Source organism: Magallana gigas, chromosome 9, assembly GCF_963853765.1.
Source record: "Magallana gigas chromosome 9, xbMagGiga1.1, whole genome shotgun sequence".
NCBI classification, from domain to species: domain Eukaryota; kingdom Metazoa; phylum Mollusca; class Bivalvia; order Ostreida; family Ostreidae; genus Magallana; species Magallana gigas.
Genome location: NC_088861.1, coordinates 5355206 through 5488744, shown reverse-complemented (window position 1 = coordinate 5488744; position 133539 = coordinate 5355206). Strand labels below are relative to the sequence as shown.

Genomic DNA, 133539 nt, shown 5'->3' with positions numbered 1-133539 from the left:
ATTTAATGCAGGCACCGTACACGCCAAGGTTTTCCAATTAATCCATGCAATTATTGGTACGCATGCGCTAGGCCATCGCGCTTACTATGAATGTTTTTAAATATTTTAATGTGTACATGTGACATGTAAAATTAAGTAATTTCAAAGTCTTATCTTGGATACGGGGTAATTAATTTCTATTCATATTTACGGGGGGGGGGGGGGGGGGGGGGTCATTTTTCTTCATGTTTACCATGAAGAAAAATAACCCCTGGGTCTTTTTTCTTCAGAAAAATCCAATTATTCTTCAGCTAGGGGGATCATTATTCTATATCGAAAAAAGACCCCCGGTCATTATTTTACGGGGGTCATTATTCTTCAATACACCGGTTCAGTCGTTGGTTCGACTGTCATATTCTTAGCAAACTAGCGGTGTATAAACTTTGGCCTTAATTGCTGCATGACTTTGAAATAATTAAAGGAGGCATTGGGACACCTTTATTTTGTGATATCCTCACTTCAAAATAAATGTCAATTCAATTAGATTACCTATATAACTTTTTACAGTTGTTGACTTGGGTCGAGTAGTTTGCAAGCCGGTCCGACTGATCAACTGTTTCCCGAGACACAGTCAGCAACCGTTTTGTTTATACCCCTTCTAATCAGTGACACGTTTTCGCGGAAAGTGACGTCAACGGTCGACAGTCTTTTTTAACAGTTGATTTAAACAGTTCCAATCTAACAGTTCCAGTCCAACAGTCAAAATGCTGGACTTTTTCATATTGAGTTATATAGGAACTGTTTTACCAGGGTATAACAAATAAAATTATTATTTCATCCACAATATCCTTTTTTTATTTTTCATCACCAAATGTTTTCATTAGGTTTAAAATTCGAAAACATTTGATACAAAAGTCAAGATGGTTATAGTTGCAACAGGATGTACCAACAACTATATTGAATCTCAATTTGCTCCCATGCGAAAAGTATCAATTATTGAGGTGTGGATATCGTAAAATAGATAAACAGTATTTGGTTTTAGTAAATCAATAGCACCAGCAATGAACTTTTAAAATAGTTAATTTCAAAATCACAATTCAAACATGCCAAAATCAATTAACCCACACATCATTCATTGACCAAACCAGTCCCTGGCATTCTTCCATTAGCTGCTGTAACCGAGATATCAGGATGATATTGGGTGTGAAAGACATTTACCATTAACTGACCCCCACCAGTTTAAACATACCAGTTATAGAGATTATAAATTGTGCAACAGAATCATTAGGGAAAAGGAAGAAACCTCAATATGTGAAAAGACATCGATTTGTATCAGTATGTACCGTTCATTACATATGGCATTTCTAGTCATATCTAGCTCTTTGAGGGTTTCCATAGCATGTTCTTTATATTAAGATGTATTTTGACTATATCTTCGGATGATATCCCCGAAAGGTTACATCAATAGCGAACAATAGGCAATAGCTACGAAACACAGCCATGTAAAAGATTTGAGGCACATAAGAATGGATTAGGATAGTTTTACAAATCTAGAACAACCTTTCCCAATAAATATATATTTCAAATTTTACTTAGATATGTTATTTGGTATATTTTCAGTATGCTATATTTCATACATTTTTGTATTTTTTACTGCCTAGTTATGGTTGGCACAACGAACAAAACATTCTCGGGGTTTAAATAACTTCTAAGTTCTATTAAAACTTGTTTGTGGAGCTGTATCATAGATAACAAATACAACAATTATGTGCTTTTAAATACTGGTAAACCCTACATCACTTTTACTGTTGAATATAACCTGAAGCAGATTTGCAGCTCTGTTCTGCTGCTACCTTGATAAAGAAAAACTATGGCTTGTGTAAGAGCATTTATTAAAAATGTCAGATGAAGTTATACTGAATATAAACATGAAAATGTGAGACTGCATACATTTAGTAAATTATCAACAATGCAGCAGAAGGTGGGGCCCAAAAAATAATCCACACCTTTTACAAAAGGAAGTTATTCATTCCACTGAAACAAAAAAACATAATTTTTAGTAAGGAGGATAGAAGGGGTGGAGGTGGGCAAAACTTCCGATGCACACCGATTTGGAGCCAATATATTTAGGATCCGGCTAATAGCCTGAAAATGCTCTTAGCGGTATGAGTATTAAACAAGAGGCCCATGGGCCACATCGCTCACCTGAGGAACAATAGGTATGATAAAGTCAGCTTAATGGGGTCATAATACAAACAATCTGGACAATGTACAATAATACATGTAGATCCTGTATAAATAAAATCCATTTTCCCCCCTTGGAACTCGGATAGCCCTGATTGCTGCCAATATTTACAAGAGCAGACTTTAATCACCGCTCCTGCACATATATAGGGACTCAACGTTACGCAGGCAGGGATGACCGCACACCTACGCAACTCAACAGGTACCAACGTTTACGCAGGCAGGGATGACCGCACACTTGCGCTAACAGCTCAACCTAACGCAAGCAGGGAGTGCCGCACACTTGCGCTAGAAAGGCCTGAACACCAGCAGGGATGACCATACATTAGTGCTCCACCGCAACTACCACCAATACAAGCAGATATGACTGCACACTTGTATTAATGCGATACAGGGCAGGAATGACTGCACACTTTGTATCGACGATTAGAAAATACGTAGATTAGATAGAGCAAGGATGTTCACACACTCTATCTATCCATTCCTGTACAAGTTTAACCCCAAACAGTCGCTCATCGAAATGCAATAGACACTGTCCCTATATATGTGCCAACCTAAAATAATTCACAGTATCTAAAAATTGGAAATCAAAAATAAACAAACTAATCCGGCCTTACCCAAAACTTCTTATGCAGAACAACTTATATACATTGAATATTTATTATTGTATAAAAATAATCATCACAATAATTGGTTAACAGTGGATGCATTAATTAAAATAATCAAGAATCAATAAATCAAGGGCAATAACTCAATACAGTAATACAAAAAGATTCTAATGTGAAAATAGCTGCCTGCTTCAATTTTATAGTCATATCACATGTTGAGTATTGCAGTTCTCAAAAAGATCCTTTACAATTGTTTATATATGGGATATTTAGCTACATCAAACTCTGAACCTTCTTGTGAGGCCGAAGAATTGTCCTGGAGCCAAAGTTTTAACAATTATAAAGAATCATCTTGCTGATTAGTTTCTGAGAAGAAGATTTTTAAAGATTTACTTTATATATTCCTATGTAAAACTTTAACACCCCCCCCCCCCCCATGTGGCCTCACCCTACCCCCAGGGATCATGATTTTCACAACTTTGAATCTACACTACCTGAGGATACTTCCACACAAGTTTCAGCTTTCCTGGCTGATTAGTTTCTGAGAAGAAGATTTTTAAAGATTTACTCTATATATTCCAATGTAAAACTTCGACCCCCCCCCCCCATTGTGCCCCACCCTACCCCCAGGGATCATGATTTTCACAACTTTGAATCTACACTACCTGAGGATGCTTCCACAACAGTTTCACCTTTCCTGGCTGATTAGTTTCTGAGAAGAAGATTTTCAAAGATTTACTCTATATATTTCTATGTAAAATTTTTAAACCCTCCCCCCCAATGTGGCCTCACCCTACCTCCAGGGGTCATGATTTTCACAACTTTGAATCTACACTACCTGAGGATGCTTCCACACAAGTTTCAGCTTTCCTGGCTGTTTAGTTTCTGAGCAGATGATTTTTAAAGATTTACTCTATATATTCCTATGTAAAACTTCGACCCCCCATTGTGGCCCCACCTTACCCCCGGGGGTCATGAATTTCACAACTTTGAATAAACACTACCTGAGGATGCTCCCACACAAGTTTCAGCTTTGCTGGCTGTTTAGTTTCTGAGTAGAAGATTTTTAAAGATTTACTCTATATATTCCTATGTAAAACTTCGACCCCCCATTGTGGCCCCACCCTACCCCCGGGGGTCATGAATTTCACAACTTTGAATCTACACTACCTGAGGATGCTTCCACACAAGTTTCAGCTTTCCTGGCTTTCTGGTTCTTGAGAAGAAGATTTTTGAAAATTTCACGAAATTTTTCATTAATTTCTAATTATCTCCCCTTGAAAACGGGTGTGGCCCTTAATTTTCACAACTTTGAATCCCCTTTGCCTAAGGATGATTTGTGCCAAGTTTGGTTGAAATTGGCCAAGTAGTTCTTGAGAAGATGTTGAAAATGTGAAAAGTTTACGGACGGACAGACGGACAGACAGACGACAGACAAAATGTGATCAGAATAGCTCACTTGAGCTTTCAGCTCAGGTGAGCTAAAAACCCCAAAAGATCCTTTAAATCCTCATACTATAAAAATATGAATAATTAATTGTAACATAGTTAAAAATATTATACATAAAATTATAAGTATTTGGATCACATAAATTCCTTTATATACATGTACATAAATACACTTAATAACAAAAAATTAATTTGTTTTTTAATTTTTAATTGTTGTATTCGTTATTCCTCACCCTTTTTACGGTATGCATATACTGGTTTTGTTCCCCAATTTATTGCATTTATTCAATAGAAATATGTTTATTATAAATTATCTAATCACAACATTACCGAATAATATCCTCAAAATGCCACTCCTATATATCAATTCAGTGATATCAACGAGTTAAATTCTATATAAATATGAATTTCAAATCATCATTTGAAGATAAAGGTAACAGATTTAAATTGCATTCCTGTGATTGTGGGATATTGTGTATCGACGTCACTCAATCGTGAGAAATAAAAGTCCACGTCGATTAATGATGACACATATTGATTCGACCCACAGGAAAGTGGGTCAATAACTGAGGACAAACTATTAGCTAATTATTATTTTCATAAAGTATAAGCATTTGTCATCCGCAGTCGTGTAGTAAATGGAAAGATAAAAGCGAAAATGTCTCTGGGGGTGGTCCGCAACACCTTTAATTTGAATTAAAATGTACATTCTCTCCCTAAATTGCGTCATTGGAGCTTTTACTATGGTGCACAAAGTAAACAATTTCGGTCTCTTGTGATTTCTCCAGGTGTCTTCTATTATGAACTGTTGTTTGTCGGTCAAGTAGAATTAATTATATTGTTTACAGACTGTTCTGTGCATATTTGTCCTCAGTTTTGCTGAAAAGATTTTTCAGGCTTTTGGGAAATATTAGCAAGACGGCTTGACGTCAAGTCGGTCGATTCGTGATTCGGAATTTCCATGTGATTTAACGTGTTCAAATATCTAAAGGCAACTGCAAATAGGATGAGTCAGAAACTAGGTGCATTTGTATGCTCAAATTATCAAACGTGTACACTTCCTAGTGTAATTTTTTATCGGGTACAGTAAGTATTTATTTCCTTCTTTAATTTGATCCAAGTTGTACTGATATTTGTTTTAAAAAAAAACGCTATTATATTTCTCTTGTAGTATGTTTCAATTATCATGTAAATTTTTCATTTATGAATGACTTGTATTAGAAAAGCTCTACCATACATAAAGAGATTTAACAACTTTTCGTAGTACTCATGAAATACGAAGTATTTACTGCGGGTCTAGTCATTGATAATAATATCTGTAGCTTTTAATGATAGACGCAATCCATGTTTTCTTTAAGCTTGTCCATGAAAATCAATGTTTTAAAGCTAAGCCTTGATCATTTTCCATTTTATCATGATCAAAATTGTTCCTATGCACATTTTTATTCAATCGTTGAAAAGCTAGTATCCTGATATAATCTGATGTAACAACATGTGATGTGACTTGATGTGACGACACGTGATGTGATTAACTGGAAATACAAAGAAAAAATACATAAGTTTTGATGCTCTGAATAAACAAACAAATCACACTCAGTATATGACAAATTTGACTCTAGTAAATATATGCTAGTATTCTTGTAAACACTATTTTCACTTATGCTCTAGTAAATTAGTAAATATAACAAAACGTACTACTATACTCTGTCCCAAGATATTTTTGATTCACATTTGGCTTAATTGCTTGATATTTATAAATACCTCAGGATTCAAACGATGTTCATTCAAAAGTATGAAAAATTTCCAAGATTTCTCAGTCAAAACGCCCCTGTTAGCTTATCAGGTTTCAATACAATGCTAAAAATGTGATGTCTGCGGAGATTTTGTATTGCAGTAAGCCCGGATGATAACGTTGAAATATTGCGCGATGTATTCCGAGTGTATTCCGAATGGAGAAAAGATGTAAACATTCCCCATTATAAATCTCCGTAAGGAATCTGTTTTCGTTCCTGTGAATTTTTCCAAGTGAAAGATGATAATGTGTCAATGAAATACTCTTGTAAAATATCCCTTTCAACTATTTCAATTGCACTTCTTTCACAGGTAAGTGTATTTTTATTAAAATCGTCCAAATGTGCTGCATAAATATCTTGGGACAGACTATAGCAAATTACACAATTCAAGATGAATGGCCATCTATGTATGCCTATGGTTAACTGCACAAAATATCTCATGCAAAAAATGAAACCTTAAATCCCGATATTATCATACAATAAAAACATGCTACGATGATACTTGTATCTTTAAATCTATATACACATTCTAGATATATCGTTGGTGCCAACATTCTAACATGTTACTAAAAATACTACTTAACAGTTGAATACTTTTGTTTACCTATCTTTTATACATAACCCTCTGCACAAAACAATACACAAGCAGATTTTATGTTAAACTTACCAACTTAAAAGTTTTCTCTCGTAGAAACAACATAGTAAACATGGTAAATCTAAATGGTATTCAGCACAGGGACTAGGGAAAATCTAAACTCCTCGTGCCCCGCAAAAAATCCTAATAACAAAACCGAATCCGGAAATCCGGAATATTCTAAAATTCAAGAATTCAAACTCAATCAGGAAAAATATTGCACCCCTGCGAATGTTATTGTCATTTAAATTTTAGACCACGTGGTTTTATTTGACCCTTTTAGTTTCGCAGTAAAAATCGTGCCTCGTGTTCATAGTCTATTTTAGAGAATCTAGTCAAATATAAATTCTAGAGGTTTATTGATCTTAAACTTTATCTTTATTAATTGGTGGATAAAATGTGTTCTAGAAATGGATGTGGCAATACAAAAAATAGTTTTTTCTGCTGTTGCGACAATTAACATGCGTAGTAGAGATCCCACCCTAAGAATTAATTTTCGATCCGCGCCTGACCTAGTAATAACATCAATAGTGAAACAGACTGTACTATTTTATGCAGAATGTTCCTTGAAAATGGCTCGATACACTAAGTTTTTATGCAAAATATTCACCCATTATTTAAAAAAAAAACGGTATTGCACACCACAAGCATCAAACATGGCTATGATCTTATTAAGCAACCCAATCTTTATATTATCAACCTCTCTACACGTGGTTGAACACGACCGATAACTCTGTTCTGAATATCATCGTTTAATTTAAGAAACCACTAGATGGTGAAATAAGACATACAATTACATCTTAAAAGGTGTTGATGTCTTAACATAAATCAAAGTAGAATATGATATGAAAATCGACCAGCACTTACGTATTTTGAGAATATTTTCCGAACACTTATACTTCCGCTCGAAATTTCACAGGAACTGAACAAATCTCGGTGAAGTCCCGTGAACTTTCATTCGAGCACCTCTGGATTTATTACATACTTAGCAACGATAAAGAAAACATTCCGAACACATTTGCAGGGGTGTATTGTATAATGTTAAATTGGCTATAACACAAACATTTGATTAATCATCATATAGTTGTCAAAATTCGCAAAATTTTAAATATAGCATGTAAGACACTATGAACATGTTTCCTTTCAAAAGATATCTAGTATGTTATCAAAGACACTCTTTATCTTTTTAATTAACAATAATAATTTTCTCGGTTCGCTTTTGCGTTTTAGTGATTCAATTTTTTTCTTCTTTGTTTTGTAACTTTGCACATTTAATGTCAAGTGAACTGGTTCTGTGAATTCCTTAAGAGAAGGTTTGCCTAGTAGGTTAAATATTTAGTTGTACTTTTAGAAACAAGTGTTAAAACATAACAAGCAAATGTGCAAAAGTAATGAACAATCATTGTCACAGGCAAAAACAGGCTGCAAAATGACCGAATTTCAAATCCTTAATTTGTAAAACGTACGTACGTACGTACGTACATGTAGAGGTTATTAGTGCAAGTTTAAGAGCTAAAGTTTACAGCAGAGCGCGAAAACGTATGAGAAAGGGAGCGGAATTTGTATGAAAAACGTAAATAAATCTTGTTATGTATTGGAAATATAGGTCCCTGATAATGAGACATCACCATGACCCATTTGTCACTTTTCATGAATGGTGTGCATACTTGACATAATGCTTATTGTGATGTGTGAAAACAATATTGATTAAAAAGAGATGAAAGTTTGGCAGATAGGAAAAAGCGAAACAAAAGACGCTGTAAGCAACAAGAACGTTTTAACGCATTTTCTAAAAGTCAACCTCAAATCAATCCAACATCTAACATTCAAACGACCTTTCGTTTATTCATTCATATACATGTATATGACATCAGAAAAATAATTTTATTTACAATAAATGATATTGAAAAAACCATGTAAGAAACAGGGGCGAACATTTGTACGCAAAACGTAAAAAGAACTGTGGTTAAAGACGCACTCTTCACGATTTCCTTTAGGTTCTCCTTCCTTTTATCTTCTGCAGAAAGTTATTTCAAAATAAAAAGTCTAGAGCAATTTATACTTTCAAGTGGAAATTGAAATCTGCATGCGTTTATGTAAATTATGAATAAACATTTTTCAAGGTTTAATTTTTTTTGTTATAAATCTGATTTTTATATGAACCTAGCTTGGTTTGTTTTGGTCGTTCGTTGAATTATCTGCCATGAACAATTACCTTCATTTTAAAGACAATGTTAAAAAGTCAAGCATTCAATGGTTCAGTTAGTTTTGTACAGTAAAAATAACTTAGTAAGATAGTTTTAAATGCAAAAGAACGACCAAAAAAAAAAAAGTAAAACCCAGTCCAAGGTAATAATCAAAGGCCTGAAGGGCCACAATGGCGTCGAGTTAAAGTTAATTTGAAGAGTAAAAACCTAAATAATTTTTTAAACAAGTGAAAAGCTGTCAATGAGACAGCTAACTGGGTTTTCTTTTTATATGTGAACTGTATCCATAATCCATGTCAACCCATATCCAGTGAAATAAAGTACCTCATATGCAATATTTTGCTAAAAAAAGACTAAGTTCAAAAGCTGGTATTTTTTTCATAAATAATCAGAAATAAAAATCCTAAAAATATTCACACCTCTGATACATGTACAATTAATCTGCAAAAGAACAACTTTTTATCTATAAAACTGTAGGAATAGTTATCCGTACAATGAGGTAACCCTATATGCAATATTTTGCTAAAAATTGACTAACTTCAAAAGCTGGTATTTTTTTCACAAATTATCAGTAATCAAAATCCTAGCAATATGCACACCTCTGATATATGTATAATTGATCTGCAAAAGAACAACTTCTTATCTTGAAAACTGTAAGAGGAGTTATCCGTACAATGAGGGTACGCTATATCACATGCAATATTTTGCCAAAAAATGACTTAATTTTTTTTTCATAAATTATCAGTAACCAAAATACAAGCAATTTTTTTTCATAAATTATCAGTAACCAAACTCCTAGCAATAAGCACACCTCTGATATATGTATAACTGATCTACAAAAGAAAAATTTCCTATCTTGAGAACTGTAGGAGGAGTTATCCGTACAATGAGGGTACCCTATATGCAATATTTTGCCAAAAATGACTAAGTTCAAAAGCTGGTATTTTTTTCATAAATTATCGAAAATCAAAATCCTAACAATATGCATACCTCTGATATATGTGTAATTGATCTGCAAAAGAACAACTTCCTGTTTTGAAAACTGTAGGAGGACTTATCCGTACAATGAGGGTACCCTATATGCAATATTTTGCCAAAAAATGACAAAGTTCAAAAGCTGGTATTTTTTTCATAAATTATCGAAAATCAGAATCTTAGCAATATGCATACCTCTGATATATGTATAACTGATCTGCAAAAGAACAACTTCCTATTTTGAAAACTGTAGGAGGACTTATCCGTACAATGAGGGTACCCTATATGCAATATTTTGCCAAAAAATGACAAAGTTCAAAAGCTGGTATTTTTTTCATAAATTATCGAAAATCAAAATCCTAGCAATATGCATACCTCTGATATATGTTTAATTGATCTGCAAAAGAACAACTTCCTATTTTGAAAACTGTAGGAGGACTTATCCATACAATGAGGGTACCCTATATGCAATATTTTGCCAAAAAATGTTCAAAAGCTGGTATTTTGTTTTCCATAAATTATCAAAAACAAATTTTTTCAAAAAAAATAGAAAATGTTATTTATCACATAACTAATAAAATTACAATTCATTACAAATTTGCTCACCTAATTCTTAAAAAGTTTTGAATTTCAATTGAAAATTTAAGTTTATAGTAATATCTTAGGAGTTAAAAATTTTTTAGATTTTTTTTCTCTATTTATATGGAAATAAATATTTAAATTATTATTGTGTTTAATTCTATATATTGTATACTGCTGATAACCACTCTGTCTCTTATTATCAATTTCATCTAAAATTCACAAGGATCCAAATGACACGGGCCGAAAAAATCGGGGGTAGATAAAAGAAAGCACCCATTCACGTTGTTTACAAAGTGAAAGTAGTTCACTAGTTGGTATATGTAGATGTACTTATCGCTCGATTAGGAAGTTTTGTTTCTACAAGATCAAACATTTGTGCATTGTCAATTTTCGATATGGATACAAAATCATCTATTTTGCAGGCTAGTACATTTCATAACCAAATTAAGTATGTAAGCCCAGCTATCGCATGTGTCTCGGTGCTAGTGTATTCATCCGCTGAAACCGAGACATATTGTTTTCAATAAAATGTGAACATTTTTAAAGACGGCAACCATTTCGAATCTGCAAACTTGTTTTGTTGACGTACAGTTCTGCTCGAAATTGAAGTATGTCATCTATTTTTCTTGAAACACATACGAAAACTTTGCACTCATTTGAGTTGTTTGGCTCCTAAAAATGTAACTTCCGGACGTACGATCCCTAGATGGCTTTCGAGCTTCGCTCGACGCCATAAAAATATAGTATTATTCATTTTACAATGTACAGTATACGTAATTATATTATATATTTTATTCATTGGTGGTTAATTTTTTTTTCTATATTATTGTAAATTAAACCATTTAAAACCTAGAAATAAAAATACATTAATTTCCATTAAAATGAAGTAACTAAGGGAAGGTGAAATTTTAGAGAAATTCTACGTTTTGAGACGTCCTTTTTAAAGGAAAAATAATGTTGATGATTGTGTTGTCTGATACAGGACATCTGTTTTTAAAGGTGAGCTAGCTATTGAAACCGATTTGTGTTTTATAAATTTTAACTCTAAAAGAGTAAACCAATGGATTTCATAACGAAATTTTGATATTAATATTTTGAAAAAAAAAAAATATGATTTATATAACATGATTCTTAATAGAAATAAATGCCCTCCTGTATATTTCAAAGAGTCCGGTTCAGTCTTCATTAATCATGGATACATATGTTTTTGTTACCTTGTTAATCAAGACCTTTACGCCAAGTAACTTGATAACATTATCAAAGAGGTCACGTACGGGAACACGATACCCAAGATATCTCGTACTTATAAAAATGTATGAAATATATCAATATGAAATATACATTGCAATGGCATTGATAATAACATGGATCTTATTAATATAAAGTTGTGTTTTAAAAAACATCCTCATCCCTACTCGTTTAATTCTCGTCAATGATATTAAATGAAAAGAAGAACTATGTATACGAACAGCCTATACAAGAATTACAGTGACATCGTTGTTCTTTCTCTGTTAAAGGAGCTGTTTTACCTCGCATTTGCTTGAATCTTCTGTAAAACTCTCTTCTTTGCACTTTGTACCTTTTTAAGCTTGCTTTTGGTTAGCAATACCTTGGCATTGATAATTGCATTAACATGACCATGCTTTTATCCGGGATAAAGGCTACTTGTAACAAATTATTTCTACCATCATTAGAGCTTTGCAGGGCTTTGATTTTTTCCAGGTAAAAAGAAATTTTGGTTTAAAGATATTTAGTCAAACAACTACATGTAACTCTAAAACTAGAAAAAGGACCAGGATTTGCATATAGATCAAACTGTGCTTTCGGCTAGGAGTCTAAATATCTCCCTTTTATTCTGAATGTCATGAATTTCGAAATAGATTTCAAACAATGGATTATACATTCATCAATAATGAACAATTCTCTATTAGGTCAAGTACTAGTATTAGCGTTTTTGCCGTATTGTGCATGTATAGCAATTTTTTACGGATATTTTTGTTTATAAAAAACATTTATAGTTACATCTCAAATCAATTTTTCTAATTTATAAAATATATTCATTTTGTCCAGCCTGTGTTCGAATTTTTCTAGTGAACCATGCAGCCTTCAACATTGACAAAGTCTGAAAACCAAAGATGAAAGGAATAGCTCCTTCTACTTTGATTAATTTAATCCAAAGGTGATTTTCTTCTACAAATTACAAGAAACATGATTTATAATTTGGAAAATCCTAGGAACAGACCTTATTTTCGCAACTCCAATTATTGCTACTTGAACGTAAAATTGTTTATCATAATGTTATTTAAATGTTTACGTTATATGCAACAAATACGGTTCCGCTACACTATAAATAAACAGCACAGATACCATAATATGATGTTGTAAAGACCCCGTAAATAGCTGGACCTCAATAACACAGCTCCCGTGACCACAACAATAGCCAGTAATCATCATTTGTCAAAACATATTTTTATCTATATATTGTTTACGTAATATGCAACAAATAAGCCTCCTATACACAGCATCTAACATGATTATTGATTAGAACAGTCTCTTAAATAAGCCATATCATCACAAGTCGAAACACTACAATAGCTGGTAATGATTATAATCAAGCATGCTTTTTGTTGATTTGTTTACGAACAAAGCAGTAAATACGCCAACATACATTGTAACATCAATTTTGCACGATGTTTAGCGATAAGTTCGAAAAATATGATAGCCTAACCTTATTTTTTGCCCAAAAAAACCCCCAGTCATTCAATATTATCATAATAAGAAGGCAATCATGTAAACATGTATAAGGCCTTAAATTACTCTGTGTCTTGGGTTTAAACGTTTACTTTGCACAATACAACCCAGGCACGTAGCATCAGGGGGGGAGGGGGGGGGGCAACTTTTTCTTGCATCAACCAATTTTTTAAAATTAACATATAAAATATTGAATTATCATGGAGTTGCCCCCCCCCCCCACACACACACACACTTTTTTGGGAGTATGTAAAAAATTGATATGAAAATAAGGAAATTAGGAGTGAAATTGAAGTTATATACCACGCCAGTGGAATTTTTTCGTTCTGAGTAAACGCCATCCTTAAAGAAGAAAAGTTTTTCCTCACCTCTCTAAAGTATTACCCGTAGGAAGAAAGGAATTTGAAATCATGTCTAACCAGAAACACTGTGAACAAAAGTAAGCAAACATTTATATAAACATTATTTTATTATATATTGTATTCATACAGCTTTGCCAAAGAGGGTTACAAAGACATCATTTCAATTGTAGTCTACATACTGTTAATTCCTTATTAAACGCAAAGAATTAATTTCCGCGTAAAATCGCGAGAAGCAGTCCTCACTGATTTGAAAATTTGAACTATATGAAATTATAACAAAAAAGTGGTGCTCGTGATATTGTATTCTTGCGATTTTACGCGGATTTAAAGACCCGCGTAAAAAATTAATTAACAGCAATTTTGGTGAGAAGCTACATGTATTTGTACAGAATAATCAACTTAATTAAAAAGAGCATAAATACAAGAATGTATCTTAAAGAACTATATAATAATGTACTATATCGTATTGAACCATAAAGACATTAAAATAAGCATTTAAAGGAGTTTGATGCATATTATATAAAAGATAAAAATAAAAATTATGATAAAACTTCCATGTGGTACATTGGTAAGGTAAAAATAGGATCCACTTTCTTTTCATGACCGGTTTGAAAAATAAAAAACCACGCATATTTAATTCTGCTCGTCCTTTAATCATCTTTTTCTGTTGTTGCAAGGTTACAGAATTTGAGAATGAAGAATGAATTTTATTTATCTAGATGTAAAGGTTATTTTTATAATGGAAAGGAATAAGGAAGTTTATTAACGTTCGTCTTTGATCTTCTCATTATTATTCGTCCTGAGAGTTTTGTAAATCCATTAAGATCACTAAAATAAGCGGCCTCGGGAAATTGTTTGCGTCTTTTGGGAATAAACATTACTATCGCTCTCCTTAGAGCACATATGTATCTTTATCTTAGTATTTTTTTTAAACCATAGAACGGCAAATGACCGGCAATATCTACTTCGTGTTCTCCGGTCTTTTTAGTTAAAACTGCAAATAATTGTTGATGAGTTTAGTCCACAATGAAAGGGTCATCTTCAGTACACTAATTGTAACGACAACGGGTAAAACATGGCTGATGATTTGAGAGGCCTATATGCTAAAATAGATAACTTCTTTATAAAGGCAGGATTGTCAAGACTAACCATAAGATTTCCCATATAGTTTCAGAGATGTAATAAATATTTGTTTAGTTAGTGAAATTCCATTTTGTTCTAATTTTAGAAATTTACTTTCTACTTTATTTTAATACAAAGCTCTTCTTCTCAAATAACGACATGTAATATAGTATTCAAAACGACAAGACCAAGCAGCTGTCTTTATAGTCGGACATGATATCACCTATAAAAAGTTTTGTTTTTCCTCTTATGTCTCAGTGCCTGGAGTTTATTAAGGAGGTTGGCACCTGAGATACTAGTAATGCCAATCATCCAAAAACATCTTGAATATAAAGACAAAAGACCCATGATGTTCATTTTTAGCCGGGCTCTGCTGAAAGCAGAGTCCTGGCTATAGGCAGGCCAATCGCCAATGTTACTATAAATAGCACAAATAAACAACAAGAGGCCCATGGGCCACATCGCTCACCTGAGGAACAAGCGGTATAATAAAATCAGCTCAATGGAGTCATAATACAAACTATCTGGACAATGTACAATAATTCATGTAAATACTGTATAAATAAAATCCATTTTCCCCTGGATATTCTTATGTTTATAATCATTAGTCCCTTTTCTAAGAGGATGATTTTATAGTCATATCATATGTTGAGTATTACAGATCTAAAAAAGATCCCTAACAATAGTTTATATATGGGATATAAACGTACATCAAACTCTGAACCTTCTCGTGAGGCCAAAGAATTGTCCTGGGGCCAAAGTCTTAACAATTATAAAGAATCATCTGGCTGATTAGTTTCTGAGAAGATTTTTAAAGATTTACCCTATATATTCCTTTGTTAAACTTTGACCCCCCCATTGTGGCCCCACCCTACCCCTTGGGATCATTATTTTCACAACTTTGAATCTACACTACCTGAGAATGCTTTCACACAAGTTTCAGCTTTCCTGGCTGATTAGTTTCTGAGAAGAAGATTTTTAAAGAATAACTCTGTTTATTCCTATGTAAAACATCGACCTCCCATTGTGGCCCAAACCTACCCCCAGGGGTCATGATTTTCACAAATTTGAATCTACACTACCTGAGTATGCTTCCACACAAGTTTTAGCTTTCCTGGCTAATTAGTTTCTGAGAAGAAGATTTTTAAAGATTTACTGTATATAATCATATGTTAAACTTCGATCCCCCATTGTGGCCCCAACCTACCCCCAGGGGTCATGATTTTCACAACTTTGAATCTACACTACCTGAGGATGCTTCCACACAAGTTCCAGCTTTGCCGGCGAATTAGTTTCTGAGAAGAAGATTTTTAAAGATTTACTGTATATATTCCTATGTTAAACTTCGATCCCCCATTGTGGCCCCACCCTACCCCCGGGGGTCATGATTTTCACAACTTTAAAATTTACACTACCTGAGGATGCATCCACACAAGTGTCAGCTTTCCTGTCTGATTAGTTTCTGAGAAGAAGATTTTTAAAGATTTACAGTAACTGTATATATTCCTATGTAAAACGTCCATCCCCTATTGTGGCCCCACCCTACCCTCGGGGGTCATGATTTTCACAAATTTGAATCTTCACTACCTAAGGATGCATCCACACAAGTGTCAGCTATCCTGGCCGATTAGTTTCTGAGAAGAAGATTTTTAAAGAATTACTTTTTATATTCATATGTTAAACTTCGACCCTCCATTGTGGCCCCACCCTACCCCCAGGGGTCATGATTTTCACATCTTTGAATCTACACTACCTGAGGATGCATCCACACAAGTTTCAGCTTTCCTGGCCGATTAGTTTCTGAGAAGAAGATTTCTAAAGAGTTACTCTATATATTCATGTTAAACTTCGACCCCCCATTGTGGCCCCATCCTCAGGTGAGCTAAAAAGGTTAAGTTTACACTTCAATAAGTGGGTTTCTGAAAGAACAGATTTTGAAAATTTTCGTAATAAATATTGACAATTTTTTATACTTTTTTAATCTTTAGCTTTTAAGATCTGTGTACAAACATAGAATTGTGAGCAAATCTCTGTATCTTGCTAATAATTCGAAGCTTAACACTCAAATATAGTTAGTAAATCGAAATTGTAAACAACATGCACTACATGTATAACAAATAAAGAACACAATTTATTTTTTCGAAATGAATTATATATATATATATATATATATATATAGATAGATAAAAATTAAATAAGAAAACACGAAAAACGTTCAATATAGCTTAAGCGCTTTCATTTTAAAATCTTCAGAAGCTATATAATGGTAACATAGTAACGTTACTATGTTACCATTATATAGCTTCTGAAGATTTTAAAATGAAAGCGCTTAAGCTATATTGAACGTTTTTCGTGTTTTCTTATTTAATTTTTATCTATAACTCGCCGACCACTGTGGATTTTATTGTGTTTCAATATATATATATATATATATATATATATATATATATATATATATATATATATATATATATATATATATATATATATATATATATATATACCTACATATTTCCGTAAGCGATATCAAACTCTATTTAAACTGAGTAAACTAGAGAAAATGCCGAGCATCTCAACAAAACCTATTGCATTAATCTACCATTACGCAAAAGATAATGCCGAATTACCGATAGAATGAATTGTATTTTAGTACCCCTACATCAGATTTTGCTTAATTTGCGCAGGTAAACAGTTAACGTAACTGTTTGATTTACCGAAGTCTCTGATTGATTTGATACGTAAAAATCACGAAATACAGACGATAGTTTCCAGGTTACAAAGCATAAATAATGAAAACGAAACGAAAATCAGAACAAGCTAACACCAACGTCATGTGTGAAAACTGTCAACGCATTGAAATATTTAGCCTCAATTTACTTCACAAAATCGGCACCAATATATTTTTCATGTTTCAAAACTTCCCTTCATACGCGAACTGTTGCACAACAAGCAAATTCATCATAGTCAGATCGACCCTTTTTCGTTTAATGTCATGGCTGCTTTAAACAAAGAACCTCGTTTTAGAAGTATGGAATACGAGTCTTGGTAAAAAAGTATGCAAACCCGGGCCGTGGCAAAATAAATGCCGGGGCAGATCGGCAATCGTCAATTCCAAATACGCATTATTTTGCAGCAATATCTACAGCGAATACAAATATACTAGTCCATCAAATATCCTGAAATTTTAATGAGATTGGCAGATTAATAACTGCCAATCTTTTGTTTTGCCCAGGCCAAGTCTTGCCTACCCATTTTACCAGATGCCGAGCCCGATTGAAACACGCCTTTCCTTTATTATTATTTTCGTAATAACTTCGATTTGAAACAAAATTACCCCTTAATTTTTGCAATTTATATTTTCCTTCCCATAAGGATAATTTATGCTAAACTACGTTGAATTTGCCTCGGTAGTTCTTGAGAAGAAGATTTTTAAAAATGCACCCCCCTTTTTCTACAGTTTCAAGGTTTTCTCCACTTTGAATACAGATCGGACTTCAATTTTTGCAATTTATATTTGCCCTCCCATAAGGATGCTTTGTGCCAAATTTCGTTGAAATTGGATAAGCAGTTTTAGAGAAGAAGTTCAAAATGTAAAAAGTTTACAGACGGACAGACGGACGGACGGACAGACGGACGACGGACAAAATGTGATCAGAATAGCTCACTTGAGCTTTCAGCTCAGGTGAGCTAAAAAACCAAACAGCATCAAGTTAAAGCTTCCGCTATACCAAATAGTTACACAAAGAGCCACGTTTTGTCAAAAGTGTTGGCATTTTGTTTCTTTTTTTAAATTTCGAATGAATCGTCTATCTTTTTTAGTTTTCTTATTAATAACGTGTTTTTAAAACATTACTATGCATTTTGGACACATACAATGTGCATGAATTTCCATGAACTACTTTGCTGCACGATGAAGAAACGGGGATTGAATATATAATGCTTGTTGTAAAATTCAAGGCAGCAACTGTTAAACTTTTTAACTTCTACTAGACAGACTTATTTTTTGTTTATAGCCGCTTACAAAATTTGGTCGCTCTCTGATGATTTGCCGACATTAAAAGCATGAGAGAGAGAGAGAGAGAGAGAGAGAGAGAGAGAGAGAGAGAGAGAGAGAGAGAGAGAGAGAGAGAGATTTTAAGTCTTTACTACACAATATGCATAAAGACACACCAAAAGAGCCCGGCTTTCAGTACTTCAGTACTTTGATTTGTATTTGTGACCTTATGTCACATGCCATTTTTTGAAATTATGGGGACCCAAATAGAAATGATAATTTTCCTGAAATTATTGCTTAAATTTGGCATGGAAATTGATTATTTGATCAATACAGTATGAAGTTAAACACATGTAGTGACTATAAAAGTAATATCCAAGTCAAATTTTAAAAAACCTTGCTTTACTGATGGCTTCAAATACCTGTTCATAATGAATACAACAGCAAAAAAATAATGGTAATACAAACTTTAAAAACAAAATGCATATAAATATAAATGCAAAATATATTGATAGAAATATCAACAATTTTTTCAAAAATGTTTTTCAGAACAACATGAATATATCGTTATACACAAACTATCTGGAAGTCTAATTTGCGCTGAAAATCAGGAGGCTAAAGTAACATGTATGAAAGTATGAAGAATGAAAAGTGTTCATTTTCTTTATGAAAACCTTCCGCCACAAAATATAGTCCCTTACTAAACTCTATGAATATATAGTTTTGTTTTAACAATTTTATTCAGTATTGTTTATTGGGCACTGTAAATATAAATATACAAATAGAATCAATGTATGATACAAATTGTTAGATAATAGGCGACATAAAATAGTTACCCAAAAAGAGAGGAGCGAATCTCTTCAAGAAAGGATTTTTTTTTTTTTTTGGTTTTCGACTTGCCAGAAGTAAATTTGATCAAATGTACATTAAATCAAGATAAAATGAATTAAAATATCATATATTTTTCTTTTTTTACTATCATACAACTTAGCATAGAAAATGTAATCAAGGTTAAGAATCTATCAAGGATTATATTTTTAGCGGAATGTTGGCGTAGGAAAATATCACGTTTTTGCAATTAAGAATTGCTTTAGATTCATTAGTCTATTTAGCATTATTGAAACAATAACATTAATATTGGATTTTTTCAACTAATGTGAACAGTTCAACTAATTACAATATACTTGTGTTTCAGAATATGTTTTTAAAATATGATTTGCCTATCAAATTTACATTTTTTATATTTTTAAACGCTCATTTTATAAAAAGATTTATGTGAAAAAATCACTTAAATAGGATTTTCTCTCTTATTAAATGGTCAATTTATACGCTTTTTCGTCAATTATATATTTATATAAAGTCTTTATGATATGTAAAATTAGAAATATTTTAATATTGGAAGCATAAAAAATAATATATTCATAATTTGAAAAACTTAGAGGAAATGCGGGCTATTTAACATGAATTTCAGCTTATATATTTATTCCAATTAAGTAGTTTAAGCTGATAGACATTCTAATACCATATTATTCTATTGAAGAATAGAAACTTCATATCTTAAACAGGTGTCTTCATAACTGCAGATAACTACATTTATTTTTTATCATCCTTATAGTTGAGGGAAATGGTAGTGACCTTGACCTCATTTTAATGCAAAATAAGAAGGACAAATTTAATTTAACTGATAGAATCATTAGGTAATATGATCTGTAAGACTGTGTCAAAATTTCATGAATTTCTTAAGATAAGAAGTATGTCTAATAACGAGAAGACTCCTATCTTAAGTTTAAAGATTCAAGTAGATTAATTTGGCACATTTTCCTCTAATTCACTTGAAATTTGAATCAAAATACAAACATACATTCAAAAATTTTAAAAGATATAGACGTATTGTTTCGATGGCAAATAAAGATATCTTAAATTGTATATTATGTGTATATATTAACTCAGATGGACAAGTGATGGAAAATTAACAACCTCCACAGTATGAGCAATCCTGCAGTATATCACGTATATTATAAACAAGAAAAAAATCACGTTAACGCACCTTCTTCATCATCAAAATATTGTTTCATTAATAAACATACTATCGTAGAATTAATGACCTTGGCATGTCATTACTACAATTACACTAATAATAGTACTGGTCTGGTCTTTGCTAATTGTATTGCACTGCGGACATTCTTCAGAGTTGGTAATTACAGTATATAAGTGAGTGAATGTATATAGGGAAGTAGGTAACTAATTGGCTGATCTATGTATGCTGAGGATGACAAGAGTACATTGCTTCATCATTATGTGAACCACTGACCTATTATTGTTCGATTCTCTATAGTACGACAATTACTAAAATGTTTCTTGTAAACAATAATAGATTATCTCCCCACCCTTCTGTTTAATTAAAAAAAAAAGGTTACGACTACTTACAATATTTCAAATCAATAATAATAGAAAAAACTCTTTTAACAATGTAGTTGCTTTAACTACTACTAGTTTTGGTTTTATAACTAGAATCATTTGTTTAACGAGCAAAAACGAAATTATTATGAAATGATTAATAAGTAACTGATATTATTACACTGTAATGTATTCATTTCGTCAAAATCCCCGACAAAAAAGACAATTGTAGATGCTATGCTAAAAGACCCTAATGTTTAAAGCTGTTAACTATTTTTTCAATCCAAAAGTGGATGCCTTATTGGAGATTTTTTTAATTTTTATTTTTTTACCAAAAATCTTTTGATTCTGATAGGATATATGTATCAATATAACAAAGAAATACACGTTATTGTTATAGTTTACCGAAATTGATAATATAACTATTTTAACAAGACCTTGGACTTTCAGTAGGACGTAGCTATCTAATACTTGCGTCAGAATAAGTTAAAAATGACGCGGTTTCAAGCGATACATACATCGATTGCGTAGTCTTAGCTCGAAAGCCAGACAAATCTTGTTGATTTCAGAGAGCCTTGGCCGAGTGGCCGACACTGAAATATACAGACATAATTCACATTGCTGTTTGACACAACTACCCAAAGTCCAAGCACTTGTTAAAATGGTTCTAAAATGTGTTCTGATTTTAAAGTCAATATTAATTGAATGTTATAATTTTTTTAATTACGATGATAGATACACGAATGATGAGATATTTTGTCCATTTCTGTTTCTGTTTGAAGCCATGTTTTGTTGACCACGCGTTCATTATTTATTAACGTTACCTTAAACAAAAAGTACAAGTATTCGCCGATGCACTCTAAGACTCATTATGGTCTAAATGGAGGATACTCAAGTTCGTATTTGATCCTAGATGATGTTTAATCTATTGACTTAGTTATCATTAAAACACACCAGAAATATATCTTGATATGAGTTTTACTCAAGTCATTGACCATCAAATGACGCTCACGCTGAAAAACAATGTCTGCTTCCATCCGTTCATTTTCCCATTATATTAAGATGATGGTCTAACAAATATTATATATTACATTTAAAGGGGCATGGTCACGATTTTGGTCAAAAATTATTTTTTCGATTTTAATGTTTACAATGCTTAAGTAAGGCATTAATAATAGGCAACCAAACTGTGGGTGTCATTTGTTGAGTTATAAGCGAGTTATAGAGTTTACAATTCTTCGCGATGTAAACAAAGCTTTTGTTTACATTTTAAATGTTGAAGTGAAAATTCCAGTTTAAGACCTCAAATGAATGTGTTAATCGTTAGGAACTGTTTATATATGCTTAAAATGAACTAGATAGACAAATAAGTTTTAAAAACAATTTTTACTGGTATATTGAACCAACAGGGCACGAGCCTTGTTTACAATACGAAGAATTGTGCGCACTGTATCTTGCTTAAAACTAATAGACTGACACCCAAATTTCATTTGATCATTAGAAATGCATTCCTAAAGCATTGTAAATAATCAAAACAGAAAAATAAAGTTGTACCAAAATCGTGACCATGCCCCTTTAAATAAATGTTTTCCTTGAATTTTGGGCTGTGTCAGGCGCAATTTTAATTGGATCATCGGTCATTTAGCTATAAAAACACAACAGGTTTAAAGTATTTCGTTTGAACCGCGCTGCCTGTAAGTTCGCAATACCCTTTTTGTTAAATAAAAATTACTATCAAAAGATGCAATGTAGTAAGTGTCCTTTTCTTTTTTTTATCAAAATTAAGTCTTTTCACATAATCATCATCATATTACATATATACAATAAAGAGATTTTTTTTACATTTTGAATCAAATCTTTACTTATCACATACATTGGTGATACATCTTACTTCCACTTGCTCACATGAATATTATTTTTTTTAAATACCAACAATGTAACTTTTTGTAGTTGAGCTCTGATGTTCTTTTCTTATACATATTTTTTATTCAAGACAAACATGCATATACATTTTTCTGAATATTAAGCGTTAATAATGTGAAACATCTTTATTTTATATCAACTAGACTTTGACCCATGTGTGCACGGCTTGACATTGCATATGATATCGGACATTTACGAAATAGATACATCAACACACCGTATTGTTGACATTTACATATTAACCAAGCTTTAAGCCTACAATAATGCTATTAATTTCACTACAGTCTGCTTAGTTAGAATAATCTAACTGTGTCTCGGGACAGGCCATCGCCAAAGTTAAAATGCTTCCCATTGACCCAGAATCGCTCCCGATGCTGTCGGAAACGACAATGGAGGAACATTTATGAAGCTGCATTGAAAATAACTGTTAAATTATTCATAACAAATTTTGAGGCTGTAAATATCTTTCATCTTAAAATTAATTTAATTCATATTAATGAAGAATTTAACACTTTTTTACTAACGTTTTTTATTTGCTTCGAATTTACACACCATGTTGACATTCGAAACTCTCGGGAATTTTCATATTAAATACACCGAGTTAGAGTTATCTCCCGTATTTCCTTTGATGAACAGAATATAAAACAAATCAATAAAAATTAACATGTATTTATAATATCGTTTCTGAGTTAATCCATGCAAATGTGATATTGTAGCCTCCCGTGATTTAGCTTGAATGTAAGGCGCATGCGCAAGATTGTAAAATTTAAAAAAATCCAGATGATTTCCGGATTTTTTAAAGGAATTTTCGTTGATTATTAATTAGCGAAGCATGATTGAGAAAAAATAATAACAAATCGGTAACCTTCAAGTATCAATGATGTTTAAAATGTATAAAACAAAAGACAGTACTCTTCCGATTTCTCGGTATTAAAGCCAAAAAATTTGAGTCTATCATTTTAATATAGTAGTATAGATATCGATCTAGGGATCTAGAGTAATAAAAAAGTGGGGTTTTTACATTTCTTATTGGTTCTTCAACATTGCTATCAACTAAAAAGTACACTTATTAAGTTACTTTGTATTGATGTTGTAAATGACATGTGGTGATAACAAACAGTGTAGAAAATCAAAAGTCAAAAGAAAAAAGACAAAACAGAAGAAGAGCAAACACCGACCTCTAAAACAATTAAGAGGTAGGATGAAAATTATATTCATAAATTATCTCACTAGGTATTCCTCTCTATATAGTTCTATATCCTTGTGAAAATATCTAATTAATTAATTTTTTTTAAATCGTACAAAAAAATCAATGACAAATCCGTTAAACATAAATTTCACTAAGTCTCCTGTAAAGAAGAGATAGTCCATTTTGAATGAAATGATGAAGGGCGAAAATAACTCTGGGCGAAAATGACCCTGTATATATATAAACCAAAATAATACACCAAATCAATATTCAAATTTTAAAAATAATTAGCTGGTAATTTGTCATTCATTGATATTCATTCCTTCTTTTGTGAGTTTCAACGTACTAACTTACGACTACCATCTGGTTAATCCGTGCTTTAATCCTGAAATCGTTTTTCATTCTTCTTTTTACATAATTAATGAAGTTTCTTAACTTCCATAATTTTTTTTATCAGTCAATACAAACAATACAAACATCACCGTTCAATCTGATTACTTACAGCATTGTTTACAAGAGAGACGTAAAGCAAAAATGACACAGAAAACGCTATGTAAAAATTGAACCAATATTGTAAAATCCTGATTGTGACGTAGTGCAGTATACTTGGACAACCTTAAAATACAACGGCTATAATTTCTCTATCTTATCAACATCTTCAGGCTTTAGGTATTTTTGTAGACAATCTAGAGAGTATTTCCAAAGTGCTTCTTGCTTCTCTTGATTCCTAAGAAACAAATCTTGTGCTTATTCGTCGGGGGAAAATATGAATTACATTATACATTATACAAAAAAACGAAACATTGTTAGATGGCTAGTAGGTATAACAACAAAAGGACTAGATGTTAAAGAGTAATTTATATATACGGAATATCCACGTCATGTTTGTGCTTCATTCCTTCTTAGAACGGGTACAGTTACATTTATAATTTAATTTTTATGTGGAGGCCCTCATATAGAAACTTTATATTGCACACTTTAGTGTTTAATATTTGCGAAGACCACATAACAAACCTTGCTAGACTGTTAGCCTGCTGGATTCTCATGTCAATATAGTAAGCATCTCTAGTATCTTTATAGTATGGATTTAAAGCTATATTGATCAAAGGTTTAGCACCTTCAAACGGAGTTTTCGTCATTCCTTTAAAGAGAAAAAAATGCATGGAAATTGCAACCTAAATACTGTACGAATTCTTTTGTAAGGATCAGTCTTTGTAATTAAACAACATAAAAACTAAATAAGAGCAACTTCTATTTATAATTTCAGGGACGTTCACGCTCAAATCAACATATATTCACCTTTTGTTGATTTATTCGTGAATACCATTGTTTAGTTGACCTAGAGGAAATTAAGAAAAATCTATTTTTATTGGTAACAAGAGTCAATGGAGGGGAGGGGTGAATAAAGGCGAAATTTTACACTTCATAAATTGCTTGGTAAACTATAAACTTGGTAAGGTTGCTATACTAAACAATTAAATGTGTGATTTTATGACTGAACTTTTAAAAGCAACGCTCTTGCGCGCATTGCGTGTGTGTTTGTGCGTTTGTGGGTCCTGTAAATCTCAATAATTAAAAGGTGCTTAAAACCTTGACATCATGACTGAATTTGACGCGTTTCATAAAATATATCCAAACATTTACCTATGATTTTCGATATCTGGAAAAACATTTTCCACATTCCGAGGTCACTGAAGCTTCTGGTGATTTCAGTATCAACAATGCCCGGATGTATACTGTTGACGGTTACATTTGTCTTTTGGAGACGCCTGTTCAAGCAATACATCTGCATTATCTGAAAAAGATTGAGAAAAAAAACTATCACATCCGCAAACAGCAAGATTACCCGTTATACATTGCATGATCGAAGGAATGTTTTGTTTTAAATGTTTATATATGTCAAAGAAAGAGACATTTCATAAACGCAACATATAAGATTGATATGAATAAAAATATTTGTGGAACGGTTTCAAGAAATACCACCATCCTACCTGATATAATTTTGAATTCCCATAGTACTGAAGTCTATGAAAGGTTTCCTTTGTGTGTTGTTTTCCCTGGGCTTTCTCTAAATCGAAACTAGAGGTTAGATACGCCTCACTGGAAACCAAGACTATTCTACAGTCTTTGCCTGAATCCAGCATAATTGGTAACAACTTGGTTACCAAGAGAAAGTGTCCGAGATAATTCACCTTAAAAAAGGAAATTTATCCATTGATTTTTATTAAGATGGTATTATACAATGCAAATGAAAATGTTATACAATATGAATGAAAATCATAACATAGAAATTAAAGAATTATAACGTAAGAATTTAAAAATAACTCAATACAGATAGAAGTTACATGTACACAAATTAACATTATGGAATGAAAATGAATAACTTTAAAATGCATATGAAAAACAATTAACTAGAAATTGAAAATTAACCAATACAAATAGAAAACAATGCAATGCTGTAACAAATAACAATTTATACATGTACAATAGAAATGGATATAGTACTCGTAACATCAAATTTTGCTTCCTTGGACCTGCCATACACAACTTACCTGAAACATAATTTCAAAACCATCTTCTGTATATTCTGGAATTAAAACAAAATGAACATAACATTTTCAATGTGTCTAGGATACGAAAACTGTGTTTTTTGATATTTTAAACTTAAGTTTGTATGTCACAACAACATGCAAATATGTTCAAAATCGACATACCTAGTGGATGCATTGCAATTCCGGCATTACAAAGTAACAAATGGAGTTTAGTTTCTTTAGACTTGAATGTTTCTATGAAGTTTTCAACTGAGTTAAGGGATGCAAGGTCTAGAGCCATGAATTCCACGTCGAGTCTCTCTTTCGAACAAATTCCTGCTGTGCCTTTTGCTTTTTCCTCCTCAAATTCCTTCTGCATTTTTTCTATTGCCTTTGGATTGGGGTAAAACATTCATGTACTAAATAAAATCACTAATCGTCTATTTACTTTTTCAATTGTTCTTCTGGATTTTGAAATAAACACACTGAATTCGCATTTAGTGTAAGAATATGCCAGCATTCGGCGCACATCGAGCGTACGTCTTTATTTAACTATACATGTACATACGTTAGGTCCATGTCCACTGAAAATCGTTGTTTTATGCTTTCGCATTTTCAATTGGAGAAACTGCGTTCACAGAGTAATGAATTGCAATTACTTAACTAACATCTTAAATTATTGATCGAGGTTGCAGTTGATATGCAAACTTTGTAAGTTCTTTATTGTTAAATGACAGTGCTAAAAAGTTACAAATAGTTATAAATATACCTTTATTTATGGATATATTTCACGGGGACCTTTCTCAGTACTCACATTTTTAGCTCGCTCCTCAGATCTGCATGCGATTATTACTCTAGCCCCCATCATGGCTATCCATTTCGACGTTTCATATCCAATACCTACGAAAGTTTAGAAATGTTTTACACTGGACTTTTTTAAAAGGAGCTAGCCTCTTATTAAAGAAAGAAAGATGAATGTTTCCCTCCAATTAATGGATGTAAGCTAGTAAGGACACATTATCAATCATTATTAGTCATCCCTCCCAGCAGTTAATGGCTGTGTATTGTTTGGATCTATTTGAAAAAAGTACCTATAGATTTAATAACACAAGTACCTATAAATTACACACAACTGACAATCAATTATCATAATATATAAAAATCAATCCGTCGGTATGGATTAAAACTTTCTTGTCCATGTTTTAAAATGAATGATAATAATGTTTGAACAAAGGTAGTGATATTTCAATTGAATATACAAATCCCAGAGAGAGAGAAGAGAGAGAGAGAGAAGAGAGAGAGAGAGAAGAGAGAGAGAGAGAGAGAGAGAGAGAGAGAGAGAGAGAGAGAGAGAGGGGGGGGGGGTGTTGGCCCGTACAGTCCTTACTCGGTTCTTAACATTTAAGAATGATCTGTTAGCATGACTCATACATGTACCCTTGTTTATCCAGTATTTTTGACCCTCCAAAATCTTAACTTGGGGTAAATCTATTTTAAAATCGGTTTGTTTACTAAACATCACATGTACGATCATTATAATTAACGCAAAAAAAAAACGGTACGATAGACATGCACGCTTCTAAATACAAAACTGTACATGAACATCAATGCTTGTTCTGAAAAAGTACCGCAGGCAAAGTCATGCACATAGATGTAATCTTGGAAGTCAATGGTTTGCTTAGAACTGGGACTGCCACTTATACGAGATTAAATGCCGAAACCCAGATGTTAAGTTTATCTCAAGTTTGTAAGGTTTAGGCCGTAGTGATATTCCATACTTTAGGGTCGGGATTTCTTCTTCCGTTTATAAAGGAACTCAACCTGAGAGTCAATATTTATGACAAGCTTCAATCGAGTGGTGATTTTAAATAAAAAAGTGTCAAAAAAAAATAAAACAGGGTATTTTTTCTTGTGATTAGATAACGAATGGGTATATAGCAATGCCATAGTATCACGCAGCATCAATCACTTATACAGGCAAGAAGCATCGGGGGGGGGGGGGGGCCAGGGGGGGGGGGGGGCTGACTTACCCGTATTTCCCCCGGTAACAAGAACGACTCGGTCAGTAGTCAGGGGTACTGTGAAGAGTGATGGCGTCCCTCCCATGGTTGTGTTAGGACTGACTAAATGTCTCAGTCACTCGTGACAGTGACAGACATGTTGTTGGTAAATATTGACTCTTTGCTACGGTAGTCCGTTCTCGTCTAAAATCAATATTATTAAAATGTGTTTCCTTTTCACAAGTGCGGATGCTTAATTACGGGGGTTAATATATAAATAGTGCCTGTTTAGGAGGGTAAGAGTTGAAATTGACACCCCGAGAAAACTATTGTCAACCGACGCGAAGCGGAGGTTGACAATGGTTTTCGAGGGGTGTCAATTTCAACTCTTACCCTCCTAAACAGGCACTATTTATTTTATTATACTGAATGTCTTAATTTTACAGAAAACTTTTGTAATTTTATATACAAAGTGCGTTGCTAACGCTGAGGGTAATAGAAAATATTATTAACTGCGTCTTAACCAATCAGATTTCAGTATCTAACATGAAAGTATAACAATAAAAAATGTATATATAATTCCACATACATCAAATCATAAATATTTTGTTATATAATAAGTGTATTTTTTTTTAAAAATGCATTAAAGCTTTATAACATTGTTATTTGCACCGATGAATTATGAGCGAATGTGTGTACATAATTTTTTTACCAGCCATACGCACGTATGTATAACTGTAGAGATTGAAAGATCAAGTTTTACAAATGATATGGATGTAATAATAGATAATTATAAGAAGAAGTTTAAAAAATTATTTTGGTGCTTATTTTAAAAAATTTAAAAGGAGTTATGCGATATAGAAGCGATCAGTCGGTCGGTACACACTAAGCGAAGCCGGGGCAGGATATAGTGACAATATATTGTTTACATTTAATGTACAGTCCAATTATGCATTTTAGGTCAGCACACATTCAAAATTTACACATTTTTCTGCATATATATTACACAGGTAATAGTTTACAAATTATTTTTTTTATATTTTTGAGTGAATACATGATTGTTACTTCTCAACCGCTCCTCCATATTCTTCGCTGTTTACAAAAAGCTTAGCAACATAGTGAACATAACACTAAAACCATGGTCGGACAGCTTTATCAGAGACGGTTTGAAATAAATAGAGTTACGTATACACGTGTGGAAAAGATGTGAATAATTATAAAATTCATGGTTATCAAGAATAATCACTTTCGGAAAAAATAATAATCAATCAAAAATGTAGTAAGTTAAAGAGTGGATTTAAAAAAAGTGTTTACAATTTTTATTTAGCAATTCGGAATTACAATAATAATCTTGTGCGCAAAGCAAACAATTTGTTATAAAGTTTAATTACAATGTGTGAAATAATAAGTTGATCAATTCATATATAATTTATAGGATACAGTACAGTGGCGTCGGAAGGGGGGCAAATATACCTATCCCATCTTTTCAAGGTAATCTTCGGAACAATTATCATTGCTGTGAGAAAAAGTGTGTGTGGGGGGGGGGGGGGGGGGGGGGCTGAAGCCTCTATAATGCTATGTGCCTAATGGTTAGGTCTAACTTTGCAAAAAAAGTGGGTAGGGGGGGGGGGGCTAAGCCCCCCTTTTAACCCCCCCCCCCCCCCCCCCCCGGTTCCGACGCCTATGCAGTAATACAAAAAAACAACCAATTTTAGAGATAAATCTGATAAAGTTCGTTGCATTTTTTTTTCAGAAATTAGACGATCTATTTCACGCACATTTGGGATTAGAATTAGCATCTGATTCACATCATGGAGAAGTAGCAGATTATGTAACAAGTGACTAGGACTGGAGGATACAGAAATTGAATACAATAGATCAGGCAGAATACGTGGTTTTTTAATTTCCGAAACAGAAAATAATTTGTCCGAAACTGAACGAGAAATTCTAAATGAAAATGACACTTCTTCAGAATTGGGTGACATTAAACAAAACTGTAAATGTGGACAGCGGTGTTTTTCAAAGTTTGAGGATTCAGTAATTCTTGATAATATATACAATGTAAGAGAATTTAAAAAAGATGTGAAAGATGCGTATATCATGGGTTCTATTAATACTGCCTCGTCCGCTTTCACCCGAAAAGGTTCAAGATCTCGAAATTGAATCAGACGTACCACTATAGTTTTAAACATGTAGATCAGCTTTCCAAAGTTTGTTTGAATGATGTTGGGAAGAAGTCTCTTTCCAATATTTTGAAACATTATTCTGAAAAGGGTGCAGTTCCTAGACACATGGAAATCTAGAAGGTCCAACCCAAACACGCGGTCAATTTTGATGATGTACAGCGAGTTGTAAATTTTATCATTGGCTACGCCAAGGAACATGGTCTCCCCCAGCCTGCGGCCCTCAGAGGTAGGGATGACGAGCCTCCAATTGTTCTCCCTTGTGACTCCTCAAAGAAAGGAATTCACAGTTTATACAAGTCAGCATGCGAAACAGATGATGTTAGGAAAGTGGAGTACCTCACATTCACTAACATTTGGACCTCCTGCTGTTCCCACATTAAGATATGTGGTCAACGCTTTGACGTTTGTCACAGGTGTGAACTGCTGAGGAAGCAGGTGCTTGACGCATGCATGGAAGAAGACAAATTGGCGGCTCTAAATAAATTTTAAACTCATATTGATGTAGCGCATAAGGAAAGAGATATCTACAAGAAAATTGTACCAGACTCGCTAAAAGAATTACAAAATGCAGATAGACAGGGGCACCACATACCGCCCTTATTCTCTGATTTTACCAAAGTTCACTACACATTTGATTTCAGCCAAAATGTTGCTTTACCTCATCATGTTTGGCAAATGGGACCGCCTTATCTTCTCAGTTTAAAGAAAGTACATATATTCGGTTTTCGTGTTGACGATATACCTACACAATAAAATTACTTGATAGGGGAAAATGAGACGCTTGGATTAGATGGTACGGGATCTCATGGGACAAACACATCTCCTTGGTGCATCATGGCCTTAACACATATGGCTATGGAGAAAAAGAGTGCTTGCTTCATGCTGATAATTGTGCAGGTATTTTCTATCATTCTCTCTCTCTCTCTCTCTCTCTCTCTCTCTCTCTCTCTCTCTCTCTCTCTCTCTCTTCATTTGAAATTTTAAAGAGATTTTATCTTTTCTCGCCTTTTGTCTGATGTTAAATAACGATGTAACAATTTCTTTTCAGGTCAAAACAAGAACAAATTTGTAATCGCTTATTTGGCATGGCGAGTGATCACTGGATTGCACCATCAAATTACGTATTTGATGCAGGTAGTTGGCCAAACACGGTGTTTGATTGATACAGGTTTTGCACGTGCAAAAAAAGCTGTTCCGTCGATCGGATTGTGACAGTATGAGAGAACTTCAGCAAGTCTTTGAGCGTTCGTCTTCAAAAAATAAAGGAATACTATACGAAATTGGAGGAGACACTTCTAACTGGAAAGAGTTTTTGGAACAATTTTTCACCTCTTTGCCTGGTATATTTAAATACCATTCGTTTCGATTTTGTGCTGACCACGCAGGATTTGTTTTCGTTAAGGAAATTAGTGATGCAATGGAAAAAATAATTAAGATAATTAAACCTTATGTACTTCAGCAGATTCCTGGAAAATTTCCCACAGAGCTAACACCTCCTGGATTGTCCAGGGAAAGAACTCAGTATCTTTTCAAAAAAGTTAGACCGTTTGTACGACCAAGATGTCAAGATCAATTGTGTCCACCCACCCACACTGAGGAATAAATTGCCCTGTCATCTTTTTTAAACAACTATTAAACTCCATCAATAATCAATTGAATAATTACGTTTTATCTATGTTTGTGTATCTTATCGAATATTTTAAAAGTTTTTATAAGTAATTTATGAATCACTCTAATAATATGTTCATTTGTACGATGTGGTTAGCCAAAGTCAAAGACATTTTTTATTCAGCAATGCCGATTTTCTCAACAATTTTAACAATTTTGACGTCAAAATAACCCGGCAGTACGCAATGTCGACGTCATGATGAAATAAAAAGCCATCATTCAACCTAAAATTGAAGTTTTAATTTTCAAGATAAAAATATGATTTTAACATTTTCTGTTTTCCCATGTTTTGTTACATTATAAGCAATCAAAATATAATTTTGTGATTTTTATGTCATAAGACCCCTTTTCTCATACACTTTGAAATGCATGTAACTCGAACGTGAAGCAGGTGTGACTGTGTAATATTTTATAAAAGAAATACTTGTCTATTCATATTGATTCAGGATACTTACTGATTGTAAAATAAAAGGGAGGCATTGTTTGGTAGATTGTTACGACGGAATACAACCAAAGCGTCCTGTTCTTGTTAAAGGGACTTGGACATGATTTGACATAAAATTTTCAAATTTTATTTTTCCATTTTCAATGTTTATACTGATAGATATAGACGTTTTTAATGCTATGTCAAAATTTGAAAGTCAAATAACAAGTTATAAGCACGATACAGAGTTCACAATTCTTTGTTTTGTAAACAAAGCTCAAATATTGTCATTTTTACATAGATGTTGTATTTGTGTAAGTTTCAATCAAATGTATCTTTCTTTTGTTGACACTAAGTATTTATGAAGATATCAAGTTAGTTTAAATTGTTTTTTACATGTCATTTTGTCTAAGAAATGGTAAATCTCTACATTACATATTTTGTAAACAACTATAAGACTCGAGCTTTGTTTACATAACAACCAATTCTCACCTCTGTATCTCGCTTGTATCTTGACTTTAACATTCAATATTTTGGTCAATCATTTAAAATATGCACTACTAAACCATTTTATACAAAAAATTTAAAATTAGAATTTGGGATCTAAAATCGTGTCCAAGTCCCTTTAACTTGTTGATAGCTAAGGTGATTTGCGGTTTAATCAACTACATGCCTGTGTGTTTCCTTCATTTTTTTTAAATGTGAACCTTCATCAAAATCCCTTTTATATTATTTTTGAAGTGGTTAGCGTATACGCGTAACGCTTCATGTAATGTAACCAAAACTATTACGTAATCCGGATGTTTTGTCAAAGCGCTACTTATATTATGTTAAATCAAAGTATTGAGAGTACTGCAAGTCAACCTTCAGTAAGGATAGAATAACACACCTAGAAAAAGTAATCAAATTATTAGTTAATTATTGAATTATAAACGATATCTTGGTAAATAAACTTACCCATGTCAGTTAAGCGAAAAATTTGCAGTTTTAAGACAAAAAATGAATATCTAAAACAAATTCAGTTCTGTTAGTTATAACAAAAGCCCCTGATGGATTTGAACCCGGGATGTATGAAACACAATCCCGACACTTTATCCACTCGGCTTTGGAGAGAGTTATAAGTTGCCGTCGATAAAATCCTTTTAATAAAACAAAATGTCGTTTCGATCAGAGGTCAGTCATTTTGTGATGATGTGTTATTCCACCTTAATGTAAATGTATAATTTTACTTAGTTTGCACGTCTTTTGCTGAATAACTTTAAGAGACGGATAGCAATCACGTGATCGACAGATTTCGCTATTTAGCACGAGCTATTTTTCCGGATTTCTGAACGCCGTCTTATAATTATCTCCGTTTACACATTATTGTCTATCGAAACAAAGTGGCCGACGGGGCAGACGATTCGGAGTCGAAACAAATACCACGAATAAAAGGCAAATTTGCAAGTCGTATAAAATCATGGCGGTCATCTAGATTAAAGCATATGAACAAGAAAGGGGATGTGGGTGAAATAGAGAACGACTACGACTATAAATATCTCAATAACACGGAACGGATATATTATTACCAAGAATTAACATGTGGTTTGGATTAATTTTTAGTATTTCCTTTTCTCGTTGTATGGCTAATACAAGTATGTGGGCAAAATACTTGAGAAAAATTGTTTGTTTAAGCAATTTTGAGGTAGATGTTATTGAACAATTTAATGTCCATTTTTCAAATAAATTGGATTACATTAAAATTATTTTCATAAAATTTAATCCTCGGAATGAATTTCAAAATTAAATATTAAAAAGATAAGATTCAACAATATCAAAGTATATTTATTGTAAGTACATGACTATGAATAAAATAAATAATGAATAACGAATAAATATGATCAATATAAATTGAACATTAAATAAACTTTATTTCTTATCAATATTAAAAACTTGTCGTAATAACTGGTTATTATTATTTTACCCCTTTTGTATATTTGGTCTGTCGTTCATATGCGGATAAATTGCACTTGATATTTTTCATATACACTGTATAGATCCGATTTTAACATTTTACCCGACATACTACATGTAACTGTTTGATTATTTCCGTAAGAAATAAAGAAGAAAGCATTCATTGGTTGCAAATGTTTTTCTTTTCAGAAGCTGTCTGTGGTGGATGAATCACTAACTGAAAGATGTTTACTTTGAAAATGGGGAAGCTGTTTGACTTTTAGTTGTTTGACGTCACCTGACGTCGTGGGAATATAAAATGGTGCTCCGTAAATCTAATTCATGCAAAGTAAAAATAGCTGTATCTTTTGAAAGAAAAAATTAATTCATGTAATTTTTTGCAAAAAAAAATTTAATTGGTAGTTATTTAATAAAACATACGCAATCCTAAAAGGAAACGGTAATTTTGCTGTAAATCACTTCGTCCTCGACTTTTTCTAACAAGCCTCGTATACAGGAAAAGAGTCCAGGCGTATGAATATACAATATCGTATATCGCACGTGTGTCATTGAGTAGAAATGAGGATGTCGTGAAATGGCTATATGTAAATTGCACGGAATAAACATTCTAAATTAATAGTAAATAATACGAAGAATGCAACATACATTTGATTGAATCTGTGGTCTAAGTGTTATTTGCCTGTGATACTACAGGGGCTGGTAAAATATGTTTATTTTACGTGTTTAAATAGAAGCCTAAAATAATCAGATTGGGTCTCTGAATTTAAACCAATATTTTTATAGAGTTCTTGCTCTTTGATTTCTACATGTGGTTATAGATTGGTAAAATACTTCAGATCATCAGGCTTCAGAAATTCCCTCAGACAGTCTATGGAGTGTTTCCAAAGTGCTTCTCGCTTTTCTTCATTTCTGTAAAATTTAAGATCTTATACACCATAAGATTTAATAAAAAGTTGTACGTGATAATACCAATTAACACATCGATGATTTTTCTTAGTTATAACTATAATGCGTCTTTATCTTTGTTTATTTTTTAATTAATTCATCAGAAATGATATTACCCTTTATTTCAACATCTTCCTTTACAAAAAAGTTGACACTAAGTCATCTTTAAAATGAATCTACAAAATTTACCCTTCAAAATATGGTTTTGGTAATCAAACTAGTCGAATTCATGGACCGTTAAAGTTTCACACATGACTAAACACGCTCGCTTGAAGTGAATCATTTGCCATTAATTTCTTTTGATATCATATTACCTTATCTTGGCCGTTTAAGAAGAATGTCCAGACTAGAAAAACTCCTAAAGTTATAACAAGATGTTATTGGTACAATAAGTGACTAATGCTGCATGACAGTAATTCCCGTGTGTTAGGTAGATTTCAACTTCGCAATTAACAATGCAGGAATTTTTGTACCTTGCTAGACTGTTAGTCTGTTTGATTCTCTTATCAATATAAAACGCATCCCCGGTATCTTTGAAATGTTTCAGCACCTTCAAATGGAGATTTGGTCAAACCTAGTATGCAAAAATCGATTCTTTTCAGCTATTCAACAAATTATAGAAAATATTTACCATCATGATTTTCACAATATTTTGAGCATTAAACTTTTTGTTCAAATTACGGAGGAGTTTGGATTATTGGAATATGATTATCCACGTCTGCTGGTCAGAGTATTTTCTGGTGGTGTACGCTATCCACTGTCACCTCTGTATTTTTCATTCAGTCTTCTGTTTAATTAGTACATCTGCATTATAATATCTCTTACACATGGGGAAAAAAGTTATCATTTTATTTCTCTTTTCTATTCTTCTATAATTTTTTTTGGCCTGTCTAGATTTTTGGGTGAGTCTGCACCCCCCCCCCCCCCTCCCCACTTTCAAAAACGATGCTACGTGCCTGTTGTAATAAAAAACACAGTTATTATAAAAATATGGGCATCATATATTGAAAAAGTCTAATATGTCAATTTTGAAACGCTCTTTCCATACTGTCTAGTCCAATTGCATGGAACGGCTTGAACTCTAAATTCTAAGGGAATTTTGCATCGTGAAATGAATAATAATGGTAATTGAAAAATTGTGAAAGGCTCCAAATGAATGGAAAATATATCATTTCCCGTTTTTCTCTCTGCAGACAGAAATCTGTTTTCATTCCAAGCATCAATTAAGAAATATGGATACTTTTTTTTTTATCCGCTACACTTGTTCTTCACCGAAGTCTTGTGTATACATATATATTTACATTTCACATATATTTTGCATGTAAAGCTACTGCAGATGTAGCACCGTAACACAGACAGGGTACTAAAAGGTTAAATCACGAGTTTTAATTGTGACGTCACAAACGTTGAACGCTGATAAATACAACGTCACAAGCGAAAATCAAATATCACGCTTGTGGCTGTTACTGTGGCTCTTCCATTAATTTGAACTTACCCATAGGATAATACAGTAATTTGAGGTATAATTCGCATTTGCGTCCAAGGCAAGAAGGTAAAAAAATGTAAATATAAGTATTGAATCCTTATTTTTTGAAAGATATAGTCTCATAACTGCAACGGTGTGTGCAAACAAAATTTCATAACGCGCTAACGCGCGTTATTCAATTTGTATGCACACACCGTTGCAGTTATGAGACTATATCTTTCAAAAAATAAGGATTCAATACTTAAATGAACATGATTTATGTGTTATTGTCTAAAATCGACTCGATCTCACATTTTTTTTTTGCTCGCTCCTCTGATCTGCATGCAATAATAATCAATTCAAGAGCCATTCTAGAAATTCCAAATACAGATGTCTGTATGTTTGTGACAGACCACAATTAATATGTGTATATATAGTAAAATATATCAACTTCACATACCTGCATTTCCTCCAGTGATTAAAGCCACACGATTAGGGGTTAATAAAACTTGAGGGAGAGACGGTGCTCCGCCCATTTGTACGCTGAACCGGAATAGAGATGATTTCTACTTCTATCAAAAATATTGTTAAAACTTTTATGAAGTTTAAGTATGTTGCTGCATCTTCATCATTACGCGTATAATCGCACTTTCATATGTGTATCAATATACCTGGTATTTCCTATTTAACATTAATAGGATTCCGTTTGTATCCGTACCAAATTATGCATGTAGATATAGAACCTGAGCAAATACTAATAGTTGTCGATAATTTTCAATGAGTATACATGTACATTATCTCTTTTTTTAAATAAAAATGAATATATATTATTTTCATAAATATTAATAAATCTTACGCACTTCACCAGTATAGATCGAAGAGGGGAGACATGACATTGGTACCCTAATTCAATTGGTATTTAAATTCTATAGGGATTTACATGTATCTAAATTATTAAAATATGAAGTAGTGTTTTAAGATTTAATTTGAATTTTAAGGTAGTTCATGTGCTATTATGTAAAGGGGGTCTATGAGTACCAAAAAAAACCGCAACGATGCAGGCGCCAAATATGCATATGGCTGCAAACGTAATAATAATGTATCAGTGAATACATGAATTGGAATTATATTTTTTTTTTCTTTTATAATATACAGTAACATTTGTTTAACGGGAAAATGAAACTGAAAATGTTTTGTTTTAAATATCAACTAATGTTGATGCATGTGAAGTTATCATTTTTTTTTTAGGGGGGGGGGGGGGAGGGGGTCAAATGTTGGCTTCCTTCTGGGTCGTATTAACCACCAAAGAAAGAATGTCATAGTTTAAATATTGTACAATTTAAAAATTTGTAATTCATGATTACATGTGTATTCTGAATAGACCAATCCACACTTTACAAAAGTTATGTCCCTTGGCCGCCATCTTTGGGGGGAAACTCCTATATTTCTCACAGTAGCCTTTGTAGTTTAGAGGGTTGTAACTTCGTCATTTGACATTAGAAATCCGTTTCCGCTGTGAATTTTGTTGCCCCAAGTTGGGGCAACCCACACATCGAAGGAATGAATTAAATTCCAAGAGATTTCTTCACAGGACGCCCAAATATTTGGTTGCATAAAGAAGGGATGTGTTGTTTTTTTCCCTTTTGACCTTTGGGTTGACCCCGCAAAGGGGAACAACTTTTGCAAAGTGTGGATTGGACTATATTACTTTTATCCCAGTTGGAATCTAAAAGTGTGCAATAACGTCTTTTTAAAACGTTCAGGGCTTTAGTTTTGAATTTATTTAATCTTTGATGCTTCATTTGGGTATGAAGGTAGCTAGCATATTGTTGGGGAAGAAACCATAATTATTTATGGAATAAAGAATCGATCACTCTGAGAGTATTATGAGGTGATCAAATATCAATGGTCGGGAGTGATCACTTCCAACATATTTTAATCACCTCATAATAATCAAAGATTTAAGGATACCTTATAACTTATATCTGCATAATTTTCAGCAATTATTCGAAACGTATAGGATTGTACATTACAAAATCGATTTATAGCTTTATCTCATACAAAAACACGTGAAAATGTAAACATTTGTCTAAAAGATGGCATGTTTCTGTTTAAATTAATGTTATTTTTTTTATTCCTTTTTCTTCAATCCACCCTTATTTTACCTTCTTTTTTTTTAAAGAAAATTAAGAGATCGTTTCAGTATAATTTGTCTTAATACACCTGTACCTACAGAAACGAAATAAACATTCATGGTTTAAAATAGATTGTTTACGTATATATATAAGGGTTGTTATGATATCGTTTGAATGGTTTTAAAAAGATACTGATTCATGAACCAATTAATTAACCCCATGGGATCGTACGGAAACAAATGAGAAACAAAGGCGGTCCGATGAATACAAAGGAAGGCATGGTAGGTAGATAATCTCATCCATTTAAAAGGTAATTTCAAGTCGTTTCGAAATGTTGAGACTTTGATCTTAATCGGAAGCATCACTCTTATCACATGAATTGGTCACGAAACACATTCAAGATTGACCTCGTCACATGCACCCAACACTGGCCTAAAATCCATTAGTTCCACCTTGATGTTGTCTTACAAATAAGCTTTAGATGATGATTATCTCCTTAGTACTCGAGTATTCACGTGTACTTAAAATGTGATTTTAAAAGTTTTATCCGCTTTTTTTTAATTCGTCGATTCGAAGATGCGTTGTAGAAGGGATCCGGAGCGAAGGGGCATGTACTGAAGAACGGAAAAGCGTAACATCGATTAAGCAAGATTGAAACTTAAATTATTTGTCTGCTGTTCACTTTTTCTCATTAGCAAATTTATTTAAAAAATAAAAAAAATATATCAATGATTGTCAAAAATGCAAAGTATCCCTCTTACTTTTTTTCTTATGCAGAATGCCAAATCTTCATCAACATGCACAGTTCACATTCTACGGTACTTTTTATCATGTAATTTATTTTCATTAATGAAATAGATGGAAAAAAAAGAAAACTTACTATTTCTTATTTTTTGTTCACATTTTTTAAATTTTGGACAGCAAAAATATGTTTCTTTATAATAATAATTATCTTTGTATATATAAAATATGTAAATACTGTGGAATCATTTAAATTCAAGGGGGCCAATTTTCGTGGATTGTGGGGTTTTTGCTTATTCGTGGGGACGTAATTTCGTGGACGAGTCGGTTTTCAGTTTCAGTAGGAAAGATAATTCTTTTTAAATTTGTTTTCGTCGAGGATGTAAATTCGTGGGGGGGGGGGGGGGGGGGGCTACCAACAAATACACTCTAAGCATAACGATGTACCGCAATGACACTTTTTTGGCGCACTTTTCGTGATTAACTGTTACGGCTCCGAAAAGTTTCTTTCATTTATCGAAATATGTCAAAGGCATCACAATGAAAGTTAATTAGATAAATATACTTAAATTATGTCATTAAATTCCGAAATATTTTGCTAATATGTATATTTTTCAACTCTGGCAATGTCTAAATCGCACAATTTTTTCGCTAACTTCGTGCGACAAAAGTTTTATTGAACTTTGCTACTTATTGAATAATTATGCAATAATTGTAAACGATGATATTATTCAAGAAAACAGTATGTATCAGAATTTATTTTTCCAATACATAAAGATCAATAAAAGCGAAAAGATTTCTAAAAACTTACAACTGACACAATACACGTATTTAACATTAACAAACCGAGAAAAAAAATCCAAAAAGAACAAAAAAAAAAAAATATTCTTTAGCACCGGCCGTAACTAAAATTTTAAACTCATTTTGGTGTTACAAATATGAATAATATACATTATTAAAAAATGATTGACGTAGAAAATAAGGTCTTTTTGTGCTTTTCCGATTTAGACACATATATATTTAAATATATACATGTATTATGATGATTTATATCTTGGCAATCCGCTTCATTGTGCGGTTCCTATAGCACACACTCGAAAATGAACATTTTAATGATTTTGATGTTTTCAGAAATTGTAATTGAATTCATTGTATTATAAAACGACATAAGCATCATAAACAAAATAATAATATTTTGGAAAATTATTCATCGGGCAAATAAAACAAAGAATTGATGGAAAAAAATCACCGTGTTTATAGAATTACAAAAATACAAATATATATTTAAGTAAATGTATATTTTTAAAAGGCATTTTCCCTATTTTGTTCACATTTTTTTTCGATACAGATTTCTCAACAGAGACATCGAACTATTTAAAGTATCAAAATCGTGAGTTCTTCTTACATTACGCACAAAAATTCGACTTTGCGCTAAATAATACGAACGTTTAATATTTATAAAATGTCCTTCTTAAATAAGCCATATCATCACAAGTCGAAACACTACAATAGCTGATAATGATTATAATATCAAGCATGCTTTTTGTTGATTTGTTTGTATTTGTTTATGTACAAAGCAGTAAATACGCAAACATCCATTGTAACATCAATTTTGCACGATGTTTAGCGATAAGTTCGAAAAATATAATAGCCTAACCTTATTTTTGGCCAAAAAACCCCGGTCATTCAATATTATCATAATAAGAATGCAATCATGTAAACATGTATAATGCCTTAAATTACTCTGTGTCATGGGTTTAAACGTTTACTTTGCATAATACAACCAAAAGAAAAGAAAGTGGGTAAAAATACAAGGTATAAACAACCGTTTATATCTGTTGTTTTTCTCTTACAATTATTAAAAGAGTTTAGAAATCTTGTTGAAAAGGAAGCATTCTTTTAATATTTCTAAATACTATAGGAAAACTACTTAATTTAAGGACGTTGTTTACTCAGGGTTTGAGTTCTCAAATCTGGATTGTTAAAAAGTTAAATGTCATGAGTAAAATTTGTTCTAAACAGGAAAATTATTTATGACATGAATTATTATTGGTGAAAAAATATTCGATATTTTTACTAAGTTATGGAATTAGGCTAAAAAAAAAAGGGGTTGACAATTAGCAAAACAGAGGAAATTTTTTTCAGATTTTGTTCTCCACTATATTGTTTTTGCTTGTACTTTAATATTTAAAGTTAAGATTTAATTTTTTACTCAACATAATTTTGCATATTTTCTGTTGACTTTATCTCACTTCTTCGCTTAGATAGTAGTATGGCTCATACTACAACAAGAGGCCCATGGGCCACATCGCTCACCTGAGGAACAATAGGTATGATAAAGTCAGCTTAATGGAGTCATAATACAAACAATCTGGACAATGTACAATAATACATGTAGATCCTGTATAAATAAAATCCATTTCCCCCCCTGGATATTCTTATGTTTTAACAGGATGATTTTGTAACGTGAAAGGGGGTCACTGCCTGTGATCCACGTGGGCCCGTACCGGAGATAGACTTGGATAGCCCTGATTGCTGCCAATATTTACAAGAGCAGACTTTAATCACCGCTCCTGCACATATATAGGGACTCAACGTTACGCAGGCAGGGATGACCGCACACCTACGTAACTCAACAGGACCAACGTTAACGCAAGCAGGGATTGCCGCACACTGCGCTAGAAAGGCCAGAACACCAGCAGGGATGACCACACACTAGTGCTCCGCCGCAACCACCACCATTACAAGCATGAATGATCGCACTCTTGTATTAATGCGATACAGGGCAGGGATGACCGCATACTCTGTATCGTAGGTTAGAAAATACGATATTAGATAGAGCAGGGATGTTCACACACCCAATCTATCCCAACCTGTTCAAGTTTAACCCCAAACAGTCACTCAATGTAACTCAGTAGACACTGTCCCTATATATGTGCCGGCTTAAAATAATTCATAGTATCTAAAAATTGGAAATCAAAAATAAACAAACTAATCCGTCCTAACCCAAAAATACTTATGCAGAACAACTTATATACATTGAATATTAATTATTGTATAAAAATAATTATCACAATAATTGGATAACAGTGTATGCATTAATTAAAATAATCAAGAATCAATAAATCAAGGGCAATAACTCAATACAGTAATACAAAAAGATTCTAATGAAAAAATAGCTGCCTGCTTCAATTTTATAGTCATATCACATGTTGAGTATTGCAGTTCTCAAAAAGATCCTTTACAATTGTTTATATATGGGATATTTAGCTACATCAAACTCTGAACCTTCTTGTGAGACCAAAGAATTGTCCTGGAGCCAAAGTCTTAACAATTACAAAGAATCATCTTGCTGATTAGTTTTGAGAAGAAGATTCTTAAAGATATACTCTATATATTCATATGTAAAACTTTAACACAACCACCCCCCCCCCCCCCCAATGTGGCCTCACCTTACCCCCTGGGGTCATGATTTTTACAACTTTGAATCTACACTACCTGAGGATACTTCCAAACAAGTTTCAGCTTTCCTGGCTGATTACTTTTTGAGGAGAAGATCTTTAAATATTTACTCTATATATTCCTATGTAAAACTTCGACCCCCCCCCCCCCCATTGTGCCCCACCCTACCCCGTGGATCATGATTTTCACAACTTTGAATCTACACTGCCTGATGATGCTTCCACACAAGTTTCAGCTTTCCTGGCTGATTAGTTTCTGAGAAGAAGATTTTTAAAGATTTACTCTATATATTCCTATGTAAAACTTCGACCCCCATTGGGGCCCCACCCTACCCCCAGGGATCAGGATTTTCACAACTTTGAATCTACACTACCTGAGGATGCTTCCACACAAGTTTCAGCTTTCCTGGCTGATTAGTTTTTGAGAAGAAGATTTTTAAAGATTTACTCTATATATTCCTATGTAAAACTTCGACCCCCCATTGTGGCCCCACCCTACCCCCAGGGATCATGAATTTCACAACTTTGAATCTACACTACCTGATGATGCTTCCACACAAGTTTCAGCTTTCCTGGCTGATTAGTTTCTGAGAAGAAGATTTTTAAAGATTTACTCTATATATTCCTATGTAAAACTTCGACCCCCCATTGTGGCCCCACCCTACCCCCTGGGGTCATGATTTTCACAATTTTGAATCTACACTACCTGAGGATGCTTTCACACAAGTTTCAGCTTTCCTAGCTGATTAGTTTCTGAGAAGAAGATTTTTAAAGATTTACTTTATATATTCCTATGTAAAACTTCGACCCCCCATTGAGGCCCAACCCTACCCCCAGGGATCAGGATTTTCACAACTTTGAATCTACACTACCTGATGATGCTTCCACACAAGTTTCAGCTTTCCTGGCTGATTAGTTTCTGAGAAGAAGATTTTTAAAGATTTACTCTATATATTCCTATGTAAAACTTCGACCCCCCATTGGGGCCCCACCCTACCCCCAGGGATCAGGATTTTCACAACTTTGAATCTACACTACCTGAGGATGCTTCCACACAAGTTTCAGCTTTCCTGGCTGATTAGTTTCTGAGAAGAAGATTTTTAAAGATTTACTCTATATATTCCTATGTAAAACTTCGACCCCCCATTGAGGCCCAACCCTACCCCCAGGGATCATGAATTTCACAACTTTGAATCTACACTACCTGAGGATGCTTCCACACAAGTTTCAGCTTTCCTGGCTGATTAGTTTCTGAGAAGAAGATTTTTAAAGATTTACTCTATATATTCCTATGTAAAACTTCGACCCCCCCATTGAGGCCCCACCCTACCCCCAGGGATCAGGATTTTCACAACTTTGAATCTACACTACCTGATGATGCTTCCACACAAGTTTCAGCTTTCCTGGCTGATTAGTTTCTGAGAAGAAGATTTTTAAAGATTTACTCTATATATTCCTATGTAAAACTTCGACCCCCCATTGTGGCCCCACCCTACCCCCTGGGGTCATGATTTTCACAACTTTGAATCTACACTACCTGAGGATGCTTTCACACAAGTTTCAGCTTTCCTAGCTGATTAGTTTCTGAGAAGAAGATTTTTAAAGATTTACTTTATATATTCCTATGTAAAACTTCGACCCCCCATTGAGGCCCCACCCTACCCCCAGGGATCAGGATTTTCACAACTTTGAATCTACACTACCTGATGATGCTTCCACAAAAGTTTCAGCTTTCCTGGCTGATTAGTTTTTGAGAAGAAGATTTTTAAAGATTTACTCTATATATTCCTATGTAAAACTTCGACCCCCCATTGTGGCTCCACCCTACCCCCTGGGGTCATGATTTTCACAACGTTGAATCTACACTACCTGATAATGCTTCCACACAAGTTTCAGCTTTCCTGACCGACTAGTTTCTGAGAAGAAGATTTTTAAAGATTTACTCTTTATATTCCTTTGTAAAACTTCGACCCCCCATTGTGGCCCCACCCTACCCCCGGGGATCATGATTTTCACAATTTTGAATTTACACTATGATGCTTTCATACAAGTGTCAGCTTTCCTGGCCGATTAGTTTCTGAGAAGAAGATTTTTAAAGATATACTCTATATATTCATATGTTAAAATTCGACCCCCCATTGTGGCGCCACCCTACCCCCGGGGGTCATGATTTTCACAATTTAGTATCTACACTACCTGAAGATGCTTCCACACAAGTTTCAGCTTTCCTGGTCTTATGGTTCATGAGAAGAAGATTTTTGAAAATTTCTCGAAAATTTTCATAAATTGCTAATTATCTCCCTTTGCAAAAGGGTGTGATCCTTAATTTTCACAACTGTGAATCCCCTTAGGCTAAGGATGTTTTGTGCAAAGTTTAGTTGAAATTGGCCCAGTGGTTCTTGAGAAGATGTTGAAAATGTGAAGAGTTTACAGACAGACGGACAGACGGACGGACAGACAGACGGACGACAGACAAAATGTGATCAGAATAGCTCACTTGAGCTTTCAGCTCAGGTGAGCTAAAAATATTATTAATATAAATGATAAAAGACACCATAACTCAACATTTTGATTACTGACCTCATATAAATTTTATGCCAGCAGAGAAAGTTCAATATACTTAGTTTAATACTATAAATGTTTTAGCATTATCATCATTCAGTTTTTTGTAATACCGGATCAAAAATGGGTAAGGATTTGAAAACTGATAGAGGAAATTTGCACTTGAATATCTGTAAAAATTGTGAATGAAAACTTAATAATTTATATCTATTTAATGTCACTACCATTCATAAACTGTATTTCATTTGTTAAAGAGTTAAGCAATTTGTGTTTTTCACAATTAAGAAAATCTCAATCATAGTGTAAAATTTTTAAGGATTTTGCTTAAATTTTTCAAAAATATTCAATTGCCATTAACTCAAAAAGAAGGTCATTGTAAATCATGTCTAACCAGAAACACTGTGAACAAAAGTAGGCAAACATTTATATAAACATTATTCTATTATATATTGTATTCATACAGCTTTACCAAAGAGGGTTACAAAAACATAATTTCAATTCTAGTCTACATACTGTTAATTCCTTATTAAACGCAAAGAATTAATTTCCGCGTAAAATCGCGAGAAGCAGTCCTCGCTGATTTAAAAATTTGAACTATATGAAATTATAACAAAAAAGTGGTGCTCGCGATTTTGTATTCTTGCGATATTACGCGGATTTAAAGACCCGCGTAAAAAATGAATTAACAGCAATTTTGGTGAGAAGCTACATGTATTTGTACAGAATTATCAACTTAAAAAGAGCAAAAATTCAAGAATATATCTTAAAGAGCTATATAATCATGTACTTTATCGTATTGAACCATAAAGACATTAAAATAAGCATTTAAAGGAATTTGATGCATATTATATAAAAGATAAAAATAAAAATTATGATAAAATTTCCATGTGGTACATTGGTAAGGTTAAAAATAGGATCCACTTTCTTTTCATAACCGGTTTGAAAAATAAAAAACCACGCATTTTTAATTCTGCTCGTCCTTTAATCATCTTTTTCTGTGGTTGCAAGGTTACTGAATTTGAGAATGAAGAATGAATTTTATTTATCTAGATGTTTAGGTTTATTTTCTAATGTAAAGGAATAAGGAAGTTTATTATTAACGTTCGTCTTTGATCTTCTCATCATTATTCGTCCTGAGAGTTTGGTAAATCCATTAAGATCACTAAAATAAGCGGCCTCGGGAAATTGTTGGCGTCTTTTGGGAATTTACATTACTATCGCTCTCTTTACAGCAAATATGTATCTTTATCTTAGCATTTTTTTAAACCAAAAAGAGGCAAATGACCGGCAATATCTATTTCGTGTTCTCGGGTCTTTTTAGTTAAAACTGCAAATAATTGTTGATGAGTTTAGTCCACGATATAAGGATCATCTTCAGTACACTAATTGTAACGACAACGGGGAAACATGGCTGATGACTTGAGAAGCATATTTGCTAAAATAGACTTCTTTATAGAGACAGGATTGTCAACATTATTCATCAGATCTCCCATTAAGATTCAAACATGTAATAAACAATTGTTTAGCAAGTGAAATTCCATTATTTTTAGTTTTAGAAATTAATTGTTCACTTTATTTTAATACTAAACTCTTCTTCTAACATTATTGCATGTAATATAGTGCTAAAATGGCCCAGACCATGCAGCTGCCTTAAAACATGAAATCATCAATAAAAAGTTTTGATTTTCCTCTTATGTATCAGTGTTTGAAGTTTATGAAGTTTAAAGGTTCGTGTAGATTCATGTAGCACATTTTTTTTTAAATTAACTTGAAATTTTAATTTAAAAAAAACAAGCAGATTTTTGTTTTAAAATACTAAAGATATAGACGTATTGATTCGATGGTGAATAAAATAATCTTGTTACGTGTATCAACTCAGTTAGACGGGTGATGGAAAATTTAAAACAACCTTCTCAATATGAACAATATCGTGCAGTAAATCACGTATATTATTTACAAGAAATAATTCACGTTAAGGAAGAAGTCTTTTCTGGTTTTCTACTTGTCAAACGTAAATTGGCTTAATTGTCCATTATACCAAGAAGAAAGGAGATTAAAATAGTATATTTTTGGGAGTTGATTCTAATCAACTCTCCAATGCAGTTACTCTGTCAAAATGAAAGTGAAACCGTGTTTGGGCCAAAGCACAAATCATCGCCACTGACAAAAATTAGTTCTTGAGAATAATGTATGCTAAAGCATTGTTTTTCAAGGAAACATGTTTATAAATACCTTGAAAATAGTCAGATTTTAAATGGTACGAACAATTTAGATATTTTTTGTAGTTGTACGTATTCTTACGCCAGAGTTCAATATAGTCTCGTTCAACTCGACGCTCGGCTGTCTCCGTAAATCTCCGACAAGCAGAGATTCTCTCTTACTTGTCGGAGATTAACGGCGATAGCCGAGCGTTTGGTTGAACAAGACGAGAGTTCAATATTGCTTGGATCCATACATTTCCAAGAAATACTTCTATCACTGATACATAGTTTGACTGAATTTATTATATCTTTAAATATTACTTAACATGATTGATATGGGGTTTTATCAACATTCTTGTGTCGAAAAAGTCCGAAAATTCATATTGTAAAATTGTGCGTAATTCAAATACAGATTAGAAACTACCTGTACTTGTCATGCAAAATAACATATCATTCATTTTAAAATAAATAACCATCGATAAAATCAACTCCCGTCAGTTCTTCGGTACTTTGATCTTATTTACTATCATACAACTTGGCATAGAAATAGATATCAATGTTTAGAATCTAACAAGGACTATATTTTTGCGGAATATTGGCGTATGAAAATATAACATGTTTCGCAATTCAGAATTGCTGTAGATTATTGAGTCTGTTTTAGCATTCGTTTTAAAACAGTAACATTAATGTTGGATTTCTTAACTAATGTAAACTAATGATATAATACTTGGGTCTCAGAATTTGTTTTTTAATAAGATTTGCCTTAAAATTTACTTTTTATCAGCAGTTTAAAGTGCACATTCTTAACATTGAGTTGTGTGAAAAAATCACTTCAATCTGTTTTCACCTCTTATTAGATGATCAATATATAAGCTTTTCTGTCAATTTATATCTTTATATAAAGACATTATAGTATGTAAAAATCAGAAATATTTTGGTATCAGAAGCTTAAAAAAATAATTAAAATATCTTCAAAATTTAAGAAAATTAGAAGAAATGCAAGGAAATGCGAGCAAAGCATTAATAAAGTTTAGTTTCAATATTTATTCCAATTTAGTAGTATAGGCTGATATACATTCTGACAATCTTTCATTTTATTGAAGACTAGAATCTTCAAATTTTAAACAGATGTCTACTTAACTGCAAAGAACTACATTTATTTTTTTCATCCTTTAACTGATAACGAAAAGACACCTTAACACACCTTCTTCATCATTTAATATTTGTTTCATTAATAAACATTCTATCGTAGAATTAATTACCTTGGCATGTCATTACTACAATTACACTAATACTGGTCTAGTATCTGTTAATTGTATTGCACTGCAGACATTCTTTAGAGTTCGTATTTATAGTATATATTTAAGGGACATGGTCACGATTTGGTCAAAAATTATTTTCTCGACTTTAATTTTTACAATGCTTCAGTAAGGCATTCTTAATTAGCAACCAAAATCTATGCGTCATTTATTGCGTTATAAGAAAGTAACAGAGCTTGCAACTATTTGCTATGTAAACAAAGCTTTTGTTTACATTTTGAACGTTGAAGTAAATTTTTAGTCTTAGACTAAAAATGAATGTGGTAAACCTTCAGATCTGTTTTTTTTTATGCTTAAAATGAATAAGAAGATGGAAAAATCAGCTTGAAAAAGAACTTTTACCGGTACATTGAACTATTGTAAACAAAAACAGGGCACGAGCCTTGTTTACATGAAAAAGATCTAAAGTTGTGAGCCCTGTTTCTTGTTCTAACTTCAATACTGACTCTCCAATTTCATTTAGTCATTGGAAATGCATTTCTAAAGCATTGTAAATAATTAAAACAGAAAAGTTGAATTTGACCAAAATCGTGACAATGCTCCTTTAAGTAGGTGAATGTATATAGAGAAGTAGGTAACTAATTGGCTGATCTATGTATGTTGAGGGTGAGAAGAGTACATTGCTACAGTGCTATGTCACCTTGTGTACAACTAGCCTTTTATAGTTCGGTTCTTTCTAGTGCGATAATAGCCATTGTTGTAGCTTACTTTTTGTAAACAATAATAGATTATCTCCCAACCTCTCTGTAATTAAAAAAAGGTTGCGACTTCTTACAATATTTTAAATCAATAATAAATAGAAACTCTATTAACAATGTACTTGCTTTAATTTCTTTTTTTTTTACGACCAAAATCATTTGGTTCACGAGTAAAAAAGAAATAATCATAAACTGATTATTGTGAAATTTTATTTAACTGTAATGTATTCATTTCGTCAAAATTCCTGACAAAGAAGAATATTGTAGAAGCTTGGTTTATAGAGCATTGTGTTTGAAGATGTTAACTGTTATTTCCATCCAAAAGTGGATGCCTTTTTGGGAGATTTTTTTTTTTTACCAAAAATCTATTGATTCTGATAGGATATATGCATCGATATATAAAAGAAATACACGTTACTTTTATAGTTTACCCACATTGATAATAAAATGTGTTCTGATTTTAAAATCAATATTAAGTGAATGTTTACTTTTTTAATTACGATGATAGATAAATGAATGATAAGATATTTTGTCCATTTCTGTTTCCTTTTAAAGTCATGTTTTGTTGACCCCGCGTTCAATATTTATTAACGTTATCTTAAACAAAAAGTACAAGTGTTCGCCAATGCACTGTAAGACTCATTATGGTCTAAATGGAGGATACTCAAATTCGTCTTTGATCCTAGATGATGTTTAATCTATTGACTTAGTTATCATTAAAATACACCATAAATATATCTTGATATGAGTTTTTCTCAAGTCATTGCCCATCAAATGACGCTCGAGCTGAAAAACTATGTTTGCTTCCATCTGTTTATGTTTCACATTAAGGTCTACCGAATATAATACTACATTTAAATAACTGTTTTCCTTTAATTTTGAGTTTTGTTAGCCGAAAATTAATTGAATCATCAGTTATTTAACATTAAAAACACAACAGAGTTAAAGCATTTAAACCGCGCTATCTGTAAGATCTTAATACCCTTTTTTTGTTAAAAAAAATTACTATCAAAGCATGCAGTGTAGTAGGTTTCTTTTTCTTTTCTTTTTTTTTTTTTCATAAAAAATCAAGTCCATTCACATCATCATCATCATCATTTTATAGGTATACAATTAAGAAAATTTCTACATTTTGAATCAAATTCAAATGTTTAATTAACACATGCATTAGTGATACATCTCAATTCTACTTGCTCATATGAACATTATTGTTCAATATACCATGTAACGTTTTGTAGTTTAATTTTCTCATACATATTCTTTATTCAAGACACACACACAAAGTCATATATATATATATATATATATATATATATATATATATATATATATATATATATATATATATATATATATATATATAGTTTTAACATCTTATGAAATTTTATATCAATATCGATCTAGAGTAATAAAAATTATGGGATTTCACATTTCTTATGATTCTTCAACATTGCTTTCAACTAAAAAGTACACTTGTATTGATGTTGTAAATGACTTATGATAATAACGAACAGAGTACAAAAGTCCAAAAGAAAAATACAAAACAGGAGCAGAGCAAACACTGACCTCTTAAGAGGTAGAGTGAAATTTATATTTATAAATTATCTCACTAGGTATTCGTCTCTTTGTAGTTTTATATCCTTGTAAAAATATCTATTAGTAATTAAGTTCGTATACGAAATAAATCGAACATAGAAATCAACCAAAAATCCGTTAAGCATGAATTTCCCAGAGATAATATATTAGTACATTTTGAATGAAATGAATAAGGACGAAAAACACCCGGGCGAAAAAATCATGTATACAGTAATTGAAATAATGCATCAAATCAATATTCAAATGTTAGAAAAATTGCTGGTAATTTGTCATTCATTGATACTCATTCCCTGATTCACGAGTTTTAACGTAATAGCTAGCAACTAGCAAATGGTTAATCCGTGCATTTTTATCCTGAAAATGAGGTTTTTCATTCTTCTTTTATATAATGAAGTTTCTTAACTTGTATCATTTTTTTATCATTCAATACAAATATCACCGTGCAAACTGCTTACTTACAGCATTGTTTACAAGAGAGACGTAAAGCAAAATTGATAAAGAAAACGCTATGTAAAAATTGAACAAATATTGTAAAATCCGGATTGTTACGTAGTGCGGTACTTGGACAACCTTAAATTAGAACGGCTATAATTTCTCTATTTTATCAATATCTTCAGGCTTTAGGTATTTTTGTAGACAATCTAGAGAGTATTTCCAAAGTGCTTCTTGCTTCTCTTGATTTCTAAGAAACAAATGTTGTGCTTATTAATCGGCAGAAAAATGTGAATTACATTACACATTATTCAAAAAACGAAACATTGTTAGAGGGCTACTACTTATAACAACAAAAGGACTAGATGTTGAAGAATAACATTATTCATGGCATGTTTGTGCTTCATTTCTACTTAGAATGGGTACAGTTACATTTATAATTTACTTTTTTATGTGGAGGCCCTCATATAGAAACTTTATATTACACATTTTAGTGTCACAGGGTTAATATTTGCGAAGACCACATAACAAACCTTGCTAGACTGTTAGCCTGCTGGATTCTCATATCACTATAGTAAGCATCTCTAGTATCTTTAAAGTCTGGATTTACAGCTGCATTGATCAAAGTTTTAGCACCTTCAAACGGATTTTTCGTCTTTCCTTTAAATAGAAAAATGCATGTGAATTACAATCAAAGTATTGTACGAACATTTTTGTTAGAGTCAATCTTTGTAATTCAACAACATAAAAAATAAATGAAGAGCTTCTATTTATAGTTACAGTGACATTCACGCTCAAATCAACATATATTCACCTTTTGTTGATTTATTCGTGAATACCATTGTTTAGTTGACCTAAAGGAAATTAAGAAAAATCAGTTTTTATTGGTAACAAGAGTCAATGGAGGGGAAGGGTGAATTAAGGCGAAATTTTACACTTCATAAATTGTTTGGAAAACTATAAACTTGGTAAGGTTGCTATACTAAACAATTAAATGTATGATTTTATGACTGAACCTTTAAAAGCAACGCTCTTGCGCGCATTTGTGTGTGTTTGTGCGTTTGTTGGTCCTGTAAATCTCAATAATTAAACAGTGCTTAAAACCTTGACATCATGACTGAATTTGACGCGTTTCATAAAATATATCCAAACATTTACCTATGATTTTCGATATCTGGAAAAACATTTTCCACATTCCGAGGTCACTGAAGCTTCTGTTAATTTCAGTATCAACAATGCCCGGATGTATACTGTTGACGGTTACATTTGTCTTTTGGAGACGCCTGTTCAAGCAATACATCTGCATTATCTGAAAAAGAATGAAAAAAAAAACTATCACATCCGCAAACAGCAAGATTACCCGTTATACATTGCATGATCGAAGAAATGTTTTGTTTTGAATGATTATATATGTCAATTAAAGAGACATTTCATAAACGCAACATATAAGATTAATATGAATGAAAATATGTGTGGAACGGTTTAAAGAAATACCAACATCCTACCTGATATAATTTTGAATTCCCATAATACTGAAGTCTTTTAAAGTTTTCCTTTGTGTGGTGTTTTCCCTGAGCTTTCTCTAAATCGAAACTAGAGGTTAGATGCGCCTCACTGGAAACCAAGACTATTCTACAGTCTTCGCCCGAGTTCAGCATAACTGGTAATAACTTGGTTACTAAGAGAAAGTGTCCGAGATAATTCACCTTAAAAAGGAAATTTATCCATTGATTTTCGTAAGATGGTATTATACAATGCAAATGAAAATGTTATACTATATGAATAAAAATCATAACATAGAAATTAAAGAATTATAACGTAAGAATTTGAAAATAACTCAATACAGGTAGAAGTTACACAAATTAAAATTATGGAATGAAAATGAATAACTTTAAAATGCATATGAAAAAAAATTAACTACAAATTGAAAATTGACCAATACAAATAGAAAACAATGCAATAATGTAACAAATAACAATTTATACATGTACAATACAAATGGATACAGTACTCGATCGTAACATCAAATTTTCCTTCCTTGGACTTGCCATACACAAATTACCTGAAACATAATTTCAAAACCATCTTCTGTATATTCTGGAATTAAAACAAAATGAACATAACATTTTCAATGTGTCTAGGATACGAAAACTAGCTACTCTGTGTTTTTTGATACTTTAATATTCAAGTTTGTATGTCACAACAACATGCAAATATGTACAAAATCGACATACCTAGTGGATGCATTGCAATTCCTGCATTACAAAGTAACAAATGGAGTTTAGTTTCTTTAGACTTGAATGTTTCTATGAAGTTTTCAACTGAGTTAAGGGATGCAAGGTCTAGAGCCATGAATTCCACGTCGAGTCTCTCTTTCGAACATATTCCTGCTGTACCTTTTGCTTTTTCCTCCTCAAATTCCTTCTGCATTTTTTCTATTGCCTTTGGATTGGGGTAAAACATTCATGTACTAAATAAAATCACAAATCGTCTATTTACTTTTTCAATTGTTCTTCTGGATTTTGAAATAAACACACTGAATTCGCATTTAGTGTAAGAATATGCCAGCATGCAGTGCACATCGAGCTTACGTCTTCATTTAACTATACATGTACATACGTTAGGTCCATGTCCACTGAAAATCGTTGTTTTATCTTTCGCATTTTCAACTGGAGAAACTGCGATCACAGAGTAATGAATTGCAATTACTTAACTAACATCTTAAATTATTGAGCGAGGTTGCAGTTAATATGCAAACTTTGTAAGTTCTTTATTGTTAAATGACAGTGCTCAAAAGTAAATAGTTATAAATATACCTTTATTTATGGATATCTTTCATGGACCTTTCTCAGTACTCACATTTTTAGCTCGCTCCTCTGATCTGCATGCGATTATTACTCTAGCCCCCATCATGGCTATCCATTTCGACGTTTCATATCCAATACCTACGAAAGTTTAGAAATGTTTTACACTGGACTTTTTTAAAATGGAGTTAGCCTCTTATTAAAGAAAGGAAGATGAATGTTTCCCTCCAATTAATAGATGTAAGCTAGTAATGACACCTTATCAATCAATATTAGCCATCCCAGCAGTTAATGGCTGTGTATTCTTTGGATCTATTTGAAAAAGTACCTATAGATTAACACAAGTACGTATAGATTGCACACAATTATCATAATATATAAAAATCAATCCGTCGGTATCGATAAAACTTTCTTGTCCATGTTTTTAAAATGAATGATAATAATGTTAATGTTTGAACAAAGGTAGTGATATTTCAATTGAATATACAAATTGTATTGGTTGTACTGGCATACAAAATCCCATAGAGAGCTTAAGAGAGAGAGCTTAAGAGAGAGAGAGAGAGAGAGAGAGAGAGAGGGGGTGTTGGCCAGTACAGTCCTTACTCGGTTCTTAACATTTAATGATCTGTTAGCATGACTCATACATGTACCCTTGTTTATTCAGTGTTTTTGACACTCCAAAGTCTTAACTTGGGGTTAATCTATTTTAAAATCGGTTTGTTTACTAAACATCACATGTACGATCATTATAATTAACGCAAAAAAAAACGGTACGATAGACATGCACGCTGTACTAAATACAAAACTGTACATGAACATCAATGCTTGTTCTGAAAAAGTACCGCAGGCAAAGTCATGCACAAAGATGTAATCTTGGAAGTCAATGGTTTGCTTACAACTGGGACTGCCACTTATACGAGATTAAATGCCGAAACCCTGATGTTAAGTTTAGCTCAGGTTTGTAAGTTTTAGGCCGTAGGGATATTCCATACTTTAGGGTCAGGATTCTTCTTCCGTTTATAAATGAACTCATGATCAACCTGAGTGTCAATATTTATGACAAGCTTCAATCGAGTGGTGATTTTAAATGAAAAAGTGTCAAAGAAAAAAAACCAGGGTATTTTTTCTTGTGATGACGAATGGGTATATATCAGTTCTATAGTATCACGTAGCATCATCACTTATAAACATGAAATACTGAGAAATACATTGACTTACCCGTATTTCCCCCGGTAACAAGAACGACTCGGTCAGTAGTCAGGGGTACTTGGGGGAGTGATGGCGTCCCTCCCATGTCTGTGTTAGGACTGACTAAATGTCTCAGTCACTCGTGACAGTGACAGTCGTGTTGGTAAATACGACTCTTTGCTACGGTAGTCCGTTCTCCTCTAAAATCAATATTATTAAAATGTGTTTCCTTTTCACAAGTGCTGATGTTTAGTTACAGGGTTTAATATATAAATAGTGCCTGTTTAGGAGGGTAAGAGTTGAAATTGACACCCCGAGAAAACTATTGTCAACCGACGCGAAGCGTCGACGCGAAGCGTCTATCGAAACAAATGTGAACCTTCATCAAAATCCCTTTTATATTATTTTTGAAGTGGTTAGCGTATACGCGTAACGCTTCATGTAATGCAACCAAAATTATTACGCAATCCGGATGCTTCGTCAAAGCGCTACTTATGTTAAATCAAAGTATTGAGAGTACTGCAAGTCAACCTTCAGTTAGGACAGAATAACACACCTAGAAAAAGTAATCAAATTATTAGTTAAATATTGGATTATTAAAGATATCTTCATAAATAAACTTACCTATGTTAGATAAGCGGAAAATTTGCAGTTTTAAGACAAAAAATGAATATCTAAAAATATTCAGTTCTGTTAGTTATAACAAAAGCCCCTGATGGATTTGAACCCGGGATGTATGGAACACAATTAATCCCGACACTTTATCCACTCGGCTTTGGAGTAAGTTATAAGTTGCCGTCGATAAAATCCTTTTAATAAAACAAAATGTCGTTTCGATCAGAGGTCAGCCATTTTGTGATGATGTGTTATTCCACCTTAATGTAAATGTATACTTTTACTTAGTTTGCACGTCTTCTGCTGAATAACTTTAAATTAACTTAAGTTAGAGACGGATAGCAATCACGTGATCGACAGATTTCGCTATTTAGCACGAGCTATTTTTCCGGATTTCTGAACGCCGTCAGATAATTATCTCCGTTTACACATTATTGTCTATCGAAACAAAATGGCCGACGGGGCAGACGATTCAGTCGAAACAAATACCACGAATAAAAGGCAAATTTGCAAGTCGTATAAAATCATGGCGATCATCTAGATTAAAGCATATGATCAAGAAAAGGGATGTGGGTGAAATAGAGAACGACTATGACTATGAATATATCAATAACACGGAACGGATATATTATTGCCAAGAATTAACATGTGCTTTGGATTAGTTTTTAGTATTTCCTTTTCTCGTTGTATGGCTAATACTAGCATGTGGGCAAAATACTTAAGAAAAATTGTTTGTTTAAGCAATTTTGAGGTAGATGTTATTGAAAAATTTAATGTCCATTTTCAAATAAATTTGATTACATTCAAATTATTTTTATAAAATTTAATCCTCGGAATGAATTTCAAAATTAAATATTAAAAAGATAAGATTCAACAATATCAAAATATATTTATTGTAAGTACATGAATATGAATAAAATAAATAATTAATAACGAATAAATATGATCAATATACATTGAACATTAAATAAACTTTATTTCTGAACAATATTAAAAACCCGTCGTAATAACTGGTTATTATTATTTTACCCCTTTTGTATATTTGGTCTGTCGTTCATATGCAGATAAATTGCACTTGATATTTTTCATATACACTGTATAGATCCGATTTTAACATTTTACCCGACATACTACATGTAACTGTTTGATTATTTCCGTAAGAAATAAAGAAGAAAGCATTCATTGGTTGCAAATGTTTTTTGCTTTTCAGAAACTGTCTGTGGTGGATGAATCACTAACTGAAAAGATGTTTATTTTGAAAAAGGGCAAGCTGTTTGACTTTTAGTTGTTTGATGTCACCTGACGTCGTGGAAATATAAAATGGTGCTCAGTAAATCTAATTCATGCAAAGTAAAAATCGCTGTATCTTTTGTAAAAAAAAAAATTAATTCATGTGATTTTTTGTAAAAAAAAATTTTTAATTGTTAGTCATTTAATAAAACATACGCCATCCTATAAAGTACACGGTAATTTCGCTGTAAATCACTTCGTCCTCGAATTTTTCTAACAAGCCTCGTATATAGGAAAAGAGTCCGGCCGTATGAATATACAATATCGTATCTCGCTCGCGTGTCATTGAGTAGAAATGAGGATGTCGTGAAATGGCTATATGTAAATTGGTATAAACATTCTAGATAAATTAATAGTAAAAAGAATGCAACATACATTTGATTGAATCTGTGGTCTAAGTGTTATTTGCCTGTGATACCACAGGGGCTGGTAAAATATGTTTATTTTACGTGTTTTAATAGAAGCCTAAACTAATTAGATTGGATCTTTGAGCCAATATTTTAGAGTTCTTGCTCTTTGATTTCTACATGTGGTTATAGATTGGTAAAATACTTCAGATCATCAGGCTTCAGAAATTCCCTCAGACAGTCTATTGAGTATTTCCAAAGTGCTTCTTGCTTTTCTTCATTTCTGTAAAAGATATTATACACCATAAGATTTATTAAAGAGTTGTACTTGATAATACCAATTAACACATCGATGATTTTTCTTTGTCATATTTACTGCGTCTTTATCTTTGTTTATTTTTTATTTATTCATCAGAAATGATATTACACTTCATTTCAACATTTTCATTTACAAAAAAGTTGGCATTAAGTCATCTTTAAAATGAATCTACAAAATTTAACCTTCGAAATATGGTTTTGGTAATCAAACTGGTCTAATTCATGGACCGTTTAAGTTTCACACATGACTAAACACGCTCGCTTGAAGTGAATCATTTGCCATTAGTTTCTTTTGATATCATATTACCTTATCTTGGGCGTTTAAGAAGAATGCCCAGACAAGAAAACTTACAAAGTTATAACAGGATGTTATTGGTACAATGGATGACTAATGCTGCATGACAGTAATTCCCGTGTGTTAGGTAGATTTCAACTTCGCAATTAAAAATGCAGGAGTTTTTGTACCTTGCTAGACTGTTAGCCTGTTTGATTCTCATATGATCAACAAAATACACATCCCTGGTATTGGGCTGGTACCTTTGAATCGGGGTTAACAGTTGCATTGATCAAAGTTTTAGCACCTTCAAATGGAGATTTGGTCAAACCTAGAATGCAAAAATCGACCCTTTTCAGCTATTCAACAAATTATAGAAAATAGTTACCATCATGATTTTCACAATATTTTTGAGCATTAACACTTTATTGTTCAAATTACCGAGGAGTTTGGATAATTGGAATATAGTTATCCACATCTGCTGATCATAGTATTTTCTGGTGATTTCAGTCTCCACAATGCCCGGATGTACGCTATTCACGGTCACCTCTGTATTTTTCAGTCTTCTGTTTAAATAGTACATCTGCATTATCTATTACACATGGGAAAAAAAGATATCTAATATTTCGTTCATATAGCAGAGAGGTGTTATAATTGAGAGGGGGGGGGGGGGGAGAGAAAATATACATCTTAGAAATTTACAAAATATGTGTAATATAAATGTTGAACTTCTACAGAAATTTTGGTTTCTTACCTGATATAACTGATATACCTTAGAATTTCCAAAATGCAATAGTCTTTAAAGGTTTTTTGGACTGTATAGTATTTTCCTTGTGTTTCTCCAGATCAAAGGATGCCTGTACACGTGTGCTGAACTGGAAACCATTATTATCCTACAATCATCGCCAGAGTCTAGCATTATTGGTAATAACTTGGCTACCAAGAGAAAGTGTTCAAGATAATTCACCCTCCAAAAGACAATTAAACAATAGCAATAGTTTTTTTTTCAATATTCAGACATAATGACTGGGGTACATTTTTTTTTCTTTTTTCATGGAGGGTGTTTCATAATTCACCTGAAACATTTGTTCATATCCGTCTTCTGTGTATTCTAAAAAAACATACGTAATATAAAGTAAAATGTATGTATACCTTTCTACTAACCTTTTTCCAGAATATTATTTTAGATTTTAAATACATGTACTTGTATATACGCTATTTGTAAAATTAAAAACTTCATAAACTGTACCTTGATTTTTTCTCGTCGAATTCCTTCGGCATTTTTTCTATCTCCTTTTGAATTAGAAAAATAATGTTTATAAATATTAAAAAAAGATCAGAATCTTCTAATTTTTTTTTCTATTCTTCTCCTATAATTTTTTTTTTTGCCTGTCAAGATTTTCGAATGAGTCTGCCCCCCCCCCCCAACTTTCAAAAACGATGCTACGTGCCTGTTGTAATAAAAACACAATTATTTTGAGAATATAGGCATCATAAATAGAAAAAGTCTAATATTTCTGTTTTGAAACGCTCTTTCCATACTGTCTAGTCCAATTGCATGGAACAGTTTGAGCTCTAGACTCTAAGGGAATTTTGCATCGTGAAATGAATAGTAGTGTTAATTGAAAAACTGTGAAAGGCTCCAAATGAATAAAAAATATATTTCCCATTTTTCTCTCTGCAGACAGAAATCTGTTTTCATTCCAAGCATCAATTAAGAAATATTGAGACTTTTTTATTCGCTACACTTGTTCTTCACCGAAGTCTTGTGTATACATATATGAACATAATTTTTTTTTTAAATCAACAAGTGTTATTGTCTAAAATCGACTCTCACATTTTTTTTGCTCGCTCCTCTGTCTGCATGCAATAATAATCAACTCAAGGGCCATTCTAAAAATTCCAAATACACATGTTTGTATGTTTGTGACAGACCACAATTAATATGTGTATAGTAAAATATATCAACTTTACATACCTGCATTTCCTCCAGTGATTAAAGCCACACGATTAGGGGTTTATAAAACTTGAGGGAGAGACGATGCTCCGCCCATTTGTACGCTAAACCGGAATAGAGATTTCTACATCTATCATATTATTGTTTAAACTTTTAAGAAGTTTAAGTATGTTGCTGCATCGTCATCATTACGCGTATAATCGCACTTTGATATGTGTATCAATATATACCTGGTATTTCGTATTTAACAATAACAGGATTCCGTTTGAATCCGTACCAATATATACGTGTAGATATGTACCTGAGCAAATACTAATAATCGTCGATAATTTTCAAGAAGTATACATCTATAATCTTTAATATATATATATATATATATATATATATATATATATATATATATATATATATATATATATATATATATATATATATAAGAATATGAAGTAGTGTTTTAAGATTTAATTTGAATTTTAAGGTAGTTCATGTGCTGTTATGTAAAGGGGGTCTATGAATACTAAAAAAAAACGCAACGACGCAGGCGCCAAATATGCATATGGTTGCAAACGTAATAATAATGTATCAGTGAATACATTGATTGGAAATTATACTAATTTTTTTTCTTTTATAATATAGAGTAACATCTGGGAAAATGAAACTACTTTTTTAAAGATATGTTTTGTTTAAATATCAACCAATGTTGATGCACGTGAAGTTATTATTATTATTATTATTTTTATTTTTTTTTAAGGGGGGGGGGGGGGTCAAATGTAGGCTTCCTTCTGGGTCGTAGTTAAAACCTAAGAAAGAATTTCATTGTTTAACTATTGTACAATTTAAAAATTTGTAATTCATGATTGCATGACGTGTATTCTGAATATGATTTACTTTTATCCCAGTTGGAATCTTAAATTGTGCAATAACGTCTTTTTAAAACTCTACTTTGAGTGTTCAGGGTTTTAGTTTTGAATTTATTTAATCTTTGATGCTTCATTTGGGTATGAAGGTAGCTAGCATATTGTTGGGGAAGAAACCATAATTATTTATGGATTATATTATGGAATAAAAGAATTGATCACTCTTAGAGTATTATGAGGTGATCAAATATGGTCGGGAGTGATCACTTCCAAGATATTTTAATCATCTCATAATAATAAAAAATTTAATGATACCTTATAACTTATATCTGCATAATTTTCAGCAATTGTTCGAAATGTATAGGATTGTACATTACAAAATCGATTTGTACGAGGGTCAATAAAAAAATACGAAGACAATGTGGCTGTCTATCACATATTTTTCATGAAAGTCATACTTAACTATGGTGGCATATCTCTGCCCCTTGTGTGCAAGTTTTTTTTTCTATCAAATATGTCGACATGCAAGATAGATGTGCACTAACACTTGTGTTTTTGATATGCGAAGTTTAAGTCCATTTGATGAAACGGAGTTTTTGTTACCCTTTTTCAAAAACAACATGTTTTGTCACCACAGCGCACGGTAACGTTCAAAACATGACGTCAAGATTAAACACGCAGAGTTTATAGATATACCCCATCTTTATATCATGATTAGTCTCTTGTGCCTTTCTCCTTACAATTCAAAATGGCAATGAACCACTAACATCTTATTTGCACACATTTGTTCGAGAATCATAAGTTAGATCTTCAAAGTTTTCATTTTCTAACCGTGTATCTCTTAGTTTACAGTAAGGATAACCCTGAACGTCGGTTGACGTTACTTCCTTTTTGACCAAATATTTACAGATATTCTACACTCTTTCGGACTGTTTTATATTCAAAATACAATGACCACCACCCCCACAAAATTTAATACAGTTAAACACAAACTTATTGTCTTATTTTTTGCACCACTGAGCATTTTCACAGCTTGTATTGGATTTTTCCTGAGTTAAATCCATTCTGTTTGTACTTTTTGTTGCGCCGTGACGTCCAGGGACGTCGATATTTTTAGTTACTTCTAAAGAGGACTATCTGTCTTTAGTTACTGATATCTGTTCGACAAAACAATATATCCCGTCATTATTTGGTACATAGAATACCATGACTATACTAAATTTGAACATTCAATACCATTTGATTTGAACATATTTTATTGTGTAAATAACACAAAAGGATTGGAAACAAGTTCTTACAACTTACAAGTTCCTCTCCTAACTTACAAGTTCCTCTCCTAACTTACAAGTTCCTCTCCTAATTATTAAATATTATTTGGGTTTAAGCTCAATTTATAGAGATATTACTTTCAACATTATATGGTTTATTGTTGACATAACACTAATTTTGACCGTGCGCCGTGACCTCATTTTTGCAGGAATAAATTCTAAATAATCCTTAGAAATATAGAAATTTATTAACTTTTTTTCTTGCAAATTGTTTGAAACTATTGCTAAATTATGTCTACCAAATTTAGTAATGATATGACGTTAAGAAACAAAGCTATGACAAAAGTCTTCGTATTTTTTGATTGACCCTGGTAGTTTTATCTCAGACAAAAACACAAGAAAATGTAAACATATTCCTTTTTCTTTTATCCACCCTTATTTTACCGGTTTTTTTTAAATTAAGAGATCGTTTCGGTATAATTTGTCTTAATACACATGTACCTACAGAAAATAAATTTAAATTTATGGTTAAAAATAGATTGTTTACGTATATAAAATATCTTGCAGGATTGTTATGATATTGTTTGAATGGTTTTAAAAAAACTGATTCATGAACTAATTAATTAACCCCATGGGATCGTACGGAGACAAATGATAAAACAAAGGCGGTCCGATGAATACAAAGGAAGGCATGGTATGTAGATAATCTCATCCATTTAAAAGGTAATTTCAAGTCGTTTCGAAATGTTGAGACTTTGATCTTAATCGGAAGCATCACTCTTATCACATGAATTGGTCACGAAACACTATCAAGATTGACCTCGTCACATGCACCCAACACTGGCCTAAAATCCATTAGTTCCACCTTGATGTTGTCTTACAAATAAGCTTTAGATGATTATTATCTCCTTAGTACTAGAGCATTCACGTGTACTTAAAATGTGATTTTAAAAGTTTTATCCGCTTTTTTTTTTATTCGTCGATTCGAAGATGTGTTGTAGAAGGGACCCGGAGCGAAGGGGCGTGTACTGAAGAACGGAAAAGCGTAACATCCATTAAGCAAGATTGAAACTTAAATTATTTGTCTGCTGTACACTTTTTCTCTTTAGCAAATTTATTTAAAAAATAAAATATATATAAAATGATTGTCAAAATTGCAAAGTATCCCTCTTACTTTTTTTATGCAGAATGCCAATTCTTCATCAACATGCACAGTTCACATTCTACGGTACTTTTTATCATGTAATTTATTTTCATTAATGAAATAGATGGAAAAAAAGAAAACTTACTATTTCTTATTTTTTGTTCACATTTTTTAAATTTTGGACAGCAAAAATACGTTTCTTAATAATGATAATTACATTTGTATGTATAAAATATGTAAATATGTTCTCCAACCACTTTCCCCGCAGTCACGCACTCTAAGCATAACGATGTACCGCAATGACACTTTTTGGCGCACTTTTCGTTATTAACTGTTACGGCTCCGAAAAGTTTCTTTCATTTATCGAAATATGTTAAAGGCATCACAATGAAAGATAATTAGATAAATATACTTAAATTATGTCATTAGATTCCAAAATATTTTGCTAATATGTATATTTTTCAACTCTGGCAATGTCTAAATCGCACAATTTGTTCGCTAACTTCGTGCGACAAAAGTTTTATTGAACTTTGCTGCTTATTGAATAATTATGCAATAAATGTAAACGATGATATTATTCAAGAAAACAGTATGTATCAGAATAAATACATAAAGATCAATAAATATAAAAGCGAAAAGAGTTCTAAAAACGTACAATTGACACAGTACACGTATTTAACATTAACAAACCGAGAGAAAAAATAACAAAAACAAAAAAATATTCTATAGCACAGGCCGTAAATAAAATTTTAAATTCTTTTTGGTATAACAAATAGAAATAATATACATCATTTAAAAATATAATTGATGTAGAAGATAAGGTCTTTTGTGCTTTTCCGATTTAGACTCATATACATTCAAACTTCGTTATCTCGAACTAGATGGGGCTGTTAAAAAACTTCGAGATATCCGAATATTCGAGATATCGAGGGTAAAATACTTTAAAAATAGGTGGTTGGGACTTAAAAATTACTTCGACATATCCTTTGTATCCGAGATATCGGTGTTCGAGATATCGAAGATTAACTGTATATCTAAATATATATTATGATAACTTATATCTTGTCAATCCGCTTTATTGTGCGGTTCCTATAGCGCACACTCGAAAATGAACATTTTAATGATTTTGATGTTTTCAGAAATTGAATTTGAATTCATTGTATTATAAAATGACATTAAGCATCATATACAAAATAATAATATTTTTGAAAATTATTAATTGGGGAAATAAAAGAAAGAATTAATGAAAAAAAAATTCACCGTGTTTATAGAACTACAAAAATACAAAATTATATATATTTAAGTACATGTATATTTTCAAAAAGCATTTTTCATATTGTGCACACATTTTTTTCGATAAAGTTTTCTCAACAGAGACATTGAACTACTAAAGCCGTGACTACTATCTAAGTCAGGAGTTTTTCTTATACATTACGCGCAAAAATTCGACTTTGCGTTAATATTATCCGTTTACCACTGGGCCAAAAGAGGAACAAGAAACACAACAGCTATAGCAATACTTCCCCCAAGAATACCCACGAAAGAGAACCCATCCAATGTGCTGGCCACCAGTTTCCAGTCGACCTCGTATTTGTTATCGGGTACATAACTGGTCCAGCTTGTGTTATCCTCGATGGGTGACGGGCGTTTCCTGGCCGACCCTTTCCTCATGGTATCCATTTCTATTCCATCAGAGCCCAGCAATGGCATCTCATCGTCTTCGTCATCATCTTCATCGTCTCGCGTGCAAACCAAGCAGTTAAGGCAGGCGACTAAGAGGGTGACGGGCGTTGGAATGGGGTCGTCTTCATCTTTTAGGTAAACCCGTAAGGTGAAAATGGTAATTATTGTGGCTACGCAGCTCATGACGACCATGGATACTAGGTAGTAACTCATAATGGCCATCGGCTCAGACGTTCGCGGCATCCCGTCGGCAATTAAAGTCAAATACACGGCAAACGTCAGGAATGACGTCACAGAATACCCCACTCTCTCCCCGCTTTCCAAAGGCAAGATAAATACCAGGGCGTTTAGAATACCCATTATAACAATCGGTAGGAAGAAGTTGATCAAATAGTACAAAGGCTTTCTTTCTAAAGAAATCTCGAACTTAACGAACGAGCCGTTGTCCAGCGTTTCTTCAATCAGTCTCGTTTTGGTTACGGTCCATTCGTCCGACGGTGAGAAGTCTTGCAGATCTATGGTATCAGCAGAGGGTTCAAATTTCACCTGGTCCTTTGTGAAACCCCAATTTGTGAAAGTGATATTACAGGACTGTTTATCAAAAGGAAAATAAGCTACATCAACCACACATCCCGTTTTTGTGACCACGCCAGGGGTCCATACCATTCTTGCATACCCGTAGTAAGGGTCAGACTGCTTTGTGGTCCTAAACAGACGAACATAGTTAGCCTTGTCTCCAACTGGCACAATAGCTAATGCTGAATTAAATAAAGAGACTGGAGGTTTCCATACAAACTGATTAGGAATGGTGGTTTCGGTAAAATGTCCGTGCTTGTCCGAGTCATAATCATCGTCTGCTAGTTGATCATACCAGGAAATGGTCAAGATCCCTATGACTTCCAGCGTTCCAGCAAGTTCATCAAAGTCTGTGATGGCTGTCAACTTGAAACCAATGTCTACGAGAATGGTTTCACTGAATATATTTCTCGGAAAAATCAAACTGTTATAAGTGGCCGTCGCGTCAGTAAAAGTGTTTTCCAGAAACGAGATGATTTCGGGGGCCGAGGAGTAAACACGGGTGGGGGCGGAAGTGGTGGTGGCCATTGTTGTTTCTGTTGTGGCCACTGTTGTTTCTGTTGTGGTCATTGTTGTTTCTGTGGTGGTTTCCTCCGAAGTGGTTGCTTCCGGCGAAGCCCCTCCCCCACCGGCCCCAGGAATTGCTGTTGACGATGGAGGGGCTGGTGTTGGACCAGGTGATTGGGTTGTTACAGGGGCTTCCGTTGAATCTCGGCAGTGGGCTGCATTGCTATTTGTACTACAATCAGGAGCCGCAAAAGTTGGCGTAAAGAGAAAACAACACACAATGAAAAGGTCCAATACACGCCGAATCATTTTGGGTTTTTTTTTCTTTCTTCAAACCCTCCAGTCTTGCGGCAAAAGCGTAATGATTCTTGTAGGAATGAAAAATAGCATTTTAAATGCATCCGACTTTAAGTTTTTTAAACTTTTCGGTCCATCGACCAGTACACTTGTTGCGTGCGATGAATATAATTGCGCCTTAATTCAATCTCTTTGTTTTGTTTTATATTACTTTATCTAAGTAATTTTCACGCGATGAATCTAAAGGAAAGATTTGTTTGGCTTTAGAAAATTTAAATAAACACGGGGTGCAGCAGTTAAAGAGTGCAAATACTTCAGTTAAATGTTATACAGCAATTTTAACAAGACCATTAATTAACTTTGAGTAGTTTGCGTCCCACAGCACGATTTTAACAGTCTGTCTATTTTGTTTTCGGTAGTTCTTAAAATTGCAATCAATCGCGGATTATAAATCGTAAACTTCCCCAACCCAGGTTATACTCGTTTAACTTGAGTACTAGACTTTGAGTCTATTTCTTAAATAGCCATTTTTATAAAACGTTTAATCAAATAAATTTGAAATTAACATAATAATCTAAGTATATTCATACTTATTTATAAATCTTATAAAAATCACAAAATACACCGTATTATGTCAATGGTCGTATGCCAAAAATTTGAACCTAAAACCAAATATCATATGTATCCCAAAATTGCCTTTGGTAAATTGTTTCGCTGAACACAAATCGTTTACAAAACACAAATAAGTTTACGACTATTGAAATTGACTAGATGGAATGACGTTGCAAACTTTTACGGAGCAGCGAGAATTGATGACGTGGTGAGGATCGTTAAAACGCCGAAATTTTAAAAGTAATTTGAAAAAATACACGAGGACGCACAAAAAATGTCAAAAAAGTATATCGCACCAAATTTGTGACTTTTTTTTTAGGGGGGCACAGATCTTCTGGGTGGTAAAGACTATATAACATCCGTGAAAAATTACATGTAACATTTGGTCGACCAAATAAATAACGTTATTGGAGTAGTATATATGAAGAATTTGATTTTTTGCGATAAGCGAAATAATTAAGGTGGTATGGGACGCTTCCATGTTGTGACGTATTATTTATCGAAATGGACAATAAAATTATATGTGATTTTATAGTTTCTTTCACAAAATTGTTACAAAACAGCGTGGCGCAGTGGGTGAGAGAAATCACTACTACTCTGTTAGTCATGAGTTCGAATCTTGCTGGAGATTTAAAAAAAAAATCCTAATTTTTTTAAAACTTATTAATTGGTTAATTAAATGTTGTAAAATTAGAAAATTCTAAACTTTGCTAGCCAAGGGGTTCCGACACCCCCCCCCCTCCCCGCGTTTGGCAGGCGAAGATAAAGTAGACGGCAGAAACAAAGTCATTTTAATTACATATAAATAAAACCCCACAAAATGTTGAAAGTTAACAATTATTAAAATAAGAAAAAAACACAAAAAAACCCAAACATTTTTTTCCATAAAACATATATTCATTTTTGTTCATATTGAAATAGAAATATGGAATCAATTAAATGCAGTAAGAAAAACATTTCTTTCTTGCTCTTTTTATTATGAAAACAGTATTGATTTATTTGATTGGACTTTATTTGCTCGTGTCATATTGTTACGGGTTTTTTTTTAAACCAAGATGGATGTGCATGTAGTTCCGTCAGCATACCGGTATGTGTACATATCTTTGATTATGTAAAATCAAAATTTTAAATTTTAAATAAAAAAAATTCAACATTCAGTATAATAAACAAAATCACTTTATATGTTAATCAGGGACATTGTACAATATAAAGGCTTTATTATGTTATCGAAGAACACATCTGGGTCATTATCAAAATATGCAGCCTTTTGCGTCAGTGTCAATTTAAAGGGGGAAAAATAATGTTCTGGGGAATATATACAGTACCATTGGATTTTAGAAACTTTAACCTTTATTGCTGAACAAAAAAATTGACAATTTTACTGCTTAAAGTATAAAAAAAATATTATTTGTTGTGAGATTTCAGTGAATTTATGTTGTCATTAAACTTTTCCAACGTCTTTAACCTACAATATCTTCAATAATATTGATGTTTTATTCCAAAAATCACCATTGATTTTCAAAACAACATTCATATTTTAATTTCTGCTATGCTCCTTAACAAGTTCTCTTTTAAAAACAATGAATTTGATGAGATATATGCTTGTACAAAAATTTTTTGTCATTGGTGTTACAAGGCAAATTATATAAAAATATCTTAAAATACATCAAGTAAATAATATTGTACTACAGTTGGAATCCCCCAGATCATAGTGACATCATTTCCTGCTACTAAAAAGATAAATGTATCAGTGATGACATCATTGTGATAGAAAATACGGCAGAAAATATTAGTATGCTCAGAAAAATACAATGTAAACTGTGTCAGTGGGATAACGTGCTATTTAAGGTTTTCTATTAAGAAAGAACCAAAAAGTTTTTCACATAAATGATGAATGTTTATCACATTATAACATAGGCTATGTAGCTTTGTGTAGTATCTGTTTTCTTGGGTCATACTGCTACATTTACTATGGATACATCAGTGGTATAACGGTCAGTGGTGTAACCAAAAATTGTTGTTACAACACTGACAAAACTGTTACACCACATGACATTATTTATATATTTTACTTTTTCTTCCATTTCATTTGTATTTTGAGCATTTTGAACAATTGTTATTTATCAATTTTACAAGTTAGACACTGTCACAATAAAGAAAGCTTGACTATTTAATTGCAATTGTGTTTTCTTAATCTGGAAAATGAGACTGTTACACCACATTGTATGCTCTAATTATGTTTTACCCATTTAAATACTTGATTAAAAGATAAAAATAAAAACAAATTTATTCTATAAAGAAATGAAATTATCCACATTTTATTTTTATTAAAAAATCAAATTTTTAATGACTTATAGTGTATTATAAGATATGTTATTCCACTGACATTTCACATTCCCTATTATGTTATACTAAAATCTTTCAAATGCTTAAAGGTAACAAATGCTAGCTGAGCTTCAACAAACATATATAGACAAAGAGGAAGTGTGTATGCATTGTATGCATAGATTTGGGAGAAAATTGGAGAAATTTCAATTTTATTGTCCAAAATGTATGATTGATATGAGCTGGTATAGTATTGACGATGTTGTTTGTGAGATTGATGAGCCAAAGAAAGTTCGAACTCGGTACAAGGTGGATAAAAGTGTGTGGATGCCAATAGTAAAAAATATAACATCAAAGAATGAGTGAATTCATGTAAAAAAAAACATCTACATGCCATTTTTCTGTCGGTGGTGTAACACTGATTATAAGTGGTGTAACAGTGTGTCTATCTTCAGATTATGAAATAATGAGGCACGAAAACTTTTATTTAAGATCAAATTTATCATGTTTTAAATGCAACCAAAAATAGAAATTACTTTATTTTACAAAATTTAACACGCTTATCTCTTATTTATTATCGCTAGGTCAGTGGTGTAACTTTTATGTCAGTGGTAAAACATAATAATCAGTGGTGTAACATGTATATTTTTCTCCAAATAAAATTAACTGACAATAATAAATGTATATTTGAAAACACCAGTGTATTTATAGTAATGTCTTTTTTATGCTCCATTAAAAGAAAATATAAACTTTATGTCCATCATTTTAAAGGAATTATTTTATTTTATTTAAGAATTTTTTCCTATACTATATGCCTGTTACACCACTGACAAAATTTTCACGGTTCATTAAATTTCAGTCTAATTATCAACCAAATGGAAGACTCCAATATTTGCAAATTTTTTAGATGTTATACTTCATTGTTTGTTAAATGTGTTTTTTGCAATCAAAGTCATTTTTTCATCAATAATTTTCTCATTTTTCAAAAGTCTGCATATTTTGATCATGACCCATCTAGCATCTAGTGAATTATTTTATATGAGCGCAAGAAGTGGGTCTCATCAATACTTTATCTGCCCATCAGAGGTGTCAAATAAACTGGGGCATTTTAAAGTAGAATATGTTTACGTTGGTCTATATAGTGCGAAGGTACCTGAGGTTTTAAATTCCTCATGGGATCAGGGTCACCACCATTAAGATTGATCTCTACGTTAACATTTTGGGAAGGGAACAAAGTTGTGGTGGCCATTGTTGTTTCCATGGTGGTTGCCTCCTCGGTAGTAGAGGCTACTTCTGGCGGTAACACCACCCCCCCCCCACCCCCATCACCACCGCGGCTTTAAGAGCCTGGTTGTGATGTAATTTGTATTATACAAATACTGACTGGGGTTGCGGGCAACATTGATTATATTAGCTCTCGAGGGACGAAATATTGTCCGACGCGCGAAGCGGAGGGCAATATATTCGTCCCAAGGGGGCTAATATAATCAATGTTGCCCGAAAGCTCAAACAACATTTGCTTTATTTTATGAAGAAACAATGTACGACCGTTTGATGCCGAGGATATTTTGGAAAAAACTTTGCGCAAAATTGAATTTGTGAATTCTACGTTGAGCTGAGAAAATTACGGCGATGTGTTTTCAAATCCTTTCGTATATTTTGGTTTGTTTCTTCATATCACAAAACAGATATTGACTGTGTTTTCGGGCAACATTGATTATATTAGCCCCCTTGGGACGAACTTATATATTTCCGACGCGGGGGCTAATATAATCAATGTTAAGTTGCCCTCAACCCCAGATAATATTTGTATAATACTGTGTTTTACTTATTAAGACATTTCATAATGTTATATCTTTATGTTTTGTTTCTTTATTGCATGGCGTATACTTTGCTTAGATATTAATTACCATATTTATTATCTGTAAGCGCTCATCGCGAGAATTGCGTGTTAAATTGTAGAAGATAATACATGCACTTGTATATAGCAGCATGTTTAGTCCAATTTAAGAAAGAAACAATTGTATATCCTGATTGAGTGAATGAACAAATGAATGAATGAATGAAGGAATGAAAGACTATACCCTTTATGAATGTACAAATATTTTATAAATTGAAGCTATGATATAACCTGTCTCTGGGTATATATAGTAAACTATGCACTTTGTAGTTGAGTGGTTTTTTCACAGCTAACGTATTAAGGCCAAAAAAAATGATTAATATAGTTTTAAAAAATTTAAATGACGTATATAACTTGATTTTTTTTTATCTTTAAATATTTTGTTGACAACGAATACATGAAAAATAAACGTTTAGTAGTTGGTTGGATTTTTTTTTCACCGCTAGCGTATTTAACCAATTTTTTAAATGCATATATACCCAGTAGTCTCAATTAAATTGATGATGTGTTTCACAATTTTTTTGACAGTTTCTTGCGTTGATTTTTTTTTTATTCATAAATGTTCAAAAACATATTTTTTGAATGGACAACAATAAAGAAGCATAGACTTTTAAATATAGCTTTTAAATATTCGGGAGGGGAGGGGGAGAAAATTACATCTGTAAACATATTTTAGTCAAAAATAAAAATTAGAAATATGTTAATAAATAAAATCAGGAAAGAAAATTGTTAAGGTTTATATTTTCCCAGCAAGATAAGTGTTGCTGTTCGATTATAAAAGCAGTATATTAATTGGTCGTTTATCTGTTCGTGCTAGATTGTTCCGGTTTAATTGATGTAGATCCCGAGAGCATAGGTGTACGCAATCATTAACAAACACTTAATATTTCGATCAGATTAAAAAAGCCACAAGAACAATTAAAAAGGCTATCTATGTTATCGAAAAACCCATCTGTCATCAGTGAGGTCTTTTGAATGAGGGCAAGAAGTGGGTCCAATCTTCAATACTGAGGTCACCAAAAAATTGGGCATTCCAATGATACATTTTTACATTGACCTACATGGTGCAAAGGTACTCGACATTAATTTAAATTTTTTACAGTCCAAACAATGGCAATATATTAACACACGCGCGGTCAAGGTTTATTGATAAAAATTATAAGATCAAACGTTTCGAGAAACTGTTAATCAGAACATTCAGGGGGCCCGGTCCCGTTTGTTTAAGGAAATTAGTTGCATTGAGAAATATAAATCTTTGAAGACAAAAAAAAGAACAAAAAGAATTTAGTTAGTTATTTAAAAAACAATACTACAATTAATTTATTTTTTTATTCGGTGAAAACATTAAAGGCTAAATTGAATTTTTTTAAAACTGTTGTTAAATCCATCAAAAGTTTTCTTTAAAGAAAAAATGCTGAAATATATCTTACTGAACTTGCTGGTCTAAAAATTGTTCTCCCCATAGAGTAAAATATTGATGTTCATGTTCAAATTGATTATGAAACGTTCTTGCATTTGTATTGTTCGAGGGGGGGGGGGGGGGGGGCATTTCAGACGAGGATGTTCAACTGCTTAAAAAGGAAATGAATATATACAGTATATAGTATTTAGGATGCTGTATTGATTTGAGCATTCTAAGATTGGTGGTATGAAGAATCTGATTTTTTATTTGCGATAAACGAAATAAAGAATTGTTGATGCGTCACGACACATCCTCGCTAGCCAGAGGGTTTCGATTCGTGTTCCGATATAACTAGCGAAGTCAGGATGGTTTGACAATTAAAAGAAGATAGAAGAATTGTTCCTAAGTAAATAACTGCGTTACATTTGACGCTCGTTGTGAAGATACAATGAAGCGCATTGAAGTGGTAAAAATGTTCGTTTCGAACGTCAATTGTTACACAAGACACACCCATTTCTTTTAAAACGAGGAAATTAGTACATATACTAGTATTCGTCACAATGCTTTCGGAACTGCCCCTCTTCTAAACAACACAAGCAGGAATTTCACACACGCACATTATACACATGTACACAAAAACAAAAACACAAACTTCCTTTCTTTCTTTCTTTTCTTTCTTTCTTTCTTTGCGACAATGTTCAGAAACAGTGATATTGTTCAAAATAAGAATATCTTTAGTAACAAATTTGCGTTTTGAACTTCCTGTTACATGTACTGTATTGCAAATAAAGAAAAGTTTTTTTTGCAACATATATGCACATGTTTCAGATTTTCGTTTTAGACTGGTAAGCTACGTTCTTCGTCTTCTTCGATCTTCTGCATTTGTTGCTGTGTTCGCAGGTTGTTGAGGGGACTGGGATATGCGCGGGGCATGGAAAACATATACGGAGAAAAAATCGGGATTCAGCTTGTGTCCACATTTCGGTACGCAACCCTGCTTGTGTTTAGAAGAGCGGTTCCGAAAACATTGTTATGAATACTGTTTTCCTCGTTATAGAAGAAAAGGGCGTGTCTTATGTAACAATTGACGTTCGATACAAAGTTTAGGACATTCTTTTCAAACGAAAACTGTTACCACTTCAATGCGCTTCATTGTATGATTCGTTATGAAGCTTCCGAAGAGAAAATAATTTGCAAATTATTAGTCAGGCACCTTGCATCGGCCTGTGTGTGTGGGTGGGGGGGGGGGGGGGGGGCAGGCCCTTTTTTTATTAGGGATTAAGTGAGCAAGTAAAAAATTGAAATGAAAATTATAGTTATAGGTATACTAACCCTCCCACGGATTAGGGTTATCATGATCTTGGGAATTTTTTTGTAATTTTTTTTTTGGGGATGAGGCTGCCCCTCTCACTTTGAAAAACGATATTACGTCACACTTTTTAAAACGTTATTAAAAGGTGGCTCGACACATCAATCCATTTTTTATTACATGCTTCGACAACAAATCCATGACATTTCGATTTATTATATACACATGTATGTAAAGTTCAGAAACATGCCTGCTGCAAAAAAAGAAGGGAAGCAGCCCCCCCCCCCTACCCCATATCCCCGATGCTACGTGCCTGTGATGTGTACACACGGTGTGCTCTGGGGTATTTTCTGTGATCCCAATTTGGACTCGGCCACTAATCGGCGCGCAAAAACTATGATCGAATGAGACATTTTGGCGCGAAGTCCTGCTTTACCATTCACGGCTGATATTATTTATTATGGCTGATATCTCGATCCGATGGTCGATAAAGAATCATTTTTTAAAAATTATTATACAAAAACAGGGACTTATATACGTCCCTGACAAAAATGACATTGATATCTGCTTCCAATTATTTTATTTGAATTTTTTTGTATTGAAACCGGAAACATCGTTTTAGCTGCGAACAGGATATTTCACACCGCGGCACACACACACACACCAAACAAGTTCGCACACATCTATAAATTTTGATTTTATTTGCATAAATAAATTCTCCAAAACTGCAGGGCATTTTGTTTTTGTTTTATTTTTTGTTTTATTTTCATTTTATTTGGGGGGGGGGGGTGTTGTTATTGCATGAAGACGGTATCACACCAGTAATCGACCAATCAATCCATATACACTTCAGAATTATTTTTTTCCTTGACTGCATTTTTACATTTCCCTTTATTCATGCAGTACCACTGTCCACTGAGAAAAATATGGACTACCTATCTCTGGGCACATGCAGCAGCTTCCTGGGGAGTGTGCAGTCTGTTTATACATACAAACGGAAAACACGTGGTTTTGAGGGTAGACTTGTTTGGGGCTATATAATTATATATTTTGAGAAAATGCCGTATGCACATTGCTTGTCAATTTTACGGTGTCAGCTGATGAGATAGGTAACAAATAACATTTTTTTTCGAATATTTTGTAATGAGAAAAACTGATTTTTAAGATTTTTCCCTCTATTTTTTTTTTTATAAGATTTTTTTCCTAGCGAAAACAATAACCGGTGTGATACCTCACCTGAACATGCCTGAAGGCCCGGTTGCACCAATATGGAAAACAGGTTGGGATCGGAAAGCGAGATTCAGATTTTACTCGGAATCTTTCGGCATTCATCCGTACAGGTTGTGTGGAGAAAACAAGATTTGGCGGCTGTTCAGTAAATTTTGAAGGTTAAGATTAATTCCTGAGGTTTCAGTTCAAAAGATTTGAAATATGTTTCATATGTATTTTTGAATTTGAAAAAAATATTTCAATCTTTGAATTTATTCATTTTGATTAGTTACAGAAAAAAATAGTTCATTGTTGTGCATTCCTCACCACGTGTTTTTTGTTCCATCCCTTTCAGCTGATTTGTATCCGTTAACAAAGTGTTTAATAATTTTCAACTTTGTAAACATTGTTCGATTTAACTATAAATAGATTCAGTCAGGAATTGACATCCCATCGTTGCGGAGGCGATGAGCCTGCTTATCCGGGGTCAATCATTTTGTTTTCATTAATACATGATACCAAATGGATACAGGCTACAGTATGCACAAAGCTTTATGTGTCAAAGGGAGCTTATTTTTCATTGAAAATTAAAAGTATGTTATGAAAGTCTTATTTAATAAATTCAAATCAATTTGTTACTAGCATCAATTCGTTGACATAAACATGTAATCTTCACTGAGTGAGTGATCAGTTGAAAATTGTTGCACTCTTCTTGGCCTGTTCTAATAATTTATCACTCTCTGAACTGAAATATATTAAGACATTTATGAAAGAATTCTGACACAATGAAACAAGTAGACACATTTAAAAGTTGGTTTAATTGTATTTCCAATACATAAAGAAACGCTTATAATTAATGCCTTAAAGTAAATTACACTCTTCTACATGCTTTGCAGAAAATCTTTGTTGATTTAGAGTCATAATTTGTATTTAATATCCTTTTAGAAGCCTGGCTGAAAATCTTTGTTGATTTAGAGTCATAATTTGTATTTAATATCCTTTTAGAACCCTGGCTGCTCTAGTGAAAGGTGCGACGGCCATGAAGTATGTGTTGGTATCAGGAGGGGTGATCAGTGGGATCGGTAAGGGGGTCATTGCCAGCAGTTTAGGGATGATCCTCAAATCCTGTGGGATCAGGGTCACCTCCATCAAGATCGATCCCTACATTAACATTGATGCGGGCACATTCTCCCCCTATGAGCATGGTTTGTATGATTTTCTTCTTTCTATTTAATTTGTATGAAATATTTTAATTTTGAAGATCCAGAAATATCTTGTCAAAGATTAAAGAAAGTCATAAATAGAGTTGGAATTTAAGAATAAAAGTACATGCCTCTTATACATGTATTTGTAAATACTGCAGGTGAAGTCTTTGTGCTGGACGATGGGGGTGAAGTTGACCTTGACCTTGGTAACTACGAGAGATTCCTCGACATCACCCTCCACCGCGACAACAACATCACGACCGGCAAAATATACCAGCACGTCATCAACAGGGAGAGGAGGGGGGACTACCTCGGCAAAACTGTGCAAGGTAATTCGACAAGAGATAAACTCTTGAAGCAGGTCTTGGTAATAACACACTTGTAACAAGGCTCTCAGTAAGGGGAGGTGGGGGGTTAACTTTTAACACTTCAGAGATCAGAATTAAATTCTTCAAATGTATTTATTTTATAATTAATTTGCAAATAAGTTTTTGAAATGATTCTACAGACTTAATTGTTTTTTTGTTTCAACTGACCCCAAGGCCATTAGGCTGAGACAGTTTAAACTTATGTTTGATATCAGTCTTTACTTTTTCTCTATATAGATTCCTTTTGTTAAAGTGAGACTGAGATTTAAAGGGTTCAACAGTTAAGGTGGTTTGCCAGTCTGTATTTGTAATAAAATATTTGTTCTTCCTCCTCAGTTGTTCCTCACATCACTGATGCTGTACAAGAATGGGTGGAGCGCGTTGCTAAGATACCAGTAGATGGGGACAATAAAATTCCTGAAGTCTGCATTGTAGAGGTAAGTACTGAATGGCCCTTTAGCTGTTCTTGTTTTAGCTTCTTGCAAACTTGTAAATGAAAATTACCTCCTTTTAAAAGAAACTTTTAGCAATTTCTAGTTTTGCTTATAAAATGTGTAATATTCAATAAAAGATTTCAATTGGAGATAGGAGATATAGAACCATTTTAACAAGACCTTGGACTTCCGGTAGGGCGTAGCTATTTATTCCTTGCGTCAAAACACATTAAAACTGATGCGGTTTCAAGCGAAATATGCATGGATTGCGTAGTCTTTGTTCAAAAGCCAGACAAATCTTGTTGATTTCAAAGAGCCATGGCTGAGTGGCTAGCAATGAAATAGACAGGCCTACGTCATATTGCTGTTTGCAACAACTACCCAAAGTCCAAGCTATTGTTAAAATGGTTGTACTTGATTTCTCGTGGTCTGATCAGTAGCTGTGTTTTTTCAGTCTGAGTAAAACCATCCTCCTTCTCCTTATACTCTTCAGTTGACAAGTGTAAGGACAAGAGTGGATGGTTTTAATCAGATCGGTGTGTTATATACTGTGAACTCGCTTTTTTCTTTGGACAGCTTGGAGGTACTATTGGTGACATAGAGGGCATGCCGTTCATTGAAGCGTTCCGTCAGTTCTTCCATTTCCGAGTGAAGCGTGAAGATTACTGCTGCGTACACGTCAGTCTTGTTCCCCAGGTATGTTATTAATGTGATGTATGCTGCTAATCGTCCATGTATGTATTGTAAATATCTGAATGTCTATTGCACTAGTCCTTTGTATTTTCCTTCCTAACACACAGGTTGGGATGATACATTTATTGTAACTCCATAAACTGTCATCAAGGCATTGAGCAGTTGTACAGAATGCCATAAACTTAAGTATTTTGCTTTCTTATTTTAGCCTGGATCCACAGGAGAACAGAAAACAAAACCTACCCAGCAGAGTGTGAGGGAGCTGAGGGGGCTGGGTCTGTCCCCAGATATAGTAAGTGATGGGTCAGTTTAGGGGGTGAGGGAGGGGAGGGGAAAGTGGTCCCAGACATTTGGTGATGTGTCATTTGTAAAATTAACTGCTCTAGACTAATGGAGGTTCTAGGCCACGATTCATTTATAAAAATACAGAACAATAGGATAAGTTATTAGGTTTAGACAGCAGGGTTTTTCTAATATACATATGTAATATGTAAATGAGGAAATTGAAGAACAGAATTGGACTTGTTTGCTGTTTAAGTCGAGTCCAAAGATAAGAAACTAGCTAAAGTAGTGCATCCAGAGTTGATCTTGTTATGACCTTGATGGTATATGTGTATATCCATTCTTTCAGATTGTGTGTCGTTGCCAAACCCCAGTTGCAGAAAGTGTCAAATCCAAAATTTCTCTGTTTTGTCATGTAGAACCCCAGCAGGTATATTATTTTATTAAAACCATCCAGAGGTATGCATATTCTGTAATTCATGCCTAGAAAATTTTGGCTACTTTATTTTCTGATGAAAGATTTTGTTTTACACATTGTGAAATTTAATATTTCATGCTGTACATTTAAATTTTGTCATGTGAACAAAGTTATTAATGATAAATACCAATTCAAATCATATTTCATGTTTTCATTGTGAATTCATGACCTGGCTGTTTTTGAGTGTCAAATTTGTTTTCTCCTTCTGATACAGTGGTATTTTACATTGTAGGTGTTTTCCATTCATGACGTTTCCTCTATATACAGAGTCCCCCTACTGCTGACAGAGCAAGGCGTGTCAGAGTACCTGATGAAGAGGCTCAACCTGAACCACCCCTCCCCCCACAACAACCGGTGGATGCTGCGCTGGAAAGATCTTGCCAGCAGGTAAACCTGAGATTGTAAAACTTCAGAGAATCTAAATGTAATGTAATTTGTGCCCTAAATATCACACATGCTCAAAAGTAATAACCTAGAATATAAGTGAAATTCTGAGAGTGTTTCTGCACAGCATAGAATTAATGGAGGAGAATTTTCATTGCATTGTAGACATGATCAGTTACTGAGAGAGGTGACCATTGCCTTGGTGGGTAAATACACCCAACTGGAGGATGCCTACGCCTCAGTCATCAAGGCCTTACAACACAGCGCCCTGTGTGTCAGCCATAGGCTCAATCTGAGGGTAGGTGAGGGGTTATACATGTAATCCTTGCCCTGTGTATCAGTCATAAACTCAATCTGAGGGTAGGTGTGGGGGTAATAATGTAATCCCTGCCCTGTGTGTCAGTCATAAACTCAATCTGAGGGTAGGTGTGGGGGTTATAATGTAATCCCTGCCCTGTGTGTCAGTCATAAACTCAATCTGAGGGTAGGTGTGGGGGTAATAATGTAATCCCTGCCCTGTGTGTCAGTCATAAACTCAATCTGAGGGTAGGTGTGGGGGTAATAATGTAATCCCTGCCCTGTGTGTCAGTCATAAACTCAATCTGAGGGTAGGTGTGGGGGTAATAATGTAATCCCTGCCCTGTGTGTCAGTCATAAACTCAAACTGAGGGTAGGTGTGGGGGTTATAATGTAATCCCTGCCCTGTGTGTCAGTCATAAACTCAATATGAGGGTAGGTGAGGGGGTTATACATGTAATCCCTGCCCTGTGTGTCAGTCACAGGTTCAGTCTGAGGGTGGAATATGGCAGTTGCAGTGCTATCAAGCTGTTTCTTTAACAAATACAAAAAATAAAACCATTCTTAGGCTACTTAAATATCTAATTACATATATGCTTAATGGTCGTACTTTTGGAGACACAATTGGTAGCTATACCTGTTTTACACCTAATGGATGTAGCACAGTTGACTATGTTCTGATATCAGAAAACATTCTGAATCAAATACTGTATTTTGGGGTGTCTGATTTTTTGCCCACATTGTCTGACTGTCACTGTCTGTTACAATGGTCACTATCAGCTAGGTTCTGTTTTAAACCTGAAAACAAATGTGTTAAGTCATCTCATGTACCCTCTAGATATATATGGTCTGAGGAATCATCTGCTCGTTTCGCAGCTGCCCTCAATTCTGAGGACATTCAGAAAAGATTACAAAATCTTACAAAAGGGGAAAATCTTCATTCTTATGAGTCAATTGATAACGCTTCAGCCGAACTATCAAATATTATTATTCATACAGCTGACAAATCTTTAAAAAAATGCAAAATTACTCGCAAGACAAAGAAAAAAGGTCAAAAATGGTTTGATTCTGATTTGATTTCCATGAGGAGAAATTTACTTAACTATGGAAAGATTTACTCAAAATATCCTAAAGACCCCTCCGTGAAAAATCACTTTTATAAACTATACAGAGAATATACAAAGTCAAGAAAATACAAATGTCGTCAGTACAAGCAATCCATTCTTAAAAAGTTGGAAACCCTACATGAAGAAAATCCTAGATCTTATTGGAAATTAATTGACAAGCTACGAGGTATTGAAAGAGATAATGTCTCAGAAGCAGTTGACCCACCAACTTGGGTCTCCCACTTCCAAAATTTAAACATACCAAAACCCAAGTTCACCCAACGCTTAATACAACTAGAAAATATCCTTACAGAACTGGAAAAAGAAAAATGTTTCACTGAACTTGACAGTCACATATCGATAGCTGAAATATCAAATGCTATTTCAAAACTAAAAAGTGGGAAAGCTCCTGGTTTAGACAATATCTCTAACTACATGATTAAATGTGGTCAAACTGTTTTATTACCATCTCTACACAAGTTATTTAATGGCTGTCTTACTTTCGGATATTATCCCAAACTTTGGTCTTCAGGTTACATTACACCTATCCACAAAAGTAATGATATTTCTGACCCAAATAATTATAGAGGCATTACTGTTACAAATGCAATTGGGAAGCTCTTTAATAAAATATTGGATATTCGGCTAGATAAATTTTTGGAAAAGTATCACATTATTGACGACTGTCAGATTGGATTTACTAGAAAAGCAAGAACGTCAGATCATATGTATATTCTTAAGACTATTATTGATAAGTATTGTAGTACTAAGGATGGTAGAGTGTATGCCTGTTTTGTTGATTTCCAAAAAGCTTTTGACACAGTCATTCATACAGGAATTAAAATTAAACTCCTCAAAATTGGTGTAGGAACAAACTTTTATAACACTATCAAAAGTATGTATTCATCAAGCAAATCTTGTATCAGACTAGAACATAACATCACAGACTTTTTCCCAATAAAAATGGGTGTAAAACAGGGTGACAATCTTAGTCCCAACTTATTTAAAATTTTCATTAATGATCTCCCGAAATACTTGCACTTGTCTGCTGATCCTGTGTTTTTAAACTCAAATCCAATCAATTGCTTGATGTATGCGGACGATATAATTTTATTATCTTCATCAGCAGATGGTTTGCAACAAAAGCTTAATATCTTGCAAAAATACTGCAATGATTGGTGTCTCAATATTAATACATCCAAAACCAAGATAATAGTTTTCAATAAAGCAGGCAGGCTCTCTAAATCCAAATTTAACTTTGCTGATGTTGAACTTGAATGTGTCTCTGAATACAAATACTTAGGTGTGTCATTTTGTTCCTCAGGCTCATTCTCCTTTGCTCAAAAGCAGCTTTATCAAAAAGCCTTAAAATCATTTTTCAAACTCAAAAAGGACTTTATTTCTATGAATCCAGACATCAAAACCACAATTCATATTTTTGATCATACTATTAAACCTATTTTAATGTACGGAGCAGAAATTTGGGGGTATTTTAATCCATTTGCTAAAAAAATTCATTTTGGTTGTACAATGGACAAAATTTATTCCAGCACACTTTGCGACAAATTGCATCTTAAGTTTTGCAAATCGATACTTGGTGTACATAAATCTGCAACAAACTTTGCTGTTCTATCTGAATTGGGAAGATTTCCCTTACATTTTGATATCATAAGATCTATGTTAAGTTATTGGTACAGACTTGAGAATCAAAGTCAATCATTTCCACTTTTGTATAATGCTTATTGTGAATCAAAACAGTTGTTTCAACAAAATACTCCCTCCTGGTATGGCTCAATTCATGTTTTAACAAACAGCATTGATGGCACAAACAATTTACTGTCGGTAGCAAAACAAAAATTCAAAAGAGCACTTAGAGACTATCTATTTAAATATTTTATTAAAGAATGGAATTCTAAATTCACTATACACGCTGACAAAAAACTAAGTTGCTACAGCACTTTTAAGCAAAATTTTGGCCAAGAGAACTACCTAAGCTTACTTAAAAATTTTGAGCAGAGGAGAAGTTTAACTCGTTTTCGCATTTCCGCTCATAGACTTAATATTGAAAGAGGACGATATCAAGACATTCCACGACAAGAAAGATACTGTAATAGATGTAATGTCAAATCAGTGGATGACGAAAAACATTTTTTATTCTCATGTGATCATAATAAGGCATTAAGAGATACTCTGTACAAATTAGCTAATGACTCTTGTAAAAATTTTCAATATATGGACAATAACCAAAAATTTTACTGGCTTATGACAAATGAAGATCTACAAGTACTTGTACAACTCAGTGAAATGATTCTTAAAGGTGGAATATAATGGTTATAATTATATATACAGATTTATTACGCAGTGTATTTACTTTGGTTGGGGGGGGGGGGGGGTTATGTTATGTATAAGCATACTGGCTTGAACACTTTGAGTACAAGTAGACCAGTCTAATCGACTGTGCAGGCACCGTCCCTTGGTACTCTCTGTTTTCAGGCCACTTTGTTTCTGTATAGCTGTTGTATTCACTGATGTGTAAATCCTATACATATATTTCATTGTATTAATGAAACATTTTGCATATTGTTGCCTGGACATTGTGAGCAGTATTTCATTCATTATTTGTTATAATCATGATATTATTATTATTTTTTTTTTTAAGAATGTATATGCCCCCTGAGGGCCCTTGATTGGTGAATAAATAAATAAATATATATATGTTGTTTTTAATAAATATAAATTTACAGGAAATTCTATGGAAGGTTGTACATGTATGCTGATCCCAATTTACATGGACAAGATTTCCTGTTATTGTTTATCAAATTTCATCATCAGAAACCCATAGCTAGTCCAACATGTGCTTACTGGCTGCATGTGGGTCATTTCAATTTCATGAATTTTTATGATTCTCAAGCCAACAATTTGTGTTGAAATTCTTTAGTTTTTTGAGGTTTGAAAACATGTTATTAAAACATTCAGTTGTAAACAGAAGGTATAGAAATCAAACATATATTATTTAATAATCATTATTAAGTACAAAAACCCTATGTACAGATCTTCATTGCAGATAGATTGTCTTTAAAACACTCACTGCCAGTATACCCATTCAAACAATACAAACATATACATTTATTATGGATGCATTTTGAGTAACATTGTTCTATTGTATGTTATCAGTACATAGAGGCGGCTGATCTAGAGCTGGAGAAACTGAAGGAGAATCCGTCCAAATATCACGAAGCCTGGCACCAACTGGTCTCCGCCAAGTAGGTCAATTAAACTATGATTTTTAATTTGCAAAATGTTTAAGCATCACATTTTTCCCTGATCGTTCAATGTTATAGATCCCTCCAAGAAATATTGTATACATGGAAATATTCGCCCCCGTTTTATTTTCACCCCTTTCACCCACGTTGTCTTTTGGCGAATTTAAAACTGGGCGAATTCCTATGCCTTCAATTATTTTTCTTTAAACACAACTGTGTCTGGGCGAATTCAATACGGAGTGAAACTGTTTGCAAGTGTAGAAGGGCGAAAATTACACGGGGCGAAAATAACCCTGTATACAGTATTCATTTTCTAGAATGAAATAATCCCGAGAGTTCTTCTTTTAAATTCCCCCCTTATTGTTGATTTTTATTTGAATTGGCAAACGAATAAAAGATTTCTGATTTATCCATTATGAATAACAGTAAAAAAAAAACTTGATTTAATCTTTGTCAATATCTCGAGATAAAAAGGAAAGATATGTCTATGAAGAAATCGTGGACATTTTTCTTTTATCAGTTTTTAGCTCACCGAGCTGAAAGCTCAAGTGAGCTATTCTGATCACATTTTGTCTGTCGTCCGTCTGTCCGTCCGTCCGTCCGTCCGTCTGTCTGTAAACTTTTCACATTTTCAACATCTTCTCAAGAACCACTGGGCCAATTTCAACCAAACTTGGCACAAAGCATCCTTAGCCTAAGGGGATTTAAATTTGTGAAAATTAAGGATCACGCCCTTTTGCAAAGGGAGATAATTAGGAATTTATGAAAATTTTCGAGAAATTTTCAAAAATCTTCTTCTCATGAACCATAAGACCAGGAAAGCTGAAACTTGTGTGGAAGCATCATCTGGTAGTGTAGATTCTAATTTGTGAAAATCATGACCCCCGGGAGTAGGGTGGGGCCACAAAGGGGGGTCGAAGTTTTACATAGGAATATACAGAGTAAATCTTTGAAAATCTTCTTCTCATGAACCATAAGACCAGGAAAGCTGAAACTTGTGTGGAAGCATCCTCAGGTAGTGTAAATTCTAATTTGTGAAAATCATGACCCCCGAGGGTAGGGTGGGGCCACAATGGGGGTTCAAAGTTTTACATAGGAATATATAGAGTAAATCTTTAAAAATCTTCTTCTCACGAACCATAAGACCAGGAAAGCTGAAACTTGTGTGGAAGCATCCTCAGGTAGTGTAAATTCTAATTTGTGAAAATCATGACCCCCGGGGGTAGGGTGGGGCCACAATTGGGGGTCGAAATTTAACATAGGAATATATAGAGTAAATCTTTAAAAATCTTCTTCTCATGAACCATAAGACCAGGAAAGCTGAAACTTGTGTGGAAGCATCCTCAGGTAGTGTAAATTCACAGTTGTGAAAATCATGACCCCCAGGGGTAGGGTTGGGCCACAATGGGGTGTCGAAGTTTAACATAGGAATATATAAAGTAAATCTTTAAAAATCTTCCTTTCAGAAACTAATCAGCCAGGAAAGCTGAAACTTGTGTGGAAGCATCCTCAGGTAGTGTAAATTCATAGTTGTGAAATTCATGATCCCCAGGGGTAGGGTGGGGCCACAATGAGGTGTCGAAGTTTTATTACATAGGAATATATAGAGTAAATCTTTAAAAATCTTCTTCTCAGAAACTAATCAGCCAGGAAAGCTGACACTTGTGTGGAAGCATCCTCAGGTAGTGTAGATTCAAAGTTGTGAAAATCATGACCCCCGGGGGTAGGGTGGGGCCACAATGGGGGATCGAAGTTTTACATAGGAATATATAGAGTAAATCTTTAAAAATCTTCTTCTCAGAAACTAATCAGCCAGTAAAGCTGACACTTGTGTGGAAGCATCATCAGGTAGTGTAGATTCATAGTTGTGAAAATCATGACCCCCGGGGGTAGGGTGGGGCCACAATGGAAGGTCAAAGTTTTACATAGGAATATATATGGTAAATCTTTAAAAATCTTCTCAGAAACTAATCAGCTAGGAAAGCTTAAACTTGTGTGGAAGCGTCCTCAGGTAGTGTAAATTCAAAGTTGTGAAAATCATGATCCCCAGGGGTAGGGTGGGGCCACAATAGGGGTTCAAAGTTTAACAAAGGAATATATATGGTAAATCTTTAAAAATCTTCTTCTCAGAAACTAATCAGCCAGATGATTCTTTATAATTGTTAAGACTTTGGCCCCAGGACAATTCTTTGGCCTCACAAGAAGGTTCAGAGTTTATGTACGTTTATATCCCATATATAAACAATTGTTAAGGATCTTTTTGAGAACTGCAATACTTAACATATGATATGACTATAAAATCGTCCTGTTAGAAAAGGGACTAATGATTATAAACATAAGAATATCGAGGGGAAAATGGATTTTATTTATACAGGATCAACATGTATTATTGTACATTGTCCAGATAGTTTGTATTATGACTCCATTAAGCTGATTTTATCATACCTATTGTTCCTCAGGTGAGCGATGTGGCCCATGGGCCTCTTGTAATTGTTTTGTATTCAACACATGGGACAGAGTCTAAGTGGTATTTACAAGTAGATGACATTGATAAATTGCATGAAAATGGCTTGTGATCATTTATTTCTTTTCTTCTGTTAATAGTGGAATACTCGTTCCTGGTGGTTTTGGGATTCGAGGAACAGAAGGGAAAATCCTGGCTGCTAATTGGGCTAGAACGAAAAATGTTCCATATTTAGGTAGAGTCAATTCTTTTTAACTTACATATACCGTAATTTGCATATAAAACTAGCTGGTACATAAGTATTGATAAAATTATTTCAGTAATAAATTTAAAGTTTTCAAGATAGCTTATACATATAAGTACCTGTAAACATCTTGGTGGTACATGTATAGATGCATGACGATCCTCCTTCCTCGGTTGTTTAGGCATATTGTTAAAGACAAGGTTAATAGATGATTTTGCAATGTGTTTTCGTAGTGAAAATTCTGATCATGTCTTGAATGTTTCTTGGATCAAAAGATTAAAAGGAAGAGGGTTCGACTAATACTGCTGATTGATAATGTTTGTCAAAGTAGCTTTACTAAATACTGAAAATTTTTCAAGGAAAAACAAACCTACTTGAGTAGGTAGTTTGTCTGTACCAATGAACGTTTTATACCTGTAGCAGTGCAGGTTAGTATCTTTGTGTGATTTCAGGAGTCTGCCTTGGCCTGCAGTGTGCTGTGATAGAATTTGCTAGGAATGCTCTTAGCATGGAAGGTGCCAACTCCACGGAACTCGATTCGGCCACCAAATACCCAGTGGTAACGATACTCTCAATATTAGAATTATTTTGTACTTTTATTTATATCTGAAAATTCTAGCATCTCTCATTTGAGTAAATAATGTATAGTTTCTGCTGACTGAGAGACCATTCATACTAGTCACAATAATTGTATGAATTTCATGCAATTATATCTTACATGTATCTCATTTGGTTTAGACTGTGTTAAGTTTCTGCTGTAAAAAAAAATCATTTGTACTGAGAGAACATCTATAGCCCATCGTGATATCCACTATTTTCATGTGTCTGATGGATATGTTATATACACTGATCTTCAGGTGATTGACATGCCAGAACACAACACAGGACAAATGGGCGGGACCATGAGACTGGGAAAACGCAAGACCGTGTTCAACGCCAAGACCTGTATAACCAGTAAGTCTTCCCAAACATTCACATGCTGTTGGTATTGTCTTAAGCTTTAAGCAAGATAGATTGAATTTAGAAATGATTCATTTGGATATGATACATTTGGATAGCTCTTGTATTTTTGAATTACAGAAAAAATGAAATATTATAATTTTTTTCATTTCAATTTCAGAGAAATTGTATGGAAATAAGGACTATGTTGAAGAGAGACATAGGCATAGATATGAGGTAAATGAATATTTTTCATTTGAAACAGAGGTTCTTTAGTATGTATGCAGTTGACAACATTACAAATAATTTACTTTATCTTTCTATGGGTTATAGTGTAGTACATGTATATCACTTTTCGTACTGTATATTTATCTATGAGTAGTGTATGCATGTATATTGAATTGTAATGGTGTCATTAATAGGTGAATCCTAAGTTTATACAGAAATTTGAGGATGCAGGAATGAAGTTTGTGGGGCGAAGTACTGATGGAGAAAGAATGGAAATCATGGAATTAGAGGGTAAATATAGAGACTTAATTCAAGTCAAGTTTTTTTTTCTGAAAAGATGAAAGACTTGAAGTGCACACACTAAATATGAGGTTTTTCTAGATCTATAATTGATATGATGAATTATTTGAAAATAATATAAAAGGGTCAATGCATTATGCAAGACAATATAGATGTACATACCCTATGTATGGTACTTTTGTGATGATCTAATTTTCGCTTGTTTTGCAAATATGTTTACATCGCAAAATATTAAATAGGAAGAAATAATATCTGGTATCTTTTGCTATAAAAAACTTTTCAGATCGCAAAAAATGACTGATGCAAAAAAAACCAGTTCCCCCATTTTGAAATTCTCAACTTTGTGACATGCAAAAATACCCTGGATACATGGCAATAGACTTGTCATAACATTGTGCATTTATCACAGACTTCATCGTTCCATATCTGTCCTTCAAACCATTTTCTTTATAAAACCAGGTTCCTTTACTTATGTCTTTACAATTTTTGTATCATTAAATTAGTTTCATTGGCAGATTCATCAGAGTGAACTTACTGATACATGTAGGAACTTTGAGTTATTTCAGGGGCTGACAAATACATTTTTTAGGCACTTGCCCTCGGGCAAGTAGCTAGGCAAAATTTACTTGCCCTACCTCAATATCTACTAGCCCTACCAACTTCTTTATTGTGATTAAAAATAAACAATGAACATACTGTATGATGTTTTTGCCCTTTATTTTAAATTTTCCCACTTTTAATACTCTTTATGAAATATATATGGTGTTGATTTAATATCTCTTCCTCTTGGTTTTCTCGAGAATGTGAAAAAATCAACACTTTTCATATTGATAGTTAACTGGATTTGTTCTAAAGGTAAAAACAAACATTTTATTAACAGTTTTGGGTGTTTTGTTATTTTCTTTCACCTTAGGTGAATGTCCAAAATAATTGGTGACAAGTGCACACGCGTTCACAACCGTAGTTTCAATAAGGCCACAGAGGTGTTAAAAATAAAGGTGAAATGAATCTTTAGTGAGTTGTTTAATTTAATCTAATTACTAGTATATCTAATCATTTTAGGCCTGATATTTCAATTTTCAAAAAGATTTCGGCTATGATTACGATTAGCGAGTGATAACAAGCACATATCTATTTTTAGCATCATTTATGGCGGCGTACATGGAGACGGTGAACACACCTCAAAGAAGTTACACATAGAATAAACAGCTCAAATTTACGTTTAAAAATTGCCATTTTATAAGTATTTATCTATCGGCAGATTATAATCAAAACAGTTTTTGCAGTTGAAGGCTCTAACAAAGATTGGATTAGTTTTTAACCATTACGATAAACAAACACAAGAACAATACGTAGTACTAAGGAAACAGTAGTGAGAGTTTTATTGAATGATGATGACCCGTACTGCACTTGAAAAAAAACCCCATGTGAAAATCCTATCGTGGTGTATAATTTAAGCAAAAAAAGTGCGTATCATATTCGGCAAGATACGGTACTTTCATTTTCAGTACATATGCGAAAGTTTAAAAAGTCACTTGCCCACGGGCAAGTCCCTACCAAATTTTTACTCGCCCGATCGGAAAAATCACTTGCCCCGGGCGTCGGGCAATCGGATTTGTCAGCCCCTGGTTATTTGTATTTCTTCTATTTCCAGGTCATCAGTACTTTGTAGGGGTGCAGTACCACCCAGAGTACATATCACGTCCAATGAAGCCCTCTCCCCCGTATCTTGGTCTACTTCTGGCTGCCACAGGGAAAATGCAAGCCTATAGATCCCGGGGATACAGGATGTCTCCCCACTTGTCGTACAGCGAGGGAAACGAGGAAGACGATGAAGAATTGGCTGAAATAGTGCGGAACATCAGCACGGAGGATGTGCAGGAAGCATCATCCAAAGACTCGAGTCCAAATGAAGAGTCGTAATGTTCCCTCCCCTTCTGATTTTTGATGAACATTCCCTTCGATATTCTAGAGATTGTGACCTTGAACCACTTAGATTTTTTTTACCTTGTGTGATATGAGTCAAATATTTTAGGTTTGTTTTTGTTGTTAGCTAAATGTATTTATCATTTTATTAACGAACAATTTCATCCGAGAACGAGTCTTTTGTTTACTTTTGATAATACATGTGAACCTGAAATAGTTGAACAATTCATAAGTTTGAAATTTTAATAGCTCGTTGAAATTGTAATCATTTACACTTTTCATTAGGAAAGGACCAATAATCATTGAAAAAGGAAAAAGAATCGTCCATATCATATTCATTCACTTCATTTAAATAATTAATGTAATAGGGCACAAGTGAGGTAAATTACTTGGATGAGTCACATGTCCATTTTTTTGATGGAGAAGAATATGATGTCCCGGCTATAATAATGTCACAATTCTAAAACTTGTTAATAAACATACAGGGTAATAGCCCTTGGTTTCAATGAACTTCTGTGATTTTTAAAGCTTAATTGAAAATGCATCAATAGTATTCAGTATTTTTGAAAGTGCCATAACCGTGAGTATCTTGTATTGAAACAAAAAATCCTTAACAATAGGTCAATTTTCGAACTACAAATTCATTGATAAATTTTTAAGATTTAAAGATGGTTAAAATACTACTAAAATTGTGAGAATTGAGCTTGCTTTCAGTGATTTCCTTGTGCTTCATGCAGTGTGTAAACTGCATATTACAGGGGAGATTTCATCATACATGTATATTATAGTAACCATATATCAGAACTCAATATGAAGAGTTTTCAAAATTTGTCTCGGCTGAATTTTGAAGGAAACTCTGTAATCTGTACATTGCAAAAGAAATCCTTGAAAAGAAAAGGATTACCTTCAAGGGGATTTACAAGTCACAGCAATCTCAGACTTGTAAATATAATCAAGGGTAATAATCATTTCTGTTTTGTGCAATTTTGTCCATTCATGTCATGTAAATGTAGTTTTGTTCATTATTGATTCATGTCAACAGCATATCAAGTTATAAACTGATCATACTCATTCACAAAACATAACCAACTTTATTTACATCTCTTCATAATGTACCAAATTTAATAAAAACGTTTTTTCCCCCCTCTAAATGCATTATGTACAACACAATGGGCATTTACTGGTGTACTCAAGTCTGTTCAAAATGTACATCTTACAGTATATTACAGTATATTATTAGCTTACTAGGTAGATACAGTATGTCTGGTTTTACATTGTGATCCGTGTTCCAATTCCAAGTTTTTTATATTACCTTATATAATAATTCATTATATTAGTTAGATTTTTTAATGCAAACTGTTTGCATGAAAGTGAAATCACAGCTTCAGATCTATATACAATGTATGTGTATTAGAAGTACTCTGGATTAACCTTCTTTACAGTCAGTGTGATGTGTTTTTTAGAAAAACTATGTTGGTATATTTGTGATGTCAAGTTTGTAATTGTAGATTTATGCTTTAATGGAGGAAAATCTCTTATTATAAGTGCTGTGTTATTACATGTACATGTATGTTAACAAAAGTTGAATTGTTGAAATAAAATTATTAAACAACTGTCCCGAGTAGCTCCTGTGATTATTGTAACTGGCATTTTTATACCATTAAGTAGGTTTAGGACGAGTTTAAATGTTCTTTTATGTACGATCATTAACGATCTGTTGAGGTGCAAGTTAGACTTCATTAAAGTCAATGATATACCCTAAAATATACCACAGAAGCGACCTACAAGGCTGTCTGGCTGAAACTTATTTTAATGGGAAGCGACTCCATGCATTTTGTACAAAATTCTAACATCCGGTATTGTTAATACATACGAGGTGTTTTTCAGAGCTTGGAAAGGCCCGAGAAGTTGCGATTGCTGGTATGAATAAAAACAAAAGATTAGAATTTCTATTCATTACCAACTTTATTCATTCATCATACATTAGAGAACTAGCATTTTGTAATTAAATATGCAACATCCTAATTCAAATGTATTTAGCCTAGCTATTTGGTGAACCTATTGAAAAAATGGATTTTCTGTTTACATTGGTAAAATTATTTTTCAGTGAATACTGCATAAATTCAAAGCATAATGCTGATATTGGCATTCATGAATATACCACTGGCGGTACATATTTCTGAATTACATGTTCCAGTACGTTTTTTTATTCTAATAGAACAGTTAGGACTAGAAATGTAATAACTAACAGTGCAAAAACTTAACAAAAAGCCCCCTGAGGATTTTGAGAAAGTGAACAGATTAACAAAATCACAATAAACAATCAATGGATGAATATAAAGCACTTTCCCAGAAAAATCAAGAGAAGAGTATACATGATTAATATAAAAAAGAATATACTACTGGTATATATATGAGATACATAGAACAATACTGGTATTTCATGATACATATTACATGAATGATGAATTCAGATACTGGTAAATATATATACATGTAGTTCATGTATAGTGTACAAAAACTTTCAGCAACATCTCCGATGACCACAGAAGTTATACAGATATTCTACTCTAATGATTATGCAACACATTACTGAAGTAAATAAAAGCACTTACTCGCATGATCATTCAAAAACATATACCGGTACATGTAACAAATTTACCTTATATAAATTGTTTTCATTTTACTATCATGAGATGTGATATTCATCAGTGCTCATATGTTTTAAAATTATGTTTACCAATAAACAGCATTTCTCAAATAGGATAGAAAAGTTTCATAAACTACATAACTTGCATGTACATGTACCAGTATTTCAAAGCTCACAAAATTCCACTTGACAGCTAGAACACAATGTCTAAAGAGAGAAAAAATACGAGTTAAAAACCTCATATTTCAAAACAGCTTTAACATGTAATTGAAAAGAGATATCACAAATATGATGTTCAAATATTCTGGGATGCTGGTGATAGATTTTTAAACTCTAACAAATACATATTGGCAAAGTCAAACTACATGTATCATAATGATCTGTACTGCTAGCTGCCAGGTGGTACCTAATAAACATCTACATTTTATCTATAATAAGTTTATTGTAAAACTTAAAGCTAAAAACACAAAGATTTGTAGTATAGGGTGATAAATATATACCATTGCATGTAAGTACCTTACAATTTACATGTACAGAGTTCAACAAGTAAAACTGTTAAATACAATGTTAAAGAGTACAAGTTATTGATTCACCAAGCTCCAAGTTAATCAAGTGCTAAGTTGACTTGTTGTATGCTAAACATCCTAAAAGTTTAGGTATTTGGATGTAAAACTGATTGTCCATTGCGGTGCAGTGAACAACAAACATGTGGGAACTCCATAGGATATCAGTCTGGGAATAATTAACGCTACCAATAAGTCAAATAAAAGTTGAAAAAGCTTCTTTTGTGCATGGTTTCATTTCAAAATCCTCCCTTATTCTTAATTATCAATTTGAAACACCTTTTAGTATCAGTATTTCATGCATTCTAACTGCTACAGTCACTGACGTAAAAATCAAACCATATTTCAAATCAATAATGATTCATGAAAATTACAAAACATTTTATAAAATTAATACTGCCATTAATCACAACGTACATGAACACTGGGATAAAAAATAGGAAAGGTTACAGTTTGAACTTTCATTCTATAAAAGGCACAAGTTAACTACTTGAACGTCTATTTTGACAATTTATGACTTAAAAAATTTCTGGTCATGCCTTAAGCCTTAATTAGCAAAGATATCCCCCATTGGGATCCAGATATTTTTGACCTGCACAGACTGGTACAGAAACTCCTCCCCCTGACCCTGTTCTGGGTCGGTCCAGTCTCTCTCCAACCCATAATTGACCCAGGTCCTCTTGACATTTTCTGCGGAAGCGAACTCCACAAACTTTGACCCCTCGGCTGACCCAAAGTACCACATTGATTGGACGTCCTGATGCTCGGTCAGGTATTTGGTCAGGTGATCTCTGTCACCTGTCAGAATGTTGACCACGCCTCCAGGTAAGTCCGATGTATCAAACACCTGGAAAGAAATCAGTTGTGAGTACTGTGTATTAAACATGTAACATACAGTAATCCACCCGGAAAACAATTTTTCATTTGTTATGAATGTGATGTAAAAAGTTTACAACACATTATTAAGATTAGGTGAACAAAACTAATTTCCCTGTATGCATGAATTCTGTATAACTTTGTTTTCTGCAATCAAGTTTTACTGTATTAGAAACATACAATGTACATGTTAAAGCATAATACATTCAAAATTTAATATTTTGAAATATTCCAATGCTGTCTAAATTTTGTCCAATATTCAATATGTTTAAATATTCCCCAATGAATGATCTAACATCTTATGTTTTATAATATTGATGTCTATGCAAACAATACATTGTAAGAGTAGTTTGTGTTACCTGGTACAAATCTAATGCTGAGAGTGGGTAATTTTGACTAGGTATGATAATCATTGTGTTGCCCCTGACTACAGCTGGAGCAAACAGGGAGACGAATCCGAGGAGAGGGTATGAATCAGGACAGGCCATTCCAATCACCCCCACCGGTTCATGGATCTTCACAGTGGCTCCGTACAGTGTGGTCTCCTGTCAAAGAAAATCAAATTTTGAAATAAACAAAGTTATCCTGATAAATGAAAGTTTAACAATCATGATCAAAACTTTCGTACAGATTTCCTGCAAAGATGCCTTCTAAAATTTTGGGGAAATTTTGAGGAAAGAACTCAATCAAATCTAAAATAATGTGGAAGATTACCAAATTGTGTTTTAAATCAGGATTTCAGGATCAGTAAATCAGGATTAATAATCCAGCTATCACCAAGAATCATTTACAAGGCAGAATTCTAATTTCACTATATAATCAAAGATAATGTAATTCACACAACACCACTATATATCAAAACTTTTGAACAAACATTTATACAAATAGAAAGTTAAATAAAAGTATGATTTTGTCCTATAGAGTTTCAGCCTACACACAACTAGCACAGCCCTGGATGCCTCCTCTATAAATGTCATAATATGTTACCACAAATCTTATTTCAATGGAACATTAAAATAGACTCAAGACACAAATTCAACAAAAACTGATAAAGCTAATTATATTATAAACACATTTTAAATAATTTCTCCAGAATTTGAGAGCATGGTACAAACCTGTACACCTCCACCGTACTTGTCACAATAAGCGCCCCAGTGGAACAATCGCTGGATGGACAGATCCACCTCTGTCACACACTCCTCCAGCTTACGCCCCGTCATCAGCTGGATCCGCCCAGCTATTTCATCCCGCCGTATCTCCAGGTTCTCTGCCATGTAGTACACAATCTGGGCTCTGTTGTGGGCAGCCCTCTTACCCCATCTGAAACAGTAACCGTATACAGATTGTTTTAATTTGTACAAAGTTCATTTCGCTACCATTTGTCAAAATAGACAACTTGTTCTTGAGTACAGGTATTTGGAGTAAGAAACAATCCAATGACTTTCAACAAGATATTTTTCTCTTGCTTTTCTGTTTTGATTATCAATACCCAGAACATAAAAATATTCTTGATTTACTTAATTTATATCAAAGATTAGTAAAAAATCAGTGCAAAAGCTGAATCTTCATACTGCATGTGCATGCATTGGTAAATGTTTTTAAAACAAAATCTTCAAACATTTCCATTATTTTGGATGTTTCTCCAACATACCCAGGAGCGGCAGCATGGGCTGTCTCCACAGCGTTCCTGACGTCCTTTCGATTCCCCTCCCCCACATGACCTACGACCTTTCCGTCAGGGTTGATGACCGGCCGTACATAGGGAGCATCGGGTCTCTTCTGACCCCCACCATAATACATCTTAAACGTTCTGTCGATACTGTACAAAACGTACAGGTCAAAAGTTTAATTATCTTCATTGAAAATTCACACTTTATTAGCTGTTAGAACTGAAAGTAATGTTACATATGTATCATAAAATATTAAACAAATACAAACAACTGATGTTTTGTATCTGATTTCGGAAATATTGTAGCTAGCTAGTCAAAGTACATGTAACAATAATAAATAAAATTTCTCTTTGCAAACACTGACAGTCCATTGGTGCATATCTATGCATACGTTACATTTTTCTCAGAATTAATCATTTTATTCAGAATCTACATGTACATTGTAAATGCATTTAAGGCTTATTAATGAGTACTCATTTTCTTAATTTCTAACCTGGGCATGGTTACTCCGTTAATAGTAATCTGCTTATTGTCCACATTCTCAAACGTCGGCCTTTGGGGAAGTGTGGCCCCGAATGTCTTCAGATCCATCTGCACTTTACCAGGTCTGGGCCTCTCCTCCCAAGCTGGGCGTACATACTCAAACAAACCCTAAATTCAACAAAACAAGCAACTACATGTATTAAATGCATTAACTTTTCTTGCTTTAAATAATTAATTTCAAGCTAAGTTTGGTAGTTATACATGTAAAAATTTATGACAATGTATGCATACTAATCCTAATTTCAAGTCAAGACATTTTCCACACACCTCTTTTCCACCATCCCGTCCATATCCACTTTGCTTGTATCCACCAAACCCTGCGGCTGCGTCAAACAGATTGTGGCAGTTAATCCACACAGTGCCCGCCTTGATGCCCAGGGCCACTTCCAGGGCCAAGGGCACATTCTCTGTCCACACACTGCCCCCGAGGCCGTAAATTGTGTTGTTGGAGATAGCGAGGGCTTCCTTGGCAGTCCTGAAGGGCAAGACAACCAGGACTGGTCCAAATATCTGTAAATATTTAAAATGCCTATGTTATATTTGTCACTGCACGTATCAAAATAGATTCAGAGAGAAAAGTACTTGTATATATGTAAATGCACATGCCAACAGAGAAAAAGTCTATGATTTCAACTAAGTTCATTTTAAGAAATTTTTTTTCATTAATTACAAATATATGCAAAAAGCACTGTTTGGTGTTTGCATTAGAAATATTTCTAGAATGCACTGTGTATTGTTTATGATATGATTATTTACCTCCTCAGCTACAACTCTGGACACCGTCTGAACATTGGTGATGATAGTAGGAGGGTAATAACAGCCACTGGGGACACTGTCCTTGATTTGGAACACCTGAAATAGAAAAAAGGTTACAAATTACTGTAATACATAGGATGTGTTTAACAGAACAGCACATATCCAAATATGAACAAGAAAAATTATTTATTATATTAAATCCTGGAATGTATCAAAATTAAATGATCAAAAACCATTCGATTTTTATTTGAGTTTTTTCTTTTAAAAGTTTATTCCCTTGATGATAAAATATCTCATAAATTTTAATGTTTATTATTTTAATACTATGTTTTGGCTTAATATATTTATCTAATCTAAATAAAAACATTATTTTATGATCTTGAACTGGAGCTGAGTCCTTTTTTTGCCATGTACATTCCTTCAATTCTGGACAGCTTTTATCATCAGCAAACTTAAAGCTTGTCCACTTTCATTTTCTACCCCTACACTATACACTGTACCTCAGCTCCCTCTTTTCTGGCCTCCTCTACATATTCCTCAATAGACTTTCTCTGACTCTCATCCACAATGGCCCCCATATCCATTGTCTTGTCCAAACTGTTCCCGACACGGAAATGAGTCAGCCTCTCTTTCAGTTTATTCACCATCTTTTCGTAAATTGGTTCTTGGACCAGGAGCTTGGAGCCAGCACTGCAAACCTGTAAGACAGTACATTTTAAGAAGGCTCACCGCATTAAATATTGCAGCCTAAGGTATTAAATTAGCAATTACTAAAATAGTATGGCAATGTAAAATTGTTTGACACATGTGACCCACTCTATAATTGTCGGGAATTACCGGGTAAGCATTAATTTAGTAATGAAAGGGTATAGATTGTACTTATGATATGCTGAATACAAAAAACAGACTATTTGTGAACCTAATTCTATGAATAATATTTCTAGCAACCCCGTTCCTGTATACTGGCCCCTCACCTGTCCCTGATTGAACCAAATGGCGTCCACCACCCCCTCTACAGCACTGTCCAAGTCTGCCGACTCAAACACCACCACAGGGGATTTCCCTCCTAGCTCCAGGGACAGCTTCTTACCACTTCCTGCCGTCAGACGTCGGAGCGTCTGTCCAACCTGTCCACAGAATAAAATAATAACATTAGGGTATGAAACAAGCATTCTGAGAGTATTGCATAAGCAATACACATCCCCTACCGGTTTCACTTTGTATTATTCTATGAAAGCTTCCAAGCACACAACTATTTCAGAGCTATTGTAAACGAGATGTCATGCTTTAATCAGAGATAAAAGAACAGAGAAAATTAAAACTATATAGTTGATATAGAAATTAAATAGGAAATAGGTAAAATAATACTCTTTATTTCATCTCCTGTAATTTCGCCAAGTCTATTCTGTATTCGCTGGTAAAAATTTGTGAAAACAATGCACTGTTATGCACAATATCATTTCTTACCGTCTTCTGTACCCCGAATCAAACCAAACAGTTAAACAGCCCAACCCGACAACGAACCCGATTGTAATAATAATACAAAAAAAACCTGCCGATTAAATTTACAACACAATGCTTGAAACTATTTTATAGAATTTATTTGTTTGTTAGAAATGATAAAAGGAATGGTACAGGAAAAGGAATGGTACAAGTAACGCACGATATTATTACTGACTACATACTGACCTCGTTTATTCAGTTACACACCGAACCCGATAACGAACCCGAACATTAAAAAATTGGAATATAAAAAATTAATTTTCTCGAAAATATGTCAATCAGACGCTACAAAAGTGTAAACTTGATCTGTAGTTTGACATTTTGAAGCTGTTCAGCAAGTTTCATATTATTCCTCAAATGCATAAAGAAAAAAAGTGTGGAAAACTGAAGTGGGACAGACAGACGGACTGACGGACGGACAGACAGACGGACGCAGAGGAAAGCTATAGTCCCTACCGGTTTCACCGGAGGGGGACTAATAAATGATGGCCCAATTGTATTTAAACTGTGAATTTTTCATTTGGGTTAGTGTTTGGTTAAGTTAGCTTTAGAAATCTCTTCCATATATATATTTGACAGTAACTTGATACATTGTGAACCAAAAATATCTTTCAGCACTTTTTCATCTACCCAACCCAACCACTTACCCCTGTTGACCCTGTAAAAGCCACTTTGTCCACTGAGGGGTGTTCAGCCAACATACTCCCCATGGCACCGCTACCAGTCACCACATTGAAGACTCCGGGTGGCAACCCTGCCTCCGCACACACCTCGGCCAATAGGAGGGCTGATAGTCGAGTGTATGTGGCCGGTTTCAGGACTACGGTGTTTCCCATGGCCAACGCTGGAGCTATTTTCCAGGTCAACAACATCAGAGGGAAATTCCAAGGCACTATCGCTCCAATGACACCTGTAAAACAATGCAATGTTCGATAGATGAATGTAGAATTATGTCAACTTTTCCTGAAAATAAAATTATTATTTCTGCTCATGCAGTGCCAATTTCAACAAATGTATGCACTTACCGGGTACATGGTATTACTTGGATGTTAATGTATGTCTTTGACATCCTTATCAGATAATCAAATGTATGGATACTGTTTGTAACCTAGGTGAGTAAAGGATAAGAAATTCAATATTTATCTGATTTCTTACCGACAGATTTCCATCCCCTCATCTCTGTCTCCATCAGCTGGGCCCAGCCTGCGTGGTGATAGAAATGTCGGACCACAGTAGGAATGTCTGCATCCCTCGTCTCTCGGATTGTTTTACCATTATCAAGGGATTCCACAACGTTAAAAAGACGCATGTGTTTTTGAATATGTCTTGCAATGCTGAAAACAGTCAAAGTTACAATGTGTATAATAAATATACCATAAAAAAGAAAGGCAAAAATTTGATAAAATATTGTTTGGTTTGTAAAGAATTTTAACCCAACTTTCTTCTGAATGAAAACTGGTCCTACACCTTGATAAGCAGCTAAAATTCTTGATCATTATCAAATTAAATCAATTGTGACAATCAATTTAAATTGTGGTTTTTCTCTGACCTGTACAAATGTCTTGCCCTGACATGGGGGGAGGTCTTGCTCCAACTCTGATAGGCTCTCTCTGCTGCTTTCACAGCTAAATCTACATCTGCCTTCTCTGCTTGAGTGGTCCATGCTAAATCCTCACCTGCAAATATCCACATTATTTCCTGTTGAATTTCATTATGTTACAAGTAATTTGCATTGTACCTGCAGTGAACTTTAGAAATTATTTTCGTTAATTATTTTTCAAGTTTTTTTTTTTTTTTTTACTGCAGCATCATTAATATTCACTTTGGTTCTATTGTGGAACCCATTTTTGGCAAACATCGATTACTTGTTTTAAAGTAATCGATTACTATCGATTACAGGACAAAAATGAGTGTAATCGATTAATAATCTATAACACAAATTTTCACTATGTAATCGATTATTAATCGATTACATTTTCAAGTAATCGTGCCCATGCCTGATGTTTGCCCCTTGAAAAACCAATTTCAAACCTCAACAAATTATGGAAATTGATCTGTGAAATTAAATAAATATACCTGTGGCTGGGTTCTTTGTCAAATACTTCTTCCTGCCCTCTGGTTTTACCCATTTGCCATCAATGAAAACTCCAAAGTCTTTACCATGATCATCTAGCCATGCCTACAGATATAAATCACGAAAGTATGAAAAGGTATTGCATGCATACACAAGAATAAAAAATATAACATGTACATAATTATAAACAACTGAGCAAAATTTTAATTATTTGATCATATCATATATTGACTTAGAAATTCTGTAATAATTCATCAGATGCTGCTGGACCTATAAAGTTTAAACAAGAACAAAATTAAAACATGAATTGCTTTAAGCATGAAATTAAAACATGAAATGCCTTATTAAACATTAACAAAATTAAAACATGAATTTCTTTAGTAGGTGTACGGGGAAAAAAATGACCTTGTAAATTTTTATATACAGGACTGTTATCAAAAAGTTTTCATTCTCGATTATTATAATGATCTAGCTAGATTGCCGAGGTTTCTACCCTCTTAAAACTCATATAACTTAATATAAGGTTTTATATAAAAAAAAATATATGATTTTAATGTGTAAATGTAAAATGCAGCTTCCAATATCCGTGATCAGTTAAATCTGTATAAACCTTGGGCATCTAATGCTTAGTAAAGGTGTTCATTATCACAGACTCAAACACCATTTTGGCTGGTTTCCTATTTTTGCATGGTCAACGATAAAAAATAAAGTTCAGCACAGCTAGCATGTTAAAAACATAATACCATAATTTGTTAGGCATGTCCATATATATATTTACCAATGCAAACTTTAAAATACTGCTTAAGTATGATTACATATTTTAAATTTAGGATTGCCTTTCACTGATAACATTGCCAAGCATTTTCTTATCTTGCAGGTTAATTCACTGCAAGATTTTATACTGAAAGTGCGTTCTTCGATATTTCATGTGCAAATGTCATTCTTAGATTTTTGTTATTAACGAACCTTTGCAACATTGTCTGCCTCTGGAGCCGGCCCATAGCTCATCGTTTTGAATATTTCTTTAACAGAATTTGAGTTGCTCTTGCTTGTCTTTGCTACTGTTTCAGCCATGATTGCATGACTTACTTCTCTTTTGGGAAAAACCTAGAGAAGTACGAATGAAGGTCGAAATATTTCGGTACCTATTCAGACTTTTCCTTATTTGCAAAACGTGACGTCATAACATGGCAGCCACCACAGCCTTATAATTTCGTAAAAGTAGCGGTAAGTATTTTGCGTTTTACGCAAAAATGACGGAACCTTTTTGCTTCGTGTCGAAGATTTATATTCTCCCCTGTTTTATTAACATAATTACAAACAATGAAGCGCAAATGCAGCGTGGATTGCATGTTCTAGGTACAGCAAATCTTGACATGATCTCTCACTCGGTAGACATGCCATCGGCATTCTTTTCAGTTCAATGAGTAAATGAGAAAATCTTAAAAATACACCTATTTACTGTTTTACCAGTACAAACGACTGTAGAAAAGAAAATTATGTCAAATTTGCTTTATTTTACAAAGATTTACATGAATCTGTTGTTTTGGATATAGTCATGCACAGACATGTCTACTTTGCCTTTGGACAGAGGATGGATAATGTTTGAACGCCCGATTTTTTGTTTTGCACTGAGTTAGTGAATTGTTTCATTTTATACCTCAATAAATCTGATTGTTTTTAGGGTACTTCCGAAGGATGTTAGCTTTTCTGATTTTGGTTTTCCAACTTTCAGTTTCACTTTAAAAACTTTTTTTCTTTTCCAGTAAATGTTGAAAAGAAAATTATTATATATATTGTCTGAGGGATTTATTTAATAAATTGCTTTTGTTTATTGTGAAAAGTTTGAGTCAAGGCTGGATAAGAACATTGTTAGAAACATGTGGACAGTCCAGCATGTGATTTCAGATGGTGGGTCTAAACCATGTTAACTCACATGTTTTTGTAATCACATAAATAATGATTTATTCTCAATGTACCTTTGAGAAAGCCAATTTAGTCTTTAGTGTTTTGGAGATATATGAATAGAAAGGTCTTGTTTTGAAAACACAGTTATTCATAGATTTTTTCATGGTATTTTGGTGTATGCGATATTCATTATTGAGATTGTAAAAGACCCAGAATGAACTACTCAAGATGAAAAATACAGCAAGTTGTGTTACACATGTTTGTTTTAAAAATATTTGATTCAAAATTAACTAAAATTCTTATAACTTACTAGTTACTCCCCTTAAAATGTTATACTCTCAATATTAAGCTAATATATGCAAGACTGGCCAAGGTTTTCCAACATTAAAAAATTCATGCATTTGTCATTGAACTGTGTATGTGCATGTATATACATGTAGTTCTTTTGCGATCCATTCTATCTAGTATCTACAATGTACTTCAAATTATTTACAAAATTTACAGTTATTTTAGCTGGATGAAATGAAATTTAGCAGCTGAATCATGAATAGAAATATATTTTTTCTAATGCTGGCAGAGTAACAAAAATCAACAAATGTCAAGTTTATTTTTTATCTTTCATAAAACAAAAAAAAATGTCTAATATAAATACAGTAACAAACAAAATAGCTGCCGAAGTCTCTTAATGCTGGGTGTTATTAGTAAAGATTTAGATGTCAGAATATTAATTACTTTCATCCTCATCTCCAGCTGATTCAAGCCCATTTATCACTGTCCACCTTAGGCTAGCACATGTTTTCCTTTCACACATAAGTAATAGGAATGAGGGGGTGTGGCCAGAATAGATATACAGTTACAAAATATGGTTTGATTTTCTCTAGCTCAAACAGCCCATGGTATTATTGGACAGGCTGTCATTGATATATGTGTTATAATTACATGAACCAGAATATGTTGTTACTATAGAACATATGTTTTAATTTGTAATTACCGGTATATACTTGAAGAAAGGTGGGTGTTTTATGGTCTCAACATGTAGCTTTAGGGTTTTTTGTCAGTCCAATTGGATTGGCTTATATGTCAGCCATTTTACAAAATGTGTTTTTGTTGAGGCAAGCGTATCATTTCTTAATGGATAGAAAATGTGAGGAAATTTAATGGTTATTAAGACAGGTAATTTAAAATTGATATTGATTATAGAAATGTTTACTTCAGTATTATAATTATATATACAGTAAAAAGATTAACTCTCCTGAAAAAATCAGGACATTAACTATTATTATGATACTTACAATAAAATTAAAGGTAAGAGTATTTAACTGATGCACAAGTATCAATTTGTGGGGAATACGTTTCAATTCTCAGTGGTATGCAGAATTTCTGTGGTAGAAAGTGAAATATAAGAAATGTTAAGGACTGTGAGTGACATTCATGTAATCCTACATTATTTTCCTTGCAATATAAACAGTTTCAAATGAAAATCAGGAAAAATTGGTATGAAAAAGGAAGGGGAAGTAGAAAATGTGTAAAAACTAATTCATGGCACACGATATACTGGCCTTGGTTAATTATTGTATTGAAATCCTAAAGACTACTGATAACAAAACTGTACTTTTTCAGTTGTTATACCAGCTACTTAAAATATTATCAAGATATTTTTTTATACATGATATTAGCTGTTTAGCAAACTTCTCAGCAATGTGGCTGTAGAATTTAGATTCAAATTTTCTTTTATCATTTTGCATTTGATGTAGATTCATTGATTGTATATTATTTACTCTCATTGTCGTTAATATGGAAGAAAATAGATAGCATATGATAACTAAGGCAATGTCTTGTAGATAATTAAGTTAGGAAGGTGATTATTTTTACTCTAAACATGGAGTGGGCCATACTTCATCTTCCATCACATATGTTCTGATGACTAAGAACATCCGCACCCATCAGTGTCTGAAATCTATTGTGAAAGGGGAAGAAATTCATGCAGCATCTTCATTGCATGTTTCCTGTCTTCGATTGAAGAAAAGTTCCATCTGCTAATTGTTAGCAAATGTAACAAGACTGAAGTTCATTCAAATAGAGTGCAGAGTTTGGGAACACATCAATTGTTTTCTGTGAATTGTGGCATTTAATAATTTGACATTTTTGTTCCTAAAGTGATTTGAAGCAGTTATTGTAAAGAATAAGGGAAATTATTGTTTCCATGCTCAGAAGTTATAGAGGATAATAGCTGATGTTCGTTGTGTGTGACAGTCATTAGTGTTTACTGAGTGTGGAGGAATCTGTTTGTGATAGGATGACTGTAGTGATGAGCTTTATAGCATTCTGATAAACTGTTTCCATGGAGATGAACTGGTTCCCATGCCAACTTACTCAGTTCTGTCCAGTGTCAACCAAACTTTGGGCTTCTTGTGATAAAGAGAAAGTATGGCCACATTTCTATTTTGGCAATTTTTAATGCCGTGCATTTTATAAAAATTGGATGAAGATTATACAACTTCTTAAAGGGAAGAATTTTAGATGTTGATTTGCAGTTATTGCTTTAAGAAAAATTCTGAATTTATGAATGACAATTGCATGGTTCAGTTACTAAATAATTATATAGATGACATACAGTGAATGTTTAAACCTTAATCATGCTGTCAAATTAGCATTTAGCTGTTTGAATTCATCAGATTTAATTTTTTTCAAAGTGTAATGTATGCTGAGTTTTATATGGCATATTTAAAAATTGTCAGATCATTCTGTATAAAATGCACCTATTTGATTTGAGAGTGTGATGATGAATTATCTTTACAAAGAGATAAATCTTTTGCTGCATGCACTCCATCCCTCTGTAGCTGGTTTTGATTATTTTTTTGAGGGATTAACACATCGTCGGTGAACACAGCTTTTAGATGTTCCAGTGTCTCTGATGCAGTGATAGAAACACTTGTATTGAAATGCTGCTGCAGATCATGACTGCACATACACAGGAATCTGTTGTTACCTTGTGCAGAGTACACCTGAGTCAAGTGTGCTCTATTACTCACAAACTCCCTTTGTCTGTCTCCCTGCTTATAGTAATTGATACGTCTGTGAGGGCTATCCTTCCGATAGCTCCAGATGGAGTGTGTTACCTACTGTTTATAAGACAGCAGTGGGGGTTAGGGGGGGGGGTGCTCCATTGTAAAACAATTAGCTAGGTGTGCCCTGCATGCTGTTACAGTTGTCTGTTGAAATACATCCTTGGAATGCTCAGTTGTAGAAAAGTGCATATGGTTACCAAAGCCAAATTTTTTCAAGTTTTCACTGACAACAAAGTTTTATTCATCATGCAGGCTTAGGGAGGGGGAGGGTTGAAAAGTCAGAAGACTGTACAATTTATAACTATAAAAGAAGGGAATTTTCGTAATTTTGTGGGTTTTTTGTATTTCTTATTAAAAACAATTTTAATTATTGAATAATGTTAAAAGATGTAACTTACAGATATAGATATTTTTCAACTTTATGTCGGTATGTTTGATGTATGCAGAGTCCAGATTTTACTCTGAGTTGTGTGTCAATATGTGGTGGTTGGGCAATGCTAGGAAAGTTATGAACACCAACCTTAAAATTTTCATAAATAGTAGGGGGGAAAATTAAGAGCAAGAATTTTGTAAACTTTTCATTTTGTTACTATAATAAATTATAAACAAATAAGTAAAATTATTGAAAACTAAACCATTTTTAACAGTTGTGTCAAATCTACATATGTGCACCTGAATGACTTTGGCCACAATGTTAGCTATAACTAAACTACATGTATTGAGATGGCCATATTAAGTTGATAAATGACATGATGTATTATTAATATGTCCTTACATTTATTGTCAATCATTTCTAAACATGGACTTATGATGTCTAAATATATGTGTACCTACTTTTGAACAATCTAATAATCTGCCATACCATCAGTTGAAGTATTTATTGCAACATAAAAATCATTCTGTATTATAATCTTTCAAAATTATTGATATTACATCTTTAAAATCTTGATTAGCAGGTTAATTTTATGACGTAAAGATTTTTAGGTTACTTCATTATTTCAATTAAATACACTTCTCCGTTAAATCAGTCTTTAACACTTAGCCAGAGGACTTAATGTAATCAAATGGCATTATTATAAAAATGATTCTTGTAATTATAGAGTAGATGGAGGAAACAGTAGTAAAATGGTTTGAGATTAGTGTCTTATTTTCTTGGAGTCTAGACGTGTGCTTGTTATTTTGCGATTTTATTAGATCATTAATTCCCATATCCCACTCAGCTTCATAATCACACTCAATAGGATTATGGTGAATTGTTCACCCTGATCTCCAATGGCTTTCTACATACAGATGTGCAAACAGATGGGGGAAAAGTGATGCAAAAGTATACAATTACAGTTACCCCTGCAATGCTGGACAGATGCAGTGCAGTACAGTTATACTTGATTCTATAAGTCTCTGAGAGAGAGAGGGAGGGAATATAGTGAGATGCATGCTGAGATAAATACCTACACTGGTTCTGATCAGGGGCTATGGAATGGCAAGAGAGTTATGCAGCGTGACATTGGTGGCAACGGCAGCCTACATACATAGTTGACGCAACTGTCAGCTCCTCGGGCATCACTGCATTCTACAATAGAAAGTGGCGATGAAGCCGATAACTTGGCTGCAATATAGTACAGCATAGGTACTTGTACTTCCAGGGTAGAAGTCTTGTACCAATGTAAGCAGTTGATTTATATGTGTTAAGACTTTAGCTATAGATTTGTGGAAAAACAGAGAAACAGATTATTGTATTGTATGTACAGTGTTAAGTGGTTCTTGGAGTTTTCGTATCCCACTTCATTCTTCTTCCTCTGTGTGGCGGTCGTGGTTCGTTGACCATGGTGGTGGTTACCCCCTTCGTCTGATGGCTTCTCGCGGTGGCTTCAAGTCCCTTTTTTGTTGCTTCTGTGGATCCAAGAGGAGGTTTCAGAAACTACAGGTGTGGGAATGTTATATTTTTTTTATGTATGTGTGTGGCTGATCTGTTCACAACTGCCAAGACCTAAGGTTTTTTCCTCAATGATGGGTCAAACTAACCAAATAGCATATTACAATTTGTTGTGATTATGTGACGAAGCAAAATGGAGGAAATCTTTGTGTCAAAAACATTTCAAGACTACTGAACAGGATTATCATAAATCAGAGATATCAGTAGATTTTCAGTTAGAAATTGATTTTTCTGAATGATAGAAAGATGCAAATATTTTTCGGAACAATGTTTCCTGTATGTGAGTGATACTGTATACTTAGTCTAAATAGAAGTAAATGACATTGTGTGTCTATCAAAAAAATATACTGCTATTTTTACCTTATAATTTTTTCTCCCCTTTTTTTCATCCACCTTACCATTTGAAGTTCTTAATTCCCCCCTTTTTTATGACAGTAGTAGTCTAGACATGAATGATTTAATGATGAATGATATGTCATAGAATCATGAACTTAGTAGATGTTGAGAAGTATATTTCTCATAATGTGTATAAAATATGATACACCTGCAGTAGAAGACTTTGGTAACACGTGGTAGACACATTGTATCACGACCCTCTGTGTTTGAGATGTAAGATGGGTAGATAATGAGTTGTCAGTACCGTTATACTGTTTACTGCTTCAGCAGCAGAATAGGGGAAATACCACAACCCTCCCGTATGCATAACTTAAGCACTAAGACAATTATACATGTACCATATGCACATCTCAAGCTGACTTATGGGTTGAGTGTGGGCAAATAATGGCCGTGCTCATTTCTATCAAAGGAACTTGTTTACACAGGTTTGCAATCAAAAATATAATTTTGTTTATGTTGGGGTTTTTTTGGAGGAAGAAGTTGTTCCAATTAAAACTTCATCCATTGTGATCAATTTCAATAATTAGCAGGCTCTGTAATATTGATAATTAGGATTTATAAATAAGTTGCTTGGAAAAAAATAAACCTTCAGCTGGGTCTGCAATATCATTTATGATGATTTATTATATGCTTTGAAAAATTGATTAAAATAAGTGTCTTTATTGTCTATTTGATCTATTTTTGCAGACCTTTGAAGCTGTTGAAGAAGTAGAGTCATCGAAAACTGTTCACACCGAACAGCCTAGGAGTACGCATACCGAAGCTGTCCCAGCCCCTGCTCAGGAAGAAAGCCCGACCCCTCCAGTCTCAGGAAAGGAGGAAACAGTCCCGCAAACAGAAGACAATTCGTCGTCCTCAGTAGAAAAGGAAGATTTTTCTGCTCCAATAGCAGCAGAGGAAGAGGGCCTCCTTTTGGATTTTGAAGGAGAGGGTGTTTCTGGGAATCCCAGTGTCACGAATACCCCTGTGTTACCTAGAGAACCTATCAAGGCAGAGAGTGCACCCATTTTAGAAAGTCAGCTATTCGCCGAGGACAGTTTGTTTGTTGACAAAAGAGAGGTAGGCAATACAGTGATAACTTCAGAACCGAAGCCTGTTGTTCTTCCAGTGTTAAATACTGAAGGTCCAAGGGCACAGGAAGATAGCATTGTGAGAGAAAAGGCTCTGTTGGCTGAGAAATCTGTTCTTGAAGGCAAAGAGGAAGAAAAGTTACCTGTTGAGAAACCTCTTTCTGAAGAAAAACAGGAAGAAAAGGTAGCAGGTGAGATACAGGAACCAGAAGTAAAGGAGACTATTGTTGTCAAAGAGGAAGTTCCTGTTCCTTGTGAAGGACAACAACACTGCGCATCATCCCAAGACAAAGACCAGCTTCTAGAGGCTATTAACTTGACTCTGACAAATATTATGGAAAAAGCTGGTAAGAATACTGAATACTATACTGTTAGATAAGGATTGAGCTGCATTTAAATGATTCTTTGATGACAATAATTTAAGACGAAATCTGAAATAAAAAATGAAATGAAGGTAAATTTAATATATGGGTTAGTTACGTGGCTAAAAAAAAGAAAATTTTGATGAAGTGCCATGTAAAAAAAATCTTTCACTAGTTTTAAAGGTTCCATTTTTTTTCATGTGTTTAAATGATGAATTATTTTTATTACAGAAACACTGATTGTGGAACAAGTATCAGTAGATATGGCCACGAAGTCGGAACATTCAGCTCCAAACAAAGAGATGATCTCATCACTGGTAGAGAAGATCCAGGCTCCAGCTGAGAAGGACTCCACTCCAGACTCGGATGGCTCCATGCAGGGGAGTTCTGGATCAGAGGCATTGGAGGAAGCACTGAAGGATGCTGGGATTGTTAATGGAAACAAACACGAGGAGAAGGGCAGTGACAAACCAGAGAAAGGGGAGAAAAAAGAGGAGAAGACTGGGAAAAGTAAAAAGAAAGAAGATAAAACTATTGGTGGGTATTCCTTGATGTATTAAATTACATGTATTTAAAACAGGTCACAACATGAGAGAGAGAGAGAGAGAGAGAGAGAGAGAGATGAGAGAGAGTGAGAAATGCAGTACCTGTTTGTTTGAATGATTGAGGTAAATTTTAGATTCAGACCATGTACTCATATTAGCATGTATAAGTGCATTCTATAATAATATCTGTTTCAAATAAATTATCTCTTTTTTGTAGATCACATATTAAGGGCCTTAAGCAGTTTACAAACAACAGAGGAAAAGCTGGCTGCCCTGTGTAAAAAGTATGCAGACTTACACGAAGAACACAGAGTTTTACAGAGTACACACAAGCAACATCAGAGAAAACTAACCATGGTAAGATCTCTCTCTCTCTATCTCTCTCTCTCTCTCAAGCTTGCTCTCTCTCTCTCTCTCTCTCTCTCTCTCTCTCTGAGAACACAAAACACAACAACAAAAATTGCCTATTTGCAATTAAATTCTATTTTTAATCAATAGATACAACTTTTAATCATAGATTCCAATAGATAAAGTAGCTCCACCTATGTAGACTCAATGATCTCTTGGAATCGGAAAACACATTCTTATCATCATCACTGTTATACATATTTCAATGCCTCTTATTTTCACAGCATGCCATGATAAAATTTTATCTTGACACCCGCCTTCACATACTAAGTATTTTTTTTTTCCTATCGCTGTTAAATCATTAGGTAACAAGGGAGAAAGACCAGTTACAGACTGAGCACACGAAGGCGGTGATGGCAAAGAGCAAACTGGAGGGGCTGTGTCGGGAGCTACAGAAACACAACCAGGTCATCAGGGTAGGTAACTCTACATCACTTTTAAATGAGGTGACAAATGTGAAAGGGCAGGCAGGTAAATTGTTGATATTCTGAAGAAATTATTATTAAGGGTCTATAAATGAATACAGTAAAACATGGTTATATCGAACATGTTTATAATGAATTGACACTTACGGCAAAATGATTTTCATTCCCCAAGACTTAATACCATGTTTTAAACTTGAAAATCGCCCATCCCTGGCATTTCATTATAAGTGTGTTTTAACTGTAATGATTAGATTTGATTAAGAAAATTAAGAGAGTCTGAGATTCAAAACTTCAATGATTTGAATTACTGGATTTTGGTTAATGAACCAATGATATTTTGAATATATACTTGTAATGGAATAATTTAGTTTGCAAGGCAATAATTTGCTTCACTTACATGTGTATAAAAGTTTGACTTTTTTGTGGGACATATATAATTAAAAGCAATAATACTAGCCTGAGGGCTTTTTCCAACTTATATTTGAACATGGAACTTCGTGATAACACCCATAGTTTTTATTTTTAAACAGCAAGAGAGTTTACAAAGAGCCAGAGAGGAAGATGAAAAAAGAAAAGAAATTTCGAACAAATTTCAGGTTTGTATTAAATGAAAAAAATTGGATATCTGGTTAAGGTGCCTCACTACACCTACACTTATACTTTTTAAGACACTACGTCACAAGATGGCGATTTAAATGTTTTGTTAAACTGTTTATATCGTTCAATTGGGTTGTATATCGTCGTAGCTCAGTGGTTAAAATATTGGGCTTCTGAACCCCAGGTCATGAGTTCAAATCCGCCTGGAGCTTTTGTTCATGTTAACAGAATTAAATTTTTGAAAATGTAATTTTTCATCCAAAATTGCACATTTTTTTGCCTATTAGACTTAAATACTTCTTATCCATTATGATATCTATCATAATCAAGTAATTTTCTGCTGATTTGAGAAAAAATTTCATGGTGTAGTGAGTCACCTTAATGTTTATAGTATTCAAAGTTTATTTAATCGTATTAAATGGTAGGAATTTAATGCAGCCACACTTTGGGTCTTAGAGTTTATCAAACTGGGAAGCACACCTTGATTTCCTAATTCTTCTCTCTCTATAGTCCACCATCACAGAGATTCAGCAGCAGATGACAGATCACCACGACAGAAATCTCAAGCTTCGTGAAGAAAACCAGGAGTTGGCGGGAAAACTCAAAAAGTTCATTGAACAGTACGAAGTCCGCGAGAAGGTGTGTATTTATATATCTGTAGTGACTTTGAAAATGTCTATAGGACAGTACAAAGTCAGCTAGGAGATGTGTTCACATTGAAAGTAAAAATGAAGGTTAAAAAAAAAAGCATTATGAAGTTCATTAGAGGGCACATTTACATTTACCAGTACATTGAAAAAGTTCTTATAACAGTGCAAAGTCTGTGAGAATATTTACAAGTATCTGGTATATACATTACCAGGTAAAAATTTCATATAAAAAGTGCATGGTGCATGTGAAGTAGTGTATGCATTATCACAATGAAAAAAGTTTAAGTTGGTTAAAAGGTTTTACATGTTTATACTGAAAATTGAAAGAATTTTCAAAATATAAACCAAGTCTGTGGTATATTGTGTCAAATGGTTGTTTGAACCGTATATGGAACATGTGCTTATTCTTGGTTTACTCTGAAATATTCATAATAAAATAAGAATAATTTGCAAAATGTATAATTATACTTAAAAGAAAAATAACAATGTTCACTGTACAATTTATTGTAGACAGCCTTCAATAATCTTTGCTAAAAATATGCTATTGTTAATATCAGATGTGTTTAAGGATCGAAGACTTCCGACTAAGAGAGATAACTTTCATACTGATCAATGACAGTTTTTGGATATTATGTATTATAGATGATAAGCAATTTATGACAAGTCCCTCCATACCCCCCCCCCCCCCCCCCCCAACAACAAAAACAAAATAATCAAATGAATTTTTTTCTTCTATTCCTGTTAATACATTAATAATGATATCTTTAAGAAAAATATCTAATAGGCAGAATTTGAACAAGTGAACAGAGAGATAAAGTACCTGAAATCATGTTGCATATTCTGTATTACCATGGTAAAAAGATTGATTGCCATAGCCTGTTTCCACAACAACATGTATATCCTCAAGAAAAACACCTTTTTTTTTTCGATTTTGAAACCTTCAGTCTGCTTTCTGTACCAAAATTGCTGGAATTTGATATGTTATTAGAAGTGCATTTCATTGAAACTCCAGAGGCCCAAGCACCTTGTGTAATCAAGTACAGTGCACCAGAGAGGTTTATTGTTTTGTTTTGACATTTTGCTGATTAACTAACATAGCTGAAATGCTTGGATGAATATATTGATCGCCTAAACAATGATGAAGGATTTCTCAAGACTTTTTTAAAGAGAACTTGTTATGTAAAAGCTGCACTTGAGTGATGTCTAGAAATAAACAAACTGAACTACCTAAACCTATCTATAGATTTATGAGATACAATAAAGATAACCGTATTTACCCTAAAAGAGTGCCCAATTTCAGAGTGAATCATAAATAGCTCAAAAAGGAAAAGTATTACCAGTTTCAGTATTTTTAGATTATTTTGCAGTTTTCTTAATCAAAAAATTGTAGATAAATTTCAAACAGAATTTTCTGCTAATTTTTTTAAAAAGTTAATCAGAAGATTTTTATTATATTTTTTAGTGATTGTTCTTGATACATGCACTAATAAATCAAGACAAAACCTTTCGTAATTCACTGAGCAATGGATGTTTATTACGATAGGTATGGTATACCTTAGGTGATACTTATCTCAATTAAAAAAAGTATACAACAAAATAATTGAGAACAGCTGTTGTCTGTTATCTAATGAGGGAGAAAGGAGAAGCAGGTATAAATAACCCACAATAAAGGAGGAAAAGTTAGCGAGGCATTTCAAAGCAAATAAATAAACCACCGAAAGTACAGCTAAAGCCAAGAAAGAAATTCAGAGGGGTGTTTCTGAATGTCCAGTTTGTAATCTTAATTTGGTGATGTTTCCTTAATAGATGGAAAGTTTAATGGATCTCTATTTATTATGTCATTAAAACGAAGTGTAAGTATTAAAATAATTTGATTTTTGTGCATGATAATTTCTCAAATCTTACATGTATCTATTGAGATTGTAATTCAATTTTCAAATGTGGAAATGTATAAAGGTTTCTTGGTATTAGATACGTGATATGGCAATTCAATATCTTTCAATTATTTAATAATATGCTTCTACAATGAATTATTAGTTGCCCTAGCAAAAAAGTTTAACTTTTGTTATTTGATCACTTATTTCTGCAACATAATATGGAATTCCTATTTGAATTCCTTTCTAAAAACGTCTTTCTTTGAGTTGTTCCTTGACAATGAATATTTTTTTTTACTTCAAGCACTTCTATTGTTATTTGAATTCGTGGAATTTACTTGCAGCAAGTAGAGAAGGTGATGCAGCACAGAGAGTTGGAGCAGAAGTTAGCGGACGCCAAGCTGGAGCAGGCCAATGCTTACCTTGCCGAGGAGCAGGAGAGAAGCAGGAAGGAGCATGCTGTGGTAAGAAGCATTACCAGCATAATTGTTACTTTACAGTATTGTAATTGTGAGAGAGAAGCATAGTCAGAAAAGAAGAATAATCAGCATAGATGTTATTATACAGAGAAAGTAAGAGGGGCGCAATAATTGATTAAAAAATATGATAATATCATATATGTAGTTGCTACATGTTCTATAAATGAAAGGGGCAAGACTCATTTTGAAAAATGATAAGAAGCATAATCAGCATAGAGGAGCATTAACTGATAAGAACCGTATTCTGAATCAGCATAGTTGTTACTATATAGTAATAGAGAGAAAGGGGGATTGATTGATAAAAAGCATAATGGCATGGCTGTTGTTAAGATAGAATTAAGGTAAAGTGATAAGGTGTTTCTACTGTAAAATCAGAATTGTCTAATAATGTGTTATAGTGAGAAAGACACAGGGCTAGTCCTTGTAATCAAAAGCATTACTTTTGGGATTATGCAAACTGGTTGTTAAAAAGGAACATGTTATAAGGCATGTAAGAAGAAGTTCCAGTCTGTTTTCAATGACTAAACAAAGACAGAAAGTAGTCTGCAGTGTATAGTAGCATTATAGTCCTCTTGTGAGTTGAAATTGCTTTTATTCCCCCTGCAACTCAATTAAGGTTACCATTAAGGTCATGAGAAATTGGCCTTCCTTGTAAGTTTTAAACACAGGCCAATTTTTACAATACACTAGTCAGTTGTTCGAATATGCAGATGATGGATGATGCATTTGAGAAATACATGTAAATTCATATCCAGATGAAATTCCATTCATTTAATTATGTTGTAGAAGGTTCGTATTTGTACTTGTTTTGTGTCGCTGAATTTTATGGAGGAATTCTATTATTTTTATAGGCTGCAGAAAGTACCAAACGTGCGGCTTTGTTAGAGACACAGGTAGGTGTCTTATACAACAGTTACATTTATTTGAAACGGACCAATAGTTAATAGACTAGTTGATGATCATCAAATTTTGATTAAAATTGATTATTAAACTGATAATTCTGTTACCCAATATAAATTAAATTAAAGGCTACCTAAGTACATGTTCTTTTAAAGCATATTTTATAAATAAAATTAATTAATAAACTTTTGTTAACTTTTGAATGGTCACGGGTAGATGTATATGTTATTTTGAGACATTGGGAGATTCCCATTTGACGGATTGAACTTTTTGTTTACAGTTAGCCATGTATAAAGATAGATATGAGGAGTTTCAGTCCACAATTAATAGAAGTAATGACATGTTCCAGAAGTTCAAAACCGAAATGGAAAAGGTATGTCTCATTCTGTGTATAGAATAAAGAAAGGAACGGGGGCATTTGAAGAATGTGAAGAATATGTACTCAGTATTTTTAGCGTTAATTGAAATTGCCAGTTGATATCACTGGCACTGCAAAAAAAAAAAAAAAATGCAGAAAAACAATTTACTCTGCTGTACTCTAAAACTGTTGCAAAATGCTTTTGATATATATGATAATGTATTAATAAAAATGGTATATAGAATTTTATAATGATGTGGAATTTCAGATGACAAAGAGAATCAAGAAGCTTGAGAAAGATGGTGCAGCTTGGAAGAGCAAGTGGGAAAATGCTAACAAAGCACTGCTAGAGATGGCAGAGGAGGTTTGTAATTAATAACATCATACCAGACATTTAATTCATCATATCAGTTATGTGCATCTACCGGTAATCATATACAATTGTATATCATTCATAGTCCTTATCAAATCTTTCAAGTATTATGAGAAACATGATTTATGGTAAACATGTTTGAATGTAATAGTGTATAAATATGAAAGATACAATGAAAGATACAATCTGTATTTCATCAGTAATGCATGTTATCAAACACTAATGATATCTGTACAAACACATCTCCTTACATCCTTATATGCACCTGATAGACACACTGAAAGGGGCATGGTCACGATTTTGGTTGAAAATTATTTTTCCAATTTTTATATTCAAAATGTTCCAGTAAGGCATTTTTAATAGGCGACCGAAATTTGAGTGTATTCGTTGAGTAATAAGCAAGTTACAGAGCTTGAAATTCTTTGCTATGTAAACAAAGGGTTAGTTTACATTTTGAATGTTGAAGTGAAAATTCCAGTTTTAGACCTACAATGAATGAAACTGTTTATCTATGCTTCAAATTAGTAAAAAGATAGACAAATCAGCTTGAAAAAGATTTTTTACTGGTATATTGAACCTATGTAAACAAAAACACGGCATGAGCCTTGTTTACATGACAAAGATTTGTGAGCTTTGTATCTTGCTTATAACTCCATGAATTACTCTCAAATTTCATTTGATCATTAGAAATGCATTTCTAAAGCATTGTAAATAATAAAAACAGAAAAATAGAATTTGACCAAAATCGTGACCATGCCCCTTTATTAAAGCATTGCTTTACCAATATCGTTGTTTGATTATGTGTATTCAGTAATTAATGATTAAATACATGTACAGAGAACCACTCTGGCAAAAGTTTTGCATTTCCTTACCTTGAAACCAAAATTGTGTACTCTTCTATATACATGAATCTCGTTTATATTCCCTCAAAAATTGAGACCTGGATAATAAATTTTTGGGTTGCAGAGATGATTTTTTTCCTTTTGTATGTTTGTAGAAAACCCATTATGACAGGGAGAAGCCGCAGCTGTTGAGTAAGATCCAGAAGCTGGAGTCCCTGTGTCGGGCCATGCAGGCCGAGAGATTGGGCAGGAAGGCGGCAGAGGCCAGTAAAATAGGTCAGTGAGATTGGGGGTCAGGGAGGCCAGCAAAATAGGTCAGTGAGATTGGGGGTTGGGGAGGTCAGCAAAATAGATCAGTGAGATTTGGGTCGGGAAGGTCAGCAAAATAAGTCAGAGAAATTGGGGGTCGGGGAGGTCAGCAAAATAGGTCAGGAAAGAGCAGGGTCACAGCTTCATGTCTTACCCTGCATCTTGTCTGATCAGTCTATAGATGTGATTGAAGGTTGTTTTGTATATAAAAAAAATAAGGCATGATGTACACAAATTTCAATTATCCACACTGTGAAATCATTAAAATTCTCAGGGGTTCAATTTTCATGTATTATAAAGCACATTCTTTATCATACATAAAAGTAAATCCACGAAATTATTCCAACGAACCATTAAAAAAGTTACAAAACATGGAAAATTGCCCTAACAATTCCACAGTACTGTTGGTTGAAAATTGTAGGGGAAAAAACTGCAAAGCAATATGAAATCCTGATTTATACATGTGCAAAATATGTCAAGTGTGAATGGTTATTATTTGTTATCGTAGATATATCAAAGATAGACGAGGACTTGCCCCAGGTCCTGGACACTCCCAACACTACTTCAAAATCTTCCCCAATCAAGTCAAAACCGGAGGCGGATGACTCCTCTCCCCCAGGGTCAGGGTCTGATGGGAAATCACAGCCATCGGAGCCTAACAGCGACACACAGACAGATAGCAGCAGTGCAGCGGCGGCAGGTTCAACAGAACAGAAATCAGAGGAAACTCCGGCAGAGTCGAAACCAGAGCCAAACCCTGAAGCCCTGACCGCTGAAACGTAGCATAAAAACCCAAGACTTTTGTTGTTCATCGCATTTGTTTTCTTTCTTTCGTAAACCAAGATGTAAATTTTTTTACGTCAAGGGCTGCTTTAATTAAAAAGATTTAGTATGTACTATGATCAATTTTTTTTTTATTTGAGTTTTTATTTTATTTTTTTTTTGTCAGAGCAATATTTAAACCTGTATTACTACAAGTTTGATCAAAATAAATGGGAAAAGTTTGCTGTATGAAATCTTAGATTATTTTATGAGGGTGTTAAAGTCTTGAAGGAAAGAGAACTCTAAAGGAAAAGAATTATTTTTACAGGATAATTGTTAGAGTTACTTCTCTTTGAACAATACTCCATCAAGAGAAGCATATAGATCTACGCAAAATTTCTTGGACAAAAAAAAATCGAAAAAAAAGAGTTTACATTCTTAATTGGGTAGGTGTGTATCTTAATGATGAAATAGTTTGAGTCCCATAAAACATTAGGGGTAACGTAGACTGGCAATGCCTGTCTGATATGCGCGATCACGTCCCTGCCTTAATTGACAAAAACTTTAATTTCATTACTGTACAGAATGTTTACATGGTATTTGATAATAAGTCCCTTTATTCTTCAGAATCGGTTGGAAACGTAATTTGTTCGAAGTCCGACAATACATTTACTAACAATAGGCCTGAAGAATTGCTATAACTTAATTAAGCAAATCTATATTCAATTAATCAATATTCAAATAATTACATACTTTGTAATTGGTTGTGATCTAAATACCTTACATTTTTTAGAAGTTGTCTCAAAACAGGTAAGATAGTTTTATATTGGAAGTCAACACAATGCTAGTCATATAATAAGTGTTACATTCAATTTAAGTTATATAATAGGCACTTCAGTACATATATGGGCGGACAGCTTTCAGGCTTGTGGACACGTTATGTCCAAATAGTGTCATTATTTTTTCAATTAAATCAGCGCGATTTTTATCGTTATCGTTGGTACTAAAAAAAAGCCAGCGAAATCGCTGAAAGATGATACATATTGCTCCCTGGCTTAATGTTTATAATATTTACAGACCAAGGTGAAATTGGTAATATCCATAAAAAGAAGTTGTCTTATGATCAACATAACATCCCGTTTCAGAATTTAAATAGTAACAAAAAAGTGTGTGTAGAATAAAATGGCGAAGATAACACGGGAATACAGATATAAATGTAAATTGCGATGCGTAATTCTGTCTGTAAGCTTACAGGTAATTATTAATGAAAATAAGGTTTACAATTAATGTATGAATTCATATGTATATAGTGTAACTAGCGTCAATTTGTACAATGCTAGTTTTACATGTAAATTTAATATAATGCGTAAATGCACATTGAAGTGCGTAAATTGACCTGCAAAATTAAATTGATATATGTAATGGTATGAATGGGAAAATGTATTTACGATAGTAAATATAGGCTAACTTTTTCTTAAATTTACAGATTTTATATATTTCTCGCTTCAAGCATATTATTGGTGAACGTCTTGGGCGCAAATGGAGAAGAAGCTGATATAATAATATTTATGTACATTGAATGTAATCATCTATACGTACATGTAAATTCATCAACAAACTAGCATTATTTTACCCCCGTCCTTGGGTGTTATTTTTAAACTTTTCCAACATAATATCAAGGAGTGTTTTCCTGAGAGATGCGCTTGTAACAAGAGTTTCCGTACGTACATGTATGTACGCTTTCCGCGACGGACCTTCTATACCAAATATAGTTATATATACATGTGTAAGTACCTCCTTGTTAGTTAGACTGCATAATTGTCCCGTCGTTAGAAAACCCACGCAATATTTATAGGGACTGGTCGTCACCTTACTTTCATGTACATAAGTTTGTTTTACTATCATATGCAGTCTGTTGCATTGACCACCATTAATGTAATACAGATCGCACATGAACGTACGTTTGAAGCAGAATATATTTGACTTAGTAGTCAAGCTGTTTAAATGATAAAATGCTACATTGTATATTCGAAAAATATAATTGAAGTCCCGTGAGCATTATATTAGGTACCCTTTTACCATTTTCTGTTCAGTTTTACAATCATCGGGACTGTAGTGGAGTTTCTATTAGTCAATATAATTATTTCAGAATTAGATATTACATGTACATTGCTTTCAACTTGTAACAGGATTTTACGCTGCATAAGTACAATAAGGTCAGGGGCCTCTCAACAGTCAGTATACCCAGGTATATGTAGGTCGACAAATTCAATAAAATTAATTATCGTTTAGGAAATTGTAGGTCATTTCCTTTACTTTCATTCATTTGGCGGGCAAATAATGGTCTTTTTATTGCCAATTTGTCAATAAATTATCAATTTCCAAGACTCTTTCCCGATGTATTTTTATAATGCAGAACTTTTTAATATATTTAATACTGCATTAAGGCTTATCCCTGCAGGGTGTCGTGAAAAGCGAGACGCGATTAAATTCTTGGACCTGCGCCAACATCAGGAAATTACTGTGTCAGAAAAATATCAATGAATCGCTTTTCTGTCATTCTAGCGACACAATCCCACTTGTATTATATAACGAACCGTGTCGCATAATGAATACTGATCTGATGATGATAATGTATAATTCATCAAAGTCCGTTTCCAGGCACAGAAATCAAATGGGGTTGAAATACATGTTTGCATACTTGTGGTCATTAAAACATGAAGTAAGGCATTACCGTAAACGTCCCAATAAAATGCGCTGTAAGCAATTTCCTCGTTATTTATGAAATGTTGAAACAATGCCAAGAAATCTACGCCTTACAGTCGGTATTTTAAGCTTTTAAATGTAAGAGATTGTGCTGTAAAACTATTAAGTTACACATACACACAATGAATTTGATGTTCACCTCATTGTAAACAATCAAATGTCGGTCACTTGTCACGTGACCGGCTTATTCAAGGCTGTTTTTATTTGGCAAATATGTTTAGCCCATAACACAACCACCATGTTGTTCTTGCCGGCCGGCACTTCCAAAGGGACTCCCTTCCCCATCTGCACCCATTTACATGTACTGTAAAAATCAAGAAGCTTTGGGAGGGATGGTTTTTTCATACACAGATTCAGATGGGGTATTTAAAATTGAGCACGTCTAAAGAGTAAAGATTAAAAATAAACAACAACAAATAAAACCACTCAATCTTATATTCTTAACATTTAATTATCAAAATAACATAGAAAACATAGTGAAATGCCATTTATACAGTTCGTCTTTTCCATACATCCAAGCTATTCTGCGATAGTCACTTTGAAAAAAAATCGACCGACTCTTTAACAAACATGGACGTCAAATTACGCACGTATCCAAAAATATTTCACCATAACAAATTGAGAATACATAAGTAATTGGTTAATATATAAACAAAAATTGCTGCCTAGCGAAGTCTTCAATATGCTTACTTTAACCTCTACCAGGCATTACGCTTTCCAAACTTGTCATGTCCTTTAAGCTTTCACTTTTATTCCAACGAAGTTGCATTTTTGCCAGCATTTTTTTTTCCAAAGTTTTTGAAATTTCAATGATACAGTTACAAGCCGTGTGCTGAGTATGGGTTCATGGCGTCGCATAAAAATAGCAGGGAGGAATCTGTATATACAGGCACTTGTATATGTAAACACATGCTTCCATGTCCTGCCAGTAGTCAAAGAATATGTCAAAAGTAAATATGGCAATTCCCATTTGCGTGTATATGTATAGAAACTACATATCTTACACATTAACATTACACTATGACAAAATCCAAAATAACGATATGGAATATGCACCAAAATATTTGTTAAACACACCATCAAATGCCTTCCTCCATTTACGGTTCTAGAACCAAACAAAATGCTATAACACGTGAAAATCTACAAACTTGACCGCTATTATACAAGATAATGCCTCTCCGTAGAACATTCCGAACAGTTCCTCAATCCAACTTCAAATCTTAAAAAAAAATAATAATGAGTAGTTTTCATACATCAGTAACGCATACATGTAAAAGTCATGAAAAAAAATCAAGTTTAAGGTGATATTGCAAAAGACAGTTTGTTGGAGTATAAAATCTACGGAGACGCTAAGGTTCAGTTCCATATAGGCTGCTTGACGACGAACGTGTCCGACATGGGTCGTATGAAGTGATAGTCGTACGCCTTGCAGTAGGGGCACGCTATCATGCGGCTATATTCGCTGTAGAACGACAGGCCGGTATTGACGTCGACGACGGCGCGTCTACAGTGCTTGCACGTCAATCGCTTCTGACAGCAGGGCATGGCGGCGAAGATGTCATACGAATACATGGTGCCTAGCAACAGCGTGCTTCCGTCCCATTTCTTCTTGCAGGCGGCGCAGCGTATATCGGAGCCTCCCTCTAGACATCCGACGCAGACGGCGTTGATGAACTGCAGGCGTCCGTCCGAAATCACCTGAACGACGTTTTCGCCGTAAGCCTGCGGAGACAAAAAGAAGGTTCCGTCGATCATTGGATAGCGGTCGAAAACTGGAAGGACAGTTTTGCACAACACACAGTTGAGGGCGCTAACTTTGTACGAGCTCAAATGGGTTAGCACAAACGACCTTGTCTCGTCGTTGCCTTGACTATCCTCCTCCATTTTTATATGGTATGGATTCTGCTTATGTTTTGGTAGAATACTGAACGCTGACATGTCCACGCGGCGCCGGAAATAGGCTCCGGCCTGGAGAGTGGCGTCAGGTGGGCAGTCGAACTTGGGTTTCTGTTGTTTGGCGAACAAAAAGTTGCCATTGATGACAGGGGACTGTGGTATAGGCGAGGCGGATCCAGTGGACCCTGCAGAATTCGGGGGCGAGCTGCCGGTGCTGACGGCGCTTTCGCAGCTGTTGGTACGTAAACGCATGTGCGCGAATCCGTTTACGAGGGGGGTGTTGATGGGGCTGCTCCTCGCTGGAAGACTAGAGCTACATGTAAAGTTGCTGCCATTGGTTGGACTGGTTGCGGTTACATTATGGTTATTTAGGTTGTTAAAGTGGTTTATATTGACCGGCGCGGACTGACCATGGTTCGAATTCACGCTGGGTGAGTGGCCTGGTTTTCCGTTGCTTACTACAGCTACTGGTTTGTCGTTCTTCTTCTTGCTCTTCTTTTTTGGCTTCGGTACATTGTCAACAGGCTTGGGCGGTGGCACGTAATTCAGATCCTTCCTCAGGTGTCCACGGCTACACTTACAATCGCAGGCCTTGAATGCAAGGTCGTACCCCTTTTTGGTCCACAGATTCTGTAGACGCTGCTTTTCGCTCCAGCTTCGAGCACGCCCGCACGATTTTAGATACGCCAAGACGGTATCCTCCCATTCAATGAAACAATCTCCGTGCATCCAGTTACCCAGTGTGCATTGGTCATTGTTGCAGTAAACTCTTACCGCATCCCCAGGGTCCCTTGTGTCTATGGTCTCGTCCGGAAACAGACATGCAGTCGGTGAACAACAGGCAAACTGGTGGCCATTTTGAGCATCACGCACGTTGGCATTTCTATCTGGGGCATTCTGTTGCACGTTATTATTCGTATCTTCTTTATTTCCTTTATGATTTTTGTTATGTCTGTGATGAGGCATCTTCTATACTGTTAAAAGTTTAATTTTGCATCAAAATATGCAACTGTCACAGCCTGGATTCACACTTTTCCTTCGAAACATTCACATACACAAACCGGCCGCTTCTTTCTGCCGGCAAATTTTGCTTGTTTTTGTTGACGATCTTGTGGGCTACTCGTAATGGCTTACAAGTCGTAGACGATTGGCTCTGATCTCGGTCATTGCATTTGATTGGTGCTCTGTGACCTGTGAACTCCGATGATTGATATGCAGCGAGCAATGTAACGGAAAAAAAATTGTGTTTACGTTTGCTATGGAAATTGGGTCGAGGTCGGTTGACTCACTGCGTATTGACAATGTTAGTGAGGGTCTGTTGTTTACAAGCAGGAATACTAGCTGGTTAGGCATTATTAAGTGTGGTATCTGCAACTTCTGTTATCGCATGAATAAAATATTTAAACTAGGTCGGCTTACAATCCGTATTCTATTTTTGGAGGAGGTATTACACAGATATGCTGCCATACGAGGTTTTTTTACTGCGCAGATAAAAAAAAAAAATAAAATAAATAAGAAAAGCAATTTTCTTGAAGTGGTTTTTACGTGTGCCCTACAGTGACTATCTAGATAGCAGTATTTAAATCGACTACTTTAAATGCAAGTTACACATTCGTGAAATTAATCAGGCCGTGAAGTTCTAGAGTTTTTGATCTACAGTCTATTCAGACATGGGATATTTTTATCTTCAATTCATTCAAAAGATTTATTTTTAATTCAAAATTTAAAGCAACCTTACTTTTTTAAAGCACGCGAACAAAGGCCTGAGATTACACGGCTATGGATCAGTTTATGTATATAAATATATATACGTCTTGAATCAGATTGTTTACATTAAATTTATTGATCGAGTGTTCTGCAAACAGTATTTTAGTATGATAGGACAATGTCGGAACACAGTTATGTTTTATCAATACATCACGTACGTTGGAGTAAACATTTTTCTGTTATTGTTGATGTAAAGTCTATACTTCTAGAATATGAAATACCTAAATTAAGCGCATTTTTTTTTTTTTTACAAAAAATTAGCTGCAAAAAGATTTTTTCAAAATACTGTAGAAATGTTTCAAAACTAGATTGTTGTAGATAGAATCGCATGCAAAACAAGAACTTAAATTGATGTGGGCATGTACGAGGACGGGCGTGCGAAAAAAAAAACTACTCACATTCCTTTTGTACATATAGTAAGTTTATACATGTATATACATCTGTTCATAATTTGCCATGACATCAAATTGTCAAAATGTACACTGTACAATAATAAAATGCAGCACATGAATGTTAAAACATCGTTACAATCTACAGGGACATTAAAAGACGAAGTTGGGGGGGGGGGGGGCAGAAGTGCATGGGTTGTAGAAATCATGGGGTGTTGCTAAAACGCGGAATGGAAAACGGAACGGAACGGGAAATGGACAATACTATGACTTTTATCGCTTAAATATATTGTATTGATTGGACACAAACTTTTACTTTGTAACATTTATTCATATCTTATGAATAATTATTATCAAAAGATTACTTAATTATTTGATATCATTCCTACGAATGTCTATCAACTAAATCATTGCTTAATAAAGTACAAAACGGAGAAATGAAATGTACACACATTGTGATTAAATAAGTTATTTTCCTTTTGTAATATTATTGGAAAAGTGGTGTACGGCTGTTGGTTGAAGCGTTTGGTTGTATTTTCCATGATATATGACCTCGAAACTTGTTTGGGATTTTATACTTATTTTAAAAAAATTCAAACATGATGTACCCTCATCCACATGGAATTTTTAGTGATCCATACTATTTTAAAAAATTATTAATAGCATTATTTATATCAATAATGTGACCGACGAACAACATCCACTTTCATTGTTACGAGGTTTTGCTGCAACATCTGTTTGCTAACGTTTTCGTCTCGCTATTTTAAAGATTATTAATCGAAAACAGAATCATTTCATTGGATCACTAACACTCTAGATGTCCTGCAAAGTCTCCTTAAATTCTTCTAACATCGGCCGTTCGTTTACCTTTGTGATTGTAAATTCCTGCAACTTAATCAGAATAGAGAGCTGGATATGTTGTTTAGTTTGATAAACTGGGACTAGTGGTCAAAGCATATAATGTTAATTGTAAGAAAACAAAACATTTTCTAAAAATAACCTTGAATATGGATCACAGTTTTTACAATATTAAATAATGCATAAAGTATATCGTTTTAAGCTTGTTTAATACAGCTATCAAGTATAAAATAACATTATATACAGTATAACATTTTCATTATTCCAATCCATTCCGTTCCGTTTTCCGTTCCGCGTTTTAGCAACACCCGAAATATGAGGGGGGGGGGTATATATAGGTTAACCAATACAAGTTGCAGACCACACTGAAATTAAATGAGTATCGGAGGCAACATTATAGTTATGTATGATCATTGCGAAAATGTAAAATAAAAAAAGGGGGGGGGGGGTAACACAGTAACCAACAAATGCAAGATATTGAATATTCTCTTCAAGCAGTCTAAACATAGCGGGTTTTTTTTAACTATTTCGAGTCAATTATGCTCGGGTCAAGCGGTCTGGGAATAGCTGAATTAGTTTTCCTTCCTCCTATCTTGTCTGCAGGGTCAGATGGTGCGTGTTTCCTCAACACCAGATGTCGACCCCTTGTGTTTGTTTTGCTATAAATACTGCGGGTACGGCTCTCAAAATAACGTGTCTGATGGTTGTTGCAGATTAAGTACGTAGTCGTAGAACTTCCATGCACGCTGAAAGTCTCCATAGTGCAAAATGAACCAAGAGATATTGGGAGAATCCCGCGCTTTTTCTACGACAGAGAAAGAAAGAAAGAGAGACTCGGAGATATGTTAATTAGAAACCCCATTCATTGATTTTTCCGTGGGGTAAAATGTTCAAGGCTGGGGTTACTATGAACTTACGCACTTCGCGCGCTACACAAAGAATTCCATTTCTGATTGGTTTCTACTCTGTCCTTGCAATCTTCTGTATCAAAAATGCCTGGTGTTCCGAGTTCGCACTCGGGTCATCTTTGTTAAACTTCAAATAGACCCCACAGCTGTTGTTTGAGAGATGTAATGTTATGTACAGCGTAGGGTCACTTTCAGTTTGGCTTCATTAATGTGATTAGTAGCTCCAGAGTATACATATGGTCACGTGTATACATATTTAGGGTCATCTATATTCGTACGCACTGTTTGTTGACAGCTCTGTTGAAGGTATTGCAGTGGTGACAAGACTGCGTCAGTGTGAAAACTCAAATTGTAACACACCCGTTGGAGATACAAACATACAAGAGTCTTCCCAGGATAGTTTATAACCAAATGGATTTTATTTCATTGGAGTTAAATAAAACAATGCCAATTTGAGCCAAAACACGTTTTTCATGGAAAAAAAGACATCCTCTCGATTGACATTACATATATGCACCTTGATAAAGATCCCTTTAGGCAAACATATTAGTTACACGTTACAGAAGTTCTAAATTTCAAAGATTCAAAAAAGCTTATTTTCAACGGGACCCTTTTATCATGCACAATTCAATTACTGACAAAGTGAAAAAATTGCCACCAAAGTTAATATATATTGGCCCTGAATTGTGCTGTTAACTAATATTTGCATAATGTTTTGGAAAAAGGATAACATTTTTAGGTTATTGATTAATTACTATAAATAAATTTTACATGGACTTTCTCTTTCAAACAGCCAGATTTAATATTTTTGATTAGTATTCCCTCTTTGATTGCTAATGGCATTACTGAAGGAACATGTAAACTCTGTCTGTATGGAAATTCTCATTCTCATTTTCAAAAAACTTCCAGACAATGAAATCCAAGTACTTCATGTTGAATAGATACGTATACTATCATCAAGTAAATAGTGGTTTGCGTACAAACAAAAGTTTATATCGTGTAATTTTGGGGTGTAGTGATTTTCTGAAACTTTCAGTAAATAAAGTAATACATGTATACATGTATTGCATGTTGAATATATAGTCTACCATCCAGTTAAATACATTTTGTATTTGCTTTGCATGCAAACAAAAGTCCGTATCTAGTAATCTGAAATACATGTCGACTCTGTATAGGAAACATGAATGAGCATGGAGCTCTGACGCAGACCAAACGCGCATGGAGTTCACGGCCGGGTTAGGCGGCTCTCGTATTTTTACTACGGTCACTGCCAACGGAACTCAGTTAATGTATGCAAAACATGTTGGCAAAAAAGCAACATTGTATAGAACATGCAACATAAGAGGCTTAAGACCAGTCCCTCTGGCTGTTGATAGTAAATATACATGGCGGACCTTACTTGCATGCCTGTAATGCTGACCTCCGTAAACTGGTTGTGGTTTGAAAGACAATTGTAAAAATTAGCTAAAGACTTAAAACATACAAATCTGTGCTAAAGGGTGCTGGTTATCCACGTTGTGACTGGTAATGTTTTTCCCGACATTTTCCTTATCGAATTGTTTGCCAAAAAAAAAAAAAAACAAAATATATGAACAATATATATAACTGTTAGTCATTCTTAACACAATACCAAAAGCCTTGTAAGTCTTGAAAATAACTATTTTGTCTTTTGTTTTGAATGGACAAATTTTTTGTTATCAAAAACAAACATAGGCAACTTAAGAAACAATTAATGAACAACGCCAGCAACACAATTAATATAGAGCAACTTTGTCCAAATCAGCCGCATACACACCCAAACTATTAGGAATTAAAAAAAAAAAATTGATTTTAAATAACTTATTTATACAATGGCAGAAAGAAACCGGAGACGTCATGGGCAAACTTGTACGTTTGATAAAAACATCAGGTAAAGCTACATGATTTATTGATATTTTGGTAAAGCTGATCCCAAATATACCAGGATGTTTTTTTATGGTTTGCCAACCCAATAACTAAAGCTATAGAAGTACAAATATAGATCGATCAATGAATAATTGGCATAAAAATAGGTCAAACCAAAGTAAAGCCAGGCCAGGTAAAAAAAAAAAAAGAGGCAATTTACAGTGAATTGAAGCACAAAGCAGAATAAATAATTGATTTCAGACCTGGGAGTGTTGTGTATTGAATTTTAAAGTACAACCTTCCAGGACTTATTGTGCAAGGAACACGTGAAGTCAAAATGAATGCTGGCGTGAAATACATGCAACATAATGGGTTTACTGATTTTCAGCAGAATTTCGTCTCTCGTAATCTCTGAGTGAAGTAAACAAAAGCTATGTTACATACATTCGAAACAGAAACTGACTTTGGCTTAATTCGGCTTACATAGGTTGACATAGCACATTCCAAGAGGGTTAGAATATTCAGCAAAACATATGGCACTGTATATCGCTGCAAATTTAAGTTGGTGTGCGAAACGATTAAAGCTAAATGAGCTCTGTTTGAGGAGTTTCAGTAGGCAAATTCTATCTACTGAGATCTACAAGTTCACGTTCTACTAGTTAGTGATTCAGAACATTCCATTTCTCGTTCATATGTAAATGCTTTTTGGCATATAAACCGAGATAATGAATTTATTAATATCTGGAAGTCATATACCAAAAGAATAAAAAAGAAAACTTTGCTGGAAATTTAAAGAAGTCCTAAAGAAAGTAATATGTTAGGGTTTGCCATAAAAAAAAATCAACAAATAAATAAAGTGTTTAGAAAAACTGTTGTCTTGGTTATATAATCAAGTTTACTTGGAAAAATGACCCAAACTCGCCAATACATGTACACACTATTGTAGATATGTATTATTTCAATACTGAATGTATTCTTTTTAAGTTTATGTGTGTAATTTTAATTTAATGTTTTGGGTGAAAAAGTTTGAAAACCGCTTCAGCAAATTATGATGATGTTCAAATAAAAAAAACCCATCGACTTTAATCAATATTTATAATACATTTCATTATAATTCCTACTCATTTCTTTTTCCAGTCATCATGTTTACTTTGTAAAATATATACGAGTTCCAGTTAAGACTGTATATATTATATCTACATGTATATAAAATTGATGCACTTGGTTTGTTAATTTATTGGTTCGAACAAAATCATATACATGTAGCAGGAAATTTCCGCGTTTATCCAATTTCCGTTCTCCTTTATACGTACCTTGAAATCGCGGAAAATGTCTGCAGATGAAAAGCTTTATTTAGTGTTTTATGTTTAAAATAATACATGTATACATAGGAAAAAATCGAATATTTGTGTATACATGAACACACTTTTTAGCCATGGTCACATAGCCATGGTCAAAACGCAAAATCAGCCCTATATACATGTACATGTACGCTATACATGTATTATGTATTATTCAGTATCCACATGACCACTGTTGAAAGAGAATGGAAGTCGAAACTGAAAAAAGAAAGAAAATCCTACGAAATTGTATTTTTTTTTTTTTTACTAATTTGCTTCAAGAAAACATATACAAAAATTTATCACGTGACCTATGAACACAGATCAATATGATTCTAACCGACATTTTGCGAACCAGACAATATCAAATTAGGTTAAACAAATATGATAGGGCACCTGGACTTGTAAAATGTAGGATTTAGGATAGTTATAAACAAACTAGATTTTAAACCAAAGTTGAAAAAGTAAATGTATATATATCTATTGCTTTTCAACTTTTGAAAAAATTAAGCGGCTGGTAATCGATTACCTAATGATATTGTTTATCAATCAATTAAGTTTTGCGATCAATGAAATCAAATTCGATTGATTTCCTTGTATGTCAAGAATGTACGTGCTTAATTTCAATGATTAAAATCAAAATCAGTTGTTAATTAACCACGATGAACAGGAAACAAAATCACATTATCTATACATTATTACAATTTTTTTTACAATCAACAAAAGTCTAATAAGAACAGATCATAGATAACAACCTACAGACTATACTCGTGAAACTTTAACGTTTTTTTTAAAATGATGCAAGATAATCATGTCACAATAAAACATTGTGCATTATGCCTTTAAGTCTTTAAATGCAATTAAAATCGTGATAATTAAGAATTAAGAAAAATTGAAAGATTAATTAAATGTATAAAAAAAGAAAGACAAAAATCACCTATATTTGACTTGTAGCAACCCACTGTCGACATAGAACTAATTTGTAATTAATTAAAAGAAAAAAAAATATGGTGCAAAATGAATTCCCTAAAAATATGAAGGCTGGTTAAAATTCCTAAAAATACACATTATACCGCATTGCATCCTTAACAGGTGTGTGTAACAAATATCAAGTTTAACATATAGTTAAACTAACAATGCATCATGCCAAAAGTGTCGAAAAATTACACACTTTCTCATTGTTATAGTAATAAAATAAAATTTAGTGCATTGTGTTCTTTGTGGGCGATGGCTGTGCACACCTAAGAGAAAAAAAGAAAACTACTGAAAATCAGTGCTATTAGCTAAGCTTTAAGAAAAATACTTACATCGTACAATGCATACATATACTTGCATATCATCTGATATGGTACCAATGAAATGTGTGTTATTTGAATATATAAGGTATGTTTGCCATGCATCATTACATGATTTGATCTTGAAAATGAGCAGAAAAACACAACAATATAATGCGATCATTAAGTAAAGTCGTTTCCAGAAGGAGAAAATGGCATTGACATTATGTCTATAATATTATATATGATCAATATAGCACGCAAAGTACCGTAGTCCCGATTTCCAATTTTGGCACAGCAAGTATTAATAATGTATTCCATCGTGAGAGAAAAGAAAACATCTATATTCTATAAACAGAACAGCCGATTCCAAAATGATGAAAATGATAATGAAATATGGAACATCAGTTTCGCTCACATTATGATAATAAACCCCTTTACGTTTTGTGCATTATACAGTTTTTTACTTGATAACTTGGCATCTTCCTTGAAGCTAGACAAAATATGAATTCATTTTGACAAGTTGTGATTGTGAAGATAGCTTTTTTATCTTCCGAAACACGAACAAGCCATATTAAGGACACTGATGCAAACACTGGAGATTTGCCTTTGATCTAAAATATTTCAGTAATGTTTTACTAACCTGAAACATTCAAGATTAAGATTAGCAAACTGATATCAATATCTATCTCCAAACAGCAACTTACACTCAAACATCTCTTTCTCTCTGATTAAAGCTTAAGATATATTTTCATATTTTCAAATCTGGAGGAATTTATAAATCAACAATAATTTCATTTTTAATATATGCATATTGGTGAATAAAAACAATATAATTTTTTGAAAAATGGTTATTCCAAAAGTGTATCTATAGTAATAAATTCTGAGAGTATGTTCAAATATGTATTCATTCTTTTTTTAATATTGTTTTACTAGATTATACCGGTTTTTCACATGAAAAAAAAACGAACCAACATTTTCTTTTAAAATTAGTTAAACAAAAACTCGACACTGTCATGTTACATAATTGCATTTAAAACAAAAGAAGAGAAAATAACCCACTATCTTTGTAATTTATCTTTACACGCCGTAACCAGCTGATTCCTGTTGTGTAAAGGACATAAAAAATTACAGGGATCTAGTAATGAATAATCCCATGGGGAAAAAAAATACACGGATCTAGAAAGGAAATATACAGAGTAGAGAAGGCGTTTACAATTTTTTTGTCAATTAGTTAAAGAATGACGTGTTCCCAATATTAATGGGAGAAATCACTAAAGCTATGCAAATCTTCGAAACAGTGCATCTTCCCAAGTCAAAGGTTTCTTATCCAATTTACCTCTCACAAACGCGGAGCTGTTTAGAGACTCTTGATATGGGAAGATGTGGACAGCAAAAAGCAACTCGTTACATGTAGCTGTCAATTTATATTCCAATCATTTAAAACATTAAAAGTTAAGTTTGCTTTAATTGCAAATTAGATTGGAAGAAATTAACAAATACGTTAACGACATGTCATTATTCATCAACTTTTAATCAATCAA

General features: G+C 33.6%; 7 protein-coding genes, 1 long non-coding RNA gene and 1 pseudogene across 15 annotated transcripts; 3 read left to right on the top strand and 6 right to left on the bottom strand.

The window, feature by feature from the left end:
• Positions 1–23673: 23673 nt before the first annotated feature.
• Positions 23674–28942, bottom strand: LOC117680377 (WW domain-containing oxidoreductase-like). 2 transcript variants are annotated; one of them, XM_066070843.1, is made up of 8 exons: positions 28771–28941; positions 27555–27640; positions 26924–27131; positions 26762–26796; positions 26201–26401; positions 25854–26004; positions 25224–25350; positions 23674–24936 (listed from the first exon to the last, which is right to left on the bottom strand). In XM_066070843.1, exons 1-8 carry the CDS (start codon positions 28844–28846, stop codon positions 24840–24842), a joined length of 981 nt encoding a protein of 326 aa, XP_065926915.1. In that variant the 5' UTR covers positions 28847–28941; the 3' UTR covers positions 23674–24839. The 2 variants fall into 2 exon arrangements, with proteins under 2 accessions (XP_065926915.1, XP_065926916.1); XM_066070844.1 differs by lacking the exon at positions 23674–24936 and adding an exon at positions 25509–25548 and having other exon boundaries at positions 25218–25350; positions 28771–28942.
• Positions 28943–31122: 2180 nt separating this feature from the next.
• Positions 31123–33005, top strand: LOC136271427 (uncharacterized; annotated as a pseudogene).
• Positions 33006–52519: 19514 nt separating this feature from the next.
• LOC105343038 (WW domain-containing oxidoreductase) lies at positions 52520–56724 on the bottom strand. 2 transcript variants are annotated; one of them, XM_066070841.1, is made up of 8 exons: positions 56549–56721; positions 55386–55471; positions 54761–54968; positions 54589–54623; positions 54032–54232; positions 53685–53835; positions 53060–53186; positions 52520–52776 (listed from the first exon to the last, which is right to left on the bottom strand). In XM_066070841.1, the coding sequence occupies exons 1-8, from the start codon at positions 56622–56624 to the stop codon at positions 52680–52682; spliced, it is 981 nt and encodes a 326-aa protein (XP_065926913.1). In that variant the 5' UTR covers positions 56625–56721; the 3' UTR covers positions 52520–52679. The 2 variants fall into 2 exon arrangements, with proteins under 2 accessions (XP_065926913.1, XP_065926914.1); XM_066070842.1 differs by lacking the exon at positions 52520–52776 and adding an exon at positions 53341–53380 and having other exon boundaries at positions 56549–56724.
• Positions 56725–58139: 1415 nt separating this feature from the next.
• On the bottom strand, positions 58140–59946 carry LOC109618440 (uncharacterized). Its single transcript, XR_010709824.1, has 3 exons — positions 59804–59946; positions 59554–59693; positions 58140–59053 (listed from the first exon to the last, which is right to left on the bottom strand). It is a non-coding gene; the product is annotated as an uncharacterized lncRNA (long non-coding RNA).
• A 3903-nt stretch (positions 59947–63849) lies between these two features.
• On the bottom strand, positions 63850–67747 carry LOC117691908 (acetylcholine receptor subunit beta-type lev-1). Its single transcript, XM_066071749.1, has one exon. The coding sequence runs from the start codon at positions 67661–67663 to the stop codon at positions 66059–66061; it is 1605 nt and encodes a 534-aa protein (XP_065927821.1). The 5' UTR covers positions 67664–67747; the 3' UTR covers positions 63850–66058.
• An 8542-nt stretch (positions 67748–76289) lies between these two features.
• On the top strand, positions 76290–92636 carry LOC105335246 (CTP synthase 1). 3 transcript variants are annotated; one of them, XM_066071065.1, is made up of 16 exons: positions 76290–76308; positions 77414–77613; positions 77772–77942; positions 78318–78418; positions 78992–79111; positions 79317–79400; positions 79740–79820; positions 80101–80255; positions 80418–80550; positions 84830–84918; positions 87523–87617; positions 88079–88185; positions 88484–88580; positions 88747–88802; positions 88988–89084; positions 90748–92636. In XM_066071065.1, exons 2-16 carry the CDS (start codon positions 77448–77450, stop codon positions 91014–91016), a joined length of 1821 nt encoding a protein of 606 aa, XP_065927137.1. In that variant the 5' UTR covers positions 76290–76308; positions 77414–77447; the 3' UTR covers positions 91017–92636. The 3 variants fall into 3 exon arrangements, with proteins under 3 accessions (XP_065927137.1, XP_034335165.2, XP_034335166.2); XM_034479274.2 differs by lacking the exon at positions 76290–76308 and adding an exon at positions 76428–76587; XM_034479275.2 differs by lacking the exon at positions 76290–76308 and adding an exon at positions 76729–77001.
• On the bottom strand, positions 91307–102780 carry LOC105334225 (aldehyde dehydrogenase family 16 member A1). The gene is made up of 14 exons (XM_034479273.2): positions 102621–102780; positions 101657–101759; positions 101130–101256; positions 100736–100914; positions 100228–100490; positions 99052–99204; positions 98578–98775; positions 98078–98173; positions 97589–97831; positions 97272–97429; positions 96760–96927; positions 96224–96428; positions 95468–95653; positions 91307–95079 (listed from the first exon to the last, which is right to left on the bottom strand). The coding sequence occupies exons 1-14, from the start codon at positions 102726–102728 to the stop codon at positions 94780–94782; spliced, it is 2487 nt and encodes an 828-aa protein (XP_034335164.2). The 5' UTR covers positions 102729–102780; the 3' UTR covers positions 91307–94779.
• Positions 102781–102860: 80 nt separating this feature from the next.
• On the top strand, positions 102861–119167 carry LOC105334216 (alpha-taxilin). Of its 4 annotated transcripts, none has more exons than XM_066071064.1 (13): positions 102861–102881; positions 109647–110376; positions 110623–110928; positions 111154–111293; positions 111650–111760; positions 112300–112365; positions 112877–113005; positions 115235–115354; positions 116221–116262; positions 116550–116642; positions 116896–116991; positions 117998–118118; positions 118660–119167. In XM_066071064.1, the coding sequence occupies exons 2-13, from the start codon at positions 110364–110366 to the stop codon at positions 118932–118934; spliced, it is 1512 nt and encodes a 503-aa protein (XP_065927136.1). In that variant the 5' UTR covers positions 102861–102881; positions 109647–110363; the 3' UTR covers positions 118935–119167. The 4 variants fall into 4 exon arrangements, with proteins under 4 accessions (XP_065927136.1, XP_065927135.1, XP_011435884.3 ...); XM_066071063.1 differs by lacking the exon at positions 102861–102881 and adding an exon at positions 105606–105987 and having other exon boundaries at positions 117998–118156; positions 118660–118831; XM_011437582.4 differs by lacking the exon at positions 102861–102881 and adding an exon at positions 105618–105987.
• Positions 119168–122105: 2938 nt separating this feature from the next.
• Positions 122106–124678, bottom strand: LOC117685366 (headcase protein). Its single transcript, XM_034459719.2, has one exon. It carries the CDS (start codon positions 124539–124541, stop codon positions 123036–123038), a length of 1506 nt encoding a protein of 501 aa, XP_034315610.2. The 5' UTR covers positions 124542–124678; the 3' UTR covers positions 122106–123035.
• Between the last annotated feature and the right edge of the window lie 8861 nt (positions 124679–133539).

What these genes read in the sequence shown, in the direction of transcription:
- LOC117680377 (XM_066070843.1), bottom strand. Translation starts at nt 28,846, where the DNA reads ATGGGAGGGACGCCATCACTCTTCACAGTACCCCTGACTACTGACCGA. An exon ending in TGTTACCGGGGGAAATACGG is followed by an intron (nt 27,641 to 28,770) that starts GTAAGTCAGCCC and finishes AAACTTTCGTAG; the next exon opens with GTATTGGATATGAAACGTCG. An exon ending in CAGGCTAACAGTCTAGCAAG is followed by an intron (nt 24,937 to 25,223) that starts GTTTGTTATGTG and finishes TTTGTTTCTTAG; the next exon opens with GAATCAAGAGAAGCAAGAAG.
- LOC105343038 (XM_066070841.1), bottom strand. Translation starts at nt 56,624, where the DNA reads ATGGGAGGGACGCCATCACTCCCCCAAGTACCCCTGACTACTGACCGA. An exon ending in CAGAGGAGCGAGCTAAAAAT is followed by an intron (nt 54,969 to 55,385) that starts GTGAGTACTGAG and finishes CCCAATCCAAAG; the next exon opens with GCAATAGAAAAAATGCAGAA. An exon ending in GGAATTCAAAATTATATCAG is followed by an intron (nt 53,836 to 54,031) that starts GTAGGATGTTGG and finishes ATTCTTTTTCAG; the next exon opens with ATAATGCAGATGTATTGCTT.
- LOC117691908 (XM_066071749.1), bottom strand. Translation starts at nt 67,663, where the DNA reads ATGATTCGGCGTGTATTGGACCTTTTCATTGTGTGTTGTTTTCTCTTT.
- LOC105335246 (XM_066071065.1), top strand. Translation starts at nt 77,448, where the DNA reads ATGAAGTATGTGTTGGTATCAGGAGGGGTGATCAGTGGGATCGGTAAG. An exon ending in CGGCCACCAAATACCCAGTG is followed by an intron (nt 88,186 to 88,483) that starts GTAACGATACTC and finishes ACTGATCTTCAG; the next exon opens with GTGATTGACATGCCAGAACA. An exon ending in GGAAATCATGGAATTAGAGG is followed by an intron (nt 89,085 to 90,747) that starts GTAAATATAGAG and finishes TTCTATTTCCAG; the next exon opens with GTCATCAGTACTTTGTAGGG.
- LOC105334225 (XM_034479273.2), bottom strand. Translation starts at nt 102,728, where the DNA reads ATGGCTGAAACAGTAGCAAAGACAAGCAAGAGCAACTCAAATTCTGTT. An exon ending in CCAGAGTTGTAGCTGAGGAG is followed by an intron (nt 97,832 to 98,077) that starts GTAAATAATCAT and finishes AAATATTTACAG; the next exon opens with ATATTTGGACCAGTCCTGGT. An exon ending in AACGGAGTAACCATGCCCAG is followed by an intron (nt 96,928 to 97,271) that starts GTTAGAAATTAA and finishes CGTTTTGTACAG; the next exon opens with TATCGACAGAACGTTTAAGA.
- LOC105334216 (XM_011437582.4), top strand. Translation starts at nt 105,904, where the DNA reads ATGGAGATGAACTGGTTCCCATGCCAACTTACTCAGTTCTGTCCAGTG. An exon ending in AAATTTCGAACAAATTTCAG is followed by an intron (nt 112,366 to 112,876) that starts GTTTGTATTAAA and finishes CTCTCTCTATAG; the next exon opens with TCCACCATCACAGAGATTCA. An exon ending in CGGCTTTGTTAGAGACACAG is followed by an intron (nt 116,263 to 116,549) that starts GTAGGTGTCTTA and finishes TTTTGTTTACAG; the next exon opens with TTAGCCATGTATAAAGATAG.
- LOC117685366 (XM_034459719.2), bottom strand. Translation starts at nt 124,541, where the DNA reads ATGCCTCATCACAGACATAACAAAAATCATAAAGGAAATAAAGAAGAT.